Here is a 144,179-nt window from a genome sequence, read left to right on the forward strand (position 1 = left end):
ACAAACAACCATTTAGATGTCAGGCCACTTGTACCAGTTGATAAGATTTCAGATCAATGCTTCTCTCTCCAAGCACCCCACTCCCCCCCAAAAAAGAAGTTAAGAGTATGTTCTCAACAGATACAAGCTATGCCCTAGATTCTCAGGAACAATCCAGATAAATTATCCAGCCCCATTTTCTGTCAACCTGTTCGGGTTCTGAGTTTGGGGGTCATGAATATGGCTGCCCTACCCCTCCCCTTCACCAGGACTCTGCTGGGTGGTCACGCTCCAGAGGGAGCAGCCCACTCCTGGGAAACCAGGGCCCTCCCCCAACCCCCGGCATTACCCAGCACAGGTGACCTCACCTGCCCCTCCTGTGTTCTGCTCCATTATTACCACAACTTGGGAAAGGGCCCGAGTGCCTCTGCAAGCTCCGTCTTGCTCACCTGCCGCTGTTGGCTATCTCGGGCGCTTGGGTCTCTTTCCCACTCAGATGACCCCGCCCTAGGGCACTGGCACGAGCTTCCTGCATCACCTTTGCCCTTCCAGCCCGAGCCTTCTCTATAAGCTGTGATTCTCACTCCTGGTTGCCAACTAAAGCACCTGCAGAGCTTTTGAGAAAGGCCACGTGTGGGCCTCCCCCTCCATGATGTTATGACCCTCTCCTTGGTCCAGGGATCCCGGGCTAAGCCACCTGCTTCATGCTCCCAGGTGCTTGTATGGCCAAGGTTGAGAAGCCAAGAAGAGTATGAAACCCTTACCTGCCCCGAAGCCATGGTTCTGCCCAGTGCCCCAGGCCTGAGCCTCCTCTGGCCCACTAGGAAGGGGGCGCAGTGCTGGGGGGTGGAGCAGGGTGGCGAGCACAGGCTCTGCAGCCCACACTGGGAGGCTGCTGTCACCCAAGTCCAGTCTGAGTCACTTTGGGAACAGACAGTACTCTGCTGGGTGACCCACGGCCCCCCACCTGCTCTGCCCCCTGAGAGCCAACATGGAGCCCCCACCTTTCTGACCTTTGGCCCAGAAGGAAGTCAGTTCTCGGGGAGGGGATGCCAGTGCTCTCAAGGAGTACTAGTTTTCCTGCATCCAGACCCGTGTGGTCACGACAGCGAGGTGGTGATGGCGGTGACATTCACTCACTCATTCATTCCTCCCACAGTGTTTCCTTGAGCCCCACGCCTCCCCGTGGGCCTGTGAGGATGGGGGGAAGGTCACAGCAGGCTCAGGGGGAGATGGGAGCCGCCCGAGTGTGCAAACAGGAGCCGACACTCACCCTGAGAGCCGGGCTCCTGCTGGAGCTCAGGGACTCCTTTGTCCTTGCATCTTCCCCTCCTTCTCTCTTTTCTTCCTTCACCATTATTTCCTGACACAGTGTTAGGCGCTGGTGATGCAAGAAAGCCTCCACTTTGAAAGCTCCCTGTATCGGGGACTAACGTGAGCACAGATGATCGCTGCTGGGGAGGGGGTGCCCACTGGAGAGCTGGTACCCCCTGGGATGGGGACTCACCCTGCCGGGGGCAGAGGCAGCTGGACATGACGTTTCAGCCGGGTCTCTCAGTGTCCAGGGCTTCTAAGACCATGTGGGTAGTGGGCATTTCAGGCCCAGGGAGAGTTCGGGGTTCACTGGAGCCAGGACTGCAGAGCCTGCCTTTTAAGCACCCTCTGTGCCCATCTTTAGGCTCGTGGTTCGTCCTGGTCAGAAGCAGCCTCATACCTTTGGGGAAGGCGCCAAACACCCGGACCCCGTGCTTGTCCAGAGAAGTGTGGGCTGCCTAAACTGCTACATAATCCTCTCTCCTCGAAGCCACTGAAATTCTGGAATCTGTCTTTAAGGACGAGCCTCCTTCCCAGGGCGATGACCTTGGGTGGGCCTGCACTGGCTGAGCTGCCCCTGGGCTGGCCCTGCTTCAGAGGCACCTAAGGTCTGGAGAGAGAAAGGAGCTGGTGGGGCCTTTGGGAAGGGGGTGTGCAGGAGGGGGGCTCTGCTACCTTAGGGACTTTGCCTGAGCTGCTATCCTTGTCATTGGATCTCAGCCCAGAGCGCCTGCCTCACTATTGACGGTCGTGCTTCCACTCCAGGGAGCATGGCTCCGCCCTGTCCCTTGCTTGTTCCTCTGCGTCCACCATTCCTCCCCCCGCCCCCGCCAGAACATGAGTGTCAGGACCGCTGGACTCCATGCGTCCTGCGCAGTGCTGTTATCCCAGCGGCGGGGCTGATTTCATAGGATGGATGAACAGCATAGACACGGCCATTGCTTTCATTTCCAGGCGCCTCACCTTCTCGGTGAAGGGTAGAGATGGACTGGAACCTGCCCAGAGAAGGGTGACAAGGAAGACACTGCAGGGGGGGCGTTCAGCCCAGAGCAGGAAGACCCGAACAGTGGCTGCTGCACAGCTGAAGAGCCGCCCCTGGAAAGGGGTTCGGACCTGCTCCAAGCGGCCCCAGGGCCGGCATGTGTGCTGGGGGCAGGGGGTGAGGTGGGGTGGGGAGCCCGACGGCAGCTCAGCAGGATGACGCTCCCGGACCGCAGGGCCACCCGAGGGGTCTGGGGCTGCCTCGGGAGACGGGGGACAGAGGAGTTCCCTAAGATGCTCGGGAGACATTTGGGAAGGACCGTGGAGGAGTCTCACCCATCCCGCGGGTCCTGGGCTGGATGGACGTTGATGTTCCTCCCGTTTCTGAAGTTCGATGGTTCTGTAGTTTGGGAATCGTTTAGAAGGTGGGTCTAAATATCCTTGTTTTATTGGAAATACTGAGTGTTACGGGCTGCATTTTGTGTCCCCCCAAATTTATGTGTTGAACTCTAACGATGTGTGAAGTTTTCTCTGGGAAACAGACCCTGGACAGAGTGGGGAAGGCCAGGGTTGGAAGGGTTGCTTCTACAAGCCACATGTGCCGAGGATGCAGACAGCCACCAGCACCCCAAGAGGCGAGGAGGAGACTCTCCCCGGAGCCTCCCGTTGGGAACCAGCCCTGCCTGCCCACAGACACCTGGCCTCCAGATCTGCGAGGACAGAGCCACCAGGTTTGCGGTCACTCATTCCAGCAGCCACAAGAGACAAGTATAAGTGGGTAAAAAGTGTCCAGTACTTGCTCACAAATGCATGTCGAGGAAGGAGTTCCCTGGCTCTCCAGGGCATCGCCCAGCAGAGCCAGCGAGTTTCTCCTGATGCTCAGGGACGTCTGAGCAGCTCCGCCCATCTTTGATCACATCTGGAAAACAAATGATGCAGCAACTGTGGTTTGTTGGGTGAAAACACAGTTTGGGGAATAGCAGGGGTCCGGGGTGGGAGAAAAGTTGGGAGGCGTCAGATGCGAGATTCTTGAAGACCCTCCACTGCGAGGCCAGAGCAGGCGGGGGGACAGAGGTCTCCTAGGCTGTGGGGCAGCCACACGCCAGGCCCTGGAAGTGAGAGCCAGGGGTTTGAGAAGGGCTGGGGGGGCACCCACCCCCCAACTCCCGAGGCCGAGCCCCCCAGCCCCCAACTCCCGAGGCCGAGCCCCGTTAACCCCGGGCAGAGGGGTTGGGTGGCGGGTGGTCTTTGACGTGAGGATGCAACCCTGTAACTGAGGCCCAGCTGTTCCCTGGGGCTATGGCCCAGGCAAGGACAGGTGTCATGGTCCCTGAGGGGAGAGAAGGCAGGACAGGGCGCCCTATCACCAGGAGAGGAGGCCCAGGGAAGTCTGTGGGCATGGCGGGGTGGGCTGGGGGCACCAGGGCAGAGGCCGACCCAGACTCTCCCCCTACAGCTGCTCAGAACACACAAGTGGCCTCGGGGTTCGGGAAGGAAGGGCAATACATTTGGTGAGGACTTACTCATGCCCACTGTGGGTGCGGGAGCGAAGCTGACCTTGTTAGATCTCTGGCAGAGCTCTTGGCCCTGGTTTGCTCGTTTGCAAAATGGAAGTAGCAACAGCTCTTCCTCTGCGGGCTTTATCAAGTGGTAGTTGGACTCCAAACCAGCTCGGATCTGGTAAAACACAGTGCAGAGGCAACCGCATGGGGCCTCGGTGGTGTGTGCGTCTTGTCGCAGGCTCCCGGGTCCCTGCAAGCGTGTGCAGAGCCCATGAGCTTCCGGACCCGAGAAGATGGGCTGGTTTCACTCCAACATCTTGGGGTGGAGCCTGAACAGTCCTCGCGACTCCACTTCCTCCTCTGGGTTTTCCATGAGGCAGAGGGGATTTCCTGGCAGGAACCACCACGGTATCTGTCAGGGCCAGTGGGCAGAGATATTGGAAACACAGCCTGTTATCGCTCCCCAGACAATGCTGGTGTCTTGCTCCGTGGTTGGTGCTAGCAAAAAAAGAACAAAAACAAAAACGCTTTTTTGGCATACGCACTTTTAGACCAGAGGATTGTGTTTGCATGTATGTTATGATTATTACGGGGTGGGGGCGGAAGAGAGGGGAGAAAGAAACAGAAAAGTAACTTGTAGACTTTTTTTCTTTTAATTTTTTGGCCATGCTGCGTGGCACGTGGAATCTTAGTTCCCTGACCAGGGATCGAACCCATGCCCCCTGCAGTGGAAGCGTGGAGTCTTAACCACGGGACTACCAGGGAAGTCCTAAACTGGTAGATCTGAAAGGGAGTCCGCTGTTGACTAAAGTTTGGGGCCTGATGGTACCTGAGATGATTTTAGGACTTAACCTGGCAAAGGTAACAAAGGAGAGAGGTGACCTCCCTTTCAAGGCAAGAGTGTCTCGGGCAGGACTTACCGTGTTGCTTTCAGGATGGTGATTGTTATTGTTTCCTTCTGGTTATAGCGAGGGAAGCTGGTTTTCCACTTATAATCACCATCTTTTAAATACACTTACTAAACGCAGAATGTGTCGATTAAAGAATAGCGGGTAGAGAATGGTTAAAAAATGCAGAATTGTGACTGTGGCTCTAAATGACTGGGCCTGGATGTGCTCCAAACCTTCCATTATACTGAGGATGGGCTGAGGCCACGGAAGGGGTGGGCTTGAGCGAGTCCCAAGAGGAAAAGATGAGTGCCTTGGAGAATGAGAAAGACAGAGGATAAGTGACAGTGAGGGATGCAGGAGAGAACTTCACCTACATAGACTCTTCCAGGGGGAGCCGGGGGCAGGGCAGGCGCAGGTGGGGGCAGAGGAGCCCTGGGCCTCGAGCTCCTGCAGGTGCAGCCAGCCTGCCTACCTTGGCTCTCCCCCTGGGGAGGGGGCACAGCACAGGCACTTCCTGACCCTTTCTCAAGACCAGAGGGAGCTCAGAACTCAAGCCAGGGGCCAAAATCTGGCTGCAGCCACGGGGGGACCTTTTTAAAGATTCAGCTTTCAAAACTTCTGATTCATTTCCAAAGGTTTGCGAAAACTCCCCAAGGTCTCAGAACTTGTTTTTGCTCATCAAGAAGAGCACCAGGGACCACTTCCTGCGTCGTGACCTGTAGGTTTCCATCCAACCCAAAGGGAGGCGGAGAAGCAGGGGGTGGGAGGGGGATGGTCACTGTTTGGTCTGAAGTGAGGAGAGAAGAGAGAGGGCTTGTTCTTCGGGTCCAGGGGAGGTGGAGAACGAAGGGCCAGTTAAGTAACTCCAGGAGGGAGTTCGGAAGGCATCCAGAAAATATTCTCAATACAAATGAATAGGTGACAGTCAGCAGGTCATCTGGTAAACCTGCCCAAGCTCTGAAGCCAGGGGCTTAGCCAAGTCACTGCTGGAACCTTCTAGTGTACACAGAAGTCTGGATGGAAGGGTAGTGAGGAGGTGCAGAGAGAAGAGAGCCTTTCTGAGACTACCCTGCAGGCTCTCCTCTGCATCTCATTCTCCTGCTGGGCCTCCCAGCACATTGGGGACACGGCTGCAGAGGCTGGGAGACAGCCCTGCTTCTGAGGAAAGGATCTCTCCGGAGACTGAAGAAAGGACGTCTCCAGGGACTGGGTGACGAGAATCCTGCCCGGGCCTGGGGGTGGGTGGGAAGCTGTGTAGCTGAATTTAAGGGGTCCCCTGGGGAACACCAGGTAGAACCTGGGGGAGATTGCAGACACCGCCCAGGCTGGATGTTGAGTTACCGCCGCAATTAGTGCAAGAGCCACCAGAAGCGTGAAGGACAGGCCGTTGGGGGAGTGACTACCGTCCTGGCCAGTAGGCGGGGGCAGGTGATGCGTGGGTGAGGGAGGCGATCAGCCTTGAAGCCAGTCCGTGGGGCAGTGCAGCCCAGAGCAGCTCGGCTGGAGTCAGAGGAACGGGGCGCAGCTCTCAACCCAGCAGACAAGTCAGTCCTCCGCTGTAAAGTCAAGAGATTGAGTAAGACCAGGGCTTTCAAGGTCAGCTTGTTTGCCTTGTCCAGTGGGATACAGGATTCAGGGACAGAGGGCAGCAGGCCTTAGACCACAGCTGCGTCTGGTTGATGTTTATGACCTACTCCCCTGTTTGGGGCCCCGGGAGACGAGCTTTGGTTTCTCTTCCTGAGGTTTGCACTAACCTGCTCTCTCTGGTTTGGTCCAAACCCCAGGGCCTATGAGCCCCCTCGGACCGGGCTCTCCCCAGGTCTCCCCACGACAGCTCCAACCCAGCTCACCTATCAGGGTCTGTACTTACCTATCACTACGATAAGAAGTTCCGTAAAAACTGTTACTAAACCTGGCTCAGTTTGCGTAGCAGCCAGACACCGAGGCACTGAGGTTTGCAGCCGAGAAAGAGCAGAAGCAGCCGGACGAGTAGACTGGAGAACAAACCGCAAATCTACGTCCCCGAAGGCGAGGGCCTGGGGTATTTATGGGGTAAGGAAGCAGCGTAGTCTGAGGCGTGGGGCGTGGCAGAAAGGTGATTGGAAATAAGAAAAAGGTGAGTTTCATTGTTGTTCTGAGCAGGTGTTAAGCTGCAGGCTTTTCCACGGGAGCTTGTTCAGAAGACGGAGGAGTTAGCAGTTCTGAAGGTGGCGTTTTGGGATCCTGATGACAAAAGGTCACTAAGCAGATACTTGTGCATGCCCAGTTGGAGGATCAGTGGTCCTAAGAAGCCTTAAGTGGCTGGGGCTTGAACTAGACACAGCTGACTCCAAGTTCCTGGAAAACAGCTAGGGCAAACATCTTATTGTTTGGGCTCCGTGACATGTGGAGGACGTTCAAGTCTTTCGTGGCAGCAATGAAAGCGAGCTTCATAGGTGAGGGCAGGTACAGGTGCAATGGACTTAACTGGACGTCACCCTCGGCTTCAAAACCTTCATCAACACACACAATCTCACAATTTCTCCAGGAGCAAATCAAAGAGTGGTTCTGGCCCAGCATCTTTGATGAGGTTGCATCATCCAAAGGCTCGGCTTGGGGCGCGAGGTCTGCCCCCCACCCCGTGTCTCCTTCACGCGGTGGGCAAGCTGGTGTTGGCTGTGGGCACGTCAGTTCCTCCGCCCGGGGGCCTCTCCACTGGCCAGCATGAGTGTCCTCACAGCATAGTGTCTGGCTTCCTCCAGGACCGAGTAAGGCGGAAGTGGCTTCAAAGTCACATGCTGTCATGTCCATCTTATTCTGTTGGTCATGCAGACCAGCCCGGATGCATTGCGGGAAGGGGCTGGAGAAGGTCTGAATTCCAGGATGGGGGCTCATCGGAGGCCTGGCTGCCACAGGGCCCTCGCGGGGCTGGAAGTCTTCAACCAGATCGTTTCCTGTAACACTGACTCTTGCTGAGGCAGAGCTGAGATAATTTAGCCTTCCTGGTTCATTTAGCAAACACGTCCGAGCACTTTCTCTACATCAGGAGAACTGGTGGGTAGGACACAAAGACCAGTAATCTTACAGACGAGTAGAGAAGGTGATGCTCACACTGGAAAGTGTTAAATGTCACAGGGGTAGCCACAGACCCCCGGTGCGGTGGGGACGCAGCGGGGGGATGGGTCTACAGGGGTGTCAGAGGCCTGCAACAGGGGAGGCCTAGCTGGGTCTAAAGGATCAAAACCGAGGGTGATCATTAACTAACTCCATCGCACCTGCCTTTACTAATCAAGGTTGTTTTAATTGTTGCTACAAAAAACTTGCTTGTTCTCCAGGCCGCATGGAGCCTAAACAATAAGATGTTTGCTCCAGTTTTTTTCCAGAAAGTTGGAGTTGGCTGCGTCTAGTTCAGCTGAGCGAGAGTCAGCTGTGTCCAGTTCGAACTGAGCTGGTTAAGACTGGGTGGGACCACTGACCCTTCAACTGGGCAGGCGTGCATGTCCACGTGGTGGGTGACCTTTTGAACGTGCAGAGGCCTGTAGCTTAGTTACGCCTGCGCAGAACGACCATCACCACACCTTTTCCCAATCAGCTCTCCCCACGCTCCCCATGCCTCAGATCACCCTGCTTCTTTAGTCCTCATCCCTTAAGTGCCCTGGCCGCTTGCCTTCGGGGAGCCGGATTGGAGATTTGTTTTCCTATCTCCTCGCCTGGCTGCCTTGCAAATAATCCCTCTCTTTGCTGCAAACCTTGGCATCTCAGCATTTTGGGTTGCTGTACACGGGGCAAAACAAGCCTGATTCAGGATGAGTAGGAGGTCACTAGACAGAGGGAAGGAGAGAGAGGGGGAGGGAGGGGGGAACAGCTTCCCAGGTTGGGGAGCCAGCCTGGCTGCTGCAGGGGAGGGAGGCTCAAGGTGCCGGCATTGCCGGGTTAGGGTGTCACTTTTCACTGCTCTGATTTTGGCACCTTATTTCGCATCCCTTGGACCCATGCTGTTCAGCAGGCATATGCCAACAGCTGCACTTGTTTGTTACTGCAAAAAAGAAACTCACTGCAAAGTTCTCAGAGATCCAGCCCCAGAGGACCTAGCCTGTAAGTTAGAGCAGCAGAGAATGACTGCAGAAATAGTTTCCTCTTGTGGAAAAGATTCACGCCCCTGCCGTGCAGGCAAACATCATTTTGTGCTGCAGGGACTCTGCCCAGTTGCTCTCAGATGGGAGGTGCGGGAGTGTGTATTTACTTGCCTGTGTGTCATTTTCCTTTGTTTTGGGCAAGTGCGCTGCCCGCTGGGATCAGGCACGCGTAGGTCTGAGGGAACACACCTGACTCAGGCCTGCCGGTCCCCGGGCCGCGTGAAGGCGGTGCTGGGTTTCCAGCTACCTCTGCTGCCCTGTAAGAAGCATGTACCTTTGACGCTACGGAAACATCACCTGCTGGCTATTTGTCTATCCCTGTGGTTTGTGACGTTGGTCCCGTGTGGGTTTCACTGCTGGCTGTCTTGGGCCACATGTTCCTTTGGGGCAGAGACTCTGTGCGAAGGTGCCCCCCGCCCCCGTCCCTTGCCTGGAGGGCACTGAGTACAGGCCCTGGAAACGGGAGAAGAGCAGGAAGAAAGTGGGGGCGAGGGCTCCACCCTACACCTCATTCGCCTGTATCTGCAGCGTCGACCTCGGGGAACCGCCTGCCCTTCCCCCTCCCTCTCTTCCCCGTCATCACAGCTTCCACGTGTTTTCTCTGACAATCGGGTGAAGAGCCGAGCGCTGAGCATCACACCTGGAGATGGCCCGAGATGAACATCCAGCTGGGCCTGCGGGGGTGCCTGGTAGGGAGAAGGCGGACCAGCTTGAACTCAATGCTCGACGGTTGGCGGAGGTACGCGATGTCAGCTAACAGCCTTTTTCCAGTCCTGGGGCAGTTTCTAGGAGTGGAGGGGGGCCTGGTGCCAGCCTCTCAAGTCAAGTTCAACGGGCAGCTATAGCCCGAGCCGCTGGAGGGGAGAGAATTACTTCAACCAGAGGGCTGCAGCCTGCTCCTTCCTCATCCTGTCCCCCAGCGCTGCCGGGGAGGGGGCGATTGGCAGCCCTGGGCCTCTGCCCACGGGGCATGGAGGAGAGGCCCCGCTCTCCAGGCAGAGACACAGAAGAGGCAAGGGCTTCTGCCCGGGGCTGGTCCACCCCTGCTCAGCTGGGACAGAGGCAGCTCCAGCCCAGACTCAACAGGGGTGGACAAACGGCAGCTCGGAGCCCCTCTCACCCAGAATGCGGGCACCCCGGGCACATGCCTGCCTTAGGTCCTGACCCTTCAGGAGCTGGAGGTGCGGCTGCCCTGGGTGGGCGGGGCCTGCGATTAGAGCCTGAGACCTGGCCTCTGGGTGCACAATGTCCCCGAGCAGCCGTGGGCTGAGAGCAAGGGCTCCTGGCCCGGTCGTTCAGGCAGACGGGCCTGAATCACTGTGCTAGGTGCTCGCCGGCAATGTGTGTAGAACGTGTGCTCTGTCACCCCAGTTTTGATCTCTGTAGACAGTCTTTGAAGGATGTGTGCTCCTAGTGGCACATTGGGACTGGGTAATTTTTTTCTCTTAAAAAAAAAAAAGACAATTTTCTTAGAGCAGCTTTAGGTTCACGGCCAAATGAGGTAGAAAGTGTAGAGTTCCTGCATCCCTCGGCCCTCATACCCGGGGCCTCCCCCACCATCACCATCCCCACCAGACGGCACATTTGTTATAACTGATGAACCTGCATGGACACGTCATCCTCACCCAGAGTCTACTGTTGACATTAGGGTTCACTCTTGTGTTGTATATTCTGTGGGTTTGGACAAATGTATAATGACGTGTATCCATCATTACAGTAGCATTCAGGGTAGTTTCACTGCCCTAAAAACCCTCTGTGCCTCACCTATTTATCCCTCCCTCTCCACTAACCCCTCAAAATCAATGATCTTTTTACTGTTTGCATAGTTTTGCCTTTCCCATAACATCAGTATAGTTGGAATCATACAGCATGTAGCCTTTAAGTTTCCTCCCTGTCTTTTTCGTGGCTTGACAGCTCATTTATTTTTAGCGTTGAATAATATTCCACTGTCTGGATGCACTGCAGTTTACTTATCCATTCATCTACTGCAGCACATCTTGGTTGTTTCCAAGTTTTGGTAATCATGAATAAAGATGCTGTAAAAGCATCCATGTGCAAGTTTTTGTGTAGACATAAGTTTTCAACTTCTTTGGGTGAATGCCTAAAAGCATGATTGCTAGATCACGTGGTAGGTTGTAGTTTGGTTAGACTGCCCAAACTGTCTTTCAAAGTGGCTGCACAATTTTGCCTTCCTGCCAGCAATGAATGAAGGGTTCCTGTTGCTCCACAGCCTTGTCAGCATTTGGTGTTGTCAGTGTTTTGAATCTGGGCCATTATGATGTTGAATATCTTTTCATGTTTGCCACCCGTGTATGTTCTTTGGTGAGCTGTCTACTCAAGTCTTTTTAAACTGGTTTGCTCATTTTCTTATTGCTGAGTTTTAAGAGGTTCTTTTTAAGAGGTTTTTTGTTTGTTTTTTGGGTATATTTTTGGGTAACAGTCCTTTATCAGATGTGTCTTTTACAAATACTTTCCTCCAGTCTGTGGAGCCTGTGGGGTCTGAGATGAGGGTATTCTCATTCTCTAGAGGCAATTTCTTTTTTATACTTTCCTGAGTTATCGAAATTTTCCATGATGAAAATGTATGATTTTATTTATTTTAGTTTGGGCTGCGCTGCTGCGCTCGGGCTTTCTCTATTTGCGGCGAGCGGGGGCTGCTCTTCGTTGCGGTGTGCGGGCTTCTCATTGCGGTGGCTTCTTTTGTTGCAGAGCACGGGCTCTAGGCGCACGGGCTTCAGTAGTTGTGGCTCATGGGCTCCAGAGTGCAGGGTCAGTAGTTGTGGCGCACGGGCTTAGTTGCTCCATGGCATGTGGGATCTTCCCGGACCAGGGCTCGAATCCGTGTCCCCTGCACTGGCAGGTGGATTCTTAACCACTGCACCACCAGGGAAGTCTGAAACTGTACGATTTTTAACAACAGAAAAAATTATTTTTAGAGCTCTAACATTTTGCTTTGATATATATATATATATATAAAATATATGTACATTTTGAAGAGCAAATATCAATTCTCAGAGGAAATAGTTAAATCTTCTGGATTGAAATAAGGACTACGCCACTTGAAACTAAATGTGAAAACAAGAGCAAGGAGTTAAAAAAAACAGGATGTTTGTGCCTTACAAATAAAAACCACCCAGAGGAAGACCAGGAACGAACTGGAGAGCAAATGTAAGGACTAGGATATACAGCTGGCACAGACTATCACTGACCTACTTAAGGAAGACTATTACTGTTATCTAGGGTAGAAACATGACCTTTACATTTATTATAAGACTTAGAAGAGAGCCTTATGTAGGAAATTTACAGTTCAGCCCATCTCCAATTTTCCTTTCTTCAGGTACCATTTTAGCAAGTTGCTAAGATGTTTTGAAGGTGCGTTTTAAAGGTTTCCCTTAAAGACTTAGTGTTTAGGATAATGACCTTGTTGTTTCCATGAAGTGGAGTACACAAAACCAAGAGATTTGATAACTTATCATGATCTAATTCTTTAGAAAGATCATTCTGGTTGCTGTATGGAGGGTGGATTGAGAGTGGTGAGGAGTGGAATGTAGGGACCAGAGTTTACTGCAGCTCACCCTGGGTGGGATTCTGAATGTGATGTGAAGTCAAGGTGACGCGGCTCTGAGAGTGAGTGGTCATGGCATGTGAGTGAATTAGAGGAATCAAGGGTGGATGGACGGTGGTGTCATCTACTGAGATGGGGGAAGGTTCAGGGTGGCGGGGGAGAGGATTAGGGGTGGACAAGCAGTGGTCCTCTTGGGTCACGTCAAATGTGAGATCTTAGATTTCCAAGTGGGCACATGGGAGAGGCTGCCATGCCAGGTGGCGACGCTGGAGCTCACGGGAGGGGTGAGGGCTGGAGGTGTCCTTTGCGAATTGTCAGGCACTGGTGACAGTAAAGTCATGGGAATGGATCAGGTTTCCCAGGAGCATAGAAGAAGAGGTCTGGGGACCGAGCCCTGTGGCTCTCTGCCATTTCAGGTCTGGAAGAGAAGGGCCCAGAGGAGAGAAGATGTGAGGGAGGGAGGACTAGGGGAATGTGCTGGCACGGCAGCTGGAGGACGAGGGCCTTCAGGAAGGAAGGTGGTGCCCGCTCCCAGGGACCGAATCTGGAGAGTTAACCCAGAGGGCGAGGCCTACCGGGGACGGGAGGGATGGTGGGTTTAAGTTGGCTCTTCTTAGAGGAAGCTGAGGGGTAAGGCACATGCTGCTCGGGGCCACATGGGCCGCAGTGCGAGCTCCAGGTGCTCAGGGCCAGCGTGAAGGGCGGACGAGGCCTGCCAGGAGGGGACCCCAGACAGTGGGAGCCATGGGGACGGACGCATATGGTCCTCGAGCTGTGCCCGCTGGTCTGCCGGGGGCGTGGGGCTGATTTTGCAGAGTGCTGGGAGCACAGCAAGAACGAAGACTCTCAGGGCCCATGTTTGGGATTTGGCAGAGTGGGGTTGGGGAAGCGCTGGAGACACCCTCTACCGGGAGCGGCTTGTGTCCTGGAGGGAGCAGGCTGGGGGGAAGGCAGGCTGGGTGGGCACCAGGCAGCAAGTTGGGCCTGTATTCAGAGGGACGAGGGAGCCACCTGATCACATAGGTTGTGGGTAACACAGCGGATGACACCAGGCGCTGGTCAAACCTGAGGGTGCGGGTCTCTAAACGCACAGAGAAGCCGGTGTTTGAGGGGAAAGAAAGGGAGACAGAATGTCCAGTTAAACCTCTGCTTCCTAGTTTAGCGGGGGCAGCACCCTGGTTGGAAGGCTGGGACCAACAGGCCTTGAGGCCTCGGCACAAGCAGAGAGCTTAGAGGCCAGGGCCGTGGAGCCCAGGTCAACCCACCCCCCATTTTCTAAACCAGGGAAACGGGGTCACGTCTTTTCTTCCCCTTCACTCCCAACACTTCTGCCAGCCCTGCACCACCCTCTTCCCTTTCAAACTGAAAGAGCACCTGTGGCCACCTGGGTGGGGGGACACCGACAGGCCACCCTCTGCCACCCCTTCCCTGCACCCCAGCTTTAACATCCCCCCACCCCCAGACCTCCTGGGACGGCAAGTTGTGAACACAGTAAGTGGAGTAAACAGCACCAGCAGTCCGAGCCCAGTTTCCAGCTCCATCTTTGTCACCTGCCAGCTATGAGGCCCCGGGAGATGCTTTGACTCTGAGCCTGCACCTGCATAACAAAGAAGATGGCACTCAGTCTGAGAAGTATAAGACATCAAGGCTGGAGAGAGCTCTGGTTTCTGGTTTCCGATTTGAGAACAGTGTCAGCTCCTGGGAACAGAATGAAACCAGTTTCTGCAGAGCTGTGTGAAGAGGTGAACTGACCGGGGTTGTACCTGCTGCCTATTGGAACCAGACACGAACCTCTGCTGTGGTCACTACTCATAACACACTCATTTCCAAGGTCTGCGGGAGTCCTCCAAGGCGGGTCCTCTGAACCTCCGTGGGCTGGCAGCAGAGGCGGCATCTTCAGGGGACACACACAGGCCGGCACAGGACTTTAACCTCAGCTCTGCTACACACCCGCCGGCTTATCCTGGGCGAGTCATGTGATGTTTCCAGATCTCAGATGCCTCAGCCGGTGAAGAGGGGATCAGACTAAACTCTGTGTGAGGTTCCAGGCCTGACTTTATTGATTTGTCTCTCCTGGCCCTGCCCAGAGAGTGAGGGAAACAAGACCCCCACCCCTGCCCCCAGCAGCAGCTACAGAGGAATCTGAATTCCGTGGAAGGTCAGCTGAATTCTTCGAAGGTAGCTGATTTTGTCTCACTTTCTGGGCTACTCAGCAGCACAAACATTACCAGAGATTGTAATGCTGTCTCCTCTTAAGGGGCAGAGATGTAGTTAACCAACTGGCCCTTGCTGGAAATTCTCAGGGTCAGGCCGCATGGAGTCACTTCACTGGGGACCTGGGAACATCTTTCTCACTGCCTCAGCTCAGGGTGGAAAACACGTTCGTGTGCCTGGGAAAGCGGGCAGGTGAAGGAAGCAGATGATGGTAGAGGGAGACATACAGGGAAAGGAAAGTAGAGGGAGGAAAAGGCTGTGTGGATTAAACCAGAATCCAGATTAGTCTGATCCTGTCGCCAAATTGTAACAGAGGACACAAATGTTGAATTTAGGCAAAAGGTTTGTGTATCTGTGAGAGGGTAGAGAGCAAATCATCTATATTTGATAAACATTCTGCCTTTATTTTGAAAAGTGAAGACTGGGGGTTCAGAGTGGGTTAAGAGACTGAGAAGTTGGAAACATTAGGATCCTGGAATTTCATTAAGTTCTTTTTCTTTTTTAACTTCTGCTTTTTTAGTGAAGAATGTCACTTATCTTCAAAAAGATATGCAAAGAATATAATGAATTCTCATGATCTCTCATCCTGTTTAAGCAATCCTGAACTGCTGGCCAATCTGGTTTCATTTTTATCCCTAACCATGCTCCTGCCCTGTAATTTTGAAGGAAATCTCAGACCTCATACAATTTTATTGGCACAGTGGCTAAGAATCCTCCTGCCCATGCAGGAGACACGGGTTTGAGCCCTGGTCCAGAAGATCCCACATGCCGCAGAGCAACTAAGCCTGTGTGCCACAACTACTGAGCCTGCGCTCTAGAGCCCACGAGCCACAACTACTGAGCCCACGCGCCTAGAGCCTGTGCTCTGCGATAAGAGAAGCCCCCGCTTGCCGCAACTAGAGAAAGCCTGTGTGCAGCAGTGAAGACCCAACACAGCCAAATATAAATAAATTTATATATAAAAAAACCCCCATATCTAGGGGACTTTAAATATCCAGTCTATCCTGGATATTTCAGATTGTCTTATTTAAAAACAATTTGATTTAGGATCCAAGTAAGTCCATACATTGCAATGGTTTGACATGTCTCTTAAGTCATAGATACCTCCATCTTTCTCTTTCAATTTTATTTTGTTGAAGAAACTGTCATTTGTCTTAATTTCCTGCAGATGCAACTCAGGCTGATTTTCTTGGGAAGACTGCTTAGGTGGTGGGGGGCACCACTGTCAGGAGGTACGCCGTGGCTGGTGGTCTTTATTAATGGCTGAAATCTAGATCCATCAATCCACCAGGGCTTACAAAATGGTGATATTCTATCATGCCTTCTTCATTGATTAGCTGGGCTACTGCTATAAAGAAAATCTTCCCTTCCTCAGCTGTTCAGTTACCCTGAGATACAGTTTGTAGAGGAAAAGGCAGAATAAATGCTTGATTTTTTTAAAATCAGTTCTCAAAGGAGTAAGTTGGTTTCATGAGATACTCCAAAGGCGATTTAAAAGGTTGTGCTTTTTCTTACAGACTCATTTTGAAGCTATGGATTTAAACATTTATTTGTTACCCTAGTGGATGCTCCCATTGTCTCAAAGCGTGCATGCTAAATAAGATTATGTACCACCAGACCTGAGGAAACCACCATATCTGGTAAGTTCCTCAGACTTGCAGTTGGTTCTGGAGTTGCTCAAATATGCAAGCAAAACCCCAAACTCCTCTGATCTAGGAAGTTCTAGACTCTAGGACTGAGGGAGATTTACTTTGCTAGGATATTCCTCTCATGGGTATTAGCTTCAATGGACAAAGGAATGCGATTCTTTCAAGGGTGTTCGCTAATGCTGATTAAGAAAAGCCCAAGTTTGCAGGTTGAGGTATCACCTACTTTGAATCCCAGGACTTCTAACCCTAACAGACAATACTACCCACCAGTTTCCCCTTTAGGGACAGGCAGGAGTTCTAATAAGGAAGAGAACTGGAGAGATGCCCCCTTTGGTCTGTATCTCAGTCATCAAGACTGACAGATGGGAGCCTTAGCCAGGCATTGGCAGATGGCTGTAAAATGAATTCAGTAACATTAGCATTAGCCATACATATACTGTAGAAAATCAAGTACTGTGCTGGGTCTGCATGTTTACTCAAGCACTAAACATAAAGTAGAGCTAAGCCAGCACAAGAGTGGCGAGTCGCCTCCCGGATCAGCTGAGAAAATGCCAGTCTTAATAGATTCAAGGGTGATTTAGTGACACTGGTGTCCCACTGGCTGACAGTTAATCCAGATACCCGAGCTTCCCCTCCCACCTGTGTGCACACATCCTAGGTTGAGCCCTCAGTTCAGAGAGACTACCCTTTGCTCAAAATATACAAACATGCTCATGGAAAGAAGTTAAAAGAAAAACTGTACTTACCTCAACTCAGACTCTGAAGAGTTTAAAGGTAAACTGAGAAGCTAATAGATATATGTCAGTACTTACTATATAGCATTTACATAATGGCTGCTGGCTAGATCAGTGATTACTAAGTGCTGACCCAAGGAATGCACTGTATCAGAATCACTAGGGGGGAGTGTTTACAAATATAAATTATCAGCCCTCTACTCCCACCCCCCAGATACTGACTCAGTGAAACAGGTGTAGGAATTGGGGGAGGGGAGCTAGGGGGTGCGGCCCAGTTACCTTTATTTTTTTCAAAGTACCCCTCGTGACTCTGATGCCCAAACAGGCTTGAGAACTACTAGGCTAAATCGTCAGATGTTCTCAAATATAGATGCAATTTATGAAGAGTGTCCATTCTACACAATTATTCAGTTTCTGGGTCTTATTTTTTCCCTTGAGTGAACCCAAGGAAGCTAGAGTTTTCAGTAAAACATCATTTCATTAACAATATTAGAACTACTATTGTTTCTACAACTTGAGGCTGATCAAGGTAATTCTGGAAGAGACTGTATCTTATAACATCTCTACAAATGATTAGAAATCTGCTGATTTTTCAGATCACAACCACTGATATAATCTACACTACTGACTTTGAATTTCCAGAGTTAGAAACCTGAGATACCTAAGTTAAAATCTGAAATTAATCAAATTAATGAGGATGCTTTGCTAATAGCTTTACTATTGTATCCAGAAAGTGGCCAGATGTTCAGCTGTCTTCAATTCAACTGCTATTTCTGATTATAATGTGTTCTAAATGGTTTAATAAGATTCAAAAAACTTGACCTAATTGAATCTTTTTCTCTTACTTTTCAATGAATTTCAAAGGTGTAAGTATTTATGACTTTTTAAAGAACTTTGTGAGGCTTGCCATCACCCCCTTTGCTATACCAACGCATTCTGGCAAACGTCCCCCAAACATCCACCAGCCAAGAAACCTTTAAGGGTGATTATGTGTGTGACTTTCTTTTTTTAATTGTATAATTCATTTATACAGAGAAATCATTTGGATGTAACTATTTACAGTCTTTTTCAATTTTCATTTCCACTGGCCAAATATAGTTCACATAATAGTCAACATTTACTTGAGCTGATAACCATTACAAATCTGCCATGACATAGGGCTTTTAGCATCCCCGCCTTAAAGACTACGATCTCATTTGAACAGAAACATTTCATAGTAAAAGATTCACCAGTCTCTTATGAATACATCTGCCAAAACTGATCTCATATGGTCAAATTTTCAACACATTTTCTTTTCAAACCCATTATTTGCACGTATTGTAAACCAAGGCAAATACAGTTCACTTCCCTCAAGCCTTCTACAACTTACTACACACTCTCAAGTTTAGCTTTTACTATCTTTCATAAATGTCTGACACAACCAGACATTTTTTACTTTAAGACAAAACTACACTCTTTTTCCCTCTTTTTTTTTTTTTTAATACTTATTACCAGCCAACTTCCTTCCCTCTTGCTTTTCAGACAATATTAACTTTCCATGAAATCCTTAAGGTGGTTTTCTTTCAGTAGTCCGGAATATACTGAGTCATTTCATGTATGTTCTAACCCTGAAATACTACACTTTAAAAATTGCAATTTTCTTAACTGGCTCAAAAACAGTATGGCTTGATTTCACTTGGTAAAGTTAATATGATTTAAAAAAATACACACACACACACACACACACACACACACACACACATTTTTAATCAAGGAAGAAAAACACTTTAAAGACATGCCAATTTGAAAAGGCATCAAAGTAAAAAAATAAAAGCAAATACTAAAAACTACTTTACAATGAAAAAATTAAATAATTGGCAGGTTAAATCAATGAAAAATGAGGAATGTGCAGTGAAAAACAAACTAATAAAAAGCATTCCAGTTGGTAAAATGGAAAACCTATTAAGTTTTGTTTTTCCAAGGAACTTATGTTTCAACATAAATTCTGAAATATTGCAAACATATATTCCAAGTAGATCTTAGATGCCGATGTTAAAATTTCAAATTCTGCATGCAAAGTTTATCAAATAAACACTGGTAAAATCCTTGTATTTGCAAAATTTTAAGCTTTGGCCAATATTATAAACATCACAATTGGTATTAAAAAGTGATGGGGCTTCCCTGGTGGCGCAGTGGTTGAGAGTCTGCCTGCCGATGCAGGGGACACGGGTTTGTGCCCTGGTCCGGGAAGATCCCACATACCACGGAGCGGCTGGGCCCGTGAGCCATGGCCGCTGAGCCTGTGCGTCCGGAGCCTGTGCTCCACAACGGGAGAGGCCACAACAGTGAGAGGCCCGCATAACGCAAAAAAGAAAAAGAAAAAAAAAAAGTCACGATGAATGCAGAATGAAGAGAAAACCCATTTCATAAGTATTTCATTTGATTAAAAATACCAGACTTACATGTTCTAGATGATCTGAGGAAAAAAAAAACAACACTGCAGTTTAACAGTAATCTGCATATATATCTTTAGCTGCCATTAAAAAAAATTAAAAAATAAAAAACCACCACCAAAACCCAACCAAAAACACAGAAAATGTGAAGACTGGTATTAAGTAACCCTGCAACGCTCCCATACTCACATTACAAGAAAGAACAACTGTACACAGTTATAAATAAAGTCTCTCCCCCGGTTACCACAGAGCTTCCTTTACACCAGTGTCTCTTTCCGCTTGCCACCGACCTGGGCTTTGTCCCTGGCTTTTCGGAGGCCAGCCTGGGCTCGGGGCGCTTTTGTGCCCTTAGTATTGTCTGCTGTGTGCACCGGGGTGCCACTTTCGGAAGCGTCTCCATCAACTTCCACCTGAGTCACGCTGGATGCCGTGGACGCCCGTCTCTGGGCCCTGGCATTGCTGGCAGGGGGGCAGTTCTCTCCGTACTCCTCGTGGGGCTCCGGCAAGCCCTGCAGCTCGGAGGGGCTGGTAGCCTGTCGGGAAGGGGCCATGGCAGCTCGGATACAATTGAACCACTGCTGCTTGTGGAACACATCATTGGCTTGTAGAGTGTGGGACTGGCCTGGAGAGGGGTCTTGGAAGCGAACTCGAAAGATATTTTTAGCTAGAAAAAGAAAAATTAAAAAATGGAAATCAGACTTAAAAAGTTTATTCTAGATAAAGTGAATATGGGTGCTGGTATTTATACAGCATGCACATGTTAGGCAGATACATTACATAGTGCCTAGATGTTACTTATTAGGTACATGTGCTGGTGTCAGAGCAGCACAGCACCTGCCAACTCAAGGAGTGTAATAGGTATAGGATGATGGAACCCATTTCATTGTTAGTTTTTTGTGTGGGGACAGAATTCTTATAGATTAAAACTGAGTTTATGATTATTGAAACTATTTTAAAGCGTGTATTTTTACCTTTATCTGAATTGCTGAAAGCCCCTCGAAAGGACCCTCCCATCCTCACATCTCCATCCTGCAGGTCTTCCAAGACCAGCTCCTGGATTGGGATTGGCTGCCGGTAAACCTGGTAGGAGTGACGCTCGTTTCGTGTAACAGGCCGAGTCAAAACCAAGATGTCTTGAAACAGGAAAATGTAGAGTTTCTGGAGAAATGAGAAAAAAAAATGCTTCCTAAATATGGAACTTTGTGACTTTAAGTTGACTGAAATCCATTGTAAAAACAACTTAATTTGATCTTACTAATTTCATCAAATTGATTTACTAAGATCCCCCTTACAAATGACTTCATAACGATGGTGATTTTAAAGTTATGTATGTTCTCCTCGGAGAGCTTTTGTCATCACAGACTATATGCAACTTTTTTATCCGTGTGTAACATTAGATTCAGCAGCAGCTGAGCAAACGCTATGCACCACAAAGACCTGACTGTCGGTGGTAACGTGACTGGAAACACCAGGACTATACACCACAGTCTTCTAACAGGGTGAGAATTTAAAAATGTAAGCTGGTAAAAATGTTAATTGTTCTGTTTTGTCCCACATAAATTTAAGCTTTTATAGAACAATGAGGCCTCATGATAGAAATCAGAGATGAAAGATTAACTCTTTTCCAAAAAAGAACCTCAACTTACAAATTGGGCTTCTGAAAAGCACGTAATGAAATAAAAATACCATCCCATGCTTATACTTAGTTCTAGCAGGTACCTTTGTAATTAAGATTTAAAAAATAAGTTTGCTCTCATTCAATCTGCTACAAAAATTTGTTTAGTAGTGCTAAAAACTACTTCTATTACTATAAACTCTGCAAAAAGTTTTTTTGAAGGATATGCTTTTTTATTGAACATCATAAAACTAATAATTTATTTAGAAAGGAACCCCTAACCAAACAAGTTGATTTATGCTTCAAAACTAAAAAATAAATGATTACTGATTCTCCACCAAGACATTTAACTTATTCGGTAATGACAGAAACCAAATGTTTGCTTTACCAAAGCTGGTAACATAAAATCCAGTTACCTTCTTTCAGTATGTGATGAGTTTATTTTATAAACCTGCTTCATAATCAATGTGGAAAAAAATTAAACAGTGAGAAAAGGGCAGTAACTGCTCATTTCATATGTTAGTGTCCAAATGCACTTACATGTCCATTTTTATTTTTCAGTTCCCCATGGCAAAGCAATACTTTGCTAGCTTCAATTCTAGGGTCCTTCTGCTTTTCATCCAGATACTCCAGCTTGTCAATATAATACTGGCATTCTGATTCACCTTTCTTCAAGTTGATATCAGAGAGAACTCCTTGTATTATCAATATCTAAAAATAATAAAAAAAAAATCAATGTAGCATTTTCAGCATATTAGTTTATTTTAGTCCTGTTTCCCTACAGGACTAAAACGTCACATTAAAATGATAAAATGTTAAAGCTTGAAGGGACTCTAGAAATCGGGTAATTCAGCCGTCCCTTCATTTTACAGCCTCAGCCAAATGGGTGATTTGCCCAAAGTCACACAGCTAGCTGATGGAAGAGATCAGATTAGAATCCGGTCTTCTAACTAAAATATAAATATAAAATGTGTTATGTATTACACATCTCTTTATTAGTGCACAGTGCAGTAACATACGAGAACTTAAAACGACTACAGAAAACTTCACTGTGCTGATTCAACATGCAGACAGTGTGAGAGTATCATTGTATATCTTTCTCAGGCAAGCTAATATGTAAACTTGAAAAACGTAAGAATCACTTATTGGACTACTTACAGCTTCCTCCAGAAGCTGAACATCAGAGTGGTCTTTTGGAGTGTGTCTAAGAATTTCTTTCAACAGTAAAGGGTATTTAACGAGGCGGCTTCGAGGAATATCTAGGAAGCTCCAAAGATCTAGTTTTCGACTGAAGGGAGACTCAAGACATCGCTGGAGGAAGTCTTGGACTCTTGGATCCTGTTTCTTTTGATCAAGAAGAGCTTTGGCTGCCAGCTGGTTACTGCAGTAGCCTTTGTAGGCATTCAAGCCTGGCAACTGAAGAGTAATAAGAGAAAACAAAGTATAATGAGTTCCTGTTACAATTTAGTCCATTAGTAAGACTGTGGACACAAAATAGAAAACTTATAGCTATTCTTTTTTTTAATCAAAAGCTTATTATATGATCCTTTGAGGTTTATCACAGTAGTTCAGAATCAGTTTAACATTTGAAAAACCAACATAATTTACCATAGAATACTTATAGCTATTCTTGAAAGTTTTAACAAGCTGTGAAAATTCTCCTGCAGGTGATAATGGGGGTTGGATAGTATTTCGGGCCAATCTGAGAATGCCCTTTTTCAATTTCCCTAATATGGCTAAATCCAAACAAAGACTCATGCCTCCTACTTCCCCAGCCTCAGTTACATGCTGGTCTCCTGTATTCCCAGGACACCTGAGCCCTCCTCTCTCACATTCTTCAACAGCCTTGAGACTGGTTATTTACTGCTTGTTCTCTCACTTGACTATAAATGCAGAGACCATCTTTTATCACTGAATCTCTAGTCACCCCTCCTAGAACAGTGGCTGGCATCTGGCAGGCACTCAAATGTTAACTGAGAGAATAAAACAGATAACTGATGGTATATAATGTGGGAATTCTGTCTAAGGAGGAACATATTCTTCAAACAAATGAAACTGCATCATTCATGAAATATTTTTTAAACAGAGACTATAACTTCTACAGCTATGTAAATTTGTTCAGTTTTAACGCCTTATTTATCTGATTTTAGAATCCAGTAACTGGATCAAATCAATGTGATATTGATCATAAATGACAAGTCTGGCAAATCTGTATAAACCTATCTGAAGGCAACAACTTGCTACATACCCAGTTCACAAGAATGTGACCAATCTGCTCTACTGTTCCACCAGGCTTGGTTGCTTCTCCTATTCTTGCCAACAAATCTGAAGTGTAAAGAAGCAGAAATGCCAATAGGTTTATTTAAAAAATAATTCAGGGAGGAGCAAGATAGGGGCAGGGGATTAAGAGGTACAAACTACTGTGTATAATATAAATAAGCTACAAGGATATATTGTACAGCACAGGGTATATAGTCAATATTTTATAGTAACTTTAAATGGAGTATAATCTATAAAAAATCTTAATCACTATGCTGTACACCTGAAACTAATATAATATTTAAATTAACTATACTTCAATAAAAATTTAAAAAATATTCAGCACTAAGTTACAAGTTTAGATTTAAAATTACTTGTTACTGCTGTTCAGAATCCTATGAAAATTAGGTAGCATATCTTACCTTCATGCAGGGGTATATAAGCGTCCAAATCACCAAATATCTGTGTGAGTTCCTCTTCTGACATAATAGACAACTTTAACATGGGGTCATGGTAGGCCTGTCAGAGGGGAGAAATGTGTCACACAAAGAGATCAAGCAAATAAAACATGATGAGAGATCTGTACTTGAATGCAAGCATGACGAACTATGTAAAACTAGTGTGGATTCTATTTTATACATAAAAGAAATTAAAGTATATGTTAAGCCCAAAATAGATTTACTGATATTCATATTTGAAGAGATGCATCTAATAAACCTCATCTAAAAGAAGTATTCACCAGTAGATATTCTCTACTTTTCAACTTCTAAAGGTAAGAAAATCATCCTTTAGAATTTGTGAAATGTAATTTTTAAAAACTATGGCACATGATAGAAAGTTATTTACTGACCTTTCTTGCAAGCTTGAGATCCTCAATTAAATCCTGTTCACCTCGGGACATTTCATATATTGCCTAAAAAAAAATCCAGCAAACATCATAGATCACTCCTCACTTTGAGAAACAAAAATTATATACAACTGGTATTTACCATTTAACTGACGTTTTGAATGGCGCTTTTTAAAGTGATTCCGTCTGAAAACTAATTCAGAATGGAATCTCAAATTAGCGGATGCCGTAGGTTTCATAATTCTACCCCATCCGAGTTGTTAAACTGGATGACCATCCCCCATCTCAGGTGCTGCTCAGCATGTGTTATGAATGGCATTCAAGTACAAAAATGCAAGTTTATCTTGCCATAGGCATTAGTTTGCTATTCTTCTGGCAAAACATATGTTTAAGAATCAGGGTCGGGGCTTCCCTGGTGGCGCAGTGGTTGAGAGTCCGCCTGCCGATGCAGGGGACACGGGTTCGTGCCCCGGTCCGGGAGGATCCCACATGCCGCAGAGCGGCTGGGCCCGTGAGCCATGGCCGCGGAGCCTGTGCTCCGCAATGGGAGCAGCCACACAGTGAGAGGCCCGCGTACCGCAAAAAAAAAAAAAAAAAAAAAAAAACAGAATCAGGGTCTATTTTTTTTTAGTTTAAGCCAGTACACATGGTCTTGCTACTGAGCATGGCACACCTCCTGACGTTTGATCTCTCTGGAGGTTAAAGACTGCTTCATGTTGACGTCTAACATCTCCGACCACAGGGCACTGCTTCTCCTTTTGGCGGGCGCCGGGACTGTAGATCTGCTGGATAACTTCTGGGCAGAAGCGGGGGATCTGTTGTCACCACGAAGGGTAAATGACTGAAAAGAAAAGAAAGAGGTGAACGAGAAGAGTTTGGAGGATACAGGAATTATTACTTTTTTTCTTAAAAAAAAAATAGAAAGACAAATTAAAAGCAAGGTTCTGAGAATTTCTCTATGCATAAAACAATCATTTATCCAAGCTTCTATCTAGCAGTATTCTAAATATTTATCAGTCAAAATTCTCTCTGGGAATAAAAACTATCAAAGATCTTGCTTTGATATAAGATACAAACTAATATAATGAGGTTATATAAATATTGTTCTGGCAACAATATGCCTTACCAGCACATTCCAAAAAAGGAAAGTTATGTTTAAGTATAATAGTAAAAACCTGTTTGTATGACTCAAAGAAAATGCAAATTTTAGGCTTCTATAAAAAGTCCCCTCACTACATTACTTGTCCCTACCTGTATGGTTTGACCAAATCGTCTGACGGCTCCATTTCTTACAGGAGAAATTAAATTTGCCAAGGATGTGACCCGAGCTAGAGGCCGAACTCTTTTATTGCTTGGCTCCTGTGAAAACAAAAACAAGTTATACTAAATGTGTGTTTAGGTGTAATGATTTCAAACAAGTTTGGACAAAGTTAAGCCCTCTCAAAAACCAGATATTTGTACAGTATAAAACGCAGAAACATGGAACTCTGAAAATGAATGTTGTTTTTCATTGTTGAAATACAAAGAACACTAAAGAATAACAGTAATTTATTAAATAATAAATGGTATAAGAAAGGCCAGTCAAATATCTGAACATCACTCTGAGAACATAACATACTATCATTAAACAGAAAAAAACCCAAAATTAAAACAAACAATTAGATTCTAAAAACCTTTAGAAGCTTTTAGCTTAATATAGAGAGTAACTTTTAAAAAACACCTCCTTATTTAGAAAAATTTCAAACATACACAAAAGGGGAGAACAGCATAATGGACCTCATGTACTTAATCACTCAGCTTCAGCGGTTTTTAGTATAACAATTTGTTTCATCTCTGCCTCTACTGAAATATTTTAAAGCAAATGCCAGACATTCTATCATTTTACTCCTGAATACTTCAGTTAGAGAATAGCTTTTAAATGAACACATCTGACATTGGAATGGGTCAGCTCTAAAGGCAGTGAGGTAGGTCCCTGTTGTGGAGGTATTCTAGCACAGTTAGGACAGTGGTTAAGAGGACACTCCGCCTCTGGAATCAGACTGACTGGGCCCAAATCCTGGTTTGGACACTTGATAGGAAACATCCTCGGTCCCAGTTTTCTCATCTGTAAAATGGGGTTAATATTAGAACTTCTCTTATAAAGGTGTTATGAAGATTAAGGTATGTTTAAAGGGCTCAGAACAGTTCTTGGAGCATACTAAGTTTTACCCATTACTAACATTCTTTCTTAGGAATATTTCCACTTACTATGTAAATGCTGGTATTTATAAATAATTAGATCCTCTTTCATACATTTAATTAACTTCAAGGAAAAATATATACAAATTCAGAGGGCATATTATTTTACATGTATTGTTTTTAAAATAATAATAGTATAGCAAACATCATTTATCATTCAAAGACCTCAAAATTTTACAAATTTTTTTATTACTCTAATTCTACTGCTAGGAAAATGGAGGCATACCATTAGGTGACTCACACAGCTATTGAGATAAAGAAGGCCAGATCACAGAACAGGCCTATCCTTTATGATGTCTATGGAGCATAATTATTTGTTTATATTTGGTGCCTTTGACAATTGTGGCATACTTGACAAAATAATTTTAATGAGACTTCAGAAGGATATACGATAAAAAATTATATAAAAATTACCACTTAAAAATGACAGATAAAAAAGTTTTTTTCCTAAGAATTATTTGATGTGACCAATCAAAGAATTGATCGGTCATAAAAAAGAGATGAGGAAAGTGAGTAAAAATAATTCCCTAAGAATAATTTAAAAGTAAAGTGGCAGAAAGGGTTAAAATCCTCTGGAAAGAAACTTAAATGATTTGAATATTCAAAGAAGCAGTTAGACTTATTAAAGCTCCTAAAGGTATATACACATATGAGGAGGGAATGTGACCCACTAAGGTAAGAAGACTTTGTGGGCAACCAACAGAGTTCAGGCCCCTGAGTCCTTAAGAGGTGGTGCTGTAGACCAACCCTCCCCCGCCAAAATAATTAACTCCAAAGTAAAACTATGACTATAAAGCCACTAATGTGCCAATGTTAAATGAACCGAAAAAGAAGGCTCCAGGATATGTAGTAAAATGACACTGTGTGGCCAAGGCCATGTGTGGATGCCTTTACCAGACCCATCTGTGCGAGACTGAAGCGACACATGCATGGGCAGAAGGCGGCAGAAGGCATTCCTTTCTCTTGAGTAAAGACAGGACAAAGACGCTTCTGTTTGAATGGGGATATAATTACCTCACAAAGTAAGATATGCCAACGCCAACTAGAAACAAAGCAGTTGTCAGAAAGTTCTGTTCCATAGTTTGGAAAGAGGTTAATTCCTCTTCCTTGTTTAGATCATAACCCATTTGACTTCCTAGTAAATCATAAAATATTTAATTTCAATTTAAAAGTGTTTGGAAAGGTGCTCTTCCCAGTGAATTTGAAAGGAAACGTTAGTTTAGCTGGAAGGAAAAGAATATTTGATATCTAATTTAATACATAAAATCAAAAAATTCTTATCTTTGGATCAGTACAACTATTAATTTCCTGGTAATTTAAAACTGTGATATTTAAAATAAAAACTACAGAATTTAGATTTAGATAATTAAGTGTAAACATATCTAAAGCACCTTTCTGAAACTAAAACTCTGAAATGTGGATTTTGTCTCTTTAGTGTGTCAGGATATAATGCTAATAAGCAGTATTTTGTTATTAAGTATGTTCCACAGTCCTTTAGAAACCCACCTATAATCTCACTTCTTCACAAAGAGATGTTAGTCTCAGGGCTGTATCTAATCTAAAACGTCTGGTAAGAGCGCCTGGCTAGCTCAGTGAGTACAGCATGATACTCTTAAATCTCTCTGTACCAAAGTAGTGCTGAATCAGGAAGTACATGGGGGAGGGGGTGGGGTGGGAGGACACCTTGTACTTTTCACACAGGCTTTTAAGATCCAAAAGTAACTTTCCTGCCTTACTAAAAGTTCATATGTGATGAATGTTTGGCAGACACAACACAAACTTTTAGCATATATATTTACTTCAAAAGTATGAAGAATTTTAATGAATAAAATAACTCAAAAAGTGTGACTGAAATGTAAAGGCATAATACTGAATATGGCTCACGAATTTCAGGATAAATACATTATTTGAAAAAAAATCATACAGACAGCTTTTGTGGAAAAGTGTTATGAACTACGCATTCACAGGTCACCTATAGGGTAGGGACAAAAAATTGTCTCTTTATTGATTAGAATTTGGTTCATGTGAGCTACAACCAAAAGCAGTTTGTCTTTAGAGGTCTAGACGAGCCACTTTATTTTGGTTTGGTGTTTTGAGAGCTGGGATTCCGCCCACCTCTGCCCCTTTGCAGACACAATGCAGGTACAGGGTCTGGAGGTAAAGAAGGAAGAGAGGAGTAGGACTCTACCTATCTTACCATCACCCAAAATAAGGCTTTCATAATGGTTTTGCTGCCGTGGTTGTTTATTTTTGTTTTGGAGCATTGTTAACAGCATTATGGTAAATACAAGAAGCTTAAAGAACGAGTACAGATACTGAAACTACACACCCTCCTCAAAAGACAATCTGAAAACTTACGGGAATAGATAAAGAACACCAACAAGTTGTACATACTCAAGGAACTTTTTCTACTGTAGGCAACCTTTCACCAGGGCTAGAGTTCACTTTACGAACTGTAATATTCATTTATGTTGTTTACTTAGGTTACCTTTTAACCACACTATCTAGTTTAGCCAGGCAATCACATGCGTTGTTATAGGGAATCTGACTTGAGACGAGTTTTTAATCAATCTATTTTACTAATCCAGTTGTAGTCAGATTTTATGCCTTAAAATATTTTCTGGATATCTATAAACAGAAAATTGTTAACATCAATTTCAAATCTTTTACTGGAATGTACCTTGCACATAAAAGCAACAACATGGAAAAATTCTGTTGTGAACCCGGTTTTTTTGTAAAACGTTTTTTTTCTCCTAATGATGTCACATAAGAGAATATATTCCAGGAGGGTCTCTTCTAGAGTCAACCAAATCAAGACACACAAAAAAAATGTGTCTGGGTTTACTCATTTGGGTTACTAGATAAATAATTTTCTCCTCTACCTGGCAAGAACTTTAAGAAGAATGAAAAGAAAAAGTTATTTATAAAAAGATAAAGATGAGTTATCTCACAGGATGTCTTCCCTTTCCTCTTAGTAATAGAAATAGTCAAATTTAGTTATTTATTTAAGGCTGTGTTGCTAAAAACCTGACAACATTCCTGGTGTTTTTAATCTTTGGAATAAAGGTATGCCAGAACATGGCTGGTGTCTGATACCAAACAAAAAGACTAGTTCAAAAGACTAGTTCAGTTTTAGTATTTACACTGATGACCACTTTTGAGAAAACAGAAACATATAAACAAAAGCCAAAACCAAACAAATAGAAAAACAAAGCCAAATCACACCAAATAAAAGCATACCTTTGAAAGACGGCAGCTATTCTAACTACCAAAAGGTGTGCGTATGTATGATACACAGCTATACTGAGATATACAACACATTGCACATATTTAAAATGTATAATTAGATAATTTTGATATATGTATACAGCCACAAAACCATCACCCCAATGAAGATAAGAAATATAATAATATAGTATAACCATGGAGTGTATATATATTGTGGTGTGCTATATAAATAGAATGCCCACAATTAAGGCAACTATCAAAATTAAATAAAATGGCATAAAAATCACTTATTTTGATAAATGTTCATAAAGACTTTAAAAAAGTACGACTTACGTAATTAAAGCAAGGAGGGCAGAAGCACCTAAATAACGGTTTGTTGGCTGAAATATTTTAACACATTTTGCTTTCTTAAGAACAAAAGTCACACACAATGAACTTATTAGACGTGGAAAGAAAAATGAACACTAGGTCAGATGGCATTTTGTTCACTAGCACTAACTTGTAAGGAAGGGATTCTTATTTTCCTACTCCACAAAGCAGTTCTTAAGACTTACTAGGTAATATAAATAAATGCAGGTCAAAACCCCCCCAAAACCAAAAAACCCCAACCAAACAGAAAACTGTATTAAGCATCAGAAATGTGACCAATTTAACCAAACTGAACAGCATATACATTTAAAATGTTTTTCTTTTGTATAAAAGTTTGTGTACACTCAAGCTACACTATGCATAAATAGTTCCTAAACACATTTCAAACCTGCATGTAAATCAAAGTCATACGTTTTAATACTCAGTGAGATCAAAAGTTAAGTTTAACAATATACTGTTAATAAACTGTTAAACATCGTTCAAGTTCCGTGGAGTTAGAAACCTTCCTTTGGCTTTTCAAGTCTCACCTCCTGCTCTCTGAAGGACTGGTTGTTCACATCGAGGACTCGTATAGTCCTTTTAATAGGTAGGAGACCTCCGACCTCATCGTGCGCCACCATGCTTTCCGAGTACCTCACGCCCCCAGCCCAAGTCCTCCCGGAGGCTAAGTTCCCGGCTCGGCCCGGCTCGGCTCAGCTCGGCTGGGCGCTCAGCTGCCCCGCGCAGCCATCACCCAGCGTCTCCGGCGTAGCGGCTTCTGCGGGCGCTCGAGACGCCAGCAGCACTCCAGGCTCTGTGGGCGGGGCCGGCTGGGCCGGGTCTAGTGGGTGGGCACCCGAGGGACACGTGACAGCCCTTAACTGACAGCGGGGCACACCTAGGCCTCTCCGCTTTCTCTGCCAGAGAAAGCTCTTTATCAAGAGGTTTGGAATTTCTATAGTGAGACCAGAGGGGAAAAGGAAACTGGGTTACTGTAAGGCTTTTCCTGATTTAAAAAGCATTCCCAAAGACAAATGAATTGCGTATCTAGGTTACCTTTCTTAGTACTTAGCTGCACACAGGGATACTTTTTCTATAAAACCCTATTTCCTAGAAAATAATTTAGAATGGACAACTTGACAACTTTAAGAAAATTGTAATTCAGAGTTAAAAAATGTATATACTAAAGAAAAGCCTAATTATCCAGGAGCCTTGCTTTTATATTACGTAAGTGCAATTTCTAGTCCAAAGCCTTGCATCTATGAAGCAACCCTACTTCTGTTGGTTTGGTAGGCCTGCAACAAAGCAGAGTTTCTTCTTTAACAGTAAGTACTGTATTCTATTTCGAAAAGTAGGATTTCCTCTTAACCATATGCTACTATGAATGATATGATGCTGATAATTTACAAAAACATTTCTATTAGGATTTATTAGGGTCAGAGAAATCTGAGAAATCTATGTAAAAGGCACTATTCTAGATGCTATGGGTGATAGAAAAAAATAGGTTTCATATACGCTCCTAAAGCGCTAACAGACCATTGTGTAAAGCTAGGCCACACGAAGAGATAAGTAATGCAAGACAGCTTTTGACAAGTCCAAAATAAGCTGTACAGCTAGCAAGGAGTTCAGGAGAAGAAACCAATTCTGGCAGATGAGATGAGGGTGGCAAAGACACTAGGGAAGAGGCTGTAACATGTTGTTTCAGTACCTTGAAGGTCATGTTATTTTTTTCAAAGGTCTGAGCAAGGGAAAAGTGCAAGGCTTTCCCAAAGGAGCATGAAAAGCAAACTCACAGCCTGACGTCTCAGGCTGTGGGTAAAGACAGACGAGCAGAGGGCTTTACTGAGCACGTGAGAGAGATAATGAGAGGTATGTTGTAAGGTGGTGTTTAAGATGGCTTGAAAGATGGCTGGAACCATAATGCAAAAATCACAGTCAGGGATCAAGAACTTTGCCTATGGTAGGACCAGTGGGAAAGGAAAAGGATATATGCAAGAAGTCAAAGATGCCAACAACTGTAAAGTTAGGAAGGGTAACTGTTAATGCAAATAAAGAAATACAGAGGAATAAGCTTTGAAAGAAAATTCTGGGTTTCATTTTAGATATACTGAGTCTTGGGTGGTGGAAAAACATGCAAATAAAACTATTGAGCTAGAACCTGGAAATGTTGGACAAGGACTTGAAGAGGTCAGAGGGTGGATTTAGACTGGGGAGTCGGAGACACAGGGATCAGAGTTGAAGCTCTGAAGTGAATGAGATGCCTGGGGGAGAAAATCTGGACAAAAAGAAAAGAGGCCCAAGGATCTAACTTTGGAGAGATGCCAAGGGAAGAAAAGGTGTTAGTTACGACAAAAAGATTAAGATGGGTAAGAAAAGATTCATGGATTTAGTGATTACAAGTTTAATGAAGACCTCAAGTGTGCTAGTTCAGCAGAAGACAAAAGAGAAACCACAAAGGTTTGAAGAGTGAATAGAGCAGAGTAATAGTGGACATAGACTATAATGACAAATAATCTATAAAAAACAATTTACTAAGGTTCGCAGGACAGTGTTACTTCTTGCAGGAAGAAAGAATGCTGCCCTTACATAAACATCAATGTGTTTTGCATTTGGGATGATGTTCTTAATTTGTCTTTCTGCTTTTAGACTTTTGAAAAAAGTAATGGTGATTGGTTATATTTCGTCAACTATTCTTTATTACCAGGTCACACCTGGGCAACATGCGTGATGCAGTTGGCCTTGAGAGGCTGTTTGTGGTAGGTAGTTCCACAGCATTAAAGTGGAAGCACCTTAGAGATCATGGAATCCAGTTCCGTAATTTTACAGGTAAGAACGCTGATCCGCTTAAGCCCTCAGAGTTAATAAGAACCCAGTAGTCTGGTTCAGTTAGTTTCATCAGTTAAAAGATGGTTGCAAGTAAGGCCAATACTTTATGGCTACTTAGTTTCATAAGGGAATAAAGGACTTATGCAGAGTGGGAGTGAGGAAAGAAGTTGCTAGGGCATTCTCATGGTCTCTTACCTGATGTCTTTCTCCAAACTATGTTTTTCTATTTAGTTCTGATAGAGGTAAGACCAAGGTAACGAGGGGAAAGGATATCTCTCATTTCTCTCCTTCAGTAAGGATCCGAAGGGTAAAGGTAGAAGTCTTAAATGCAGAAATAGCCTGCAAAAACCAAGTAGGGTCTAATAGTGAATAGTCCCAGTAGAAAAATCCCAGCTCACCAAACCTAAAATCTTAGTTTCATTTTGGATGTTCAGGTTTGTGGTCTAAATATAATTCAGACAACTGTAGACAGCATCTATAAGAGCAACAATGGACAAGGAATGTTCAGTTAGCACTCTGAGCCATGAGCCTGAGAGAATCTTGACTCTAACAATGCTCTATAAAATACAAGGGCTGAAAAGGTCCTTTGTGATCATTAATTCATCCTCCTCAGTTTTCTTAGGAGGAAACTGGATAGTGAGGAAAAAGAAAAAGGAAATGTGAGTCCTTACTCTGTGCCAGGAGCTTTATGCATATTATCTTATTCAACCAACTTTATGAAGTATGTATTATTACCTTCATTTTACAGATGGAGGAAACTCCGAAAGTTTAAGAAACTTGTCCCAAGTTGCATGGGTCATCAGTGGCTGAACAGGTTTGAATCTGGTCTGCTCAACTGTGGCTGCAACGTCTCTTCCCCGTGAGACAATCCGTGTACCACCTTCAGCACCGGTCTGTACAGCTCAGTGCTCAGGCACTGCTAGTTGTCATTCTACGAGTTAGGAGCAGAGCTGGGTTTAAAACCCAATCTCCTAGTCCCAGGCTAGTTTTGCTAAATAACTGCCAACATTTTATAGAGAAGGAAAGCATAAAACCACAGTAGAGAGATTACTTGTATTATAGGCAGGTAAATAAAAAGATAGTAACAAAATAGTTCCAGCTGCTTAAGTTTTAGAAGAGATCCTATTTCAATCAATGGTTTACTTTACTGATCATGTTATTAATAGCAATTATTTATATGACTTTCTACAATTGAAACACAGATTGGTTGAGTGTCTTTTCTTTGTGTAGAAAATCTAGAGTTTATAAACTTAAAAACAAAACTGTGTTATCTAAAAATAATAATGCAGCTTTGTTTAAGAAATCAAGTTTTTGATAAAATTACTGTTTTCCAAAAACCAGGTTTAGTTATAGCCTCTGTTCTTCTGTTTGTATGGAGCCTTCAATGCTTCCTTTCCTAAAATTTGAATAAGGTAAAGAGAGAGATGTTTCCCTTCTCTACAGAAAAAGGACTATTACCCTACTTACCGTTTTTCTCCTTTTAATGTGAAATTAGAATTCTGGAATTTAGAAATAAATTAAAGCTGAAGAATAATCATTACTTTTTTTGGTACAGATATTTGTTTTTATTTACTTTTGTCTGGAACAATAACAAGCAATTGGAACTTAGGCTAGGAAAGCCTTATTATGGGTAAAGAAAAAACAAAAATCTAAGCTCTCTGCTGCCCTCTACAAGGGATATTGTGAAATGCAATTGCCAACCTACTTTTTTCCACTTTATGTTTGTAAGGGCTTATATTGATAGTAAAATTTTTATCTTTAGCCCTATGTAGCTCTCATGTTTTATTCTGATAAATTAAACATATATTTTAAAATTGTACAAGTGTATAAAAAGATTCCACAGTTCACAAGAAATATTTTAAGGACTTTTTCTAAATATAAAAAAACGATGTTCCATTTTAAAACTCTAGAGTTCAAGATTACAAATAACTACTATGTATCTCACTAAAAATAGGTTAGTTAAAAACAGAATTTCAAATCTTACTAAAAAAGGAAACACTGATTGAAATATTAACAAGATGGAACTTCTGAGGAATCAGAGTTCTAAAATATCTAGTAGTAAGTTTAAAAACAACACTAAAACAGGCAGTTACATTTGGATGAGATGAGTATGAAAGAAGTTAGTAATGAAGTTGTACGTGGATTTGAGTTCTTAAAAGTCATTTGGATTAAAATTTCAGTATGTCCAAGCTTTACTAAGAATTTACTTTGGGAAAAGATCAACTCAGATCAGTTAATACTATTAGAAAGACTAAGAAGCTTGGTGTTATCAAAACCATGGTTCTTTTTGCAATGATAATACAAGCAGCAAATAAAACTGAGTATTGGTGCTGTTAGTGGTGACTTTTTATTTCAAGTACACAGGGATCTTCCAGTATCATGTAAAGATCGCTTATACTTATGTAACAAAATGTTGAGTGGGATTTTCTGCCTTTTTTCCCTGAAACTCAGCTAAGGTCAAAACCTGACGACCAACAACACTGTCTCGCACCGGCCTCCTGTTTTCTCAGCTCATTTCTTACTCCAGTTGTTGCTGCAGCAACCAGCCCCGCCTCCAACAGGTCCTGGCCTCAGCTGCGCCCCTCTTGCTTTCCACCCTTGGCTTCTCGGATGCCGAGTGTGGCATTTACACGTGTAGCCTGGAAGTGTGAGGGATTAACACCCCATGGGACAGCCATTGACTAATGGAGCACAGGAGCTAGTGGATAAAAGCCCCTCTTCAGACCCTTGAGAAGACAACTGTGTGGTGTATTTTACATGGCTCTTTAGAAGGTCCCATAATTAGATGTGTGCATGAGCTGCCTCCTTGCTCCCTGGCACCACACCTGAAAAGAGACTACCTGTCAATTATCTCGCGTCTCAGGCTCTGATTTCTGGAGGGAACACCGGCTAAGACACTGACACTGAGCCTGGCACTAGAGATTAGACACACCGGATGGGATTCTGGAACTGGTCACTCATTGATAAAATGGTGATAAGGACCAAGATATGAATTGGGTACAGATGGAGCAGTGAAGCAATGACATATGTATAGCAGTGGTGACAAATGAACAACATGGGGGCAATAGTAATTGTAAGGATTGCAGAGTTGGCTGGCTTTTGTTAATTGCTTTAAAAGCCTGAAAAAGTAGGTGGTAACCTTCAAGTTCTCAGAGTCATTACAGAGGGAAAGGCCAAGTGGGAGCCCCTGAAATTTCACCCCCTACACCTGGGCCAAGGTAATAAACCGAAGCAATATTGCACACCGAGAGAAAACGCAGAGATGGCCATCAGAATTACAGCAGGTAGGAGTGGTAGTCTCTACTGTATCTCCATTCAGTTGATCTGTGTGCCTCCTGCAGCGAGATGGCCTGTGATGGCTAACAGTGGACCACTGAAAACTTAAGTGGGAGCTTTAATCTCAACTGTTGTGCAAGATGTAGAACCTTTACTAGGACAGATCAACACATCTCTAGTATTTGGTATACAGCTATTAATCTAGCCTGTGTGTTCTTTTCAATAACCATTAGTAAGGAGCAAACGTAGTTATCTTTTACGTGGTAAAGACAGCACTCTACATTTCATGTCCTGAGGCTGTTAACATTTTTGTTCTCTGTCACAGAGTCCACAAGGACCTTGACATCCCATAGAGCATCATGTTAGTCTAGAATACTGATGACACCATACTAACAGGATGTGGTGAATGGGAAATGACAAGTATTCTGGACAGTCTAGGAAGTCAAATGCATGCCAAGAAAATTCAAGGGCTGCCATATTAGAAAAATTTTAATAGGTCCAATGGCCTGAGGCTTTCTGGGATCTCCCCTCCTGGGTAAAGGTCAAATTGTTGCACCTTGCATCCCAGCACTAAGAAAGAGGCATGGCACTAGGTTGAAGAGAGCAGATACTGCACATGGAAATTCTGCTCTGACCCATTAATGAGGTAATCTGAAACGCTCACAGTTTTGAGTAGGATCCAGAGCAAGAGAGGCCACTGTAGCAGGTCCAGGCTGGGTGTCAGGTGCCCTGCAGGCCATGTGAGCCAGTGTATCTGATCAAGCTTGAGATGTCTATGGTAGACAAAGATGCTGTGTGACGTCTTTGGCAAGGCCAGGAAGAGAAATTCAATGCAGATTCCTAGGGTTCTGAAGCTAGGTATGCTTTCCATGGCAGGAAACCACTTGCTGTTTGAACAGCAGCTCCTGGTGTGCTAGCAGCCATAGTAAAGACTGAGGACCTGCCCACGTTACATCATGTGACTAATGCAATTAGAGCCGCCCCAAATGAACAAGGCCAAGTATACCAACTGAGTCACAGGATTGGCCAGGTACCATGGAAATGGTCATTTGGAATCAGGCCTGAGCCAGTCCAAAGGGCATAAGTAAATTACTGAACAGATTGCCATGTTACCCGGTACATTACACTGAAATTTCCCCTTCAACTCCTCATCTGTTGGTGGGGGTGGGGTGGGGTTCTCAATAATCAACTAACATAGGAGAAAAACTTGGCCCTAGTTCACGGGTGGATAGCTTCATCTGTTGTTTTGAGCACGATTACGGACCCACTTAGGGATGGTAAAGCTCTACCCAGTGGGTAGAGCTGTAGGCAGCACATGTGGCTGTTCACTTTATACAAAGGGAGAAAGGGCATGAAGTACTGATCCATACAGGCCCCTGAGAAGTGGTGAATGGTCTGGCTGATTGGTCAGGGACTTGGAAGGAGCAAAATCAGAAAGATTGAGACAAAATATTTTGGAGAAGAGGCATGCAGATGGACCTTCGGAGTGTGCACAAAGTGGGAGAATCCCTGTCTCATGTTAATGCTTATCAAGAGTACAGAGGTGCTAGTATTCTGGAGGCATTAGTTAAACAGGATGATTTATCTCGTGCATATCAGCAGGTCTCTCCCTGGGACTATCCCAGCAAAATAAGAAAAGGCCTGAGAAATAAAGCTGTTGGTCTTTGGGGCCCTGCACTTTTCATGGAAAGAGATTATTCTCTCTTCTCCTCAAGCCCTCCATCCTTTAGGGACTCTCAATAGCAGAGAGGGCCAATATGGCACTGACTCCACATGAGTTTCCGGTTCTACCAGTATGAGGAACAGAGAAGAGACTGGGGAGATGGTCTTACTGGCATGGTTGCATCAGGGTAGGCAGACCCTACCCTGGGATGGCAGCATGCACTGGAAGGGCTGTTGGTATGATGCTTGCTAAGGTCATCAAAAAGATGTGGCTAAATCTTGCAAGAGACTACCAATACCTAGGGGAGTTTCCCAGAATGGATTCCTCATTAGCCATCACTCATTCTCATTGATCCCATAGAGGGAAATTTAGAACAGAAGTTACAGCCAACAATGAAAAGGATTGTAATCTCATCCAGTAAGGTGACTATCTTATTTCCAGTCCTTTCTCCCTGCCTAACATCCTGGAGGAGACTGGGTCTTAAGGAGGTGAAGAGAGGTATTCAAAGACTAGAATACATGTCTCCCCCACAAATTTCTAGAGTCGCAGACAGCTATAATCTATGACCCCAATAGGATGTAAGCTTCATGAGGGCAAAGACTGTTTTGCTCTCTGTGTCTGGCACATAGTAGGAGCTCCAAAATATATTGATAGAAATGAGTGAGTGAATGAATGAATGAAGATCGAATATGCTGGGGAGTGGAGAAGAGCTACGAATGAAGTTTGAGATTAAAATTTTATCTTTAAGTACAGATAACAGAGGCTTAGAATGGCTATATAAGTTATACAGTCAAACAACTAGTAACACACAACTGTTAAGTCCAAAAGTTAGAGTTCATAACTTCTAAACAAGCTTCACTGGCCGTAGCATAATTTCATTTGATTTATGGCTTATTTTATATTAGTTAGTAGAGCAAATAGGAGATGTTAAAAGAAATATAATTAATATCCCCAGAAACCTAACAGAGAAAATATATTAATAAAAAAAAGACTATTATGAGAAAACAAAACAAAGAACTAGAGATTGTGGAAATTAAAAAGAAATTGTCAAAATAAAAATGTCAATAGTTAGGCTAAATAGCAGAACAGGCACTAATGAGAAATTAGCACATTAAGGAATTCTCCCAGAAAATAGCACAAAAGACTAAGAGATGGAAGAATTAAAAAAAAAAAAGAAAGAAAAAATGGAAGAATAAAAGAGAGTAATAAACATATAAAGTAATTCAAGATGTTCCAGATATTCCAAAATCTTCTGAATAGGAGTTTTAGAAGCAGAGACCAGAGAATAAAAGGATGAAAATAAACTAAAAAACAAGAAAATTTCACAATGCTGAATTAAATATTAATCTTTAGATTAGGTAGGTTGGTAGGTTGTGTGTTTCTAGAAATTTGTCCACTTCATCTAGGTTATCCATTCTATTAGTGTACAATTGTTCATAGTACTCTTGTAATCCTTTTTAATCCTGTAAATTGGTAGTAATATCTCCACTTTCATTTCTAGAATTTAGTAATTTGAGTCTTGTCTTTTTTTTTCCTTAGTCATTTTACCTAAAGGTTTGTCAACTCTGATCTTTTCAAAGAAACATATTTTAGTTTCATCGATTTTTCTCAATTTCTCTCTTGACTGTTCTATTCCCTATTTTATTTCAGTCTACTCTAATCTTTATTATTTCCTTCATTCTGCTAGCTTTGAGTCTAGCTTGTTTGTCTTTTTCTGGTTCCTTAAAGTGTGAAGTTAGGTTGTTGATTTGAGATCTTTCTTTCTTTTTTTTTTTTTTTTTTGCGATACACGGGCCTCTCACTGTTGTGGCCTCTCCCGTTGCGAAGCACCGGCTCCGGACGCGCAGGCTCAGTGGCCATGGCTCACGGGCCCAGCCGCTCCGCGCCATGTGGGATCTTCCCGGACCGGGGCACGAACCCGTGTCCCCTGCATTGGCAGGCGGGCTCCCAACCACTGCGCCACCAGAGAAGCCTCTCTTTCTTTCTTTTTTTTTTCTTTCTTTTTAATGTGAGCATTCAGAGCTATATATTTCTCTCTTAGCACTGCTTTTGCTCCATCCCATTAGTTTTGGTATATTTTGCTTTCATTTTCATTTGTCTCAAGGTCTTTTCTAATTTCCCCTGTGATTTCATCTCTGACCCATCAGCTGTTTACTAGTATGTTGTTTAATTTTTACTTACTTGTGATTTTTCCAGTTTTCCTTCTGTTACTGATTTCTAGTTTCATTCCACTGTGATTGGAATAGTACTTTGCATAATTTCTATCTTTTCAAATTTATTAAGACTTGTTTTGTGGCCTAAAATATAGTCTATCCTGGAGAATGCTCTATGTGCACCTGAGAAAAATATATATTCCTCTGTTTTGCAGTAAGATGTTCTGTATTTGTCTGTTAGGTCCAATTGGTTTATGGTGGTGTTCAAGTTCTCTATTTCCTTATTAATTTTCTGTCTGGTTGTCTATCACAACAATTGGAAAAAGGTTTTACATATTAATAAAATCCAGGGCTAACAAGAGTATAGGGATATGTTTATTATCACAGACTGATGGAGAAGTGAAAATCTATCAAATTTTTCTGGAAGGCAAATGAACAGTATTATCAAAACTGAAATTTGCAACCCAGCAATTCCACTTCTGGGTAACTGTATTAGAGACATAAGCATGGTCCCTCCTTTGTGCACAAGCAAGAGGTACATTAAGCATTATTTTTAATGTGGAAAGAAAAGAAAAATATACTAAAGGGCCATACTTAAAGGACTGGTTAAGTAGACTATGGTACTTTAATAATATGGAATACTATTAAAAAAAAAAAAGCACGAGGTAGCCCTATATGTAGTGATAAGATATAAATAGCAAAAGCAAGCTATAGCATAAGTACAGGATAATCATATATATGTCACCATTATACACCCTGTGTGAAAGTAGGTAAATAAACAGAAAAGGACCTGGAACACATAAAATAATAACTGGTTGCCTCAGAGGATGGAGGTGATAAGAGGGGACTTGAAAAAGTTGTTTTACTTTTGTACAAGGACAATGCATTTGTGTGTTACTTTTACAATTAAAAAGCACACAAAAGTATTTAGATGCACATAGCAGTCTAGGAATGATTCATAGCTATCTAGGAATGATTAAGTTTAAGGATAAATAGCTCTGGATTAATGGCTTTTTAGAGCATTATCAGGAATAATTGTTTTATATTTAATTTTTATATTTTAAGTTAAGAGGAACCATTTTGATATACCTTTGGTTTCTCTTAACTTTCATCACCTGTACCAGCAGTTGGCTTTATTTTCTGGACTTTTGTCACAGAGAAACAATGTTTTATTATTTTACAGGGCAACCAGTAGAGATCACAAGTTATATCAAAATGCAAAGTGAAGGGCGGTAAGGTAGCCTTGTTCAACAAGTTATATCAAAATGCCAAGTGAAGGGTGGTAAGGTAGCCTTATTCATAAGTTAAGTCACCAGCTTTTGTGTGTCAGCTCGCTTCAAACTTTTCAAATCTGTGCCCCAGGAAAATAACCAATTACCTGTCATAGTTATTAAGGAATAAAATACATAATTTAGTATTAGGCTTAATCTAAAATTGCACAGTACAGCAATACTCAAAATATAACACTTCAATAGGCTATTTAATTTTTAAGAAAATGAGATCCCCAAATCTGAACGTTGAGAAAAAGAACGAACCGTTCATATATTTTAAAAGATTTCTTCTGAAGTGTTTTGGTTTGTTTTTTGATCACTGACTATCAGAGTTAAAGAACTTCAGTCATAAAAATGACTCAGTATTACTCATCCCAGTATTATTTCACATTAACAAAGTAAACAGTCACTTCTGACTCTTCCTATCAGGAGAAAAAGGCAAGGTTATGGCTGCTAGGAAACAGAGCTGAGAAACACCTTTGGAATGTGTTTTTTTTTTAAATGAATAAACTTATACATACCACAGTAGTAAGACAACCTGATAAAAGATAGTGCTGAAATTTTACTTAGAGACAAATTTGATAAGCAATCACAGCTTCATAGCCAATGATGCATCACATGATAATTCAATTAATACTAAATTCTTCATATAAGATATCCTAAGTCAAAATACATAACACAATGCTCATGTTACATCCTTACCCAAATCCAAGGTCTTATTTCATTTATTTGACCAATATTACTTATCTGTTCATTCATCAAACAGATGGCTATGAAATATAGAGGTAAATAAAGTGAATGATTTTCAGCAACAGGCATTAAATGATCATACGAACTGATTACATTTAGCTTATTACATACTAACTATCGTACTTAGATGAAAGCCCACGCAAAAAACGGGTTGGGGAGTCGACACAGTATCTATTTTTGGGGGAAGGATAAGTTTAAGAATGCCATACTCTAACTCAGTAGTTTTCAACCCTGGCTATAAGCAAGAATCACCTGGACATCTTAAAAACAAACAAACAAAAAAACCAAACAAATTCCCTCCTCCCCAGATGTTCCTAGGTCCCAATGTCATCCACCCTCATTCCTTACACCATCACCCCACTTTCACATAGTCTGGGATAAGGCCCAGCAGCACATTTCTTCCCCTAAAAGCTCCCAGGTGACTCTGACCTGCCGGCAGGGTCGAGCACCTCTGTTTTGGCCGGTCATTATTTTCAAGGTATATATACAGCTTAATGCTACTGTGAACTTCATTGCTAACTTCTTTCCTCCTCATGGAATCCTAACTTGCTCCTTCCCCATTCAATTCTCCCTACCAAGGGGCATATAGGAGAAGTAGCCACCCTAGGCGGGTGGGGGCATGAAATACACAAAGAGAGGTAAGACTCTGGGAAGGGCTCCTGGAGATAATGCCTGAATAGCGGATAAAGAGGCATAAGCCAGGTAAAGAAAGGGAATGAGGATGTGCAAAGGAAAGGGAATAGGAAGTATGATACGAAAAATTCTGGAGCGATGGAGTAGGGAAACTCATCATAAAGGGGTTTATATGTTAAGTGAAAGATTTGATTTTTATCTTTAAAGCAATAAACAGCTTCTGAAAGAACTCAAGCAAGGTACTAAAAAGACCAAGTTGTGAAGAAAGATCAATATGGCACCATAAAGAGGCTATTGGCAGGGAGGCCAGTTACAAACCCCTAGAAGCAATTGGATAAAAAGTTCTGAACATTAGGACTGTGATCTGGCTTAAGGATTCAGACTAGGAGTCATCAGTTTTAGACAGCAGCATCTACTGACTGAATGAGTTCTCCGAGAAGGAAACTAAGAAGAAAAGATTGATAAAGATGGAACCTTAGGAATGCTGTTTTCATTTCCACAGCCATTACTCCAATTCAAGGCCTCTAGACTATACCAGACCATTACTAACCTATACCAGACCATTACTAACCCATACTTTCTATACAGATGGAAAGACTATACTTCAGAAAATCATTTCAAGAATCCAGAATGTTGTTTCTGTTGATTTTCATGTGAGATCAATAAATTCTTCAGCCTATCATTTATAGCCTTCAACTAAGTGGCCAATTAACCTTCTGTACTTCATTTCTTCGTTCTCCTATATTTCTTTGACTCTTTCCAAATCATTTGTTCATCATTATATTAATATAACTGATTTTAATTCCTGGTATTTGTAGATGCCCCTTCTCTATCTGGGTTGGTCTTCCTAAGTTCACATTTGCTTTCATAACAACCCAACTCCAAACCAAGACCTGCAAAATATCTTCTATTACTCTCATTCCTCCTTCTAATACCAACTGGTACTTCTGCACAGTCTATTGTAATCTATGCAGGCATGATTTTGTCAGAGGTTCTTGTTTCCTGTTTGTATATAATCTTATCTCTAAGGTCCAGTATGGTGCTTGGAACATTGTGGGTGCTCCATGAATGTTTGTGGAATTTAAAAAAAAAAAAAAAGAGGGCTTCCCTGGAGGTGTAGTGGTTAAGAATCCACCTGCCAATGCAGGGGACATGGGTTCGAGCCCTGGTCTGGGAAGATCCCACAGGCCGTGGAGCAACTAAGCCCTTGTGCCACAACTACTGAGCCTGCATTCTAGAGCCCGTGAGCCACAACTACTGAGCCTGCATGCTGCAACTACTGAAGCCCACGTGCCTAAAGCCTGTGCTCCGCAACAAGAGAAGACACTGCAATAAGAAGCCTGCGTACTGCAACGAAGAGTAGCCCCTGCTCACCGCAACTAGAGAAAGCCCATTTGCCTAGTTGGTGAGTATTAGTTCATAATATAATATCTACCCTAAAAATTATAGTAATTCAAATAATTCCAGTAAATTCAATGTCAATAAAATCTGCTAAAATTACATTAGGTTTAGAAGAATGCTGAATTTGCCTTTCACCACACTGGGAACAAAATAACATGAGGCAGAATTCTGGGAATAAGGTGGTGGCAGTGGTACAGTTTTACAATTTTTCCAAATCCTTCCATAAGGACATGTAGAGCAAGTACAGCAAAACCAAAACCCAAAGTCAATATGCACAGCACTCTGTAACAAGATATACATCTCCATGAATCCAAAAATACACGTTAACATGGATAAACTAACAACAACTCTAAGACCTATATGGTATCGGATGAGAAAGCAGAGAAGAATAACAAAACATCTGCCAGATCTGAGTAGAGAAGAATCCCCAAAACTATTAACAGCTCCTCACTGCAGAGTGAGGCAAGCCATTCTGAGAATAGCAACTGCAACTGGAAAGAGTTTTATATACTCAAGGGTGACAGTAAGGAGTTTGTGACTGGAACACCTGAGCGTAATGGACTTTCAAAGCTCACTCAAAGGACAAAGCCCTACACATGGAGCAGGTTCTGGGAAGATTTCAAATACAAACACAGTAGAGTAGAGCTGACAGATACAGGAAAGAAAAAGTTCAGATAAAAGTTGAGGAGAAAAACAGGTCCTGGAGAACTCAGAAAGTATATCTATATATTTATCATTTCTTTCTTTTTTTTAGCCACACAGTGCAGCTTGTGGGATCTCAGTTCCCCAACCAGGGATTGAACCTGGGCCCTTGGCAGTGAAAGCACAGAGTCCTAACAGAAGAGGAATTTTTAGAGTCATGAAGCTCTGCTGACTCATTCCTTCTTTCTAAAACTATTTTCACATAACAATGACCAAGAAAAAGAATCATAATCAAATCCAATACAAAGTTTTTATATTAAAAAAAGATATAGGGGAAAAAACATCCCTACAAAAAATAAAGGCATTGGGGCTTCCCTGGTGGCGCAGTGGTTAAGAATCCACCTACCAATGCAGGGGACACAGGTTCGAGCCCTGGGCCAGGAAGATCCCACATGCTGCAGAGCAACTAAGCCAGTGCGCCACAACTACTGAGCCTGTGCTCTAGAGCCCGTGAGCCACAACTACTGAAGCCCGCGTGCCACAACTACTGAAGCCTGCGCGCCTAGAGCCTGTGCTCTGCAACAAGAGAAGCCACCGCAGTGAGAAGCCTATGTGTTGCAACGAGGAGTGGCCCCTGCTCACTGCAACTAGAGAAAGCCCACGCACAGCAACGAAGACACAACGCAGCCAAAAAAAAAATAAAAAAAAAAAATTAAGGCATGGTAGAAAAACATACTCACAAAAACTATAATATTCCAAAATTAGCTATGAAGGGACATAAATCAGAATTAGAAAGGCAATAAAATTAAGGAAAGAATGAGGCAGAAAATACCAAAACTTGAAACCAGACAAAAAGGATGCCCGAATGCTTTTTCATTAGATTATCTCATTTTCTAGGGCTGTGTACCTTTTGCTTGATTCACTATTTGCTATTAAGGTTTTTTTGTTACAACTCTGTAAGGGTAGATGTTAACTCTGTAGGGACTGATAGCAATGTAAATATATTTGGTAGGCAGACATGTAGATGAGGCTATTAATCTATTTTGTATCAAATTTAGCAATTGTACTCCACCATTCCTTATTTCAGTTATTAGAATACTTCAGTGTTTCCTATAGCTCTTTGACCAGCTTTACCATTCTGTTGGCTTACTCATCAATACATTAATACACTAATCTTTGACAGGTCTTCACTCTAAAGAAAAAGAAAAGGCAGATAGAGCGACTACCATAGCAAAACAGAAAACCCAATAAACACCAAAAATGAGAGTGCTTCCCCCCACACCTTTTGTTGGTCAGATGGAGGCAAACTGAACAGCTATGAGACCCACATGGTTTCAGCATTTGTGCACAGAGAAGCAAAGGGAAGGCAACTGGGCTTGTCTGATGGCCCCAAGAATAGGGGAACCCCCACAGTGGTGCACTGCGAACAGTGGTCTAAACTGGGAAGGATTCCAAGGACCAAAGCCTCACGCCATGGGCAAGAGCACTCCCAAGTAACAAGGTTTATTGGTGCTGGAGCAGTCTGGGCCACAGAAACTCTTGAAACTAACACTGCACTGAGAAAAATTTCTAGGAGTAGGATCCAAATTGAGCAGAACAGGTTAACAGAAGCAAAGACAAGAAACAGTCCAGATAAAAGAGAAAGGGAGCAGAAACGAACGATTTCAGAAAACATGAGGCCATACTTTTTTTTTTTTTTTTTGGTATGCGGGCCTCTCACTGTTGTGGCCTCTCCCGTTGCAGAGCACAGGCTTCAGACGCGCTGGCTCAGCAGCCATGGCTCACGGGCCCAGCCGCTCCGTGGCATGTGGGATCTTCCCGGACGGGGGCACGAACCCGTGTCTCCTGCATCGGCAGGTGGACTCTCAACCACTGCGCCACCAGGGAAAAGCCCCATACTTTTTTTTTAATAGATCTTTATGGGAGTATAGTTGCTTCACAATACTGTGTTAGTTTCTGTTGCACAACAAAGCAAATCAGCCATATGCATATACATGTCCCCATATCCCCTCCCTCTTGAGCCTCCCTCCTATCCTCCCTATCCCACCCCTCTGCGTCATCGCAAAGCATGGAGCCGATCTCCCTGTGCTAATGCTGCTGCTTCCCACCAGCCAACTATTTTACATTCGGTAGTGTATATATGTCCATGCTACCCTCACTTCATTCCAGCTTTGCCCCCGCCCACCCCATGTCCTCAAGTCCATTCTCTATGTCTACCTCTTTATTCCTGCCCTGCAACTAGGTTCATCAGTACCATTTTGTTTTTTAGATTCCATATATATGCGTTAGCATACGGTATTTGTTTTTCTCTTTCTGACTTACTTCACTCTGTATGACAGACTCAAGTCCATCCACCTCACTACAAATAACTCAATTTCGTTTCTTTTTATGGCTGAGTAATATTCCACTGTATATATGTGCCACATCTTCTTTATCCATTTATCTGTCGATGGACATTTAAGTTGGTTCCATGTCCTGGCTATTGTAAATAGTGCTGCAATGAACATGTGGTACATGTCTCTTTTTGAATTATGGTTTTCTCAGGGTATATTCTCAGTAGTGGGATTGCTTGTCATATGGTAGTTCTATTCTTAGTTTTCTAAGGACAAAGGAGGCAAGAACATACAATGGAGAAAAGACAGCCTCTTCAATAAGTGGTGCTGGGAAAACTGGACAGCTACATGTACAAGAATGAAATTAGAACACTCCCTAACACCATATTCAAAAATAAACTCCAAATGGATTAAAGACTTAACTGTAAGACCAGAAACTGTAAAACTCTTAGAGGAAAAATGGTCTTTGACATAAACCACAGCAAGATCTTTTTTGACCCACCTCCTAGAGTAACAGAAATAAAAACAAACAAATGGGACTTAATTAAACTTAAAAGCTTTTGCACAGCAAAGGAAACCATAAACAAGACAAAGAGGCCATACTTTTAAAAATCACTTGTGAAAACAACACAAGAGGGGCTCTAGAGTCATGAAGCTGAAAACAGGCTACCATGGCCCACTCCTCTCACCTAAAAATACAGGAAAGGAAAACTTAATGTACTTCATAAAAGAATCATGAAACCCATTTAAAACTACTATAAGAAAACAAAATGTGGAGTAGAATAATGTCTTTATAGCCTAAAATAAATGAAAATTATAGAAGCTATGAAAGAACATAAAGTTCAGAAATTAGGTAAGTGGAGAAAGGAGGATTTGAAATGAAGTGATAGAAGGAAAGAATTAAAAATAAAATTATTTCAGAATGAAAAAAAACAATGACTAATGCATTGAGAGAAAAAGAAGGTAAAAAAGGAAGATGAATTTAAAAATAAAAAAGACAAAAAAATGTTTTGAAAGAAAGTGATAAAAAGATACAAAAAGAAGACCCAACCTAAGTATAAAGGGCAGGGAGGAGAGGCAAAAACAATAGAAAAAATACCAAAAACTATAATTCAAGAAAAAATGCTCCTAAAACAAAAGATGACTTGAAACTATATTATTATAACTTTTCAACAGTGGCACTTTATACCAGAAAACAATGGAGTAAAATATTTAATATATTCAAGGAAAGAAAATATGAGCCTTAGATTTCATATTCATCCAAACTAACCTTCAAGTATAAAGGCTGCAAACAAACTGATATGAACATTCAATAACTCAGGGAATACTGCTCCCATGAACACTTCCTCTGAATTTACTCAACTCTAGAGCAGGGGTCAGCAAACTTTTTCTGTAAAAAAAAAACAGTAAATATTTTAGCCTTTGCAGGTCACATGGTCTCTGTCACAACTATTCAACTTCTGCCACTGTAGTGTTTTTAAAAGCAGCCATAAACAATATGTAAATAAATGGGCAGGTCAGATACGGCTTGTGGGCCACAGTTTGCTGACCCTTGTGCTAAAGAATGAGCTTCAGAAAACCAAAAACCTAAAAAGGTATAGATATAAGGACTGGTGCTGATCATTAAATATATACTTACCTGTAGAACTAAGTCTAAATGGTGGTTATCAGGGTACACAGCATAGTTTATAATGGCTGAATGTGCTGACCCTGGAGATAACAGCAAAACTATTTTTTTAAAAATGGAGAATGATGAGTGTACATGAAAAGTAAAATAAGCACTTATTACTTTAAATATATTAACTTAGAATAAAGAGAGATTACTTCAGTCAGAGGAGAGGAGAGGAGAGGAGGGAGAAGAGGTGCTAGTTAATTAAAACAATGCTCACAGGAATGAACAAATCTACAATAGACAAAAAGAGAGAAGTGAAGGCATCATAGAAAGATAACCAATAGAACAAATACATGAATCTTCCTAAACACTGAAAGATATAACAAAGCTAAAACATACAAGTAAAACAAAAAGGAGAGAATAAAACAGAACACATAAGGAAAGATAACATGCTATTGTTTATCCAAGAAAGTGAGATATACAACATATGCAATTACTTATAATTTTAAAAAGTGGAAGGATAAACCATGAAATTAATAAAAGGAAAAAAAAAACATTTTGTATAGAAGAAAGAAGTAGGGTAGAAGAGCCAGGGATAGAAACAAGAATCTTGTAGAACTGACTTTGAAATTCTACACAATTTTGTTACATGGTTATAAGAAAAATTAAATTTAAAAAGCAGTATTCTTAAAAATTGCAAATAAAGTGAGTTGGCATAACTACACATAGAAGAGAACTAGTTCAATAATTTTAAAACATAAAATTTATATATCCTCACTATAACCTATATATAAAAAACAAAAAATGTGAAACATAAAATTTTTTCAGTAATTTTATCATTTGTAGTAATGTGGTAGTAATTTGTAATAATGTAGATTTGTCTTTGAACCAAGGGTAAATCAAGTGAGTAATTATGTCAGTGTCCCACAGAAACCAGATTTTCGGTGCAGGTGAAAGAGATCTAGACAGTAAGATTAATGAGATTAAGTAAAAGATCCATTAGCACTGAATTTAAAATATCAGTATAAACTCATAATTTATTTTATCTTAAAAAGTATATATATATTTTTAGCTCTGTCCATTAAAAAGGCCTAAAAACAATGATCAACTGGTAGCAACAAGTGTTCAAAATGCCCAGATTTTAGCCTCTAAAATCAGGGCTTTTAGAAATGACCGATTCCAGGTATGGAGCAGGAAAAAAAGAAATGTACAAGTTGGCTTGGAATAACCTGTCATCCAGGAAGAAAAGGAGGCCATTTAGCCTCTAGATATAAGGTGAGGGTCATGTCAAAAGGACATAGGTAATCAAAACGTTGTACACCTTAAATTTATACAATGTTATATGTCAATTATATCTTAATAAAGCTGGGGGAAAAGGACATAGGAGCCCTCCTGAGGCAGCACTCAGAGACCGAAGATGGGAAAATTTGAGCATAGTAAGAGTAATAACTAAAATGGATCAAAACACAAAAAATGTGTTCATATCCATAAGTTCATAATAATATTAAAAAGAAAAATCATTAGTTACTTTTAGAGCATTTTAATGAATAACTCATTATTTTTGAAAACTGATAAAGGAAAGGAATCAAACACTTGTCCTACCTTTATTATAAATCAGTACCTTTGAGTAACCAAGGCTGATGAGGGGAATTTTCTCTTTACAGAAGTATTCCAGTTAATAAACAAAGGACTGATAAAGGCACAATATAACCCCTTTGCAACCTCCAATGAATAAATGGATCTAGGCAATGATAATTAATGTTGGGAACATCACAAAAAGACATTACATACCTTCTGAGGGAAGTACATAATAGCCCCAAACACTCTCTAGATCTAACTACCAATTTATCAGAAATACAGAGAAAAGAGGAACACAGGAAATGATACCATGGGGATGCAGTCACAACTTTTCAGGCTGTGGAAAGCTCCCCAGGAAAAAAGACATGGTTCCCTCAACAACAACAAAAATTTGCAAGAAAACAAAGAGCTAGAGAGGAAACCTATACATCAAAAGATACTAAAGAGATATAATCAATCCCCCTGTATGGACCTTACATGAATTACAATTCAAACAGATAAAATGAACAAAAACAAAACAAAACATGTTTAAGACAATCAAGGAAAGTGAGAACACTGAATCTGATGATACAGATGAAATAATACAATGTCTAGGATTTGCTTCAAAATAATCCAGGGGAAGGTAGGTGAGTGGATAGATGATATGAGACTGATCTGATGGTATATTAATTATTGCTGAAGCTGGGGTGAAAAAAAGGAGGATTGTCTTTAAGTAGATCTGACCATGGATTTTATTGTGGCAAACTCTTATTTCTGCATATGATTTCATTTGAAGCATACCTAAAAATACTCAGGGTTGCCATTCACACCTTTTTCTTTCTTTGAAAACAAGATTTAAAAAATGTAACTAAAACTGTTTTGCAAACAGCCTAACACTTAAAACACATAATTCTTCTATAAAGACATGTACACATACCCACAAAATCTGGATTGCCAGATTTGCTAAAATATTGATGGGCAGACCTATAAAAATTTAATTTTTAGAAAATACCTTGTCTTTAAAAAGAAGCAGGGACTTCCCTGGTGGTGCAGTGGATAAGAATCTGCCTGCCAATGCAGGGGACCCAGGTTCGATCCGCGGTATGGGAAGATCCCACATGCCATGGAGCAACTAAGCCTGTGCGCCACAACTACTGAGCCTGCGTGCCATGACTACTGAAGCCTGTGCGCCTAGAACCTGTGCTCCGCAACAAGAGAAGCCACCGCAAGGAGAAGCCTGTGCACCACAATGAAGAGTAGCCCCCTGCTCACCGCAACTAGAGAAAGCCTGTGTGCAGCAACGAAAACCCAACACAGCCAAAAATAAATAAAAAATTAAATCTTAAAAAAAAATTTTTTTCCAACCCTTTAAAAAAGAAAATAAAAAGCAGCAGCTGCCATCATTAAACGTGATGTCAAACATTTTTTTAAAATCTTACTTTAAAAATGTATAACTTTTCCATAACAATCTTTTTAAAAAGGTTCCTTAAAACCAAGATGGTTCTGTAAAACTTGCCAACTGACAAAAATGAAATAAGTAATTTCAAAGATGCCAGAGTTTTGGACTTAACTACAATTTTACAGAAGAGGATTATTTGGGGGGGGCAGTTTTTAAAAATATTATTACATTTTTCTTATTCTTTTTAAAAATTTTTATTTGAGTATAACTGATTTACAATACATTATTAAATATAATTATTTACATAATTAAATAATTAAAAATAATTATTACAATTATTAAAAATAATTATTTTTAAGTTTGCACTGGGTTTTAGTTTATCATAGATCACACATTGGAAACCCCTGGGCTACATCTGGCTTGTAGACAAGTTGTTTGGCTTGCATAGCTTTTTAGGTTTGGGGGCTAGAGCAAAGGAGCAGCTACCTCTCTTGAGGAGAGGCATGGTGCCCTTCTAGTTCACCACAGTCCCCCACCTACTCCTTTCTCTGCATAGACTACAGGCCTGGTCTCCTTAGGCATGTGAGTTTGTGTTCACTATTATTCTGAGGGAGGTTTTCTACTTGTTCTTAACCAAGAAGTAGAACAGAAAAAGGAGGAGATCTGTGACAGCCAATATTATTCAGTTTTGCACTTAAAAAATGCAAAATGCAAAAACCCCAGCATTCATTATTTTTACAGCACAGAAATAAAATGCTATCTGCATACTCTTAAATGCTTTTCCTTGCCAGAGCAGTAAGGCTTACCTTCAGATCAAGGCTGCTAAGGCTTATGACATCATCATCTTTTGCTCTTCGTTTTCTTTTCTATAAAAAAGAAAAAATTTTATTCTTATATAGAAGGCATGCATGTTAGTCCATTAAACAAAGACCACATACAACTAGAAAAATCAGTTTTAAAAAGTGAAGTCTTAGGCTGTATTCATAAGAAAATTATTTTTGTGAGGGATGCCCATAAATTATCGCCAGCACATACTATATACTTTCTAAAAAGTCCCCTCTGACTAAATCATCCCTTGCTGTGAAGTGATTCCACCCTATTAAAAAACTTACTTATCTAAAGTTTTTCAGAACAGAACTCTTATGTAAGTCAAGTCTATACTTGTTAGAGAAAAAGTAAAATATGTTTTATATATAAAGATAACAAATTTCTTAAAAAAGGAACACATATTATTTATCCTATGGGGGGGTTGATTTCACTAGGAAAAAAATATCCTTTTCTCATGGCCCAAGTAACTAAGATTTGTTGCCTGAAGCAGGATTTATCAGGTGGAAAATGAACATGCATGTACCGGGAGTACCTTCCAGTTATCATTCATCACCTTCATTCAGCCCTACTGGTGCCAGTAGTGACAAAACTGTGTATATAGCTTTAAGTTCTGGTCCTTAATCAATACTGAAAAAGAATCCTTAAGTAACGTTTCTTCCCTTAAACCTCAAAATAACTTTTCAGGTTACTTGTGATACAGCCTAGCTCTTGTGAACTCTCAAAACTGACAAGCCAGGGCTCCCTTCCAGGACCTGGCCCCACCCTGAGGAGAAACTGTTGAGAGCAGAATCAACATAGAGCAGGATGGGGGCAACTGAGAAAAGGAAAGATAAAGTCCAGATAGAAGTGGGGGAAATATATGGAGCCTGGAAGTCTCAGAAGCAAGCCCCATGAAAACAACAAAAGAGGGAACTCTATGAAGTTAGAAAAGCTATCTGCACCAAGCCTCTTTGTAAAAGTTCAGGAAAACTAAATTCATAGTAAAATGAACAGAAAATTCCCCAAGTCAAATTCTACACAAAATAACTGTAAGAAAAAAGAGAGAGAATAAGGGGCAGAATAACATCCCTACAGGGAATGAAGTCACCTCAAAAGGAAATGCTCACAGATGCAGAGCAAACCTATAAAATACTATTTCGAACTTAGCTAAACAGACATTAAGAAAATGATACAAGACATGAAAGAACAATATAAATCAGAACTGGGAAAAACTAAAAAATGAGGTGACAGAACTCAAGAAATCTCTATCGATTCTAAGGTTATATCCAGAAGATGCAGCAAAGTATGAATAATATGATCCTAATTTTGAAAAGCAAACTAAACAAAAATCCTGCTTATGTGTATCTTATCTGTGAGGCTGTGTATTTGTGAATAATTGTATGAGCAAAATATAGAGGGATACATACAGTGTTGGTGACATGGGTTAGCGTGGAACTGGGGGAATGGAAGGACTTACATGGGGAGAAGAGAGGAAAGGGGGAGGAAACTGCCAAGCAAAAAGAAGATTGTACTGAGGGAAAAAAAGCATGTACAGGATCATACTTATGTATTTATATAAAATCTACACATGTGTGGGCATATGTATAAAGAAATTTAACAGATTGTAAAACATTCTACTGTATTTTCTTTTAACTATTCTAAAGTTTCATTTTTCATATTTGTATATTCAACCCATCTAGAATTTATTTTTGTATGTATGTGGTATAAGGTAATTTGGCCAACTGTCCCCACCCCTAACATCATTTGCTGAGAGCACCATTCTTTCATAACGCCTATGATACAATAAGTTCTCATAAGTCGGTTTCTGGGTTCTCTATTTCACTCCAACGGTCTATTTATCTACACTTGCACCCATATAATGCTGTGTAATTTCTGTACCTTTGGAGTGAGTCTTAATAGCTTACACGCTCAGTCATAATGCTCCCTGATGGGTACACTACTTTCCCGGTCCTGGGCCTTCTATTTCTCTGCATGAATTGGGATCTATTACATTCTAATGAGATTTCTATCAGAACAGCATTGCCTTTATGAATTAATTTGGGAAGAATGGACATTTTTATGCTATTGAGCCTTTCCTTGCATGAAATGGTATATCTGTCCATTTCATTAGGTGTCCTATGTTCTTTACTAATGCTTTCCAGTTTTTCCCATAAAAGTCTCACCCATCTTTTCATAGATTTATTCCTAGTTTAAAATTCTTTTATTTCAATAAAAGCATCTTTAAAAAATACATTTGTTGGGCTTCCCTGGTGGTGCAGTGGTTGAGAGTCTGCCTGCCAATGCAGGGGACATGGGTTTGAGCCCTGGTATGGGAAGATCCCACATGCCGCGGAGCAACTAGGCCCGTGAGCCACAACTATTGAGCCTGCGCATCTGGAGCCTGTGCTCCGCAACAAGAGAGGCTGCGATAGTAAGAGGCCCACGCACCGCTATGAAGAGTGGCCCCCGCTTGCCGCAACTAGAGAAAGCCCTCGCACAGAAACGAAGACCCAACACAGCCAAAAATAAATAAATAAATTTTAAAAAATTACATTTGTTTGTTACTAACATACATGCGTGCTATTGATTTCTTTTTATAACTTTTATGGCCTTGCTCAAACTCTTATTAGTCCTAATAGTTGCTATTAATATTCTCTTGGATATTCTATGTAGACAATCATATTGTCTCTAAGTAATGAAATCAGACTGTCTCTTCCTTTCTAATTTGTGTACCACTTGTTTTCCTGTCCTACTGTGTTGGCTAAGAGCGCTAGTACAATGTTGAATAAATATGATGACAGCATGCTTTTTTCTAAATTTAAAGGGACTGTCACTATCACTTTATCATTATGTATGTTGTTTGTGGTAGGTCTCAGGCTAAGGAAGTTCTATTCTATCCCTGGTTTGCCAAGAATTTTATCATGATTGGGTGTTGATTTTATTTTTTCCACTCTTACTTCTCCTCTTTTCTTTGATTTACTCTATTGTTCTTTTTCTCACCTCTTGAGTGCTTAATTTTTGTTCTTTTCCCTTCTTAAACTATGTATTTAAAAAGTTATAAATCTCCCTCTTAGTATTCCTTAATCAATCACATTCCAAAAGTTTTAATACATGAACCGTTAGATATTTCTTTTGTCACAGAGACCTCTACACAAGTGTTTTCCCAAGTGAGATGCATCTGTCCCAGACGATATGCAAGGTAACTTTCCTGGAATACAGGAGGAAAATGTTAGAACTTCATTTTTATGTATTTCTTAATCCTTAAAAAATAAGCTTTACTAAAATTTAATACACAGATGATGAGCTCATCATCAACCACATTTAAAAATGTGAGTTAAAGATAATGGCAATCTTATCAAATCCATTTTAGAAGCCAGCCCCAAACTGAAATTATCCCGACTATTTGAAATATACATTTATGTCCACTATCATTAATCTCACCCTAAGTGAGTACTGAGCTTTGAAATATTAGCTAATAAAGTTGCTACATACCTAAAAATTATAAATAAATATATCAGGGGTAATGCTCAAAATATTTTTGCTGATAGTCTTGCAAAATCAAATTTGGAGACACTTCTCTACTAGTTTTTCTGTTTAAGTTTAGGTTCTTCAACTAGTAAGGGAAAGGGACCAAGATGAAAAAAGTTTGAAAGGAAAATGTGGAACTGCATTAAAATCAGGAGACTCTTACCATGAATGCTTTACTGACCACTTAATGTATGTAAATGCTATTATTCACAGAAATCTCGAACAGGAGTCCCCAACAGAAAAACAAATTAAATACAGCAGAACAGAATACAAATGAAATGGCACATCCTCAATACATGCACATACGTAAAGTTTGGCAAACTAGAGGCAGAATCGTTTTTGCTATTTCCCCCAAATAAGAAGAGATAAGAATCATGTTCTATTTGTACATATTTTATTTATATGAGTATTGTGAAGTAATGAGTATTTAATTATAAAATCCCCCAATTTTCTGGTGTCACTTTGCACAAGATTAGATGCCTCTGTAAAGTCTCATTCTAAAAATAATGGAGTCCCTCTATACTAAGATGACTAATAAAAGATTCATTCATTATATATATTATCTACAAGCATTTTTATATTTTTCAACCAAGAAAAAAGCTGTTAGAGTGTGTGCATAAAAATAGCCTCACGTTTCATTAATATAGTCTCTTAAGTTTAACACGGGTAGGGATGAGAGAAAGAATTGCATAGAGTTAAAGATGAATAGATCTGATACTTTTCAAAATATATTTTATATTTAATTGAAATAAAAATTTCTTTCAGTTTGTTAGCAGAAAAGAATTAAATTAGGCTGCCAAAGATGGTGATAGAAACTCTGTACTTCAAGGTTTTCAGAGGTATAGACAACTGAGCTGTACACCAGACTGAAACACAACCCAGGAATTAACTAATGTCTTGAAATAAAAAACCTAGGTGTCTACTCACCAAAGTGAAGTCCCAATGGGGGCCAGGTGTTAAAAATGTGAAGGAGCTACCTCTCTGAAGGGAATATCTGTTAACAGAAAATTCAAACAATAAATACACTGAGAGTAACTTCAGTAAAATAAAGCACTAGACAGATAAAAAGCTATCTTTTTCATAGTTTCAAAACTGTTCAAAGTAGCCTTATTAGTCATTCAATTGTAGAAATAAGAGGAAGGGTATGTAAAAAAGAAACCACAAAAAGTAAAAAATCAGGGTATAGGTTCTGGTCATTTTCAGAAACTTTACAAAAATGAAAGGAGCTTTATAAAATTAGTGAACAGATTAAGAGTATTTAAAGAAAATAATTCAAAACAAGCAGAGTTTATTCTAGGAACATACACATGGCTCAATAATATGAAATATATTTATACAATATACTGCACTAATAGGTTAAATAAAAACCAGTAAATGATGCAAAAATTACTTGATAAAATTCAGCATTCATGCTTAATATTTTAAAAATAAGAATAAAAGAATACTCTTAACATAATAAAACCTAAATGCATTTATTTTGTATTTCATGTTTAAATCTCTTCCATGTACTGATTTTTTTAAAAAAATTATGATTTAATAAACCAAATAAAAAGCTTTGAATAACTATATAGGAGACAAAGGTCTCAAGTAAGATTAAAATTTGACTAGGATTTTTTCCTTTACTACTAAGTGATACATTTTTATTCTGTGTCATCTTGTCATTCAATGTAAAGAAACAAAATAATCCTTATGACAAAAATCTGTCTTCACCTTTATAAAATATAAACCTCTATGTTTATAAAACAAAATGACAAAAATCTGTCTTCACCTTTATAAAATATAAACCTCTGTCTTCACCTTTATAAAATATAAACCTCTATGTTTATAAAACATGTAGAAAATCACGAAACATAGCTAGCACATGAAATAAATTTTATAAACTATACTTATGAGAAAAGCAAAGGCTATTTATTCAGAGCTTGCTACGGCAAGGGAGATGGCCACCATCACTTGCGTTTAGGCAGACTCAAAGGCAGGCTGAGCAATGAGAAAGCTTTACAGTGGAAAAAAGGGAAGGCTTCTGGTGTACCCTGACTGGCAGGGGGAAGCTGTAGGCAGGCTAACTAGGACTAGGGTATCCTATGTGATTTACTGGGTGCAGATTTGATTTGCTCTAGTTGGTTTTAAGTTGGAAGCAAGGACAAAAATTAGGGAAGCTGGCAGCTACTGATCAAGTCCTGGCCATCTGGGGCTGATTATTACAGAAATTACTGCACTTAGCTTCCTGCATTGTCAGGCCATTGTCCACTTGTATATTCTGTCTCTCACCCTTGACCCTCATAAGGGGTCTATAAGTTACAGAAAACCACAGATGGCCATTATTTCTACAAATATTTAGAAGCTTAAATCAAACACAAAAACTTTTATAGTTTTCTAAGCTAAATATAAAGCAGAAGTTTATTTGACAAGGAACACAAGTGAAAATGGCTACAAGGAGAAAGAGGATAGCAAAATGGCTTCACAGAAGAATTAATACTTAAGTAATACTAAAGCTGAATCAAAGAGAAATAGCAATTAGCAAAGCATACAAGAGCCAGGAAGGCTCTGTGGGGAAAGGGAATAGTACATGTTAAGGGGGAGTGAACTGAATTATATTCAGGAAACTGCAAGTAGTTCCTTATGTTTGAGTATCAAAAGAAATAAAAAAGGGCTAGATCATGATAAAAGGCCTCACATACAATCCTTAAAGAGTATGGACTTGATCTTGAATATGTACGGCAACTGTCAGCAATTGAGTTCTAAGAAAGAAGAAGGCTGGATTGGAAGAAGGCCACACTGGTCAGGAAGACAAGTTAAGAGGCAGTTCCAATATTGCTTACAACAGATGGTAAGGGGCAGAGGGGCAGCAGCAAGGTTAGAGAGGAAAAGCAGACCAGAGAGAGGGCTCAATGGCATAACTGGATGGAGAATTCTTTTCCTCCCTAGGCCTGTTCAGTTACTATTAAGGTTCCTGACATAGCGAAACAGGATGACACTAATAATAATTAGAAACAGTTGCACAAAGATCTTAAGTTTTTTTTTTTTTTTTTGCGGTACGTGGGCCTCTCACTGTTGTGGCCTCTCCCGTTGCGGAGCACAGGCTCCGGACATGCAGGCTCAGCAGCCATGGCTCACGGGCCCAGCCGCTCCGCGGCATGTGGGATCTTCCCAGACCAGGGCACGAACCCGTGTCCCCTGCATCGGCAGACGGACTCTCAACCCCTGCACCACCAGGGAAGCCCCCAGATCTTAAGATATTTAAAGCAAACATTTCCTAAATAATTATTTGGAGCTCAAAAAAATTTTTGAGGGCCTCTTTAGTGGAGCAGAATAACCTAAGGAACTGATGATTTCTTGCCATTGCAGAAAAGTCAAGCAACAATGAAGAAAATAGCACGATTTTTGATAAAACACTAAGACATCAGCAATAAATTATAATTCACATGACTAAAGAATACATGGGGGGCTTCCCTGGTGGCGCAGTAGCTGAGAATCCGCCTGCCAATGCAGGGGACACGGATTCGAGCCCTGGTCCGGGAAGATACCACATGCCGCGGAGCAACTAAGCCTGTGTGCCACAACTACTGAGCCTGCGCTCTAGAGCCCGCGTGCCACAACTACTGAAGCCTGCGTGCCTAGAGCCCGTGCTCCGCAACGAGAAGCCACCGCAATGAGAAGCCCGCGCACTACAACGAAGAGTAGCCCCCGCCCGCTGCAACTAGAGAAGAGCCCGCACACAGCAACGAAGACCCAACGCAGCCAAAAATAAAAATAAACAAATAAAAAAAAAATAAAGAATACATGGATATGGTATTATAGTATACATAGATAATATCAATAATATTATAAGCAAATGCCAAAAGATTACAGGGAAAACAGGACCTTCATAACTTATGAGTCCACAGAGCACACTTTTTAAAAACACTCCTCTAGGTAAGTGCTATCATATACTACACAGTTAAAAAGAGCCCCAGTAGGGACTGGGTTGAGAAGCAACAATTATGATTTCCCAGATTATCTTTAATGTAATACAAATATTCATTACAAAGTAGTAATCATAGTGGCACTTAAAACAGTCAATAAACACTTCCTTTTGGATATAAGACAAGTATTAAGGAGAACACAAAACCAAAGCTATTCATTTCTTTATTCCCTAGAATTGTCCATACTGACCTCAGAATGAATCTGATGTTTGAAAGCTGGAAAGAATTAGCTGTTCGGAATTTTAAACAGGTCAACAAACTGGAAAAATATTTCCAATTGGATGGCAAGATTCTTTCCAGCACCAGTTGTAATCAGCTTTACAGTAATGCTATTTTTTCCTATTTCAGTAACAAGTACCTATTTATTTTGAAAACTCATGTAAAGCAGGAACCCAAAAAACAAATTGTGCCCTGAAAGCATGTGAGTCAGTGCCGGCTTTCAAAAATCTTGGAAAGATATATAATCATTTTTTCACAGGGGTCAGACTCAAAATGTAATACAGCTATTTTAAATCCTTGTGGGAAAAATTTTTGATTTCATAAAACATTAAAAATGGCCTTTCTAGAAGATACCCAGTACAGTCCATTTAAAAGGGAGCTCAAAGGCTGAAATAAGAAGTGACAGTTCTTCATCTTTTCAAGAATTTTTGTCCAATCCTTTTTTTCATATATCCAAATAATTATAACATTTAAAGCATAAAATAAACTAATACCTAAAGGAACTAGCTTGGTATATTAATTGTGTTTCCTACTAACCCCATTGTGATTATTCCTTGGCCTCTAACACATTTCCTTTTGTATCACTTGGTGTGTTTTCAAACTATTATTTTTACACTAAACTAAATTTAGTCTAAACAAAGCGTAATTAAAATGGCAAAGTTGATGTTCAAAAGAAAATCATCCTGTTATTTCATTCTTAAACCGAATTGTATTTTCAGAGATTATGACTTGTGTCACTGTCCTCCTCTATCATGGCAGGTAATTAAGAGCTGAATTGGATTTATAATGGCAGATTTATAAATGGCAACATTTTCATAAAGTGTACCAGACAATATAAGTGACTATTCTAATTAAAAAGGAAAATAAACCACAAAAATATAAAGATACTGGCTTATACTAAGATAGGTATTTAAGGTTTTACAATGAAAATAACCAAAATGAGTTAGCAAAGTAATGTTTTTTAAAAAGCAAGCTAAATAGAAGGGCTAATGATAGGAGTATAGCAGAGTAGGTCACTGAAATTAGCAAAAAAGAAGACTTGAGGCATAGGGGCATTTGAAATATGACAAAGTATAACTGAAAAGTTTTTGGATGCCTCCAGATCTGTTAAGAAAAATTACTTCCTATGTGAAAACAAGAACACAGTATTACTGATATGCAGCTGTTGGGTGCAACTCAAACACATTTCTCAGCCTGATTACAAACAACTATACGTAACTCACAGATAGCTAAATTAAAAATGTAATCTGTAAATGCCAAAGGTACCATGAATGCATCAATCTTATAGAATGAATGGTGTAAACTATTCTTTATAGATAACATTTGTTGGTATTTAGGGTGCTGAACTACTCAGTGTCTCAAGTGCTTTGCAAATTAGACAAACAATGACAAAATTCACTTATCTGGGTTTAATATCTGAGGAAGCAGACATCTCCTACTGCTTTGACTGCTTAGCATCTTAAGGGATTGTCTCCTCTCCACTTCGGAAAGAGCCTGGTGGAGCTGATAATCATGTAGACTATCTCCTCTACCACACTGGGGTTTTCTCACCTGTATCTGAGAGTCCCAAGTAACAGATACATCTTGGAACATCTCTAGTCCAGAACACAGCTGAGCATCTAGAAACCAGCATGCACACACATTCCAGACATCACAACATCCTACACTAATACTCAAGACTATCATTCAATGCCTTTGCGTTACGAATTTCTAATATACTTATCAGGTTGCCTTGCCCACAGCATCAGATTCAGGAGACAGGGTACAGGGGATAATGCCAGCAGCAAGTAATAGTGAGGGAAGAGAAAAATATCTAAAAGCTACTTCGTTAAAAATCTAGTAGCCTTTGGAAAACAGTTTGGCAATTCCTTAAAAGGTTAAACATAAGCTTACCATATGACTCTGCAATTCCAGTTCTAGGAATCTACCCAAGAGAAATGAAAACATATGTCCACACAAAGACTTGTATGTAAATGGTCACAGCAGCATTATCCATAATAGCGAAAACTGGAAACAATTCAAATCTCCAGCAACTGGTAAATGGAGTAACAAAATGTGGAATATTCATTTCATATAATGGAATACTATTTAGCAGTAAAATGGAATGAAATACTGATACATGTCATAATATGGACAAACTGCAAAACATGCAAATGCAAAAGATTATATATTGTATAATTCTATTTATAAGAGATGTCCAGAAATAGACATTTATAGACATGGAAAGCAGATTAGTGGCTGCCTAGGTCTGGGGGTAGGAGCAAGGACAAACTGCAAACAAACTTGAGGGAGTATTTGGGATGATGAATGTTCTAACAGTGAACTGTGTCTATAAATTTACTAATAATCACTGAACTGCACACTTACAATGGGTGAATGTTATGACATGTAAATTATATCTCAATAAAACTGTTAAAAAGTACAGTCATTTCAATGTGGGAGGAAACAGCCTTAGGAGCTAGGTGGGGGCATCCTTTTATTTTCAGCAACTAGTAATATAAATAGTAATAATAATGACAATCCGGGATTATCAAGGATTGGCTCAATTTGTGTTTATATGCCCTAATTTAGTTTTTTAAATGTTCTGAAAAATAGTCCATCCAAAAAGTTAAATTCCCTTAAAGGCAACAGGAATCCTCAGCTCTAAGTTAACAGAACAGCTAGCTTGGCTTAAGAATATACCTTTAACCCTGGATGTCCATTCTACAAATTCATCAGTTTCACTAGGAAAACAAAAGTCAAAGATCTAGCATTGTGCTGTTACCAACTATACTGTACCACCTCTACAAAAACTGACAACAGAGGTAATTGCTAAATATTCCTTGATAGAGGGTAAGTAAGTTATAGCTCTAGTGCTTCCTGCAGAAAACGAAAATAATGACACAAGATTTCTGGAGTATTTGCTGTGTCTAGGTACTATTCTAATGTTTTACTTGAATTACCTACCATAATTTTCACAACCTTATGAGACAGATACTATACGAAGTGAGATTTAAAGAGATTAATCACAGCCTTATGAGATAGATACTAATAATGAGCTAGACACTATGAAGTGAGACTTAAAAGAGATTAAGTCCTCAAGAGCAAGAGTTTGAACCCAAGGAGCCTGACTGTAAAGCCTAAACTCTTTAAACGCTAATATTTTATTTGGCTGTGGGTCACAGTCTCAAAGAGTGTACATTCCCAGAGAAAATAATTAGCTGAGTCAAAGCTGGGGCTAGAACAAACACAGTGTCAGGAAAACTGGGCCAGAAAAGCAAGCCGCCTTCTGAGCTATGGGCTGCGTGGTGGGGCCCAGGGCTGCCTGAGGACAAGACCCTGGCCTATTACTACCCAGAACAAAAAGAGAGGGACGGTGGCGCAGGGGTTAAGGCTCCACGCTCCCAATGCAGGGGGCCTGGGTTAGATCCCTGGTCAGGGAACTAGATCCCACATGAATGCCACAACTAAGGAGCCCACCTGCCGCAACAAAGACCCTGTGCTAATTAATTAATTAAATGAAAAAAAATAATAAATAAATAAAATTTTTAAAAAACAAATAAAATCAAAAAGAGAGGGACGGAAGAGGAAAAAGGAGCCAGAGGCCTGCCACATAAGAGGCAGCTGCACAGAAAGCTTACACCCCAGTGGATTCCAGACGTCTCCACTCTTTTCTCCCTAATTATCTTGCCCCTGCCATATCCTGTAGTAGTCATCACACACATTATGTTCAAAAAAATTTATTTACACGCAAATGTGTGTACACATGTACGTGTATACACACACACACACACACACACACGCTGCCTAGTTTCACTATGAATTCCTGACCACAAATTTCAAGTGATCCTCAGTTCTGCTCAGCAACGCTATTAGATTTCCCTTGTCATTTCCTCGCCTACCCTCTGAAATAACTATTTCAAACCTTTCTCTCTTTACTCTTCCAATACTCCTTCCCCACCCCCACCTCACTAACAGCTTTGACTCTGCACCTTATTATATTATATTCTACATATTTACACTGTCCAGTCTACCAACCATAGACCTTTTCTTCTCTCTTGTTATAGTGGATAAGCTCTATTATTTAAGGCCAAGCCTTCCACTTGTACACTGGGTCATATCCTTGTTTCTCTACTCTTAAAAGCAGTCAGAGACAAAGAATAAGAATTAGATATTAAATATAAATGAATCAAGTGTAACGATACAAATTCCAGGAGAATATCCCTTCTGAATAAGGGAAAATGGCCAGTGTAATAAGGTTGTCTTGAGGAAAAGCAATTGTGTGATCAATCAGGTTGTGAACCAAATTAGCTTTGCAGAGAACAATATTTTTACTTGAGAGAATGACTAACAGATAAACTGTCATTTGGACTTGAGTATTTTGCGGACATTTATCTATAATGAAGTATTGCTGCTGCCAATGATAAAAATTTGAGCTTTCAAATGAAAATCAGAATTTTTTGAAAACTGTACCCATCACTATGAGCATGGCATCCTCCCAATACTTAAAAGCTTTCACATGAGATTGGTGGTACTATTAATAATTGTGATTTTCTGATAGCATGTAACAGTATGTATCAACCTTTAGAAGATTTGCTTAACTCCCTGTGCCAATATTTTCCAAATGACAAATGCATAATGTCACAAAATCAAGGATGGGTAAAATAGATCTATTCAAAGTTTTAACAGACCAATGGATTTTAATGTAACAGAGAAAGAAAAATTCATTGCTATGGTTTCAGATTCTAAATTCCAGCCACCTGTTAAGAAACTACCACTTGTCAAGCTCTGGTATATTATCAACGAATATCCTCAATTACCTGAAAAGCCTATTAAAGTACCCATGCCTTACTGAACTGAAAATCTATGTCAGGGCAGATTTTCTTTATCTACTAATATACTTCATTCTCTATATACTTCAACTTTATACATTGCAACACATTATATACAAGGCGATATAAGAATCCAGCCCTCCTCTGTTAAGCTAGATTATCAGTGATGTCAAACTTATAGAACTGCTGCCCTAGAGAAAACCTGCACAGATACACAGAGGAAATGTACCAAAAACAACAACAAAAAAGAAACTAAAAACCAAATATACTGTATACAATATACCAAATAAACTCCATCTGAATTATGAAAAGAGATTTTAAAAACTATTATAGCTAATGATATTTCATTGTATAAAAGTATAATGTATTTAATTTTCTCGTTTTTTCTAAACTTATTATAAAAATGTGTTGTGATATACTACCTTGTACATACATCTACATATGCTATGCAACTGCTTTCTTAAGATAAATCCCTATAATTGCTTGGTTTAAATATACACCTTATTAAAATGTTGTTTTATCTACCAGATTTCGCTCCAATATACATGCAATGAGAGTACCAGAAGGAAAGGAGAGAAAGGAGCAGAAAAAAATATTTGAAGAAATAATGGAGCAGCAGAGCGGTGACAGGAGGAGGCAGAGGAGGGAGACCTCTAGGGAGGGTCTGCCCGGCACCGTCCCCCTCGGCACCGTCCCCCTCGCCACAATGCCCGAGCTGCCGCCATGGCTGCCGCTGGAGGAGGAGCAGAACATGGCTCTACATTCAATATTTTGCAATAAACAATAATGGAAAAGAATCTGAAAAAGAATATATATGTATAACTGAATCACTTTGCTGTACACCAGAAACTAACACAACTTGTAAATCAACTATACTTCAATTAAAAAAAAAAAGACAACCCACAGAATAGGAGAACATATCTACCTGCAAACGATGTATCTGGTAAGGGACGTGTATCCAGAATAAAGAGTTCTTATATCTTAATAATAAAAAATATAAATAACCCAATTTTAAAAATGGGCAAAGGATGGCTCACTAAAATTGGCCACATGATTCTATTCATGTGAAATGTCCAGAAGAGGGAAATTCATAAAGACAGACAGTAGATTAGAGGTTGGGGTAAAGCAAGAAAGGAGTGTTGGGGAGGGGGATGAATAACTAAAGGGTATGGGTTTTCATTCTGAGGTGAAGAAAATGTTCTAAAATTGCCTGGTGATGGTTGCACACGTCTGTGAATCTATAGGACAACAATGAATTATACACCTCAAATGGGTGAAACTATAGTATGTGAACAATGTTTTTAAAAAAGGTGATATTTTCCTGTATTTTTTTTTTTTTTTTTTGTGCTACGCGGGCCTCTCACTGTTGTGGCCTCTCCCGTTGCGGAGCACAGGCTCCAGACGCTCAGCGGCCATGGCTCATGGGACCGGCCGCTCCACGGCATGTGGGATCTTCCCGGACTGGGGCACGAACCCTGCATGGGCAGGCGGACCCTCAACCACTGCGTCACCAGGGAAGCCCATCCTGTATGTTTTTTGTCTTTCAAATCAGTGTATACTGAGTTTGTCTAGAAAAAGTTATAATATTTACATTGTCACATACATCAATCTTTTTCATTACGATTTCTGGATCTGATGTTATGCTTAAACAGTTGTCTTGCCCCACTATTAACTGACACTATCTTGTCAAACTTCACATCTTCTTGTAGATGATCTTACATCCTCTCCCTCCAAGGTTCTTCTAACTTCATTACTCTCCTCATGCTGCCTTTGCCACCACCCTTTTCTCAGCTGACACCATTTCCAACCTCACACAAAAAATAGAACCCTGGTGGGAAAGCCCTCAAATTCCTGCTTACAACATACCCCATCCCCCAAACTTACCTAGCTCTTAGCCAGGCTAGATTCTCTACCCTTAATTTGGATTCCACCCTTTTCTGCCTTGCTGGTCACTTGTTTCATCATCTTTTCTCTCTTGTCTCTTCAACCTCTCCCTGTACTTGCTTATTCCCCACCGCCCCCACCCCATATCAAGTTTACCCCTTCTTAAGATTCTACCCCACAAGCTTGCGTTGCCTCCATTATTCTTTCTTGCTCTCCAGTTGCAGCGAGAGTTCTTCAAAGTGGAACCCACACTTAGCGTGTCAAGTCCTCCTATCTCATTGCCAGCCATCAGATTCAAACACTCATCTAGGCTAATGCAGATAGAGTTCCCACCAATTCATCATCTTCACTTGGGGATTTTTAACTTGGTATCCATAGTTGGGCTGCAAGGGTCCACAAATCTGAAATTTTATGTATATGAGCACTTTTTAGGGAATAGTTTTCCTAAGATTTACTGTCATGGCATACAAGGTCCCTTGATGATGCGACTCTTACTTCTTCAGTATAATCTCTCATCACTACCTCCTCTGGGTCTGAGTCCTCTCTCCTACACAACTAGCGTCAAGCCACAGTGAACTAGTTACGATACCTAGAACTCATCATGCTCATTTGCTTAAGGGCCTTTTAACATTTAACATCCTTCCCCCATATGATGTCACCCATTTACACCTATGGTCTAAACTGGTCCTCCAAGACTCAGGGATTACTACAGGGAATCATCTCCTGTCCTCTCCAGTCAGGGTAAGTTCTCCTTTTATTTGCATCTATGGCATCATATATATACAGCTATGGTAACTGTTGTCATACACTATTATAATTATTAACTTTCTTCCCTATATCATTATAAGTTCTTCCAGAATAAGGACAGTTTTTTCCATCTCCATACTCCTAGTGTCTAACGCTCACATATTTCCAGAACAAATCACACTGCATTCTCTTCTCAACCCACTACAAACATTCTAAATTCAATATTTTAACTGTTTCATGGAAACTATCCGAGGTCAATATGCTCTTCTCATTAGCAGATTTAATGGTCTTTTCATTCCTTATCTAACTAAACTTTCCAGTCCTTCCTTATAAGTCACATTTGACATAGTTTCCCATGTCCTTTCTCAAAATCCTTTCTTACATTTGGCGTCCTGGATCCTGAGCTCACTTGGCTCTTTCTTACCTCACCAGCTGTTCCTCTGAGCACCCTCATTACCCCGACCTTTAAATGTGGGGAGTGCCTCAGGGTTAAGTCCCCAATCTCTTCATTTTTTAAAAATAAATTTATTTATTAATTTATTTTTGGCCACGTTGGGTCTTCATTGCTGTGCGCGGGCTTTCTCTAGTTGCGGTGACCAGGGGCTACTCTGCCTTGCAGTGCGTGGGCTTCTCACTGCGGTGGCTTCTCTTGTTGCGGAGCATGGGCACTAGGCGCGCGGGCTTCAGTAGTTGTGGCGCGCTGGCTCTAGAGCGCAGGCTTAGCAATTGTAGTGCACGGACTTAGTTGCTCCGCGGCATGTGGGATCTTCCTGGACCAGGGCTCGAACCCGTGTCCCCTGCACTGGCAGGTGGATTCTTAACCACTGTGCCACCAGGGAAGCCCCCCAATCTCTTCTTTATTCAGACTCACTATCTAGATGACTTCGAAATGCTGTGATTTCAAGTCTGCTTGCTGACAACCCCCCGATTTATACCTGGTTACACAGATGCATTCACTTTATGAAATTTCACTGAGCCAAAAACATTTATGATTCATGCCCTCTTTCATTCGACTGTTACACTTCAATAAAGCATTTTTTTTAAAAAAAGAGAAAAAAGCAGAAAAAGAGAAAAGAAAAAGGAAAAAAGAAACTGGTGTGATGAACTCCTTAATAAGAGTCTTATAACATATCCCAAGGCAAACTCCCCAGGTCTTTCCTTTGTAGGAACATGGAAACCCATTCTTCTGGTGCTCAGACCAAAAACCTTGGAATCATTCTTCATTCCTCTATTTCTCTTAACTCCACATTTAATCCATCTGCAAATCCCGTCAGCTCTACTTTCAAAACACATCCCAAATATGAATATTTTCCACCACATCTACCACTCGGATGTTTCAACTGCAATGGACTCTTAGTTGGTCTCTCGGATTCTATCCTTGCCACGTAACAAAGTGATCCTCTTAAAAGACAGATCACATAATTTCCTACTGCTTCCCAACCACGGATTCAAATTTAAAGTCCTTTTGGCAGTCAACCATATACTACCCGATCTGGCCCTAGTCATCTCTCCGACCTCATCATCTACCTTTCTGCCCTCTGTTTCACTCCACTCTAGTGACCCTGGCTTCTCTGCAGTCCTTGAACATACCATATAGATTCTACTTGCACTTACTGCCTTTCTCCCCAAATATTCACATGGCTTTGTTCCTTAATTTCTTCAGATCTCTGCTTAAACATCATCGCTATCATCAGAGAGGCTTTTCCTTGTGATGTTTTAAAAACAGCAACATGACCCTCTCCTTATCTCTATCCCCCTTAGTATGCCTCTTCACAGCAATGACCACCTGATATTTTATTATTTATTTCATTATTGTCTTTCCTCCCCAAGCAGACTTTAAGCTTCAGGAGAGCAGGGAGTTCATCTGTTCACCAGAATTCCCAGTATCTACAACAATGTCTGGCACTAGGTAGGTGCAATGAATTTAACACTGCCCCACTTGATGTTTTTGAAATTCTATGTTCATTTTCCCTTAACTAGGCTTTCCCGATTCTTTCCCGATTCTCCTATTTCTCAGTCTCAGAGATGATGACATCTCTCTCTCTGCTCTTTCACTTCTTCTTAAACTAGGCTGTAATCAGTATAAAAGTTTCAGGCAAGGGTTATCGTAAACTTCAAAATAAAAATCAGTATCTAATGAAAGATACTGTTCTCTCTGCATGATAACTTACAATGAGTTTATAAATGCCTTGTCCATGAAAGTAAGGTGTTTTCCTTTCTCTCAAAAAGGGTTTGGCGGACCTCCCTGGTGGTGCAGTGGCTAGGAATCTGCCTGCCAGTGCAGGGGACACAGGTTCGATCCCTGGTCCGGGAAGATCCCACATGCCGCAGAGCAACTAAGCCTGTGTGCCACAACTACTGAGCCTGTGCTCTAGAGCCTGTGTGCCACAACTACTGAGCCTGTGCTCTAGAGCCCCTGAGCCACAACTACTGAGCCCATGCACCGCAACTAGTGAAGGCTACGCGCTCTAGGGCCCATGCTCCGCACGAAGAGAAGCCACCGCAGTGAGAGGTCCGTGCACCTCAATGAAGAGTAACCCCTGCTCGCTGCAACTAGAGAAAGCCTGCACGCAGCAACCAAGACCCAATGCAGCCAAAAATAAATTAATTAAATAAATTTTAAAAAAAAGGGATTGGCACATGCAGGCATGACTGGAATGTAAATTATGTAAGGAACTGTAGTTTATCTCAAGTAATAATGTGAAGTGGACCACAGTGCTTCTGAAAAGATGGAGCAGAGGTGGAATTATAGATAAAAATCAACAAATAACAGTTAACATTTGTTGAGAGCTCTCTGTGTATGGGGTTACACACATGACCTCACTGAATTTCACAACTTACAGGAAGTGGGTACTATTATAATCCCAGTTGACAGATGAGGACACAACTTCAGGGATGTAAGGTCCAACCGCCAGTCACTGGAAACCCACCCCCTGCAAAACCGTGAGGGGAAAGCCACGCCTTTAGCACTTTTTCACCCTCTCCTCTTGCAGACACAGCCTCTGAAACCCTCGGCTAGTGTCCTTCCTTTGTAGACACACGGGACAGAATGTGAAATGTGTCAACAGCTAAAAAGTCGGCGACCATCCTCTTTGCTCTCTTTACCCAGGAGGCTGGGGCCGTGAGCTGCGCTGAGCACCGACGTGGCCAAGGCTCCAAAGGAGAGACTCTGACCTCGGCAAAACTTTTCATATTAATGCTCGTTTTTAGGCTAAAAGTTTGCTGTCTGGTAGAAGTCCTCTGGCTCCAGGGACGATTCCCGTCCCCCGACCCCGCAGTTCCCCGGGGGCATTTAGGAACCTTCCCAATTCCGGCCCGAAACCTGATGGATGTTTAGAGGATCTCCAAGGCCACCTGAGGGAGGTGGGGAAGGAGACTGGAGGAAGGGGGAAGGGGAGAGGTAGGAAGGAGAGGAGTGGGAAAAGGAAATAAAGGACCAGGGAGAAGATGATAGGAAGAGGGGTAGGAGGGTGAGAGGAGGGGGACGAGGAGGAGGAAGGAAAAGAAGGGGGAGAAGAAGGAAAGGGGGGGAGAAGAGGGAGGGGGGAGAAGGGGGAGGAGAGTAGGCAGCCCGGCCCTCCCCTGCCCCTCCCCTCCTCCCACCCCCTCCCCAACCTCGGACCCAACGCTAGGGGTCCCCAGGCGCCGCCGCCCCCAGCGCTCACCTGCCATCTGGCCCCGGCCCGGGGGTGTCGGCCGAAGGCTCTGCGGCGCCGCCCGCGCTGAGTCCCGAGGCCCGGCGGCTTCGCCTCCGCGGCCGGCTCTGCTCCTGGGCCGCCAGCTCGGGCTCCATGGCGTGAAGGGGGCGGCGCGGTGGCCGGGTGCCCGGGAGGCCCGCTGGGAGCCGCACGGCGCCCGGCCGCTTCGGCCCGGAGAAGGGTTCCTGTCAGGAGGGCGCCGCCACCGCCGCCGCCGCCATCGCCATCTTCCGGGGTTTGAAAATGGCGGCCGCGCGGCGACCAGCCAATCAGGGGACGGCGTGCGGTTGCTAGGAAACGTGGAGTCCCGCCCCTCTCCTCCTACCTCCAGGCGCTTAACTTCATAGAAGCTAGAAGGGGAGGGTAGCCGAGGGGGTCACCCTGCTGAAAACGCGTGACCTGGGATTTAGTTCTGACTCCATTCCTAAATCCCCAAGACCCGATTAGTAGTTCACAGTTCATTAGGACTTTCACCACAAGCCAAGGCAAATTGGAAGCATTTTAGAACTTTCTTAGCATGTGGGGAGAGGTTGAAAGTAAAATGAGGTTTGCACACGCTGAATTATTCATGTGAGATAAATCCCCGGTCACCAAAGGTATTGGAAAAATGTGTTCTCAGGGCTCTCTCTAGGAAACCAGTAAATCTGATTATGAGACCTCCTGTCTCCAGAGCAGAAGAGTCCAAGTGCCTTCATCCTCTAATTATAAGAAGGCACTACAGCACGTAAAGGACCTTCTCAAATAAAAAAGAAAATTGTTAAATAGCACATTCTTTGGTTTAAAATACTGCTTTCTTTATGTCAAAGGCTTTAAAAATCACCTCCCCTTTCACACTCTGATTCCCTTTCTGGGAATCTATCCTAAGAAATAAAATTGTATATACATTGAAGGGTAGCAATATATGCCACCTTAAACATGCTGCTTTGGAAGGAGGATTATTTTTAGCTGCAGGCACTTGAAGAACACCAGGTGCAAGAAGGGCCTTCTGACCTCCCCCCTTCTTCATGAAAGCAGGAGATAAATCTCCCCTGTGATAGCGGCCCTCCCCATATCAGGAGGATGGGGGGAGTCAGAGACAGAATTCTCTACAAACAGAAATTGTTTAAATAACTCTTATCTTCCTTTGGTCTCCCCGTGTATTTTACTTACTCTTCCACAATTCCCTCTCATTGTCCAACCTCGTACATAAGCACTAAGGTTTTGCTCCTTCTTTGGGTTTTTATTTTCCTATGGAGGATCCTCTGTACATGTAAAAATCTGTTTGCTTTTCTCCTGTTAATTCAAATTCTGTCTTTTTTTTTTTTTTTGCGATACACGGGCCTCTCACTGTTGTGGCCTCTCCCGTTGCGGAGCACAGGCTCCGGACGCGCAGGCTCAGCGGCCATGGCTCACGGACCCAGCCGCTCCGCGGCATGTGGGATCTTCCCGGACCGGGGCACGAACCCGTGTCCCCTGAATCGGCAGGCGGACTCTCAACCACTGCGCCACCAGGGAAGCCCCTCATACATTCTTAATACAAGAGGAGGATTCTTTCTTAAAGACATTTGTTATTTTCAACCTAGGTATACGTCGCAAGCAGATTTGGATAAGCTTTAGAGAATTCATCGGTAGTTGTGCACAGACTTTATCACAGGGTGTTCAGGTAGGCCCATCACAGCTCCTCTGACACCAGAGAAGTGAAAAACTGAAAAGAGGCTGTGCTGCTTTAAGTGTCTCAGCCCTCAGGTAGAGTCACTTTCTGCCCTTTGATAAAGCTTACCTGGGCGGCTCCTCCTGTCAGTACCACTGGGCAGTGGGGCACCTGCAGATCAACATGGTAAGTGGCTTCTATGTTGCTGACAGTGTTGCTGTCAACAGTTGTAGCAATTTTTTTTCATCCTGTGTGTCTCTCTTTTCCCCCACCAAACAATTCTTCATGGATTCCTGACACAAGAGAAGAAATGTTTAAAGAGGCATTTGTTTCTTTAAATATCTGTGTTTGGATCAGATTTGAATCTGCTCTGAATCTCATCTATTCATCTATAATTCTGCTGCTTTTAGGACAAGCTTTGTTGATTTGTAGTGGTTCACTGCCTTTAACGGAAGCACTGAGGCAAGATCCTCTCCTTCCTTTAGTTTTTACATTTGCTTTAGACTGAGTGTGCTGGTTTTTCTGTAGAAACCAGTGGCTTCGTTTTTAGTAATGCTTTCAGAGTTTCTGGGAACTTCAGACCCAGGTCACCGTTGCTGAGCTCATAAATGTGAGGCTGGGTGAAGGGCAGGGACCTCTATGTTGTCCTCTCTTGAGTCTAGTTCTTTGAGGACAATAATTAATACAGTTACTTACAATAATTCTGTTTGGGGACCACCTCTTATGATCCACTTTCCTTTCACTCTCGGTTTTTTCTTTTTTTAATTGACGTAGAGTCGCTATACAATATTATGTGTTACAGGTGTGCTATATAGTGATTCACAATTTTCAAAGGTCATACTCCATTTGTAATTACTATAAAATACTGGCTCTATTCCCCATGTTGTACAATGTATCCTTGTCACTTATTCTATACCTAATAGTTTGTACCATTTAGTCCCCTACCCCTAAATTGCCCTCCCCCCTTCACTCTCCCCTCCGCTAACCACTAGTTTTTCTCTATATCTGTGAGTCTGCTTCTTTTTATTATATTCACTAGTTTCTTGTATGTTTTAGATTCCACATATAAGTGATATCATACATGTTTGTCTCTGTCTGACTTATTTCAATTTTTCAAGTCCATCCATGTTGCTGCAAATGGCAAAAATTTGTTCTGTTTTAATGGCTGAGCAATATTCCATTGTGTGTGTGTGTGTGTGTGTGTGTGTGTGTGTGTGTGTATACCACTTCTTATCCATTTATCTGTTGATGGACACTCAGGTGGCTTCCATGTCTTGACAATTGTAAATAATGCTGTTATGAACACTGGGGTTCATGTATCTTTTCGAATTAGTGTTTTTGTTTTTCTCAAATATATACCCAGGAGTGGAATTGCTGTTTCATATGACAGTTCTCTTTTTAGTTTTTTGAGAAACCTTCAAACTGTTTTCCACAGTGGCTGCACCAATTTATGTTTCCACCAACAGTGTTATTATCTCTTATGTTCCAGTCACAGTAATTTTTAGTCTCAGAATTTTTAATTCTTAAATGAAAGCAAGCATTCGAATTGCTTTTTCATCTTTGATCTTCTCACCCCATTGGACTTTCTCTCCAACATTTTAAGGATGTTTATTTTATATTGTTTTGCTCTTAAAAATTATGCCTTCCTACATCAGGGATCCTTGCAGTAATGGAAATGCTCTGTCTTGAGTGTATCAGTTTTGATATTCTGGGTGTGATCTTGCAAGATATTTCCACTGGAGGAAAACAGGTAAGGGATCCATGAGCTCTTTCTGCATTATTTCTTATAACCACACATGAATCTACAATTCATATTTATCTCAAAATAAAAAGGTAATTAAAAAACTGTGCTGTCCTAGTAATTCCCAATAAGCTTTAAAGCAGCATTTATGAATGTGCTGTGATATCACTACTGATATTCAGTGGGCATTTGACAGTCTTTATTTTATATAGTGTGACTAATATTTTAACAGATAGTTTGGAAAGGAGGAAAAGGCTAAGAATAAGGTGGAGATAGCCTTCTGTCCCCGGGACACAGTTATGAGATAAACTCAGCTGCTTCTCAAACCAGGATGGGCAAGATTGGTCCTTCTTGGGCCAAGTATTCCTGCCAAGTTCAAAAAGCTGTTTCCCTCCTATGTCTGTATCACTTGGGAGAACAGTCCCCATGAAGATCAGCAATTGTTTTTCATGTTGTCGATTATTTTTACTGTGAATATTAAGAGCAAGTACCCTGTGTGCATGACCTGTTGGACTGGGTGGAAAACAGCCGTGGAAGGATGTTGTGAGAGAAATCTACATGCAAGTGGTTTTAATGACGCAGAAACAAGGAATTCGCCGCCCCCCTCCACCCCCTCCACCCCCACCCCTCCGCCACTTTTAAGTTTGTACCTAAATCTAGGAATTGGGGTCAGTTTTGATCTGATCACAGTAGCTAATGTACTGAGATCATCTTAAGTCCTTTGGGAGGAGAGAGGATTGAAGCTGTGCTTTACAGACTCAGGTGTTAGAAGGCTGTTGATGATGGAATATGTTGTTTTGATTTTTCTGTGCCAGATAGAGGTTGGAAAAATTGGTTGGTACTAAGTGAAGTGCTTTGTAAATTGAGTTCGCTTCCTTTGTCGTGAGAGACATGGTTGCATACAAAAGAAATCAAAGGGAAGTTCTACTCAGGTAATGAACTTGAATTCCTCGTAAAGCACAGAGTTCTGTGTTATGCCCGTGACTCAAGGAGACAAAGTACAGGGTTTTTATGGCTGAGCACAAGCAGAGTGAGCAGAGTCTGGGTCAGATGGCAGGGCTGTGATTGGCCACAGAGACCTCCCTCCCCTCCTCCAATCGGTGGTCTTTTTGTGGTTGAATCTCAGACCTTGGGAAAGTGCAGCCACGGACAGACAGAGGAGGGCAGTGTTGCCTATCAGCATATCAGGCAGACAGCCTGAAGGGTTCTGATGATGCAGTAAACAGACTTCTCACCCTGTAAGACCCTCTGCACAGACTTGTTCCATGACCATTGGCAATCAAAACACAACGATATTAAAGCCAGCAATTGCTGTCCCTTTAGATTTTTAGGATTTAACTTTTTCTCCCCTCTCTTAGATGAGTAGATATTTAAATTACAAAAAAAAAAAAGTTATTTGCCTTAAAAAAAATAAAAGTGAATGGTAGTTTAAAAGTGGGAGAGGAGAGGGGAGGCTAATGAGGGTGAAGAAAATAGGTAAGTTTAAACAGGAAAAAAAATTCTACCCAGACGTAACTAGAGTTAATATTTTGATGCATTTTAAAGACTTTTTTTCTGTGCTTATTTTTACTTTTATTTTATTTTATTTGTTTATTGATGTATAGTTGATTTACAAAGTTGAGTTAGTTTCTTGTGTACAGCAAAGTGATTCAGTTATACATATATATATTCTTTTTCATATTCTTTTCTATTATGGTTTATTACAGAATGTTGAATACAATTCCCTGTGTCATTCAGTAGGACCTTGTTGTTTATCTATGTTATATGTATTTATATTTATTTCTCCCCTCTTCCCCTTTGGTAACTGTAAGTTTGTTTTTTATGTCTGTGGGTCTGTTTCTGTTTTGTAAAGAAGTTCGTTTGTATCATTTTTTAGATTCCACATATAAGTGATATCATATGATATTTGTCCTTCTCTGACTTAACTTCACTTAGTATGATAATCTCTAGGCCCATCCATGTTGCTGCAAATGGCATTACTTCATTCTTTTTTATGGCTGAGTAAGCTTATTTTTAAATGTATTTGACATCATACTTTATATACAATTATATAACATACGCTTTCACGTAACATTTTAACATAAGTATTTCCCATGTCATACAATTTTTTGGTAACTGTTGAAGGTTTGCATAGCATGCCATTGTATCGATGTACTTTCCTTTAAATGCCCAACAATAGGTAAATGGTTAAGTAGATTGGTTCTTGGTTTTTACTCTTATAAATAATGATACTGTGAATGCCATTGTGCCTAAATCTTTGCATTTTAGATCATTTCTTTCTTTTGTAATTCATTTGTTTATGTCATTTTCCTATTTATCTAATAGATGTCTCAAGTATTTTTTAATTGATGTATATAAAATTGCCTTATGTATAGCTCATATATGAAGGGCTATACATAAATCCTTTTTTTTTTTTTGCGGTACGCGGGCCTCCCACTGCTGTGGCCTCTCCCGTTGTGGAGCACAGGCTCCGGACGCGCAGGCTCAGCGGCCATGGCTCACGGGCCCAGCCGCTCCGCGGCATGTGGGATCTTCCCGGACCGGGGCACGAACCCGCGTCCCCTGCATCGGCAGGCGGACTCTCAACCACTGCGCCACCAGGGAAGCCCATAAATCCTTTTTTATATACATCAGTATTTTTGTTTGTTTATTATAGTATGGAGTTTTTACATTTTGGGGTTATTAAATCTATAGCATGTTTCCTTGGTAAATTTTGCACTACTTTTAAGCTTAGAACATCCTTCCTTATTTAGAGCACATATGAACAGTAAATATAAAATCTCAAGATATGAGATTGACTGCAGTGGGTTTTAACATATATCAGGCTGTACATTGATTTTGGTTTTATTCCTTTCCAATAACTAATTTTTTTTTCTGGGTGAGAAAGCTTGATTTTATTCCTATATGATATGTCTTAACTCATCCTTAGCCCATTACACAATAGATGCTTAATTTATGTTGTGTGAACTGGAGTCCTTGGTTTACTTGTTCCTGAACCTTACCTGTACCTTGGTTTTTGGTTTCCATGAGACAGTTTTCATTAGCTTTATCACAAAGTTCTCTTGCTGGCATACGCTAGCCTGCTTTCTCTCAGCCCTGAGTGGACCTGCTGAGTGATGTAGCTCGTATTATCATGTTAGGAAGATGCACAGCTGTAACTTAAATACTACGGCTCATTTCAGAGGGAGTGCCTGTCTGTCCACATTGGCCAAGCTGGCGTCCAGATTGGGGATGCCTGTTGGGAGCTCTACTGCCTGGAACACGGAATCCAGCCAGATGGCGTTGTTCTCGACGGCAGGCAGTATCCGCAGGCACATGCCAAAACGGAGCCTATGGGTGCATCTTTCGATTCCTTCTTTTGTGAGACCAGAGCTGGGAAGCACGTGCCCAGAGCACTCTTCATGGACCTGGAGCCAACTGTTGTAGGTAATGTACATTTTACGTTCTAGTGTGTTTAACCGGGTCCACAACCCAAACAAGCAAGTATCAGTGGGTGGGATCATCAGATTACATGAATCTATCTGAACAGGATCATATGGCCCTTTTCCAAATTTAGAGCATCTCTCAGTGGACACTTAGGGTGATCAGCATGACAAACAAACCCAAAGGGAGGACTAGCTTAGCCTTCTTTCTCTGAGTGATGAAAAGAACAAAAACCTTGTTAGTTTCTCCACACAATCGACTGTAACAGAACACTAAATCTTTTCCTGGGTTTGAAAGCCAGTTGCTAGAAGCTTCTGACAAAGAATCTGAAATTTGGCATTACCTGCTTTTAGAGAATAGAATAGTTGAACATGATTCCAAAGAAGGAAGGAGCTAAATAACTCTTCTAATTGTGGGGAAATGATGATTAATGATTATAAAATGATTACTTACGATTATTAACAGCAAATGTTGTAGTATCTCGTGCAAAAACACTTGAAATGGAGCTGGCGAAATGCTGGGGAGAGAAAGGGTCTTGCTGACTTCAGAGAAGACTACAGAGGAGGGTGGGTTTGGGTTTGGTACTCTATCAATTATTTTCTGCTGTGTAAGAAATCGCCTCCAAACTTAGCAGTTTAAAAGACCAACAACCATTACTTTCTCCATGAATCTGCAGTTTGGACAGGGCTCAGAGGACAGCTCCTCTGGTCCATATGGTGTCAGGAAGGTAGACTCAAGTGGGAGCCGGAAGATTCACTTTGAAAGTGGCTCACTCGCTTGGCTGGCGAGTTGGTGCTGGCTGTTGGCTGAGAGTGAAGCCAGGGCTGTGGGGTCTCTGTGGGCTGCTCGTGCGTCCTTGTGGCATGGTAGCTGGGTTCCAAGAACAAGCATCCCACGAGAACAAGGCAGAAGTCCATGCCATTTTTATAACCTGGCCTCAGAAGTCACATTTTGTCACTTCAGCTGTCCTCCATGGGTTGAAACGGTTACAAAGATCCATCCTGGGAAGGGATATAGACCTCACCTCTTGATACAGAAATAGTGAGGTTCTAGAAGCACAAGTGAGATAGGAAATATCATTACAGTCTTCTCTGGAAAATACAATCTGGATTGGAGTTCATTTCCTCATCAGAACGAAGTCTGAATCAAGTAACAAACTGATGGAGAAAGTACGTTGATGTCAACGTGAGGGAAAGGATAGAAAGGTTTTTTAAATTAATAGGTGGAAGTTAAGAAATGTCAAGGCCAAGATTTATATTGATTCAGTATTACTCTGCTAAATGTTGTGAAAGAATTAAAAATAAGGAGCTACTGATGGCTTCAAGAACAGGCAAGACTAGTGTGGAACCTGAGAGAGGCAGTCACGTCATATTCTGACTTGAGTTATAAGTGCCCTAAGAGAATATCTGAATTTTCATTTCAAACAAATGGGAGTTTGCAACTGTGAGCTTTAGCTGGAGTCTGGTGTGCCATGATCCTGGGCAGGGTAGAATACGTCCCCAGAGGACCTTGGTAAATGTGGCTGAAGGAGCAACGTGAGAGCCCACACCCCAGCATTGTGAATATTGTAGCAGATATTTTAACTTGTGCTAATCCAAAGACCTAGGCAAATAGGAGGACCCAGGATCAGAAGCTAAGCAAGCTGGAGGAGAGACAGTCGGCAGGCAAAGACCAGAAGAAATTCCCCAATCCTCTAGAACTCAGCCTGGAGGGAGGGCAATTTTGAGGATCTTGAGCTGGTCCAAACAAAACACCATAAGCTCCAGGGTTTAGAGAGGAGGCACTGATTTTCCCTGTTTTATTCAACAAATAAAAATGCCTCATATGGCCAGACACTATCTTGACATTGGAGAGATATATAGTATCAGTCTTCCTGGAGCTTACATTCTAGTGGGGAGCAGACCTATAAAAGCCAAATAGTGTGTCTGGTGGCGATCGGAGCATGGGGAAAAACAAAGCAGGGCCACAGGGGAAGGGAATATTGCGTGTGAGCTGAGGGGGCTGTTTTTCAAAAGGAACGTCAAGGAAAGCTTTACTGAGGAGGTGGTGTGTAGGAATCTGAAGGAAGTGAGGCCTGAGCTTTACCTCTACGGAAAAGATCAGAAAAGACCTTATGGACCAAGTGATAGTTCCTCTGAGTCTGGAAGACTGGGCAGGGGGATTTTAATAGTTCACAGGTGAGAGAGATGGAAACCATGAGCAAAGACACATCCAGACACCCGTGAGTGTTGTTTCAGCTTGAAAATGAGGAGGACGTTGTTATAGGGGAGTCCTAGAAGGCTTAACCTGGAATGGAGGGTAAGGAAGCCAAGGAACCATCAAATAATAATCATGTTTAAAACCACCAAAGTCCCTGTGGATGCTGGTTAAGGATGCTGGGCCAGGTACATGGTCTCTGAGCAGGGTGGAAACATGGCAGAAATTTGTATACTTGTGAATGGTGGTGCTATATCACTGATCTCCCAGAAAGTGGATTTTACTGAAGGAATTTATGGAACTAACCACCCTCAAGAACTCAATTGGACATTGTCTTGAAGAAGCAGGCTTCCATAGATTCCCTACTTAAACTGAACTCAGCCTTATTGCTTCAGGTGAGAAGCAGGTAGTCTACCTGGAATTATATGCCCACTTGTTTGTAAATATATCTTTAAAACATCCCAACTTTGGTGGTTGTTTTTTGGTGTGCATATGTTAGTTAAAAGTAATTTCAACTCAGTTTTATTAAATTTAAACATTTAGGGGTGTACCAAATTGTGGTCATATACATGGTCATACACAGGAGAGCAAGGTGTACTGAGGGGACCACCTTGCTCTTAGAAAATGAATGCTTTTCCTCTTAGGCAGGAGCTTCTAGGTATCTGATGCCAAGGCCATTGAGGTACATCTGCATAAATACATGACATGAAGCCATTATCATTATTATTTGTAATTGTTATATGGGCCATGCATCATGCTCTGTGGTCTTTAATCCTCATGAAAACTCACTGGGGTAGGTCTTGCTATCATCCTTATTTGTGAGAGGATATAACTGGGGCTTAGAGACACTAAGTAACTGCTCTATAGCTAAGTGAGGAAGGCCAGCCATGCACCCAGGGAACTGATTCTTGAGCACATGCTCTGAACTGCTATGCAATGCGTATCCCACCCGCTATAACCAGGGCAACATTCCCAGAGCCTCCCTAGCCCTCAAATGCTGCTGCGTCGATCTTCAGGAATCACGCTGTTTGGATAATTCTAAGGTAGGTGAGTGTGACCCGGCCCTTGGACATGCTGTGTCTTGATGTTTTCTTGGTTTAAAAGGGAATGAAACCAGCAAGGGTTATGCTTAGTTGTATGGAATACTGACATCTTCATGCTATTTCCCTGCTTCAGGCATTTGTGTTAACTGCACCAAGTGGTGCGGGCATTTGAGTTTGCATGCTTCTCTCTCTTTTTTTTTTTTAACATCTTTATTGGAGTATAATTGCTTTACAACGGTGTGTTAGTTTCTGCTTTATAAAAAAGTGAATCAGCTATACATATATCCCCATATCTCCTCCCTCTTGCATCTCCCTCCCACCCTCCCTATCCCACCCCTCTAGGTGGTCACAAAGCACCGAGCTAATCTCCCTGTACTATGAGTCTGCTTCTCACTAGCTATCTATTTTACATTTAGTAGCGTATATATATCCATGCCACTCTCTCACTTTGTCCCAGCTTACCCTTCCCCCTCCCCATGTCAAGTCCATTCTCTACATCTGGATCTTTATTCCTATCCTGCTCCTAGGTTCTTCAGAACCATGGTTTTTTTCTGTTTTTTGTTTTGTTTTTTTTAGATTCCATGTATATGTGTTAGCGTATGGTATTTGTTTTTCTCTTACTGACTTACTTCACTCTGTATGACAGACTCTAGGTCCATCCACTACAAATAACTCAGTTTTGTTCCTTTTTATGGCTGAGTAATATTCCATTGTATATATGTGCCACATCTTCTTTATCTATTCATCTGTCAATGCACACTTAGGTTGTTTCCATGTCCTGGCTATTGTAAATAGAGCTGCAATGAACATTGTGGTACATGACTCTTTTTGAATTATGATTTCCTCAGGGTATATGACCAGGAGTGGGATTGCTGTGTCATATGGTAGTTCTATTTTAGTGTTTTAAGGAACCTCCATACCGTTCTCCATAGTGGCTGTATCAATTTACATTCCCACCAAGAGTGCAAGAGGCTTCCCTTTTCTCCACACCCTCTCTACCATTTATTGTTTGTAGATTTTTTGATGATGGCCATTCTGAATGGTGTGAGGTGATACTTCATTGTAGTTTTGATTTGCATTTCTCTAATGATTAGTGATGTTGAGCATCCTTTCATTTGTTTGTTGGCAATCTGTATATCTTCTTTGGAGAAATGTCTGTTTAGGTCTTCTGCCCATTTTTGGATTGGGTTGTTTGTTTTTTGATATTGAGCTGCATGAGCTGCTTGTAAATTTTGGAGATTAATCCTTTGTCAGTTGCTTCATTTGCAAATATTTTCTCCCCTTCTGAGGGTTGTCTTTTCATCTTGTTTATGTTTTCCTTTGCTGTGCAAAAGCTTTTAAGTTCCATTAGGTCCCATTTGTTTATTGTTGTTTTTATTTCCATTTCTCTAGGAGGTGGGTCAGAAAGGATCTTGCTGTGATTTATGTTGTAGAGTGTTCTTCCTGTTTTCCTCTAAGAGTTTTATAGGGTCTGGCCTTACATTTAGGTCTTCAATCCATTTTGAGTTTATTTTTGTGTATGGTGTTAGGGAGTGTTCTAATTTCATTCTTTTACATGTAGCAGTCCAGTTTTCCCAGCACCACTTATTGAAGAGGCTGTCTTTTCTCCATTGTATATTCTTGCCTCCTTTATCAAAAATAAGGTGACCATATGTGCGTGGGTTTACCTCCGGGCTTTCTATCCTGTTCAATTGATCTATATTTCTGTTTTTGTGCCAGTACCATACCATCTTGATTACTGTAGCTTTGTAGTATAGTCTGAAGTCCGGGAACCTGATTCCTCCAGCTCCGTTTTTCTTGTGAAAGCCTCTTTTTAAGCATATAACTAATCGTATAGATTGGTATACTTTTCCAGCACACAGCTGGCTCTTTATCTTAAAATGCAAAAGTACCATGCATGTGTGGTGGGTTGAATGTTGTCCCCCCAAAACTCTGCACCCACCTAGAACCCTAGAATATGAGTTTATTTGGAACTGGGGTCTTTGCAGATGTACATAGTTAAGATGAGGTCATACCAGATTAGGGAGGCCCTATGTCCAATGATCTGGTTGGATATATGGGTGATATATGGCCCATATAACAATTATAAATAATAATAATAAAATTGGCTTGATGACATGTATTTATGCAGATGTACCCCAATGGACTTGGCATCAGATACCTAGAAGCTCCTGCCTAAGAGGAAAAGCACTCATTTTCTAAGAGCAGGGTGGTCCCCTCAGTACACCTTATGAGAAGAGAGAACACACGGACAGGAAAAGGGGGCATTGTGATGGGGGCAGAGATGATGTGATGTAGCTGCCGGCCAAGAACTCCAAGAACTTGTATGCAGTCACCAGAAACTGGGAGAGAGGCATGCGGCCATTTCTCCACCAGAGCCTCCAGAAGGAACCAACCCTGTCGACATCTGGACATTGAACTTACAGCCTCCTGAACTATGAGGCAATAAATCTCCCTTGTTTTAAGCCACCAAGTTTGTTGTATTTTGTTACAGTAGCCCTGAGAAACTAATAAAGGGTGTATGACGGAAAAACGTGCTTTCAATTTATATGGGGATAATTATACCTTTTCCTCGATTAAGAAGGGCCAGTTGGGCAGTTTAAATCCATTTCTTTATAGGACATTAGAAGAGAGAAAGCGAGTCAGGGTGCAGGGCTGTGCAAGAGTTAGGGGTGCGATGGAGTGGACTGCACTGACCTCCTTTCCTCTTGGCAGATGAGATCCGTGCAGGCAGGTACCGCTCACTCTTCCACCCGGAGCAGCTCGTCAGCGGAAAGGAGGATGCTGCAAATAACTACGCCCGTGGTCGCTACTCTGTGGGGCCAGAGATCCTCGATCTGGTGCTGGAGAGGCTCCGAAAGCTGGCAAGTGGCTCCTCTCTCCTTCCACGGGCAGTGCCTGTGTGCCTGTGATCCTGCGGGACCCGCCCAAGCAGCACTTTCTACCTACGCCTCCATCACCACCCAACCTCTCCGCTGGGAGCCTCCTGTGCATGCTCAAAGCTGGGCTGGTCCTGATGTGGGCACTGACTACCTTCCTTACTAGGCAGGGGAAAGAAGCCTTTGCACTTACTGTACAGCCCCCATCGACTATTTTGTTTTTCTTTTTATATTTATGAGGAAATATTTTATTTTATCTCCCCCCATTTTATTGAGGTATAATTGACCTATAACATTGTGTAAAGTTAAGGTGTACATCATGGTGATGTGACACAGGAATATATTGCCAAATGATCACCACAGTCAGGTTAGTTAATACATCCATCCCTCACATAATTACCTTTTTGTGTGTGGAGACGACAACATTTAAGATCTGTTCTCTTAGCAGCTTTCAAGTTTACAACACAGTGCTGTTAACTACAGTCACCATGCTGTACATTAGATCCCAATAACTTAATCATCTTATAACTGGAAGTTTATATGCTTTGAGCAGCATCTCCCACCCGACCCCAGTTCCTCACAACTACTATTCTACTCTCTGTTTCTATGAGTTTGGCTTTTTTCGATTCCACATATAAGTGAGATGATGCAGTACTTTTCTTTCTCTGTCTGACTTATTTCACTTTGCTTAACTGCCCACAAGCTCCATCCACGTTGTCACAAACAGCAGGGTTTCCTTCTTTTTAGTGACTAGCCCCCATCTACTCTTGCTTCTGCTGACTCATGGCATATCTTTTTATCAGAGACTTCCAAAGATCTCTAAAACTTGTATTTTCCAATAGTTACTAAGATCTGTAAAGTTAACAGGAGGCACATCCTACCTGGAGATCAGTTACTCTTTACTGACAGTTAATTCTTCCCTAAGGACCTGTGTCTGGAGAATCCTTTGTCTAGTAAAAATTTTGGTATTTGGCATAATCATTAGGGAATACAGTACCTTTTACACGAGCACCGTAGATTGGGTATGAAAATGAAAGGTACTTCATCTACTGGGGGGGGATTATATTACTTCAATATTTTGCTTGTCATTTTCTTTGTTTTTGATAAAGACCTTACTTTAGATCACATACAGATAAATTCATCAGGGGTAGCAAAAGACAGTTGAATATTTATGCTTTGCTTACAGTAAAACTCTAAGCACTTCCCCCACTCCAGAAGTAACTTCTCAAGTATGTTTCAAAGTAAATATGTTTGTGATGAGTTAGTGATGGTAAACCAGTTCTTTCTGAAAGTTTCTGTTTGTTTTGGGGTACTAGTTGTGTCCCACGGTTACCACTGCTTCTGGGTTTATTTGGCTGAATTCTTATGTCCCTTTTACTTTCCCTAGGCGGAACAGTGCAGTGGTCTTCAGGGATTTTTGATTTTCCGAAGCTTTGGAGGCGGCACTGGATCCGGATTTACGTCTCTCTTAATGGAGCAGCTCTCCAGAGACTACAGCACGAAGGCTAAACTGGAGTTTTCTGTCTACCCAACCCCCCGGATCTCCACGGCTATAGTGGAGCCTTACAACACCATCCTCACCACCCATCCCACCATAGAGCATGTGGACTGTACCTTCCTGGTGGATAACGAGGCCATCTATGACATATGCCATCGCAAACTTGACGTTGAACACCCCTCTTATGCCAGCATCAACAGGCTGCTGAGTCAGGCAGTATCTTCCATCACTACTTCCCTCCGGTTTGAGGGGCCCCTGAACGTGGACCTGATTGAATTCCAGACCAACCTCGTACCTTACCCTAGAATACACTTCCCCATGACCAGCTTCGCCCCCATCATCTCTGCGGACAACGCCCACCACGAGGAGCCCTCTGTGTCAGACATCACAGCTGCTTGCTTCGAGTCCTCCAACCAGCTGGTCAAGTGTGACTCTTGCCTGGGGAAGTACGTGGCCTGCTGCCTGCTCTACAGAGGGGATGTGGTCCCCAAGGACGTGAACACGGCAATTGCAGCCATGAAGACAAGGAACTCTGTCCAGTTTGTAGATTGGTGTCCAACTGGATTCAAGGTGGGCATCAATGGTCATCCCCCCCGGGCAGTGCCGGGAGGGGACCTGGCCGAGGTCCAGCGGGCTGTCTGTATGCTGAGCAACAGCACGGCGGTCGTGGAGGCCTGGGCCCGCCTGGGACACAAGTTCGACCTCATGTACGCCAAGAAGGCGTTTCTGCACTGGTACATTAGGGAAGGCATGGAGGAAGGCGAGTTTGTAGAAGCCAGGGAAGACTTGGCAGTCTTGGAGAAGGATTACGAGGAAGTGGAGCGAAGTTTCTGATGCAGATCTGACTGGTGACAATGAATGCTAAGCTTAAGTGTCACGCTTTACACTTAAAGGCTAGAGTTCCCTTGATGAGCAGAAAAAGGAAATTAAGTCAAGCGAGTCCCCGAGTTCCAATCAAATGGGTCCATATTAACAATGAGCCCACATTTCCTTGTCTGTTGGTGTCACTCAGCACTGCACCCTGTGAACCTTCTAAGATTTGGAGTCCTTTGAATTTCTGGGGCTCACCTTTTTTTTTTTTTTGGTCAGAATGGAAACCTGGCTTTCTTCTTTGCTTTTTCAACCAAGTGACTGTGAAACCCTAAAGTGAATGCTCTTCCTTTCCTGTTCCTGAGATGGAAAATAGCATGTAATGATTATTAATGTTATTTTCCCATATATATATTTTGTACATTGATTAAATAATGAATATTTTCAATATGAGTCTTTTCCTTCTTCCAAGGCCTTAAGGTCTCAGTTTGCTTTTTATACAGACGAACAAATAAACAAACAACAAGAATATTCTTGGGTTTTTCAGAAGTTTGAATCCATGTGTGCTGCAGGTCAGAAGGTGAAAGTGATTTCTTTCCGCTCCTCTGTCCTTGAGGACGTGTTCTGGAAGCATGGCCAGCAGAACCCTGCGTGGGAGCCATTTAAGATGTTGAGAAAAATTGCAGATTCTTGAGCTTCGTTATGGACTTGCTAAATGAGAAGCCCTGGGAATTGGAGGGAGGGTCATCTGAGGATTTAAGTTCAAAAACCACTTCATGGAATTAACTTTGGGTATTAAACTGACTCATGTTCAAACAGGTGATAATTTAAAATGGACAAAACAGCTATAAATGCATTAAAACGACTAGCTAGATTTTAAAGATCCATGATGTTTAGTCTACTAGTTGGAAGTAAGATAAGACACTGCAAAGGTGCTCGCTTGGGCTTAGGTGTTGCTCTCGAGCTGATTGTAGGTAGGTTTCAGGTGCCTCGTTCATCTACAGCGCTGACCTTTCAGCCTGGGCCCTCCAGTTATGCTCTCTTGGTCTCCACGTGGTCTGTGCTTTTGGTCCGGCTGGACAACTGAAGGTAACAGGCTCTAAAGCCTTGGCTGGAGGCCTAACGTTGTGGTTCTTGTTGTGAGATTTATCAAAGTGCAATGCTACCACCTTCTTTTTGCGTGTGCCACCTGGACCCGAGAACTGCCGCTCCATCTTTAACACTTTCCTGGTAGATGCTTTTACAAACCAAAATCACTGCGCTGAGATGTGGCCTTTAAGAGCTTCATTCCAACAATGTACCACTTTGCTTATTTTCAACTCACACTGCTGTCACCACGGAGGCTAATGACTGCAGTTTAGTGGAAGTATTTTTTAGACACTCTTCACCATGTTCACACGCATTCCTTTCAAGCTACACCGCTCACCCCTTCCCAGCACGTTTTTTTCTTTTCTTCCTCTCTCCTCTGCCTCTGCTCCTTCTCACTACTTTCTCTCTTCTTTCCTTCTGTGACCGTGGGGTGTAATTCCGACTTCAAACCCAGATCAGACGTCACCTGTTGCCTGTGGCCTCTTGGGAATATAGGGAGAGTGGAGATACACTATGAGGTTTCTCACTATATTGAAAATACTGTAGTAAATTCTCATTGATGATATATATTTTTTCATGTGAATATCCTACATAGTAGTCTGAACGTTTAGTAGGCTTTTACTAAGAAAAAATATTTTTATGTACATGTGTTATTCCTCTCTTTGGACACTGGAGGGCGCTAGTGAAATGCTTAAATAATTGCCGTTCGTATGTTTTTTTTTAGTGTTCTAGAGGGCACTTGCATATGTGTGTGTGTGGGGGGGCGTGCGCACATGTGTGAAAAGACATTTAGAAAACTCAAAAAAGAACATTTAGAAGTTTCCTTTTGTTTTTAAAAATTAATAAACTACTAAAATTAAGCTTAAAATCCTAAACATTTCTTAAATTTTTAAGTTCAGCTTGTAAATCTTATTATTTCTAAGTTTAGCAAAGTTAAATAATCACTTTTAAAGGGAATATGTTTGAATTTTTGGTGCCCTTTGCAATCTTAGATAAATGTTCAAATATTTTAGGTTGTATTTATAAATTTATTTTATTTTAAGAATTTTAATTGTCTGACAAATTTTCCCAAGTACTCTAATTCTTTTAGAATTTGAAAAAGAATATATACATGTATATGTATAACTGAATCACTATGCTGTACACCTGAAACTGTCACAACATTGTTAATCAACTATACTCCAGTATAAAATAAAAAGATAAAAAAATCTAATTCTTTTAAAATCGAACAAAGTAAACTATAAATGTGGTGATTAGTATTCCTATATGTTCCAGACTGTCTATAAACTAGTAAGATTTTTATTTAAGATCACAGGTGTAAATTATTTACTCAATTTACATATTTAAAATTGGAATTATCAGGCTGACTATGATTCTTTTAGGCCAAATACTCTTAAATATTATACATACTGCACTTTAAATGCTAATTATGCACAGATTCCTTGTCACAAGAACTTTAATAATCCTTATTTAATTAACTCATTCACCAATTATTTACTGAGTGCCTGTCATGTGTTCCTCATTATTCTGACCACCGGGGATAAACATTAAGCCCTCCCACCCCACCCCTCAAAAAATCCCTGCCCTCATGGTTTATATGGTAGTGAAGGTGGGGTGAAAGATAATAAACATGTTAAATAAGTAAGTTATATTGCATGTAAAAGGTGATGGGTACAATAGTGCACAAAGGAAATAATAGAGCCTGGTAAGGGGAAAGGAGGTTGCAATTTGAAATAGGGTGGTTACTAAAGGCCTCAGTGAGAAAGAGGCATTTGACAAGGAGTTGGAGGAAGTGACACAGGGAGAATGCAGATGCCTGGAGGAAGAACATACCTGGAAAACGGAACCTGCAAAGGAGACTCAGAAGGAGGGGCTATTGAGGAACGAGGGAAACAGAGTATGATGTCCTGAAAGCCAGGCTGGAAACAAAGTGTGTGCGGGGGGCAGGTGGTGGTTCAATGGGTCGAGTGATGCTTACAGATCAAGAGGCGTGAGGGCGGAGGCTTGACCACTGAATTCAGCAACGTAGGGGTTCTGGCTGACCTCCGTGAGCAGTTTCAGTGGAAGGATAGGGATGGACATCTGACTTCGAGAATGAGAGGTAAGTAGAGGGAACTTCCAAGGGAGCGCTGTCAAAGGGAGCAGAGGGATGGCCACCGCCCGGAAGGGGTCAAGGGCTTGTAGGCTGTCGTGTAGGTTTCTGTGCCGAACCAGGCAGCCGGTGGGGCGACACTGACGATGTGGGAGGAAGAAGGGCCAGTTGTTGGCTCAATATCATAAGCAGGCGAGAGGGGATGGGAAGCTGGTGCAGAGCACAGCGTGGCCCTCCACCAGGAGTGGCTGGGCGTGGGGGTTTCTAGCGTAGAAACAAGGGCAGAGTGCGTGAGTCCAGGTAGGTAGATGTGGGGTGGGATTGTGAAATTTTGCTTCTGAAGCATCCAATTTCCTTGGTGGAGTAGGAAGCAAGGTCACCAGCCGAGCCTGGATAGGGAGGATCTATGAGAGGTTTGAGGAAAGAAGAGGAGGGAGAGTCTAGGACAGTAGGCAAGTGAATGGTGTAGAGAGATGTGGCCTAATTGCTGAACAGCTTTAAGAGCCCATTTGAGGCATCTTGTCAGGATTTTAAAGTGAGATCAATCAGTGGTGTGTGTGTGTGTGTGTGTGTGTGTGTGTTAAGCTGTGTTCAGTTTCAAGGTGCAGGGGCAGTATGGTGGAGTGTTTGAATTTCTCAGGGTTTAATGAATTAGGCAAAGCAAAAGTGGAACAAGAGAATGACAGGTGTCTACAAAAAACAATGATAATGATTGACCACGGCGTTTAAACTGGTAAAGCGTGAAGAGATGTTATGAGCAGAAGGTGAGGGACAGTGAAAAGGTAGCAGGATCAACGGATTACTGGTCTCAGTGGGGCTGAAAGACCATTGGAGTTGGTGTCCTAGAGAAAGCGAGCTGGAGAGACAGGAGGGGCCGGTCCTACAGTGTATGATCTGTGAGGATGAAGTCTGGGGTGTGGCCATGGGATCGCGTGGCCGAGAGATGGTGTTGGACGGGGTCAGGGAGTAGACCTGAGACCCGGGATGTGGGGCAGGTCATCTTATGCATGTTAAAATCACCAATCGTCAGGGCAGGAGGGGTGTCAGAGAGGTTGGTGAGCTAAAATGATCAGGAACTGAGGCAGGCTGACCCAGGTTCTGGTAAAGAACAGTGTCAACAGGGTGGTTAGGCTGATTCGATCCTAAGACATGAGGTTCAAGCTGGGGGATGATGATTTAGGGAGGAAGGAGACAGGACTATCTCCTGGGGTTAAAGATGCTCGCCCCTTAAGAAAACACCATGTCATCCCATAGGCTTGGGGTTACCTTCCCAAGATAACTTTTTTGTCTTTTGCCTTCCCAGCTTGCCGAGGCTTCTAAGTGACGCTGACTAGGCTGTGACAGGATCTTGGCAGCTCTCATGGATGTGCTGAACCCTAGGCAACAGTCCATAACAGAAACTTCATTAATTAAAGGAAGAGGTGGGATCATTGTGTCCTATGCCTGAAACTAATATGACGGTGTATGTTGATTACACCTCAATAAAAATACATTTAAAAAAGAACGAAGTGTCCCATAGCGCACCCTTAGATTTGAGTCTAACTAACTAACCTAACCTAGTTTTCAAGTCTGATTCCATCTGTGGTTCTTACTAAGGTGGCTAGCTACACCATTTGATTAGGTTTTGTCTTTCTCTGGCTCTTAATATATAATCAATGTCTTTTAGTTTAATACTACATACGTTTGAACTCATGTACCTCCCATTTCTTGGAATTACATAAAATGTCTGATTGAATTCTGGATATCACTCGGCTTTCCCTGATTATTTGGTTACAGCTTCCAAAATTATTTCACTGCCATGAAGCCGGCACCGTTGTCAGCTGTTGGTATTTGTTTGCGGGGTTTCTTGTTGGGTAGAACATTTGGAGATCCTGTTATGCATGCACTTGTCTCCTTGGAGAAGGTTCACTTGGCGTTTGAGCCTCACTTTATTTTAAAAAGAGAGCTTAAACCCGTTTTTTCAAGAGAGCTCAACACAGTTCTCCCCCTTCCGGCCCCCCCCCCCCCCGCAAATGATTTTACAAAGTGAAATCGAGAGTGAATCTTGGTTTTACAAGGTGAACTCAAGGGTGGCAGATGGCAGCGGTAGTGATCTCTGGATGTGGCCTTCTCCCTTCTCACATGTTGATGTGACTGTGACGGGGTCCATTCTGGGGACTGGAGCTCGGACAGCAGAATGCTGGCCTCAGCAGGAGCCCCCGGCAGGAAACCTGTGCTTTCCCACTGTTCTTGGTGGGTCCAGCTTTGGCAAATACTCCTTAGTTTATTAAGCAGATGCTTCTGTTCACATTTAAATCACCTGTAAGGCTCTGAGGGCATTCTAAACACCAGATCCACCTGCTGAAGACATAATAAGCCCTAGTATCTGTGTGGGGCTTTCCCAGCTGCTCCCACGTTTGTGGTTCACTGGGGCTCGTGCTAGCCCTGTAAGGCAACAACGTGGTTCATGTTTTTATCCCCTTTGTACACGTGAAGGGCCAGCTCTGCATGGAGGGATGAGCAGAGGCTTTGTGGCCAGAGAGATCTGACTGTCACTTACCAGTCAGGAGACCTTGGACAGTTCCCTCACTTCTCTGGGCACCAATCTCTTGCTTCAGGTGCAAAGCTGAATCCTCTAGGATTCTGTTACATATGCCATTCCCCTTCCCCTGCCAGTAAACCTCACCACCTCAGATACATTTTAGCTTATACGTGATGGTGTATTTGCAAAAAGAGCAAGAGAAAATCTGGCATTTGCAATGATCTGTGCTTTCTTTTTTTTTAATCACCCTTTTGATTGGAGCTTTTGTGATATAGGTACCGTCATTCAAAACAAAGCAAAACAAAACCTTTTAAAGCTGCTTATCTAAGTCCGCTAGAGGCTGCTGTTATCAAGGCTTTGCTCACCTAGCCAAAGGTCCTGAGGAGACAGCTGTGAACTTGGGCGTGCTTGGGGGTACCAGCTGCAACTTTTAAGTTCTCCTAGCTTTCGGTTGTTCATGGAAATGTCACACCTGCTTGATTTTTTCCTTAGCCAAGCTAATCTCCTGCTTCGTGTCCTTTGCACCTTTGGCGTGAACAGAATATGCACTATTAAAGCAAAAATAAATATTAAATGCAAATTTTAAGAAATCTACAAAATGGAAAAAAAAATAGTTACTTTAAAATATACTCATGAGAACTCCATGAGGTCACATTCATAAAGAGATTTCATGGGACATCAGCACTGAGGCAAGTTAAAGGGTTTGCTCAGAGGCACATAAGAAGAGGAACCCAGACTCAAGGTAGGTATTCTGAGTCTCGGGCAGGATTCTTTCTGCTCTATCATGAGGGTTTTTTTCCCAGGATGGAAACAACGCTTGCATTTCGGTTTTTTGAACATTGGTTCTGTTAAGAGATGGGGTATTTTTCATTTCAAGTTTAGCTTAACATTTCAAAAAATGCAGTTTCGCTTTTGCCCATAATGTCCACCAGAAGCAGGATTGTTGAGTTAAAGGTAAAGTGAACTTGTGATTTTAATAAGTATTTCCAAACTGTCTCTCAGAGTTTATATTCCCGCCAGCCAGCAGTGGAGGAGGGTGGCTTTTCACCTCATCAATCACCGTGTGGGCCAATTGTCAAACAGGGACATTTGCCTATTTGATGGGTGACAAATTCTATGAGTACAGGTTTAATTTGTTTTCTTAGCAATGAAGTTTAGCATCTTTTCATACATTTAAGGATCATTTGTATTTGTGTGTGTGTGTGTGTGTGTGTGTGTATGATTTATTCATGTCCTTGCTTATTTTTGGGGGGGGATTGTTCTTTTCAGTTTTTAGTAGCTCTTTATATATTTGATCAGTAAGCCATCTGTGTTTTACATGAGTGGCAAACATTTTTCAAATCTGTCATTCATTTGTCTCTTTCTGTCTGGTGGTGATGGGGTTAGTTGCTGGTGTGTGTGTACGTGGTTTATTTTATCATGCGGAAGTTCCTTTTATGTATTCATGACTTGTCACCATGCAGAGGCTTTGCTGCCAGAGGCCATCAGAGTTCTTGCCGATGTCCATGTCTAGTGAACTTATACTCATATTAAACCTTCTCATCTTGCTCTGAATTCCTCATTTTTTTTTTACACTAATTGCTATCACGTTACCGTTCATCACTTATATACTCCCCAGTGGTATCTGCTTCTTTTCAAATTTTGCTTTTGTCTGTTCACTTAGACTGTTGAGGCATGGAGAGCAGAGGCCTTGCCTCCCACATCAATATCCCCCGCTGGGTCCAGCACTGGGCTGGACAGTGACCATGGGTTCAAGAAGCACCTGTTAAAGATTGGTAGCCCAATCCCTAGCAAGCATGGAGGAGCTGAGGATGTCTCCCATTAAACCCAGGGGCCCACTCGGTAGCAGATCCCAGGCTGTGTCCCTGGGTGGGACCAGGCCATGTAGATGGCTCTTGATCGAACGACAACCGGCACAGTCCTGCATCTTGGCCTTTCCCAAGCTCTTCTTCAGCACCCCTAAAACCTCCAGGAACCATTCCTGTCCTGGGAGAGTTGGAAATGGGCTCACATGTAACCTCCCTCACTAGCTGTCCCCTTTCCAAGCCCGGAGGCCTGAAAGCAGCCGGCTGAAGGAAGAGGAATTGAAACCAGCCAGGGGTTCAAGTAGCCATCGGTTTTAATGGGGGTGAGAGGGGAGGGGAGGGAATGCTGAGTGCCCTCATCTTCTGGCCTTGTCTGGGGAAGGTGGGTGTGTGGAGGGGAGAGAGGCTCTGCATGCCCTCTTCTCGGGCATTGGGTCATGAGGGAGCAGCATGGAGGGCAGGAGCGCATGACCTTTGCCTCTCATCGTGGGGAAGAGAGAGGAGATGCAGAATGTAGGTGGAGATATCAATGGCCTGGGATCTGTGAAGCGGATACTGCATTGGTGCGTGCATGTACAGAGGAGCAGGGAGCTGGGCCAGAGGCAGGAAGAAGCAGAGGGGTTGAGCAGTGAAGCAGCCTGCAAAACAGGGCAGATTCTTCCAATACGAACCAACCCTCCCCTCCACCCTGACCTCTGTCCCAGATGGGCCGCCCTGCTGCTGGCCTCTGCTTCTACTTCTTCCGCCCAATCTGGGCCATCAGGTGGGCGTTGGCAGCTGCCTTGGCTCGTAGGTTCTTGGCCTTGGCAATGTTGAAGAGGATGTTCATGATGTTAGTGGGGACATCGAGGGAGAGCGTGAACTTGGTGCGTTGGTCACTCTTGGCCTTGTCCTGGTACAGCCTCCGCCGGAGCTGCGCCTGGGACGGGTATTTGTGCCAGGTGCTTCTAGCCCCACCGCCACCCCCAGAGCCAGGGAAGGTCCTTTTCTCCTTGTCTTTCTCCTCCTCCTTCTCCTGGTCTTCTCCTGAGAGTGAGTCTTGGCTGGGCAGGGAAGGGAAGCTTCTCTTGCTCAGCAGGGGCGCATCCTCCAGCTGGCTCTTCTTGTTGAGGCAGCTGAAGATGGGCTCGGCTTTGTACAACTTTTGGGAGAGGCCTGTCCTGGGGGCCCCTAGGAGCAGCAGCAGTAGCAGCAGGAAGTGCGCTGGTATCAGCATCTCTCCCTGTAGCAGAAAAGAGCAATGTGGGAAGAGGGTGTGAAAGGGGGCTTAGGGCGCAGGAGGAAATGGATCAAATCCAGTAGGGCTTTGTTCATGTTCAACTTCACTGGTTGTCAAAGTGTGGTCTCTGGACCAGCAGCACCATGTGGAAATTTGTTAGAAATGCGAAGAATTCTCAGGTCTTGCTCAGAGCTAGTCAATCAAAAACTCTGGGGCCAGCAATCTGCACTTTCACAAGCCTGATGATGACTGATCCTTACTTTAAATAATCCAAATATATGAACTAGCTGCGTAGCATGCAGGGAAAGCAACACAGACTCTGCAATTAGTCAGGCGTAGGCTCAAATTCCAACTTGGTCCTTATTTGCCTGAGGGCGGTGGGCAGATTGGTTAACCTCTGAGAATGTCAATTTCCTCATCTGATAATTGGGGATAATAATAACTACCTCATAAAGGTTAAGTGAAAGATTAAATTAAAATGGAAAAGCTCCTGGTCTAACGAAATACTTAATGAAGACGGTTGGTTCATAACTATTTATATATAAATCATCTCCAGGTCCTATTACGATAAGATTCAGTACACACACAGCCATCTCAGAAGTGATCTGTCTATATCTATATATCTATAAATATACTATAAATTATATAAATAATATAATATAAATTATACCAATTATATCAATATAATATAAATATAGATATACAAATATGCCAGGTAATTGGATCCTGCAGACCAGTATCTTTGTTGGGTTGTGTTTTTGGCTTTTCCGTTTTTTCTATACACCATTTGCTCCATCCTAACCCAGACAGGCTCTCCTTGCCTTGAACTCATTCTAAGTCAGCAGTTCTCAAGCTTCAGAGTGTTTAGAATCATGTGAATGGATTGTTCAAACACCAGTTGCTGGGTCCCATTCCAAGCATTTCTGAATCAGTAGGTTTGGGGTGAGGCCTGAGAGTCTGCATTTCTAACACATCCCTAGACGATGCTGATGCTGTGGGTTCATGGACCACGCTTTGAGAACCACTTTCTCAGTGTTCCAATCCATCTCTGAGCTCCTTAGAATTGTGTGTCCAATTCCCTGAGAACATTTTACAGGGGTGTGTGTTGACTGTGGAAAAGTGGACTTTTTTTCCCTGTCAATATTGTGTCAATAACCAGACTTCCTGCTTTATCATTTACCGAGGAGCTCCTTAGTTGTTTTGCATAATAGTAGCATGAAATGTGGCTTAGCTTAGAATTAGCTGCCTCACACCTTGGAGGCATCTTAAAGCCTGGAAGAACTTTCAAAGGGCTTGTTAAGGCTGAAAAGATTTAAAAAACCAAAAACTAATTGACAAAGAAAGGGTTAACACAGGGTGGGGAAGTTGTTTTCTCTGTCATTCTATCCCTTTGTACCCCGCTCCTTTCACGGACCAGACTCAGCCCTGGCCTCCCACTAACTTGCTCAGCAATTAAATGCTCTGAGTGCCAGTATTTCCATCTTTGAGATCAGGGGATTGAGTTCCAGGCTCTTCCCTCTCTCTCTATCTCCTTGTTTAGTTTTGTTTAGCATTTGCAGCATAAAAGAACAGAAATGTCATATTCTCCTCACTAAAGTCTGATTCCTAAGCAAGTTTCTCCTCTTATGTTCTTTGGATTCTTTTGCCGTTACCCTAGTGCAACAACACAAAGGTTTAAGATCTCCCTCCTACCTGCTCTGAAAACAAGTGGTCCCCGCCTAGTTAGATTTAAGAGGTAAAGTTCTACATCTTTATTTTTATCATTTGGATACCTGAAACTGAGCCATGCTTTGGGGTTATTATAAGCAGTGCTTCTCTGAAGATACACACTTACTTCTGAGAGCTGTGACAGCCACGTCACCCCCTAGGATGAGAGGCACTGAGGAACCTGGGCTGGCCTGAAATTCAGAGCACCTGCAAGGGAGAGAGTGCTTGAAGGAAAAAAGTGAAGCGAGAAGGCAAATGTACAACTCTGTGGCTTCGCCCAGTGCCAGCCCCGTTTTCTAGCAGCGAGGAAGGCGGAGATAGTCCCCATGTTACCCAGCTCGTCTGCAAACACTGATAAGATGTTGAATTAGAAAACACTTTATAAAACGTAACTGCTGAACCTAGGGGGCATTAAAGCATTTCAAAAGGTATTATAGTAATGAGATGTGGACTCGTGGAAGCACTTATGTGTCACATATACACACACAGACTTCCAAGCAATTCACCCTCAAGTGAGCAGAGAGGGTTCACTCATGAAAGACCCTTCCCCCCAAGAGGGAAGAGCGGCCAGGAGAAAGTTGACATGTTACAGATAACACTTGTCATTGGCAGCATTCGCATTCATGGTCTTACTTCATTCATTCTCAGAAGAGGGGTGTGCATGTGTGTGTGTGTGTGTGCGTGTATGGGTGTGTGTTTGCTGGATTGCTATGTTAGAGGAGAACATTGCAGACAGGATTTCTCAGAAGACTTGGACATCAGATGGAGACAGCAAACATCCATCTTTATGGTCCCCCCCTTCACAGGTGGCACCTAATCATTACAGACATCTGTCCCCTCCCTCCACTGTCCCCAGTATAGCCAGGGGAAAAGGGTTCTAGGCTTTGAGGGCAGAGGACCTGGGCTGGGAAGCTCCCCTACCCTCAAATGCCTTCCATCAACCACTTAACCTCTCAGTTGTCGCATCCTAAAAAGGAGACATTACCTGCCTCACAGGTTCATCGAGAGAAAGAAAGGAGATGCCCTTGGTAACCAATAAATGCAAGCATTGTCCGGCTCGGGCGGGCAGCGGGGCATTGTACCCTGAAGTTTCTACCCCACGCCTTCCCCCATCCACTCCATTTGTAAACACGATTTTCATATTCACAACTAGACTCTGTTCAGAAAAATACATTTGTAAGAACACATTCTGCCTCCAGTCTATTACCTTTTGCAAAGCAGGTCTCTCTACCAACGAAGGGAGGATCATTTTGCCCCCCCTGAGAAACTTCCCCATGGTCCCTTTAGAGCCAACTTCTTATTTAAAACACAGACCTTGGCGTTCAGCACGGTGCCCCCAGGGGCGTTTGCAACTCTCATCTCTTACCCCATCCAGTCCCCAGCACCTCCTGGCTAATTTAGGGCAAATCAATTTATCCTTCATAAAGAAGTCCCCAACCAAAACCTTACCCGTGAGTGGACTTCCCTCCGGAGTGGAAAAGCGCAGTGAGATGTGCAGCAGCTTCAGGACCGGGGGATCTGCCCCAGGACCATCCCCCCGAACTTCTGTCTATGCTGGGGTCGCTGACTCCTTTTCTTGTATTGTTCGTAAGTGGGCCGTGATATTTCCTCTCTATGGAAACCACTCCACTCCCTCGTGTGTGTGTGTATATAAAAGTGACAGATCACGGGGTGGATCGTAAATCCAGACGCAGTGTCTACACTGGGATGCGATTCCGTTTAAAATACAACCAAAGCAGCTGTCCGCGTCATGGAGATGACAGGCTGCCGGCATCCTCGACCCCTCCTATCCACCTTCCCTCCCAGCCCTCCCATCACTTCCCCCTGCCCTCCCTGCCCTAGCAACTCGATTCACTGATAAAAAGGAAAAACACTCTGTTGAACTGAGAAGCAGCTTCTTTGAAGAGTTTTATTACTCACCTTAGTTCTCATTAACTTCAGCTTTCCCGCATCCCTGTCTCTACACCCCTCCTTTTGGAAACCTGGCACCAAGACCTGCTTGAAAGTAGAGAAGAAAGGTCCTCTGCTGTCCTGTGATTCTTGTGGGTTCTGACTTGCAGTGTTCTCTCTGGTTGCTTACAAGGCTCTAGATGTTTGCGTTCATCAAAGGGCACGCAGAGCGGGTAGACACCTACCTAGAGCTTTTGGTGGGAAATCACTGGAACTTTACCCATTTTTATTTATCTATTCATCCAATATCTTTAGAGCACCTGCTGTGTGCCAGGTCTTGCAGGACCCTCAGGAATTCAAAGTGAATTAAGACCCCCGTTCTTATAAGGCATCGGCAGTTTAGAGAGATATGTAAAAGCAGGATAATTTCTGTGTGGCAAATGCCATAGCACGGAAGGGAGCATCCCTGTCCTGGAGACTCGAGACAGGTAATGTACCAGAGCAGAGCAGAGGGACTGCAGACAGAAAAGAGGCCTGGGATGGAGAACGCAATGCAGAGAGGGACCTGCAGGAGGCAGGTGGGCAGGAGGTAGGGGCACTGCATGTGGCAGAGGCCGGGCTCACACTGGGAGGTACTATGAGTTGAATTTTACTCTAAATGTAATGGTGTAGGTGTAAGGGGATTTAGGCAGGTGACCCCCTTATTTCACAGCTGAGACTGTGAGAGAAGTGACTTGTGGGGATTACACAGGCGCTTGGTGACTGAGAATCCAGGTCTCAGGTGGGCCCAGATCTCTTTTCACATCCACCTTGAACCTCGGGCTTAACCATCATGAAGGGCCGTGCAAGACCACGTTCTCTCCAGGTCTCCAGGCCAGACCACAGCTCCCATCCTGGATGGGCACTTTTAGATCTTGAAATTCCTCTATGATGATGAAGAGGTGAGTGGACTTCTGGAATTATCAAAACTCTTCAGTGCTCACAGGTATCTGTGTGAAACACATGGAAAGCCCTTACCCAGAAGGACCCCAAGCTCTGGCAGCTTCAGCCTTCATTGTGGCTACATGGGGATTGGACCTCATTCGCGCTCCTTCTTTTGGAGCTGCCTGTCTCTCTGGCTGGCCTCCTCCTGAGGTTAGTGGCAGCATGGAACTAGGAGATCTAAATTCATTCTTTCGTATATTCTGGTCTTTGGGAGAAGGTTGTTGTTTTTGTTTGTTTGTTTTTTCCATTTCAGATCCTGAGGCAGTCATGGAGTTTGTGTAGGTTGAGGGGTAGAGAGATGGAAATCTGAGTTTCACTCCCTCTTCTGCCTTTCTGAGCTCTGACATGCCAGGAGGGCAGTCTTGTGAGGATACCAGACGCTGCTCCCCTCGAGCGGGGATCCTCAGCCTTGGCCCTCCTGATGTTTGGGGCCAGGTGATGTGGAGGGGCTGTCCTGATGTTCGGCAGCTTCCCTCTAGCTACTTGATGAAGTATCAGCCCTCCCCTGCCCAGCTGTGATGACCAGAAATGTCTCCAGATATGTCCCCTGGGGGCAAAATTGTTCCCTGCCCCTCTCCCACGCCATGAGAACCACTGCCCTAAGGTATGGGGTTTAGGAGGAGAGACAATGGACGTTGCCTTCTCTTTTTGTGATCTGCTCTGACTCCTCTCAACTTCCTAGGAAACCTCCCCACTTGACGTTGGAGCTCCATGGCACCAAACCGTCTTTGTGTCAGGGGCTGGTGGCTGTCTGCTGAGCCTGCCGGCCCGTGTCCAGACACAGATGGGCTCTTGTGTTCCCACTGGCCCATCCCAGGTCATCTTTGGGATTGGCTGATGGCTCCCAGGAGCTCTGAGGGTGTGAGCAGGCAGGCTCCGGAGGGGATGCTCACAGACCTGGGCAGTGGGGGAGGGTCCTAAAGGTACTTTTCTTAGAGAAGAAAACTTCAAGAAGCAGTCTGTTTGCTTTATAGCTTGAAAAGTACTTCAAGCTGCCTCTGAGGGAGGACTGGGGACAGCCTAGGAAAGAAAGAGGACGATTAGTGAGCAAAAATCGCCAGCGTTTTGGTTCATATAAATGACGATTTCCCTTCCCACCCTTCTCTGAAGTGCACACGAAGCATTCTGCTATGCCGGCCCATTTCTCTGGCCTTGGTGAGCCATTGGTATTGAAGCCGAATCCAGCCTCTGTACCCTGACACCGAATTAATTCTCAGAGCAGAGTTTTGTGTGAAGTAGAAAAGAATAGCTTTATTGTTTTGCCAGGCAAAGGGGGCCACAGCGGGCTGATGCCCTCAAAACTGTGTGTCCCAACCTGGAGGGGGTAGTGAGGAGTTTTATAGTAATGGTTCAAAGAGGGCGTGACCAGCTTGTGGACATTCTTCTGATTGGTTCGTGGTGAGGTAAGTGGGAGTCAGCATCATCGACCTTCTGGTTCCAACCGGTCTGGGGTCTACGTGCTTGTGGGCAGCACACAGTTAACTTCTCCCACCTGGTGGGGGCTTCAGTGTCTGCAAAACAGCTCAAAGGTATTGTTATGTGTATCCCTTGAGGGGGAACCCAGGACCCTGCCCCAAAGCTGCACTATTGTTTCTTGACTGCTCCTCCCCTGTCTCCCGGTCCCCTCCCTTCCCAGATTAGCATCTGTTTGAACCTGCCCGTTGGAACTCAGGGAAGGTCGTGGAGGCTGAATGAAGCCTATTTCCTGTTATCAAGAAATGGGGGACACAGAAAGGCTTTTGTGCCTAGGAGCCCCACAGGGCCCTGCTCGGTATCGGTATCTTCCATGAATTCATCTCTATGAATGAGGGACGTAAATACTCTGTAGAGAGTATGTGGAGGGCCCAGGTGGGGAGAAAATCTGCTCGGCTTCATATATAGATAGAAATGGCTCTTACTTATAAAGCTCATTTCACCAAAGTGCCCAAAGCACTTACACATAATAACAGAATTATTTTCTTAACATCTGAGCTAGGCAGTAAAAGAAAAAGGTAAGAAAAAGGAACTAGGGAATTGGAAGGACGCTTGATTTATAGGAGAGAGGCTTTACCTTGGTGTCAGGAGAAAGGGTTTTCACTTCTGCCTCAGTTTCTAGCTTGGTGACTGGATTGGGACGGTCACTTACATTCTCTGCTCCTGTTTCATAAAATGTAGATTAGTGTATCTTCCTATTTTTCTAAGGTCAGTGTCAAGATAGTATTTGTAAGAACTTGATAAAGTTTTACGTGGACACAGTATTATTCATCTTTATTTTTCAATTCTCCCCTTATTTCCCTTTTACTGATTTTTAGTTTACTTGACTCCTCAGTTTTCGGAGGGTGTGTGTTAATCTCCCATTGTGTTTGTGGGTTTGTCGATTTCTTTTGGTAAGTCTGTCCATTTTTGCTTTATATATTTGGAGTGTTGGGTACGTACAGATAGGCCCTTTTATCATTTTACTATAAACACTTTCATGCCAAATAAGGATTGCCTTGGAGTCTGCTTTGTCTGATATCACAATTGCTATTCCAGTTTTCTGTTGGTTAACATTTGCTTGGTGCATTTTTTCCAGTTTTTTTCTGTGTCAAAATTCTTTTGTAGATGATATATACTGAAATTTAAAAAATCCAATCTAGCAATCTCTGTATTAACAAGGCATTTGACACATTTGTACTAGTAGTGATCACTGATGTGACACATTTGTACTAATAATGATCACTGATGTGACACATTTGTACTAATAATGATTACTGATGTGACACATTTGTACTAATAATGATTACTGATGTATTTGGATTATTTTCTGCTGTTTTAGTGTGCTTTCTATTTGCTCTGTTTTTTTTTTCCTTTGCTTTATTCCTGTTTTTCCTTTTCTGTATTCTTCTAGATTGATTAATTCTTCATTTCATCTTTCCCTCTATTATTTTATAATACAAGCATTTAAAGCTACAATTTTTCCTCTAAGCACTGTTTCACAATATCCCACAACAAATGAACAGGGCTCCCTTTAACCTGCTGAAATTATTCTGGTCTGTTGGGTAGGGGAGACCCTTGCCTTGACTCACATTTTTCCCAACAGGCAGGACTGATTTAATGACTAATATTAGTACTTCTGCAATAATAGCGCACCCATTACACTGCACTCACGTTCAGTCCTTTCTGATATGGGTTCGCCAATGCTCTCTCCCATGGGCCTATCAGAAATCGGTTTCATTGGACTTTGCATCCACCTTGCAACCAGCAGCAGTGGAAACAGGTGGGGAAAGTTCCAGCCTGTCTCCATGTCCAGGTGTCCTGGCAAATCACAGACATTTTATGATCCTCTCTGATGGACTTTTGGTGGCTGATTGATTCCTAGAGCGAAGCTCCTGGGGGCCGCTGGTAAGAGGCAGCTGCCTCCTCAGGGCCACGTGAAACAGAGCATCAAAGCTCTCTGTCTCCCTCCAGGGAAGGGGGGACGTTGCCTTCTTGGGTAGCCTTGCAGGGCTGTCCCGTTGTCGCCTTCCCAAACATGGGCCCAATCAAAGCGTTCTGATTACCTGACGTGTGGACAAGGTGATCAATACCAACAGATCCACTTAGGGGATATGTTTTCTCTAGTGACAAGGTGACTTCTCCACAAAGCAGCAGACTGGGCAGCGTGCTCCCAGGCAGGGGGCCCAGGATGGCGAGCTCACCCGTGGTTCTGCACAGGGGCCGAGTCAGTAGTCATGTTGGCCAAGCAGCCCATATTCTTCCAAGGGCAATAAACTCTCCTCTGCCACCCCCAACCCTAAACGTGTTTTGGAACCTCTGTCTACATGCCTGCAGGTTAATCAGGTACTGCGCTCAATCAAGTCACCAATCAATCAATCAGAAATAAAGCCAGTATGTTCCTATCTGCTGTGAATTTTAATCCATTTCCCTTGTCAAGCCTAGGCTTTGAAGTTGGCTGTGGTCCATTCCTGCCTGTCTCTGTTTGTCTGTAAGCAGCTTGAGACTAAGATTTATGCCAGGAAAGGTACAACTAACACAACATCTGAAGTTTAGTAGAGACTCAACAAGGAAAGCTGTAGCTGCATACACACATACACACACACACACACACACACACACACACACACACACACAATTGCAATCAATTACATATACCTGAACAGATATTCTTTAGGTATTTTAAATGCCTTTGTTTCCATGAACTTTTCTAGAATCATAGAGTGTTTGGCCTAAAAGAGAGGTCATGCTCTAGTTCAATCACTTAGCTCAGGTCACACACAGGTTACCCTCATAGCTCAGGCCCCCGACACGAACATTCTCGAGGGTCATCTTCTTTTGCAAAGCTGGATGAGGCTGCATTTCTGACCATGAGGAGGGAACAGGACTTGGCCTTGAGAGTGAGGGATTGTTTCGGACATGGAGTCCCTAATTGAAGATCATATTATTGTAATGAAATTAAAATTAGAGATTATTAGAGATTTATTCAAAAAGACAAGTTGTAGGGAGTCAGACTGCATTGAGATTCCGTTTTATCTCTAATAATCAAGGAAGGGTGAAGAAGGTATGCGTGGGTCTCCACAGCTCGAGGCTGCGTTAGCAGGGAGTGGTACCTCTATAGTCGGCTTTTGAGAGTGTGAAGTCATACAATTAATTTCCATTATAGAAGCTGAAGGAGTAATTCAAATTTCAAGGAGTACGCTTATGTGTATATATATGTGTACAAGACAGGGAAAGTAGGGGGAGAATAAACAATGGATAAATCTGCAATTTTGGCCAGTAATTGTTAGGAAGTTAGGGAGAGAAGCTGCTATAAGCAGGTTCATCCCATGATGCCAGATCACTGGCCAAATGGGCAGGGTCCTCCACTATTGATGCTCTCTCTTGTTTTGTTCTACAAGTCAAAAAATAAACACCACTTTGCCACTTCTGCCTCCACCCAACAATGCCCCAGATTCCTTACTCCAAGTAAAAGGAGGATCATGAGTAGGATGAAAGGCAGCTGTCTTGATAAAGCTTTCCCCCTCTATTCTACTACTGTAGAAACATTCAATAAATTCAATCATCCCTCCAAATCAGGTTTATTGGAAACCTACTAAGGACAAGGAATATAAGTGCTAAGTACTTAGTACTAAGTATTATAGTAAGTACTAAGTATTACAGGAGTCTGCTGCTCAAGGTGTGGTCTTTGGACCCCCAGGCTCAGCATCCCTGGGAGCTTGTTAGAGATGCAAAATTTCCGATCTCATCCCAGACCTAATGAATCAAACTCTTCCTTTTAATAAGAGCCTCAGGGGAGAAGAGCAGCTATGGGAAGCACTAACAAATGGCTTTATTTTTATTAATTAATTAATTAGACCTTGCCGGGCTGCTTGCAGGACCACCAGGGAATTCCCACAAATAGCTTTATTACAGGAATATTTTTGTAGACATGTTTGAGGAATCAGGTGATTGAATGAGAAGAGAGCCTTGCAAGAAGACTAGAAATGATCAGCTTTTTAATCCTTTGTGGGACACAGCTTGACTTTACCCCAGGGAAAGCCGAGGGGAATAGTGTCACTTTGCTCCCATTAGGGTCTGTAGCTTTGGGAAGGACACCATGTTACCGTGGTGGGGGGCTGGAAGTAGATGAAATTAAAAGTACTGTTCAGTAAGACACCCCAGAAATAGCTCATTGGGCCTTGGGGGCAGTGTGGACAGTAGGTTCCATATTATCAGACCAGGGCATGAGAAATTGGACTTGTAACCTGAGAAAATGTGGGTACATGTATTTGTAGCCATAGCATAGATGTTATTTTATATTCTGCCCTTTCTTCCCCTCCCACTGCATTTTTGAACATTTAAAAATCTGCTTCTCTTTCTGCTCATCTGAGACTTACTTTCCCACCCACTCTGTGTCACAGGGACAATAACATCCCTACCCTCAATCTCACACTCTGTGTACCAGGTGGATGGCTCTCGGGGTTGCTCCAGTTCCCCTGTGGGAAAGGGAGGTCTGAACAGTCATCTTGGTGAGCAGCAGGCACCTTCTCAGGTCCCAGGGTTTGCAGAAACTATCGCTAATGTTGTACCGTACAGAAGGCAGAGAAGCCTGGGTTGAACTTGAGCTGCTAACGAGAACATCACTGCTCTGTGGAGTCTCCCTGCGGCAGCTCAGAGGTGAAAATGAGATCGTCCCAAACAATAATCTGTTGTTCATTCCAGCCAGCTAGTCCTTCTCTCCTAGGCTTATTTTCAAACATCCAAACTTTGTTATTGAAGAGATGGCTGGCTTCTCAGTGCTCTGCCGTGATGGTAACTCCACTATCCCCGTTGTAAAACAAGGGAGTTGCCCAAATAACCCTCTGTGCACTCTTTTTTGACCCCAACTTTTTTTCAAAAATTTTCTAGAAACGTAGAGATAACAGTGTGATGAACACAGGTATACCCTTTATCTAAATCAGCCAATTGTCAACATTGCGATTGCGCGTGTGCGCGCACGTGTGTGTGTGTCTTGTGTATGAAGAATCCAGGCCAGGTATCTTGTGGAATGCCCCACATTCTGGATTTGTCTGTTTCCTCATATTTAGATTCAGGTTAAACACTTTGGGCAAGAACATCACATTGACGGTGTTATGTACTTTTTATTGAATCATATCAAGAGTGTGTGTTACTGGTAGTGTTAATTTTGTCATGTAGTTAAGATGGTTTTCCTAGATCTCTCCTTTGTAGTCAATAAATAATCTGTGTTGATGTTTTGAGAGCATGTGAATATCCTTTTTCCCCCATACCCTTTCACCCAATGGTTTTTAGCATTTATTGACATTTGATTGAATAAATTATAACATTGGGGGTTGCAAACATTAACTTTCTAATTCCATAATCCTTCACATTTCTTGGCTAACATTCTTCTGCAGAGAAGAATTTCTCACCCCCAACTTTCCCCTTTCTTTCTCTCCCTCTCTTTTTCTGTTTTGTTTCTGAATAACACCACAGACACAGATTCTTTGTTAAAAAACTTCCATGTGTTAAAATCCATCACTATAATTTTTTAAAATTCTCAAATTAGTCAAAATTTGTCACATGGTGGGCCTTCAAGCTCCTATGTCCTTTGACATGTCCCTATTAGTTTTTTAAAAAATATATCCTTACTTTCTGGTAAAGCAAGATGTTCTAGGCTTACCTTGTAATTTCACTATCCAGCTGTCTGGGATCAAACATTGTTCCAAAGAACCCTGGTTCTTTTTAGTGGGAAGGTCATATAGAAACGGTATTTAGTGGGGATGCTTCTTGCTACTAGGGTATCATTGTTTCTAGGCCCTTTCTATAGGCAGAGCTAGGAAATGTATTTTAAGAAATAATGAGGCCTTCCCAAGTTGATCTATGGATTCAGTGCCATCCCAATCAAAATCCCAACAAAGCATTTTGTAGACATTAGAAAGCTGATAATAGAAATTTTGATAAATGATGTGTACCAAGAATACATAAACAGCACCTATGACTCAATAATAAAGACAACACCCAATAAAAATTGGCAAAAGCTTGAACAGACATTTCACAAAAGAAGATATCAAAATGGTAATGTGCAAATGGCAACATTGTTAGCAATATCAATCATCAGAAAAATGCAAATTAACACTGAATTGAGAAACTTCCAGTTTCTGCTTAGGATATAGGAATTTAATCTAAGAAAAAACAAGTACCCCTATCTTACTTTGGGCTGCTATAACAGGATACCACAGGTTGGATGGCTTATAAACAGCTAACATTTATTTTTCACAGTTCTGGAGTCTGGGAAATTCAAGATCAAGGTGCCAGCATGGTCATGCTCTCAATGAGCGTCCTCCTTCTGGTTCATAGCTGGCACCTTTGTCTTCCCACAGTGGAAGGGGCCAAGGAGCTCTCTGGGGTCTCTTTGATAAGGGCACTAATCCCATCATGGGGCTCCACCCTCATGACTGACGCACTTACCAAAGGCCCCACCTGCTAGTGCCATGAACTTTGGGGGTTAGGATTTCAACATATGAATTTTCGGGGGACACAAACATTCAGACCATAGCAACCTCCAAGGAGAGATGGTTGTAAGTTCTCCTCAAACCTCATTGGGTGGTCATGAGAAAGATTGGACAGAGTGAGACATGGAGAAAGCCTGTCTTATGGTGTAGACTTAGAAGAAGCCACCTTGGGAAAGATACAAAGTGCTGTCCAGATGCTTTGGTCCATCTCACCCACAGAACAAAAGCTCTCTACTCACAGGAGAGGGGAATATATGCTGGGCCCAGATCATTGGAAGCCCCCTACCAGTATGGGGGAGGCAGGATTGTTGAGCAATCCCATCCCTGACATCCAGGCAAAATTCTATTTGAAGGTAGAATATAATTAACTAAACCGTATATTGTAAAATCTAGGGTAACCACCAAAAACATTTTTTAAAAGGATAAATAATAAGGTAAGAGTGGAGATAAAATAAAATCATAAAAAATAGTCAATTCAAAAGAAGGCAGAAAAATAGTTTAAAAGAAATGGGGAAAAAATGGAAAAAATAGAAAATGGCTAGCAAAAATTAGATTTTAGTCTGACAATATCAATAATTATGTTACATATGATCAGTATAAACACATCATTTGACGAGTTTGTCAGGTATGATAAAAAAGCAAGACTCAACTACATTCTGTCTGAAAAGTACCTAGCTTAAATGTAAAGTCATGGATAAAAGAAAAGGATGAAAGAGATCAACTATGCAAACACTAATGAAAAGAAAGTGGGAGTAGATAGATTAGTATCAGAGAAAGCAGACTTAGAAGAAGAAATATTACCACAGATAAAGACGGAGGTTACATAATGGTAAAGGAGTCAAATCACCAGGAAGCTAGAATAATCCTAAATGTGTGTGTGTCTAATGACAGAGCTTCAAAATACATGTAGCAAAACCGATAGGACTGAAAAGCAAAATACATAAATCTACAATTACCGTTGGAGATTTTAACCCTTAGGTCAGTAATTGATAGAATAAGTAAAGAGGAAACTCATTACGAATTGGTGACTTGAACAATGGTCTCAACCCATTTGACCTAATTCACACTTAAAAAACATTCCACTTAACAGCAGAATACACATTCATTAAAACTGTACATGACTGAATCACCAAATACACCATATTCTGGGTCATAAAATAAGCCCTAATAAATTTAAAAAAGGAAATATTACGAAGTATGTTATTAGACTATAAAATAATTAAACTGGAAATTAATGACACAGAGATATCTGGAAAAATCCCCCAACTTTTGGAAATTGAACAAAAACAATTCTAGATAGTCCATTGATCAAAGAGGAAGCCCCAAGGAAAATAAAAAATATTTATAATTAAATGAAAACAAAAAAACCAATGTATTAAGAATTGTGGCATGTATTTAAAGCAGTGCATAGAGGAATTAAATGCTTATATTGGGAAAAGAGAAAGGTCTCAAATCAAAGATCTAAACTTTGTCCTAGAAAACGAAAAGCAAATTAGGTCCAAGGCAAGGAACTTAAGCAGTAAAAATAAGAGTATCTATCAATGAAATTGAGACTAGAAAAAGAGAGAAACAATGAAAATAAAAGCTGGTATTTTAGGCATAGCCAGATAAATAAGTAAATACTTTTTTTAAAAAGCTGGCATTTTAAAATATTTATTTATTTATTTATTTTTGGCTGCGTTGGGTCCTGGTTGCTCTGCGTAGGCTTTCTCTAGTTGCGGTGAGCGGGCTTCTCATCATGGTGGTTTCTCTTGTTTTGGAGCATGGGCTCTAGGCATGCAGGCTTCAGTAGTTGTGGCACGTGGGCTCAGTAGTTGTGGCTCACGGGCTCTAGAGCACAGGCTCAGTCGTTGTGGCGCATGGGCTTAGTTGTTCCGCAGCATGTGGTATCTTCCTGGACCAGGGCTCGAACCCGTGTCCCCTGCATTGGCAGGCGGATTCTTAACCACTGCAGCACCAGGGAAGTCCCCAAAGCTGGTATTTTTAAAGATCAACACAACTGATAAACCTCTAGCTAGGCTGACCATGAAAAAAGAGAGACGACCCAAATTACTGATATCAGGCATCCAAGAGGGACATCATTACTGACCTTCAGGATAGTAATGAATATTACAAACAGCTCTATGCCCATAAATTCAATGACTTAGAGAAAATGGAAAAAGGTGTTCTGTGTTCTTTGCATCTCTCAGTCACAATGCATAGTTCTTTGCTGAGTGCTAGGACAGGCATCTGGTTCCTTCGTCTCTTTCTTCATTCTGACTAATTGTCCATTAAAGCTTTGCATTCACTTGATTCTTTGGCTGTCACATGTCTCTGATGCCCTAACCTTTGCTAACACCCCTCCACTGAGTGTAATCTGAAGAGAATTAGATGTAAATGAGGAGAAATCTGTCCAGAAATGAATTTTCTTCAGAAATATTTGCAAAGGGGGAGTAGGTGGGAGCAACACTTAAATATCAGTAATAAATATGTTTCAGTTTTCAACAAAGGAAGTGCTTCAGAGATGCCCTGCTTCGCCATTTCAAAATTATAGGACTAGTTAATTGTTCCATTTGGAAGAGGAACATGTTGGGTTTGTAAAAATAGATTTTACATGATGAAGGAAATCTGAATTTTTGGTAAAGTCATTTGTGCACTTAAATATTTATTGAATGCCTATGGCCGTGAGGGACAGTCTGGACTTCGGGAGATTAAAGGTGCAGCAGGACAGTCATGATTCTTGCCTTCAAAGCAGCATCTCTCAGAGCAAATGATGAACTCATTTCCTGTTGAGAAGGGATAATTCCTATTCACCCTTCACTTCAAAGATTAAGTGTCAGGTTAGATGTCTAAGAACTGCCAGATCAAAGATTCTGTACTTTTATAATTTTAAAAGATACGATAATATTTGAAAAATATTGCCAGTTGTCCTCTATAATGACTGTAGCAATTTGCAGTCTTAATAGCAACATATGAGAATGCGAGTTAAGGTCTGTTGAATCTGAACCACCTGCCAGGTGGGCTGAAGTGGGCTGAGGGTGGGTAAAGAGGCAGTGGCCAGACGGTGGGATAACCCACTACTACAAGAGAGGAAGACCAGGGTTCTGTGAGGACATGCCGAGGGGCCTCGTCCAGTCTTGGGGTCCACCAAAAGATTCTTAGATGTCAAAGCTCACATTTGGTATGAGAGTTGAAGGATGAATAGGAATCACCCATTTCCAACAGGAAATAAGTTTCCGTTTACTCTGAGAGAAGTTGCTGTCTTGTTCAATCTCTAATGTAACTTTCTCCAAATCCCAGATGAAGATAAGATTTCCTGTCTGTCTGCGTACTTGGGGGGATTGTTTTCTCCCCCCCCTTCCTTGATCATGCACCTAAAAAGAAAGCACTTTTTTTTTTTTTTTTTTTTTTGCGGTACACAAGCCTCTCACTGTTGTGGCCTCTCCCGTTGCGGAGCACAGGCTCCGGACGCGCAGGCTCAGCGGCCATGGCTCACGGGCCCAGCCGCTCCGCGGCATGTGGGATCCTCCCAGACCGGGGCACGAACCCGTGTCCCCTGCATCGGCAGGAGGACTCTCAACCACTGTGCCACCAGGGAAGCCCAGAAAGCACTTTTAACAAATACATTCTTTATGATTGAGTTTCCTTCAAGCAAGACCTTTGATGGATTGTTTAATATCCTCCCCTAGCATCAGCTTCCAACAGACTGATGGAGAGCAGAAGAATTTTGTGAATACCAACGTAAAAAGACTGCTTCTAAATATGCTCCTTCAAGCCTTAACTCCAAAGCATATTACAGCCCTGACATCCTTAGAACGTTCAAGAACCTTTGCCCCTGTTTGGACTGTGCAGGAAGAAACATGAGCAAGCTGCCCTGAGGGTAATGAAGTAAGGACAAGACTGAGGGGAGAGAGAATTGCTGAGGCTCAGCTGGGCACAGACTGATCTATTGCTTCCTTAGTAGCTTCACTAAGAAATGTGAATGAGAATCTGGTTCAACAATATTCAGAATGCATTTTCTGGAACACAGTTTTGTACCAGGTTCTGTTTATGGGTCCACAGATACCAAAACAGAGGTGACAGAGCCACTCCACTGTCCTCCGTGACCCACACACCAATGAAGAAAATACAAATACCACAATGCAGTCTATGAGACATACCATTATTTTTTTTAAATGTTATAAAAATTGAGCAATTATGATGTGAGTTGGGTGTATGTCAGTGTCCTTATTAGGAAAGACAATACCTATTCCGTCTCCAACTAACCACTCAAGAAGGAGAAAGAAATATACTTACAAAGCCTAGGTGTATTGACAAAGTGGGTGAGTTATTCCTTTTCTCAAAGTTTCTCCCTCTCTGGACATTAAGAATTGCTGTTTCAGCAAGTGGTGCTGGGAAAGTTGGACAGTTGCATGTAAATCAATTAAGTTAGAACACACCCTCACATCATGCACAAATACACTCAGAATGGCTTAAAGACTTATACATAAGACATGACACCATAAAACTCCTAGAAGAGAGCATAGGCAAAACATTCTCTGACACAAATTGTACCAGTGTTTTAAGTCAGTCTCCCAAGGCAATAGAAATAAAAACAAAAATAAACAAATGGGACCTAATCAAACTTACAAGCTTTTGCACAGCAAAGGAAACCATAAAAAAAACCCAAAAAGACAATCTATGGAATGGGAGAAAATATTTGCAAATGATGTGACAGACAAGGGCTCAATCTCCAAAATATACAAAGAGCTTATACAACTCAACAACAAAAATCCCCATGAACAACCCAGTTGAAAAGTGGGCAGAAGACCTTAACAGACGTTTCTCCAAAGAAGACATACAGATGGGCAATAAGCATAGGAAAAGATGCTCAACATCACTAGTTATTAGAGAAATGCAAATCAAGACTACAGTGAGGTACCAATTCACACCAGTCAGAATGGCCATTATTAAAAAGTCTATAAATAGCAAATGCTGGAGAGGGTGTGGAGAAAAGCAAACCCTCTTGCACTGTTGGTGGGAATGTAAACTGATACAGCCACTATGGAGAACAGTATAGAGATTCCTCAGAAAACTAAAAATAGAATTATCATCTGGTCCAGCAATCCCACTCCTGGGAATATACCCAGAGAAAACTATAATTCAAAAACTACATGCAACCCTATGTTCATAGCAGCACTGTTCACAATAGCTAAAACATGGAAACAACCTAAAGATCCATCAACAGATGAATGGATAGAGAAGATGTGGTACATATATACAATGGACTATTACTCAGCCATAAAAAAGAACAAAATAATGCCATTTGCAGCAACATGGATGCAACTAGAGATTATCATACTGAGTGAAGTAAGTCAGAAAGAGAAAGACAAATACCATATAATATCACTTATATGTGCAATCTAAAACATGGCACAAATGAACCTATCTTCAAAACAGAAACAGAATCATAGACATAAAGAACAGACTTGTGGTTGCCAAGTGCGAGGCAGGGAGGGAGAAGGATGGATTGGGATTTGAGATTAGCAGATGCAAACTATTTCATTTAGAATAGATAAACAACAAGGTCCTAATGTATAGCACAGGGAACTATTTTCAATATCCTGTGATAAAATATAATGGAAAAGAATATAAAAAAAGAATGTATATAGGTGTATAACTGAGTCACTTTGCTGTACAGCAGAGATTGGCACTACTTTGTAAATCAACGATACTTCAATAAAAAAATAGAATTGCTGTTTCAATTGGGATGCTGGCATTTCCAATTCAATCAATGTTTTTGAGGACATACCATGTGAGAGGTTCTGCAAGGGACACAAAGATGAAAAGGGTTGGCACCTGTCCTCCAGGGCTTAAAGTGTGTGTGTGTGTGTGTGTGTGTGTGTGTGATTACAGACAAAAAATAGCTACCAGAAAAGCTATTGTAAACTGAGTACTTCCTATATGCCACGCACTACTCCAAGTTATTTTTAATCTCATTTAATCCTCTCAACAACGTGTAAGGTAGGTATTATTCTCAACTTACAGTTAAGTGACTTTCCCGGGGTCATGAAGCTAATAAGATAAGGATCACAAGAGAATTCCAAACAAAGTGATGTGGGGGCTCAGAGGACGAAATATCACATTCGAGTAAGAGGATATCCAAAGTTTTATCGTAGAGGGCGTTTATGCAAGGCCTGGACATTGGGGAAGAATTTTGAAAGACAAAGACTGTGGGTGTGAGGTGTGGGATGTATTCTTGGTGGAGGGAATATATGAGCAAAAGCCGAGGGTGTTCATGGAACAGCGTGACTGGTGGGTTAGGAGGTGTTGGGGTGCAGTGAGAGATGAGGCTGGAAAGTTGGGACCTTTTTTGGGAATGGCAGCTGCAATGTAGGGAACATTAATGGCTGAGTAGCAGACTTTGTGATGCAGTCTTAGCTGTGCTTTGAGGAGGACCCTGCTAGGATTAATACTGGAGACCAGGAATGTAGGAAGCAGTGAGACCCGTGAGGACCGCGCCCCAAGAATTTCATTAAAGGTAATAAGAGTCTTAACTAGGGCAGGGACTTTGGGAGTGGACGCCATTATGATTTTTAAGGTGAGCATCATGTGGGCTATTTGGTTTTAGGACTCCCAAGGAAGAAACTGTGACTATTTCCAGCAAGTAAACCCTGAGTATAAATACTTTAATGGATAATATGGTTCTACTAATTCATCTAGAAATTATATATGCTAATCCTTTCCAAGGAACGTTGCTTCCAAATAGCTCCAGTAGCCATCTGCTGATGCTTAAGGCAAAGCACAGGTGGTAACATCAGCCCTCAGCCCTTAGTCCCATGTGACAGGCCAGTAGCTCAGCCCCTTGCTCACAGGCTACAGCAGGCAGACCAGGGCCGATGCTGTACCTCCAGGTGCCGACGTCACTCAAGGAATTAATCACAGGGGACCATGCCAGGTCATACAGGGGTCCTTCTTTTGAGAGGTCAACTAAATGTGGTGGAAAAGTAACTTCCTCTACAAAAGTTTTCTGGAGGCTGGTCTTTTCTATCTTGATGCTCCCGTATCACCTTGTACGTACTCTCATGAGACCATTTATCACGTTTCACTGTTATTGTCTCTTTACCCAGCTCACTCCTCTATTATCTTGTGAGCTTCCCAAGGGCAGGGACTGTGCCCTATTTACCCCAGCACATTTATCCCAAAGCCCAGCAGTAAGGAGGTGAAGCCCTCAATGAGTGTTAACTGGATGAGGATGAGCGAATGTTAGAAGGAACACAACATCTTTGGGAACCAACTTTGATCAGAGACCAGGATCAGAGTGAGAGAAGCCTTGTGGAGGAGGGCAGACAGTGGGGGGAAAGTGTCAAGACCCCACGCGCATTGAGCCCATCCTCTCCTTCCTGTCGCCTAGAGCTTCTCCTATCCACCAGTCTTCTGTTCAAAGCTTGGAGGGTTTTCAGTTTGGTTTTTATCACAGAGATCATTTCCCTTTCAAAACCGGAGGGGTTTGGCAGGTTGAACGTGAAAACTATGCTTTTCACTGTGTTACAGCCAAACTCCTCCAGCCATAGTGGAAGGAAGCTTTTGACCTTCTTGGTGTGAAAATGAGGAAGGAGGTGAGTATTGGAGTGAGGACAGCAACAAGTAAAATCTGTGGGGTGCCCACCTTTCAATCTGGGAGGAGATATTGGGCAGAATTCATCTGACCAAATTTTGTTCTTGGGAGCAGGTAAAGTTTTGTTATCCTTATTTTACTGAAGATGTAATTGGACCCAAGGTTAAGAGGGTCCAACAGCTAGTAAGAATGCATGACTTCTAAGGCAAGACTCTTTTCTCAAACTCTCTGAAGCTACTTGAGCAATAAAGTAAAGAGATCACTTGAGCTTCCTCCAAGGAGTGAGTCAACTTCCCAGCTCTTTCACATTGACATAAGTGCCTTTCTTTTCTGGGCTCTGGAATAATCAGAAGTCATCTTAGATGTAGACACATCAGGTAGTTTGGGTTAAGGGAAGGGGGTATGGACCCCCCCACCCCCAGGGTAAAGCAACTTCCTGCTATCCCATCACCCTTCCATAGGAAGGCATTATACAGAACAGTGCTCTAGAGAAATGACATCCTTTTCTGAAAGTTCAATATCTTTTAACTTTGCTAAATACTCACTCATTCTATTTATTTTTGTTACAAACTCCATGGCAAACTCATTAGTAGCTTATTAGCCAGGACTGTTGGAGCTGAACTGATGCTAGTTAAGGAAAATTTGTTTGTGGAAGTTCAATCAGTGCTGGAAGTGACCCTTGTCTGGGCTAACGAGAGCTTGATAAATGTCACAGCAACAGTGACAAATGTCGGCAATCAGAGGCAATAAAACCTTTAATGAATTTCAATAATTCTGTCAAAAAAGGTTACATATTGGTCAGGGCTGGGATGAGCAGAAGGAGAATGTAGGAGTCAGAGAGTAATCTCATCAGGAATTCAATAAATTTGCCAGGTTTTGGAAAGGAAACAAACAGATCTTTTTTTTTTTAAGTTTTTAATTTAATTTATTTTTTTATACAGCAGGTTCTTATTGGTTATCCATTTTATACATATTAGTGTATATATGTCAACCCCAATCTCCCAATTCATCACACCACCACCCCCGCGGCCACTTTCCCCCCTTGGTGTCCATACATTTGTTCTCTACATCTGTCTCCATTTCTGCCCTGCAAACCGGTTCATCTGTACCATTTTTCTAGGTTCCACATATATGCGTTAATATACGATATTTGTTTTTCTCTTTCTCACTTCACTCTGTATGACAGTCTCTAGATCCATCCACGTCTCTACAAATGACCCAATTTTGTTCCTTTTTATGGTGGAAACAAACTGATCTTGAAGCCCAAACTTCAGGGCAATGGTAAATATATTAAAGGAATCTTGCTGTTAAATGTTAAAGAAGTATTGATATGTTAATTCTTGATAACGTTATCGTCTTGGGTTCCTTATAGAAATGATTGGTAAGTTTGGATTCACAGTGAAAGGGAAGAAAAAGAATGCTTTCCACTTGTAAAGCTCTTAATTCTGTTCTTAACCACTGCCCCTCTATGTGATTCCTAGGCATTTCAGTCCAGCGTGGTTTAGTCTGTTACTTAGAGGCACAATGGATGGATGACTAGGTGACTGGACCGTGCCATCTTTGAGGGCCCCATCTAGCCTCCAGTTTGGATGCTATAAAATGAGATCCAAGAACCTATAGAATGAGTGGACTTTGTCTTTGGCTCAGTGAGACTCCAAATAATTTCATACGAGTAATAAGGAGAAGCCCACAGTCACAGCCACCCTGCTTTATAAATACCTGCCCTTCCATCTTACCTGAAGAGGTCATACCTTCTCTTTAGGCTGACTGGTACCTTTGGAAAACTTCAAAGGCAGAATTTGTGAGACTCAGGCATTAAAATATATATGTTTTATATAAATTTACATACAGTAGAATTGACACGTGTGTGTGTGTGTGCGCGTGTGTGTGTGTGTGAGAGAGAGATGTTTCAGCTCTGCTCTCCAAATAGAAAAATTTCCATCATGTTTTACAGAACAGACACTTGAAGGCAACCTATCGGACAAAATAACTACTGCCAGAAAAAACTTGCATGCCTGGTGAGGAGTATCACCCAAACCCAGAGCAAAGCCCCTGCTGGATAATAAACATGATAGATAATCTGTCTCTATGTGCTCTTTGTCCTATATGGGAGAAGGGACAAGCATTCTGCATGTAATTTTCAGATCTATTTACTCTTGTATACGTACGTTCTTAAGAATGTTTTGTCAGCTCAATTTCCTCCGGTGCTGATGACTCCCACACTTATATATTCATATCTTCGGGTGCTACCTGTCTTCTAATTCAATTGTATACAGTCCTTCTCAGTCTTTTCTGCATCTCACATTTCACATGTACAAAACTGAGCTCTGATTTGTAAACCGCCCCCCTCCCCCCGCCCAAAATCAAACCTTCTCCCTGCAGCCTTCCCTGTCTGGATTAACGGCAATTTTATTTACTCGCTTGCTTAGGACAAAACTTTTGGCATCATACCTGACTATTCTATTTCCTCAGAGTTTGTTACAGCAAAAATAGAAATGAAGTTTTCCCTCTCCTGAGAACAAGGAAAATAAAGGGAACAGTGAACAGGCTAGAGAAGAAACATAAATTGGCCTGAGTTAATCAATCCTAGTTTTATTTGAACTGTTACTAATCTGTAGTGTCTGTAACTAGATTTGCCCTTCACGAAGCTAACCTGTCATCCCTAATTCTGTGTAATTTAGGTAATTTACTTCCTGCACCTGGTATTTGCTCTTTACTCTCCCTATAATTTCTTGTAGCAAATCTCTCTTTGTAGCTGTATTTCAGAAAGGAGGTCGCAGACCGATAACCCAGAGACACTAACGGACCCAATTACCGGGCTGCCAGACCCAATTACCGGGTTGCCGGACTCCAGTGGTGACTGTTTTGAAATAATGTAAGAAGAAGAATGCAAGACCTTCACCATTTTGATCCTTACCATTCACATTGGACTGCGATTTTCCCTATAAGAATCCCTGTAATTCCCCAGGAAGGGGGCGCACAGTTCTTGAGGCGCTAGCCTACCGTGTCTTCCCTTTGCCTGGCAAAGAAAATAAAAAGCCTCTATTTCTTATCTTCCAAATCTCTGTCTCCGCCTTATGCACAGGGAGCCAAGATTTGGCAACAGTATCACATCTGAGCTGTCAGCAAATCCTGTAGACTTGGTCTTTAAAATACATTTGGAATTAAAAAAAAAAAACTATCAACATAATTCATCACATGCACAGATTAAAGAATAAAATGATATGATTATCTCAATAGCTACAGGAAAAGCACTTAATAATACTTAACATATTTTTTGATTTAAAAAAACCTCTTCATTAAATTAAAAATAGAAAGGAATTTCTTTAACTGGATAAAGGGTATTAAAATCTATGAGTATCATCAACCTAAATGGAGAAATATTAGAAACGTTCTCTTTAAAATCAGGGGCACGGCCGTGGGATTTGTATGACCTCCCCAGAGCCTAGCCCCAGGGTGGACACAAACACAGCAGGTCTTCAATGAATAGCTGGCAAATAAATGAACAAATGAATTAATGAAGGAGATTAGTATAGAGATGTATCAAAGTCACCTTAGGTGAAGGGATAGAAGCTTCGTGAGTTCATTGAAAAGATGGGGGGCCGTTTCACGTAAGTGTGGGAAAGAAATTCCAGTCTGTTCCAAGAAGGTAAGTCAAGTGTGCTGAGCCTGCCCCCGCCAAGACTGACCCCTCCCCCAGTTCAGGTGCCAATCCCAAGTCCAGGTTGTCACCTGTGCTTCTGACCAACTGACTACAAATCTGGGTTCCCACAACCCCCTCCGAAGGTTTGATGATTTGCTATAACACTTCACAGATCTGAGAGAAAAACAGTGTACTCACTAGATTAGCAGATCATTATAAAAGGATACAACTCAGGAACAGCCAGACGGAAGAGATGCACAGGGTACGGCACAGGGGGAAGAGGCAGGTCCTCTCTGATGCTCCACCCCACCAGCACCTCCACATGTTCACCAACCTGGAAGCTCTCTGAACCCCTTCAGTTTAGGTTTTTTATGGAGGCAGCATTACATAGGCACGATTGATTGAATCATTGGCCATTGGTGGTCAACTCAACCTCCAGCTCCTCTCTCCTCCCCAGAGGTTGGGGGGTTGGGCTGAAAGTTCCAGCCCTCTAATCAGTGGCTGGTTCCCCTGGCAACCAGCCCCCAGCTTCGGGGGTTTTCCAAAAGTCACCTTATTAGCATAAACTCAGGTGTGGTCTTTGGCTCAATGAGGGCTTATTACGAATAACCAAAGGCACGCCTTTCACCTTTATGGCTCTTATCACTTAAGACATTCCAGGGGTTTTAAGAGCTCTGTGCCAAGAACTGGAGGAGAACCAAATATATATTTCTTCTTATAAATCACATATCATAATGACCAAAAAGAAAAAAAGAAAAGAAAAAAAACCCCTTCAGCTTTAATGGGATTGTCTCAGGAGGACTCCTGTTCTGAGTACTTCGTGACATTTGGTTCCCTCTACTGCTCTCATCGACTGACATGAGGCCTCAGGGTTCCCTGAAATAACATGCAAAGGCTGATCAGAGGGACAAATGATAGCAGTTATTATCATCTTAAACATCAAAGATGAATTAGATATAACACAGAGATATCAGTTTGCATGTAATTGGCAAACACCTCTACGCAAGTATATGGTGAGGCAGGAAGCCTTGAGTGTGAACAACCAGAACATGGTCCCTGCAGCAGGATTCTAAGCCAGTGGAAAGGATGGGTTAAGTAGATGGGCTGTAAGTTACATGGATCAAAGCCTTGTTAAGAGAGAAAGAGAGGGTTAGGGTCTAGTTCATGGTGCCTGCTATTTAAGATATATTTGTTGAGTGAAGTTGTTATTGTTAGCCATTTCATTTATAGGTTTACATTGTAGGCACAAAATTGTAGATTTACACAAGTCCATTTAATGGCAAGGAGAATCCTAATGGTCTAAATTGAGGACAGGCCCTAAATCAAATCCTATAAACTTACAAGAAGATAAAAGAAGCAGTAGAAGTTTGGGATCAGTGCCTCCGAACTCATCAGCAGGAATGGCAGCCCCGGGGTAGAGTTCTGGGGTGCCCTGTGTAATCAGCATATTTTAGGGATGTGTATGGGAGCAATTAGAGGTGACAGAGGTAATTAAAAGGTAAGGCACAGAGGTGGGAAGGTTGAGTCACAATCTAGTATGATTATATAGTGTTCAAAAATATGAACACAGAGCTGTCCAGACCAGTTTGGCTAAAATTTTCCATAAAAAAGTGCTATTATTATATCACCTTTAAACCATGATAATATTTGAAAAGATTAAATATTTGTCTCAAACTCACATAGAGCTACTTTCAGTTAGGTATCCTTTTAATATATTCCCACGTGAGTGAATACTTTTGCTATAATTTTAGAACACATATAACTTAGTTTGCTTCTGATTAATATTACATGGAAAGCACCTTGCTGTGTATCTATTGTCTTCATGGATTTTTTTCTTTTAAATGGCTGTAGAATATTCCCTGAAGTTGCTATACTTTATCTCTCCTCAGTTTGTGGGCCTTTTGTATTTAAAGATTTTTTCTCTCCTGTGACTGCCTTGGCACAAAGTAACTTTATGTTGATAGCTTTATTATTTTTTTTTCTTTCTGCTTTTGAAGTATTGGCTTGGGAGTAAATCCCCGACATTGGTTTTAGTGGTTCAAAGCATAACATTTTTTAAAAAAATTTATTTATTTCATTTATTTATTTTTGACTGTGTTGGATCTTCGTTGCTGCATGTGGGCTTTGCATGTGGACTTTCTCTAGTTGCGGTGAGCGGGGCTACTCTTTGTTGTGGTGCACGGGCATCTCATTGCCGTGGCTTCTCTTGTTGCCGAGCACAAGCTCTAGGCATGCAGGCTTCAGTAGTTGTGGTGCACAGGCTTAGTTGCTCTGCGGCATGTGGTATCTTCCAGGACCAGGGCTTGAACCCATGTCCCCTGCATTGGCAGGCGGATTATTAACCACTGTGCCACCAGGGAAGCCCCTTATTTTTTTATTTTTATTTTTGGCTGCGTTGGGTCTTTGTTTCTGCATTCAGGCTTTCTCTAGTTTTGTCGAGCGGGGCCTACTCTTTGTTGCAGTGCGCAGGCTTCTCATTGCAGTGGCTTCTCTTGTTGCAGAACACGGGCTCTAGTCTCGCGGGCTTCAGTACTCGTGGCACGCGGGCTCAGTAGTGGCACACGAGCTCTAGAGCGCAGGCTCAGTAGTTGTGGCGTATGGGCTTAGTTGCTCCACGGCATGTGGAATCTTCCTGACCCAGGGCTGGAACCTGTGTTCCCTGCATTGGCAGGCAGATTCTTAACCACTGTGCCGCCAGGGAAGCCCCTCAAAGTATAACATTTTGATGCTTGCAGTGGCATGTACATTCTGCGTGTACCACTAACTCCCCAAGGAAATCTGACCTTTACGACTGAGTTTTTTCCCTCATATTCACCAACATGCGCTTTGTACTTTAGTGGGACAGTCTCCCCATTGATCCCAACTCCTGCCGCATTCACTGTCCTGAAACGTATTCCTGCTTCTAAGGCTTTGATCACCCCGTTCTGCCCACACTTCCCAAACAATGGACTTGCTGCTCATCTCTGCTCAAAGAATCTGAAAAAGAACAGATATAGGTATATGTATAACTGAATCACTTTGCTGTACGTCTGAAACTAACACAACATTGTAAATCAATTACACTCCAATATAAAATAAACATAAAAAAATGAACAGCCTTCCTCCTTATTCTAACACACTAGTGTTCTCTATTGTGTATCTAGCCTTTGTCATGCAAATCATCCCATCATTCTTTTCTAATGATCTTATATGTACTAATTTTTTTTCTTTTTTTTTAAATAAATAAATTTATTTATTTATTTTTGGCTGCCTTGGGTTGTCGTTGCTGTGCGTGGGCTTTCTCTAGTTGCATCGAGCGGGGGCTACTCTTCATTGTGGTGCATGGGCTTCTCATTGCGGTGGCTTCTCTTGTTGTGGAGCACGGGCTCTAGGCGCACAGGCTTCAGTAGTTGTGGCTCACGGGATCTAGAGCGCAGGCTCAGTAGTTGTGGTGCACAGGCTTAGTTGCTCCAAGGCATGTGGGATCTTCCCAGACCAGGGATCAAACCTGTGTCCCCTGCATTGGCAGGTAGATTCTTAACTACTGCGCCACCAGGGAAGCCCTGTACTAGTCTTATTCTCCTCAATTTTAAGACTTTTAGCTCCTCCAACTTCAGTCACTTTGAGAGCAAATGTTGTGAGTTATATATTTCTATATGCTGATTGTTTCTGTCGTCAGTAGTACGGGGCCCACTTTTGAAAGCAAATACTTTCTGATCCTCAGTAAGTAGTTTTTACTTATAAGCTATTTCTTCCAATAGTCCTTTGAGTTATTCTTTCGAAATCTTGTAATAGGCTCCTTTACTATTATTATTAGCAGATAGTAGGGAAGGGAGTGTGACTTTGGGGGGTGTGGCTTAACTGCTCCCAAGGGGATGAAATGCACAGAAGTTGGCAATAAAAAGAGAAAAATGTCAAGGAACATATAAATAAGAGGAAATTTATTCAAACATTGGACATATGTTGTTGAATATTAGCAGTTACTGACTGCACAAATAGTGTTATGTAACACCCAAAAAACTCAGTTGGCTTAAAATCATAACCATATTCAGCTCACAATGCTGTGGATCAGCCCTTTAGGCTGGTGGTTCTTCTGGTCCCGACTGGGCTCAGGTACAGGTCTGGAGGTCAGCTGACTGTTGGCCGGGCCACTTAGCTCACAGCTACATATCTCTCCTAACTTTCCAGTATATCCTCACGTGAGATCCTATCTGAGCCGTGGAGTTTGGCCAAAATGTGGATGGAAGTGGCCAGAGGGAGGTGGAGAGAGCACCTGAGGTGTAAAGGAAAGACCTCGGAGTGTCCCATGGCCATCGGAGTGTTCAGAATCTCACCGGTTAGCTACAGTTGGAGTTGGAGGAATTGGGAGGTGGGAAAAACTGGGATTCAACAGTCAAACTGTAACAGGGAAGAGCCAACTCTGACTACATGTTGGATCTGTTCCTTTTACTTTAACCTTTGCTTGCTGTTGCTTTTGTTCACTAAAAGGATACTGTCTATACACAATGGCCTGCCTCAGGGAAGCCTGCCCCTCTGCCTGAATGTTAAACCAAAGTGCCTTTGTTCAGGGAAGCATCCCGCCCCTGTCCACCTGTGGATGGCTGCAAGAAAGAAGAAATTAACACATCCCCTCCCTGGGGCTGGCCATTCCAGGGGACTTTTGCAAAACTCATGGCCTTTTACTTTACTTCCTCATCTCCTCCCCCTCTCTGTTCTATAAAAGAAACTGGCATCCAAACCCCCATAAGATGGTTTTCTGGAGACATTGGTCTGCCATCTTCTCGGTCTGCCGGCTTTCTGAATAAAGTCGTATTCTTTGCCTCAACACCTCGTCTCCGATTCATTGGCCTGTAGCGAGGCGAACAGAGCAAACTTGGACTCGGTAACAAAACTGGGAAGATATCAGTGTCAGGGAGAGGAGAGAGATGGGGAGGGGGTTGGGGGCTGAAACCTCAGCCAAAGGAGCTGGGAGATGTGCTGGAGCTGATGGGGCTGGGGGAGAAGGGGGACCACCGCACACAGGGAGCTGAGAGGCTGTGCTCACTGAAAATCCATCCATCTCAGCGTCGTCATGGGTCTGGGGAAGGCAGGCATCAAGCTCCCGGTGGGACTGTGGTGCCGAAGCAAGGCAGGAAGGAAGGCAGGTCCTGACACAGGTCTCGCTCTCCATCTGGGATGACTGGACAGACTTACATTTCAGGTTTTCTCTACTCCCTACCTTCTCTCCTGTCAGACAAAGATCTCAACTGTATTAAGCCCAGCACCATGACTGATCTGTGTTCTCCACATTTGGAAATCAAATTAGAGTTAAATCTAATCACCGAGGAATCAGTCATGGTCTGTGCTGGGCAGTTCCATCACCTCCAGTGGGGGAAGGAGGTGGTACTGATTTCATGCACCTGGAAAAGGGACAACACCTCCGTTGGAAGGATTTATAAGAGATTAAAAGAGAGTGAGGATGCAGTCCTGGGACGACGTCTTCCCACCCACACGAGGTTCACAAGCAATGCTGTGTTCAGTCCCTGTGAGGACCCGTGTCTCTGTTCTGTGTCCTCATCATAGGAGACCCAAGAGCAGTCAGGGCACGCTGCTGGCATAACTTTAGGAGCAGAGCTCAAAATTATCCCTCCCATGGGACGATCGTGGTGTCCGGAATCAAACCATTACAGATTTCCTGCTCTGAGGCTTGAAGATACCGTGAAAAGAGTATTTCCTCCGAATGTCACCGGTGCGGTGGGGTGGGGGTGGGGGGGGCGGGGAGCGGGGAGCGGGATGGGGGACGCTTTGCGATGGGACAAAGCCTTTTTGGGAGAAGGAAGAGGAGCTAAAAGTCAACTCAAGACGAACCAGATCAGCTTCACAACCTTGTCCAGGAGTAGCTCTAATTCCAAACACTGCCTGGATTATTTTCTTCTAAAGTTGGTGTTTTGGGCAATAAGAAGAGTAAGCTGCTAGGCTGTTGGAGTCTCCGGTCTATGGAAGCTCACACGCTAAGACTTAGAAGAAATTCCCTTCTTTGCTAATTTTGAACGTCTTTCTTCATGGTTTTCTTTCAACTCTATTAAAAATATGTAAGCTTCATGCAGTAGGAGTCATGGCCGTCTTATTGGCACTGTAACCCTGGCACAGACACCCAATAAATATGTGAGCAAGATGTGTGAACCGTCGTGTTTTTCAGCCTGTAACACCTCCAAGGGAAGCGAGTTCCAAAGATTGGCTGCCCACCATGGAAAGTAACACTTTCTTTGCTTTGTTCTTAAAAACAAAATTGGTATTTCAGGTTCAGAAGAATAGGTGATCAGATTGTAAGTGGTTTTCAATTTCTCCCTTTCCTGTTTTTTAAAAAATTGTTTTTTGTTTAAAGCAGTGAGACTATTTTAACAAGTGCTAATTTACTTAGAACTTTAATACGTAAAACATATATAGGACCAGTTCATTAACTGGTTCATTAACTCCACAAGGCAGCTTAGATAGTGTCAGAATCCCGACGCCTCTGGGAATATGAAAACCGCGGGACCTTCCAACTCCAGCATTCTCTGTATGAGTATATGTCACAAACACCCTGTACGTGTCTAAAGGAGTTGAATTCATATTCTCCTTCTTTCATCCATTTTAGAATTTTATACTCATCATTGTTAGGAAATGCTCTTTAAGAAAAAAAAAAAAAACTAAGCACATTTTTTTTTTAAATGCTTCATCTCTATTTAGAAGAGAGAGTTATATGACTCCAAAGTGACTTGAAATTCAGTTACCTCCTTTCAAAATCTGGCCATAGTCTTTTTTGTTTACAGTCAAATAAAAAAGTGAAGACGGCTTCCCTGATGGTGCAGTGGTTGAGAGTCCGCCTGCTGATGCGGGGGACACGGGTTCGCGCCCTGGTCCGGGAGGATCCCACATGCGGCAGAGCGGCTGGGCCCATGAGCGATGGCCGCTGGGCCTGCGCGTCCGGAGCCTGCGCGTCCAGAGCCTGTGCTCCGCAACGGGAGAGGCCACAGAGTGAGAGGCCCGCATACCGCAAAGAAAAAAAAAAAGTGAAGAGACATAAAGTTCTTGGTTGTTTTATCTGATCATTTACCTGATATGACCAGGTTTTTGGAATGGTTAGAAATAAAACACTTTTTAAGAATCAGTGTTTTTTCCTCCTGAAAACAAAACAAAAAAATACCCTTTTTAAGAGCAGCTTTAGGGTCACAGAAAAATTAGGGGAAAGTACAGAGATTTCCCATTCACCCCCTGCCCACCATGTGAACAGACTCCCCCAGTATCAACATCCTCCACCAGAGGGTACATTGCTACAATCAATGAACCTAGGTTGACACATCATCATCACCTAAAATCCATAGTTTACATTAGGGGTCACTCGTATCCTGTGGGTTGTGTATTCTGTGGGTTTGGACAAATATATAATGACATCTATCCATCCTTATGATAGCAAACGTTCTTGTCTCAATGCTCTAACATTCTTCTCCTCCACCTGTTCATCCCTCCCTTTCTCTAACCCCTGTCACTCACCAATCGTTTTACTGTCTCCATAGTTTTACCTTTTCCAGGATGTTATATAATTGGAATCACACAGTCTGTAGCCTTTTCAGATTGACCTCTTTTACTTAGGAACATGCATTTAAGCTTCCTCTATGTCTTTCATGGCTTGATAGCTTATTTCTTTTTAGTCATGAATAACGTTCCGTTGTCTGGATGGACCACAGTTTATTTGTCCATTCACCCTCTGAAGGACATCATGGTTGCTTCCAGTTTTGGCAGTTGTGAATAAAGCCGCTATAAATATCAGTGTAGGTTTTTGCGTGGACATAAGTTTTCAGTTCATTTGGGCCAATACCAAGGAGTGTGACTGCATAAGAGTATGTTTAGTTTTGTAAGAAACTGCTAGGCAGTCTTCCAAAGTGAAGCTTTCAGGAGGTTACTTTTTGTTGTTGCCTCTGAATCTCACTGCTTCACCCAATAAGCAAACATTTTAGAAGCAAACAGACCTGAGCTCAAATCCCATTTCTCTCATTTATTAGCTTGCCTTGGGCATGTTACCTTCTCTAAGCTTCTGTTTCTCCATTTTTATGATGGAGAAAACGGTATCAGTCGTATTTGGCAGGATTTCGGTGATGATTAAATGCGGGTGTGTATACATAGAGTGACTTACGCATGGTAGGTAAGTGGGAGCTATCCTTCCTTCCCCTCAGAATAACCAAGAGACACGGTGCTTTCCTCCAGGGCTCAATCTCTAAGCTTGCTGGGGAAAAGGGGGTGTTACCATTTCAGAGCCGTCCATCCGCAGGGTATGGGGCAACCTCACAAAGCATCCACGCATGGAGGTGCAGAATATGACCCATTCAGAGCCTCGCTTTAGACCTTTAGGTAAAAGCACTTTTATTCTCCTCTCCCCTACACCCACCCCTTGCAAGGAGCTACTGGTTCCCTGCAATAATTTAATTTCTCTCCCCAAATCTCATCCCAACATCTAGGTTTTATGAAATAATTTTATGTTATTAGAATTTTCCTTATAATCTGTCTCTTCTGGTACAAAGGTTCTTATTTATACATTCTCAGAGACTCTATTCTCACCATTAATATTTAATTGTATATTGTAAGGCCTGCTGGCCCTGTTTTCTCTCCTCTCCATCTTCCCCCATTTCGAAATCTTTCTCTTTGGTTCATGGATTGTTTAGCTAGCTTTTTTTTTTTTTTTTACATAGGACTCAGGGATAATATTCTCTCTGTTTGAGTCTATCATTAAATATCTTTCTTTTATCTCAATAGGAAATGGTATGTTGGCTGCTTAGTGGGTTCTTGGGTGGCAATCTCTTTCTAGAAGGTCTGTAGATGTTCTTTACTGTCTTCTCCCCCAACGTGCCTTATTAAGGGGTCTTATTAAGATGTGGATCTGAATCTAGGGGTCTTATTAAGGGGGGTCTTATTAAGATGTGGATCTGAATCCAGAAGGACTGGGCTGGGGCCTGAGACTCTGCATTTCTATGACCCTCCCAGTCGACACAACAGCTGCCAGTCAGTGGATCACACTTTCTGCAGCAAAGTTCCAGGTAATTATGTAGCAGACAAGAAGTCCCAGATAAGTTGGATTCCCCCCCCTGCCCTGGCCCCCTTTATGGGTAACTGATTCTTTTCCCAGGACGTTTGCAAATTTCTCCCTTGATCATGATAATCCAGAACTTCATTAGGACATGCTCACTTATGTGCCCTTTCTCATCAATCTAAACTAGGATTCAGCGAGCCCATTAAAACGTAGACCCAAGTGTTTCTTCAACTCATGGACATTTTCCTTCTATGACTGTAGTCGACCCTCATTATTTACTGAGTGTGTATTTGTGAATTTTCCTAAATGCTCACATTATTTCTAACCCCAGAATCAATACTTGTGGAGTTTTTGTGTGCTGGGTGGTAGATCCTGAGTCGCCCCGAGCGCACCTTCCCAGCTGAGGTTGGACCAGATGACAGTCTGCCTTCTCACACTACCTGCACGTGTGCTTTTCACAGTCTACTTTGTGCCACATTTTTAGGTTTTCTGCTTTTTCTGGGTGATTTTGCTGTTCAAAATGGCCTCAGGCATAGTGCTGAAGTGTTACCTAGTATTCCTAAGTGCGAGAGGATGACATGTGTCTTATGGAGATAATACATGAGTTAAAATTTCATTCAGTAATGACACAGCACTGTGGGTCATGAGTCCAATGTTAACGACTTAACAACTTATATTAAATTAAATGAGGTTTCCTTAAATAGAAGCACACGTAAAGCAAGGTTATGTACTGGTTAATTGATGAGAATGTTATGACCAGAGGCTGGCAGGAACATAATCCAGTATTTCCCCAAGAAGTGATGGTTCAGTATTCACTAATTCAGTGTTCACAGCAACTTTATCAAACGTTGCCATAAATAATGAGAATCAGTGGTATTTAAAAATGTTTGTCTTTTCTCTATCCGTTTCTGAGATCTAATACCATTTGATCAAAATGTATTATCCTCCTTACATATTGTTGGGTTCAATTAGCTATTTTGTTGATGATTTTTATATCTATGTTTATGAGGGATATTACCCTGTACTTTCCTTTTTTGGTGATATCTTTGTGTGGCTTTGGTATCAGGGTAATAAGATTTTTAATTACAAATTCAATTTCATTAATAAATACAGGGCTAGGGCTTCCCTGGTGCTGCAGTGGTTAAGAATCTGCCTGCCAATGCAGGGAACATGGGTTCGAGCCCTGGTCCGGGAAGATCCCACATGCCACGGAGCAACTAAGCCCGTGTACCACAACTACTGAGCCTGCACTCTAGAGCCTGTGAGCCACAACTACTGAGCCTGTGTGCCTAGAGCCTGTGCTCCGCAACAAGAGAAGCCACCGCAGTGAGAAGCCCGCACACCGCGATGAAGAGTAGCCCCTGCTCGCCGCAACTAGAGAAAGCCCGTGCACAGCAACAAAGATCCAACACAGCCAAAATAAAATAAAATAAAATAAAATAAATAAATTAAAAAAAATAAATACAGGGCTAGTCCTATTAACTATTTTTTTCTTGAGGGAGTTCATAGTGGCTTTCTCAACTATTGTTTTCTCAAGCTATATTTTTTTCTTGAAAGCTCAATTTTTATTCTTGGCAACAAAATCTGTTAGTTGTCTTCCTTGCAAGGAGAAAATGTCTGCTATTTACCTGTGTTTGAGTAACCAGCTGGAGTTTGTCTGTCTGGCAGTTGTTCTTTTTTTTTTTGCGGTACGCGGGCCTCTCAGTGTTGTGGGCTCTCCCGTGGCTGTGGCTCCGGACGCACAGGCTCAGCGGCCATGGTTCACGGGCCCAGCCGCTCTGTGGCATGTGGGATCCTCCCACATGAACCTGTGTCCCCTGCATCGGCAGGCGGACTCTCAACCACTGCGCCACCAGGGAAGCCCTGGCAGTTGTTCTTTCAAAGTAAAAATAACACTCTATGGAAAAAGTGACTTGTTCAGCCTGAAATTCAAACAATTGCCCAAGTGTTTCTCCTTGAAACAACCATTGTGCTGTGGATGTGACTGTGTTCTTCCCATTTTGTCACACAGGATAGTAAAAAGATGCCCAGTCTAGTGTTGAGAGGGCTGAGACTTATCTGTAATCTTGTGAAGGACAATCTCATGTGAAGCTGGCAGTCCTGCACTGTCTGTCATCCAATGTTAGAAACACCTTTCCTACATTTTGGCTTTCTAGTCGCCTGTGGCCGGAGGGCAGAGGTGGTCCCTGTTATTTCCTCATAATCTGTTTCTTTTTCTTTTTCTGGAAATGCTATTCATCAAAAATCAGCTCTCCTGGAGCTATCCCTTCTGTATCTTCTCTTTCCCTCTGATTTCATCTCCTATTATTATTACTTTTTGTACTTTGACACATTTCTTAACACTTGGTCTCAATAGTGACCGACCATCCTCTTCTTTAATTCATCTACTAAACTTTCAAACTCAAAGCATGTTTTGGGGGAAGCCCCTGGAAGTCTTTTTGTGCTTTTCTTCAGTTTCCTTGACTGCTCTCAGTACCTTTTACTGCAGGTGTTCATTTTTCTCCCCCCTGCAGGTTTCATTGGGTTTGTGTTCTGAATGTTTCACCAGCTCTTCCTCTCTGGCTGGTGGGTCCTTCAGACGTGCTGTGACTTTCGTTCTGTCCACTCCCTGGGAGTCACATCTTGTTGCTAGAAGTAACATAAAGGCAGGAATGCTGATACCTTTTCATTCTAGGTCAATATCTTTCTTTAAAAATTGAGGTATAACTGGCAAATAAAATTGGATCTATTTAAGGTGTACAATTGATGATGTGATATATATGTACATTGTGAAATAATCACCACAATCAAGCTAATGAACATATCTATTACCTCACAGTTACCATTTCCTTTGTGTGTGTTTGCCTGCGTTTGTGTGTGTGTGTCTGTGTGTGTGTGTGTCTGTGTGTGTATGGAGGGAACACAGGATCAAGATCTACCCTCTTAGGAAAATTTAAGTACGCAATACAGTTTTTACTTATAGTCACCATGCTGCACATTAGATCTCCAGTATTCATCTTGTACCATGAACTTTGTAGCCTTTGACCACCATCCCTCCACAGCCCCTGCCCCCCTGGCAACCACCCTTCTGCTCTCTGCTTCTACGAGTTCACCTATATTAGATTCCACGTACATGTGAGATGATGCAGTATTTGTCTTTGGCTTATCTCACTTAGCATAATGTCCTCCAGATTCATCCATGTTGTCTCAAGGGGCAGAAGCTCCTCCTTTTTAAGGCTGAAGGTCAATAATATCTTTGTCCTGGGTCCTGCCCTACATGTCTTAATTCTTTGGGAAACCTAAAGACTCAAGGAGGATTGGGGTCAGAGGTAATTACTCCCTTTGTGTGTGTGTATGTGTGTGTGTGTGTGTGCGCGCGCGTGTGTGTGTGTGCGTGTGGGGAAAACAAGGCTCTGAGTCATGAAGTCCTTGCCTAGACTTCATCAGGGATCAGAAGTGGAAATCCAGGGGGGACATCTATGTCGTCATAGCAATTATCAGCCATCTGTTGAACTCTTACTCAGTGCTGGGCACTGAGATAAATGTTTTACACTATATATTTATTTATTTTTATTGACATAAGGTTGATTTACAATATTGTGTTAGTTTCAGATGTACAGCAAGGCAATTCACTTATACATATATATATATTTTTCAGATTATTTTCTATTACAGGTTATTACAAGATATTGAATATAGTTCCCTGTTACACATAATATTTTAATCAAAGTTTCTTCTGAAGCTAAGTTGTCTGGTTATTAACGTACAACATTTGTCCTGGGACGTAGGTACAGGGATCCTTCCCACCTAGGGATGGAATGAAGAAACTGTGTCTTTCCCAGGTAGGAAGTGGAGAGATTGGGACCTGAGTTCAGGCCTGTCTGTCTCTGAATCCTCACTTGCTCTTGACCTCTCTGCTCTACCATCCCAGCTTTGGCCTCCATCTGCCTTGGACAAGAGTGGGACCTGCATCCATCCTCTGCCGCCCCTCTACACTTTGCTCAGGGGGCAAACATCCTTCATATTCTCCCAGTGCATGGGGTCAAGGGCACCGCCTCCTCATTTTCCCTGCATTCTTCCCAACACAATAGCCCAGATGTGATTATTATTTTTAATTACTTTCCTATTTAATGCATAAAGAGGCTGGTGGGTTGGGAGGTGTTATCAGGTGATAGATCTTGATCTCCCTTTTGCTTCAAACATCCCCGCCCTCTGCCCTTTAGAGTAGCTGATTCACAGGCTTCTCCTTATTACCATGAAAGCTGGGGGCAGAACTATTCTATTTCTGGTTGCCATCAGCATTTTTATTTTGAAGACCTTGTGAGTGACGGGTGTCGCATACTCAAAAGTTCTCTTAGGGATCCGTGGGTCTCTGCCAAAGGAGTTTCCAGGCACAGTCTAAGAAAGAGATGTAGATGATCTGAACGAATGCTTAACCCCCAGTGATGTTTATAAAATCTTTGGAATGCAGCCTGTGGGAGAAGGTTGCAGGAGGAAGCCAGATACACCGGGTGCCCTGATGGGGGCTCCTGCAGGGGTCTAACGGCAGAAGAAGGAATTTGGCTTCTTCCTGGTGTAGTGGGATCAGTCAAACCAGGATGTGTCCAGGCCAGCAGCTCTGACCCAGCAGTCACCCTTCCGGCCATCCGGGGAACTCCTAGGCTCCACCCCTACAGGTTCCATTTCAGAAGATTTTGTGGGGTCCTGGCATGTATGTTCGGACAAAGGTCCTTGGGGTGATGGAGCACCAGCCACCACTGCCCAGAGGACGCAGGTTCTGGGGTCTGGGGTCATTTACCACCTACGTGAGAGAGCCAGTGCTGATAGATAACTCCCGTAAAGTGCTTGCATTGTGCCTCGTCCTGACTGAACGAAAATTATTACTGTTACTGGACCAGGAGCAGGGCGGGTACTCTTAGGACAGAAATGGGAAGTGGGCTTGGAAACACCGAGGATCATCAAGCCAAGGACAGCGAGAGGCAGAGCCAGGCATGACCAGGAGACCCGGGATTCGGGTTTTAAAGTTGGAACAATCTAGAAAGGTAGAGACAGGTTCTCAAGGGACACAGGTGATCCAGGGCCTTGAACACCTGACTTTATGGAGTGCCCCACCTGCCCTCCACCACGCCTTGCTTTGCTCTCAACTCCTGCTTGTTCAGCTTTTCTGGTTCCCCACCTGGTTCTGACGTGATTCCCCAGAGACTTTGGGGTCCATACGCTACAGGAAATCAATTCACCCTCTGTGCCCTAGTACCATCATGGTAGATTTTCAATTTCCTGGGTGACCAACGCTTAAATGACTTACCTTCCCATCTGGGCCCCCAGTGGACCATCTCTGGACGCTCTGCACAGAGAAAGGAGATGGAGAATGAGTCAGTCCAAGGAAGGGAGGGGATGCGGAGCTCAGCCGTGGACGTGGGCGGACAGGCCATGATTAATGACGTGCATCTCTCTTGCCTGGCAGAGTCAAGTTTTTCACTTAGCCCTAAGTGACCCCTGCCACTCAGAAATGTAATTGCTTCACTTGCCAAACTGAAACAGATTCACTACTGAGTTTGGAAAATGAGACAACCTGATGGCGAAGCTGCCTCCTTCACCTGGGACAGCCGGGGAGTCAGCAGCATTGAAGGCCACGGAGGAGGGAGGAGATGTTGATCCCCAGGTTGCCCTTCCTACTTTCCTGCTCAGGTAGTGGCTCTGATGGGCCCCGATCCCACCCGGGGGCTGAGATGCAAAATGCTGCAGACATCCTTCCTTGACTGGGCTCCCTGCTTGACATTTGGTCTCTAATTTATGGTCAAAGTGATTCTCTTTACTGCAAGAGTGACAAGTAATGTATTCATTTGCTTAAACACGAAAGTGAAAATTGGGGGATTTAGCTTCAATAGGTTTGACTAATTTACCCTTCAATGTGGTTACACCCAGTTTTCATTCCGCCGGCTGGGTATGAGTGTACAAGTTCTATATGCCCTGTGTCATCAAACACACACATTTTCTTTAGGCTGATGAGCAGGAAGGAATATCTCACTTTGCTTTCATCGGCATTTCCCTGATCACGAGCTGATCAGCTTCTCATATGTTGATTGGACATTTTTGTTTCCTCTTCTTTGAGTTGCTTGCTTATATCCTTTGCCCATGGTTTCTATTTTTATAGTCCTTTTGTATTGATTTTAGGAATTCTTTATACTTTATGGCTTTAAGTCCTTTGCTGGATATTTATGATATTTCTCCTGGTTTGTCGCTTGATTTTAATTTTCCTTGTGGTCTCTATTAGGAAACTGGAGTTTTAAATTCTGATGTAGTCAAATTGATCAGTCTTTTCCGCTTTGATTTTGCTTTCTTGTGCCTTAATTATGAAGGTCTCCCACCCTCCTAGAGAGATTCCCCTATATTTTCTTGTAGTATTTTTCAGATATTGCCTAATATTGCCATTTTAACTGAGGTTATCCATCTCTCTTTTTTTAGGAAATGTTGTGAAGTGGGGATTTAACTTAATTCCCCCTCAACTATACAGCCACTAGTGCTAATACCCATCAGTGACTGCTTCTCCACCCTCCCCCTTCCTATGGCCACTGCCTGAAATGACGTCTATACACATGTACTAAATTCCACATCTACTTTGTTTTGTGTCTGGGCTGCATATTCCGTTCCATTGACGTATTTGCTGATTACTGTTCTGTTAACACGCTGAATCACAATAGCTCCAGAATATTTGCAATCTGAGGGCTGTCTCCACATCTTGTTCTTTTTCAACACTTTCTTGGCTCTTCCTGTGCACAGGAATTTTAGCATCAGCATCGTTTTGATGATTGTTCTTTGCTTGTTTCCTTTCCTTTCCCAGTTGAATCTTTCACCCTTTTCTCTCCCCCACCCCACTAGTTTTGTCGCTTTGCTTACTTTGTCACCCACATTTCTCGTTTTCCTCCGTTTTCTTTGGGGAGGTGAATAGAGCCCTGGAGGGGAAATCAGGGAATCTGAGTTTTAACGCGAGTTCTGTCACCAGCGAGCTGTGTAACCTTGGGCAAGTGGTGTCTCCTCTCTGGGTTTTAGTGTCTTTTTCTATAAAACGAGGGAGTGGCCAAGTTCTGCTCTTCTTTCACAGGGCAGCCCATTCTTCCAAGTGACTCAACTCTACTCATCAACGTAGGACATAGCAAAGCCCTCCTTTCTCTCTCGGCAGCCTCCCACCCCAAACTTCCCTTCCGAACCGCCTGCACCTGTAGCCCCCTGACCCCTCATTCAGGTGTGTGATGACCAGGTGCTGCTGACCAAGATGCTTGGACTCAAGATTTCCAGGCTGCTCCTCAGCAGAACAAAGAAGGGGAGCATCTGGGGCTGCCACAGGGAGGCTGAACTGGCTTCCCCTTTCCTGGAGTCCCACTTGAAGACACAGAGGGCCTTGCTGCCCTGCTCACCCGGGGAGGATTAGCTGACAACTCGCTGCCCACGTAACCACCACCTGTCGACCACGAGGCCTCCATCTTCAACCTTGCAAATGGCTGGGTGGTATTTGCCTTGTCCGGCTGCTGTGTTTGCGTTTCTAACTGTAATGGTCACAGTTAGAGAGTTAATGAGGCAATAGATGCTCTTCTGGGTAATTAAACGCTCAGTGAAGGTGAAGCATTAGCTCAGGCTGTCTGCATCCTCATTTGTCTGGAGGGAATGCTAGTGGGCCACCCTACTCCCGTGAATTTTCTAAGGTCGTGGGGGAAGGTCTGTTCCATTCACCTGGGACACGATGTACCCTCTTCAGACATTTAAAAGAGGGTGTGTGTGGCCACTGTGGCTTGATGATTTGGTCTAAAGTTCTAGAAATTCTTGGAGGGCAGGATGGTTCACATCTGTACCCTCCACTGGAACATTTTTAATTTTTATATTTTTTATACAATTTTAAAGGTTACACTCCATTTACAGTTATTACAGAATATTGACTATATTCCCCGTGCTATACAATACATCCTTGTATCCTGTCTTACACCCAGTAGTTTGTGCCTCCCCTCCCCAACCCCTGTTGCCCCTCCCCCACTCTCCCCACTGGTAACCACTAGTTTGTTCTCTATATCTGTGAGTCTGCTTCTTTTTTGTTATATTCACTACTTTGTTGTATTTTTTAGATTCCACATATAAGTGATATCATACAGTATTTGTCTTTCTCTGTCTGACGTAATTCACTGAACATAATACCCTCCAAGTCCATCCATGCTGCTGCAAATGGCAAAATTTCGTTCTTCTTTTTCGTTCTTCTAAAAAAAACTTTTAAGTTTTTTTTTTTTTAACATCTTTATTGGAGTATAATTGCTTTACGATGGTGTGTTAGTTTCTGCTTTATAACAAAGTGAATCAGCTATACATATACATATATCCCCAGATCTCTTACCTCTTGCGTCTCCCTCCCACCCTCCCTATCCCACCCCTCTAGGTGGTCACAAAGCACCGAGCTGATCTCCCTGTGCTATGCGGCTGCTTCCCACTAGCTATCTATTTTACATTTGGTAGTGTATATATGTCCATGACACTCTCTCACTTCGTCCCAGCTTACCCTTCCCCCTCCTCGTGTCCTCAAGTCCATCCTCTAGTAGGTCTGCGTCTTTATACGCGTCCTGCCCCTAGGTTCTTCATGACCTTTTTTCTTTTTTTTTAGATTCCATATGTATGTGTTAGCATACGGTATTTGTCTTTCTCTTTCTGACTTACTTCACTCTGTATGACAGACTCTAGATCCACCCACCTCACTACAAAAACTCAATTTCGTTTCTTTTTATGGCTGAGTAACATTGCATTGTATATATGTGCCACACCTTCTTTATCCATTCATCTGTCGATGGACATTGTTCTTCTTTATGGCTGAGTAATATTCCATCGTGTATGTATATATTTATATATATATATATCTTGTCTTCTTTATCCATTCTGTCGGTGGACTTGGAAATTGACCCCGGAAGCAAGAAACTGCCTCACCCAAGGTTGTATGTCCTACTGGGGTGATTCACTGCCGCTGATTGCTGGTGCCCGTACACAAAGCCCCGCCCCCCCCCAAACTCAAGACAACTCACAAAGCTCCCCAGCCCAGCGGAGCCTCAGCTGCCACTGCTTTGCCGGCCGGCTCCTCCCTTGGCCCAGTCTTGCCGTCCTCATCTCCTCACAGGTGTGTCTCCAAGAACATTCACCCAAACCTGCACGTAGCTCTCTGTCTCAGAGTCTGTCTGGGGACCCTGACTTCAGACACACAGAGGACACACACACCGCATCGTCAGCCTGGGTACCAGCACCTTCTTTGGGGTCAGGGGCTCCCATGTCTCCACCTCCTTCACGTGGAGTCTGACCCAGAGCACTCACGCAGTGTTCATTGAACGAATGAATGAATGAAAACAAAGTGTGGTGGATGAGATGGGAGAAGTTTGGAATTATGTTCAGGCATATCAAAGTGAAAAACAGGAAAAATTCACAAAAAGTCCCTTTTAAGGCAATTTCTGAGAGAGCATGGAAAGTGACCCTGGGGAGCGTGTGTTGAGATGGTACAACTTTTACTATATTGCCCAGTGGGCGTTTTTGTTATCTTTTCAGCAAAACGCCTTCAGATTTGGCAGGTGGGTGGTGGGACTTGAAGTGGCCGGCAGCCTATGACCTGAAGGGGTGCGGATGCTCTCAGCTCCTTGCTGACTCTCTCTCAGGGACCCACAGGCAGGTCACGGCTGTTCTCAGCTGAGCCGTGTCTTTATCCATCCCCCCTCCCGCCCCAGCCCTGAGCTCTGCTGACACCGGCCTTGAACTTCTGGCTCAGGTCTGTGGGCTCCTCTGTACCCCTCCCACCAGGCGGGTCTGCTGGCTGCCAGGCTTCCATCCAGGGACTTTGCACTTGGCTTTTCTTCTCTCAACCTTGAGGCCACCCTAAGAGGTTGTTCGTGTCCTTCAAGAATCCAGTCTGCGGTGAGCTCAGGACAGTCCCAAGGGCAGGAATCTGGCCTAGCTGTTCTTCTTTGCCCTGCAGCAAAGAGTCATTATTACTGGGATTTTTCCACTTTTGTTGACCTTTTCCATGGTCACAAGGAGTTCAATTTTTCTTTTTTTCGGTACGCGGGCCTCTCACTGCCGTGGCCTCTCCCATTGCAGAGCACAGGCTCCGGATGCGCAGGCTCAGTGGCCATGGCTCACGGGCCCAGCCACTCCGCGGCATGTAGGATCTTCCCAGACCGGGGCACGAACCCGCGTCCCCTGCATCGGCAGGTGGACTCTCAACCACTGTGCCACCAGGGAAGCCCAGGAGTTCGATTTTTTACTAGACTTTTTGTTCTTCCTTCACTCAGGCTCTTTCCAGATACAATCGTTGTCCAACACTTGGACTGGAATGTCCGGAGAGGCAATAGTAACAAATTGACACTTACTGAGTGCTGCTGATATGATGAGCTAAGGCTTAGGTTATACACACATCCCAACACTCCTAGGAGATGCAGCCCAGGGAGGGTAAGTAGCTTGTCCAGTTTACTGCAGATGAAGTAAAGTTTCAGGAAGCTGCCCAAGGTAACACAATGAGTCAGGGCTGGGATTTGAGCCTGGCTCTACAGGCCACCCACTGGGGTACCTCTAGACGGGACTGCTCTGCTGAATAGTGTGACAGTTTTCAAAGAGCCCTAGGTCACTTGGGTTATGATCTCAGCTCTGTTTTGGACTTCCTGGTTGAGCTCCGGAGAATCACCCAGCTCTTCTGGGCCTTAGTGAAACAAAACTGCTTCTTTGAGTCACCTTGAAGATTCACACTGGCTGGGTGATTCTAGAAACCCTCTTTCTTCTTCCCTCCATCAGTTAAAATCTTCCTCTCCTAGCCCATCTTCCCTTTTTTTTTTTTTTTTTTTTTGCTGTACACGGGCCTCTCACTGTTGTGGCCTCTCCCGTTGCAGAGCACAGGCTCCAGGCCTGGAGAGAGTCCACCTGCCGATACAGGGGACACGGGTTCGTGCCCCGGTCCGGGAAGATCCCACATGCCACGGAGCGGCTGGGCCCATAAGCCATGGCCGCTGAGCCAGCGCGTCCGGAGCCTGTGCTCCGCAACGAGAGAGACCACGAGAGTGAGAGGCCCACATAACGCAAAAAAAAAAAAAAAAATTAACTAGTTAACACCTGACATCCTAAGTCTTTGTACTGTGCTTAAAATTTCCTTTAAGGGACAATCAAACAAAGAGAGTCACAGAGTTTCAGCTTGTTGGCCGTGGAATGTTCTGACTGGCCGTGGAATGTGATTTAGCCACCAGAGTGGCCAGATGACGGCAGCGTGACATCTGTCTCAGCTGGCCTGTGGCCCAAACAGAAAGGAGCGATAGTTTTGGCCTAAGAACCTGTTTTCCCTTGTAAAAGGTAAATATCTTATGGGTAACATACCAAGGTACTATTCATGAGTTGTTCCCACCCGTATGGAGTTATACAATTCTTAATAGAGAAACTGTAATTTAAGAGCAGCTTTTCTTAGAGGGAGCAAGTGAATTTCTCATTTTCTCATTTCTCTTTCTGGCAAAAGTGCTTGAAAATATCCAGTATCCAATACCTCCCCTCCCTTTCTATCCTCTTTTAAGTCCACTCCCATGGAACTTTCTCCTCCTCAACCCCGTGAAATCCTTCTTCTCAAGGACACTAGCAACCTCTGTGCTGTCAAATCTCACTGTCCATTCTCTCTCCTGCTTTGCCTGACCTGTCAGCACCACTGACCTTCTGGGGGCCTGGATGGATTCCCCACATGCTGGGTGGGGGGTGTGCTGTACAGAGAGGAGCACTGAGCCTGGAGGATTCACCACTTTGGCAGCAAGCGGAAGGAGCCTGCTGTTTGGGGAGAGACGTTACTCCACACTGAAAACTGCTTGCTGTGAATACGACCCTGAGAAACAGCCTTGGTAAAGAGCAGTGAGGCCACATGGTCTCAGTACACCTGGCAAGAGTATGCAGGGACACCCAGGGCCCAGGGCCGTTCGCCTCTCCCAGCAGCGTGTCCCAAAGGCCATCATTCTCCAGTTCTCAAACGTCAGGTCTCCAGCCTAGCCCTGACTATTGATCATTGGCAAATATCCCATCATTAACCTACACCTCATCATGTGATGTATGTAACCGTAACCAACGTGCTGATCATCTACCATGGCGTGAGCCTGGAAGTGGCCTCCTTTAATCTCCACAGCCTCCCAGGAAGGGCAATATTTCCTGGCTCATACAGGCTACTAATTCAATCAGTGAACAGTCAGTGGTGGAACTGAGATTCCCAGCCGGGTCTGCCTGGTTCCAAAGCCTATTGTCTTGATGCCTTTCACACTTCCCGACTCAGTCTGCTGCGTTGCATGAAGTGCACACATGGGAGGGGATGAGGGAAGAGGCATGGACCAAGGATCACACGTTGAGGGACCTTGAAGAAGCCAAGAGGTGAACTTTTTACAAGAGGGACGTGAGCATCAGGACACGAGAGCTTAGGTAGATAAAGTCTGAGATGGGGCCAGCGCCTGACTCCTGGCGTAGAAAAGGCATTAGTGGTGGAAGCTCCTCATCTTCTCTGACTACTAGACTGTCAGTCAGAGCCGGGTTTTCAGATTAGCTGAGTGATAGCTTGTCCACGTCATAAGACATGGAGAACTTGAGGCGATGTCCTTCCAGAGGTGGAGGGGAGGTAAGGGAATGTAGGGCTGCAGGACCGGCCGGCTGGGAGTGGAAGTGACCCAGGGAAGGAGGCTGATGATGCACTGCTGGTCTCCGGAGTCAGGCAGACCCAGTTCAAACCCCCAGGCCATCACCTCTTAGCTCTTTGGAGAACACTTTCACATCCCAGACTCTACATCTTTCTCATTTATGAAATAGGCATTGTGATACCCGTGTCTCAGGTTTTTGTGGGAATTGAATGAGCTAAAGCACTGTCTCAGGTGTACAGATTTGAATGTGGCTGAAAAAGAGATCATTACACTTTCAACTCCAAAGTAGTGTCATGTGGAGCAACTAAGCCCGTGCGCCACAACTACTGAGCCTGCGCTCTAGAGCCCGCGAGCCACAATTACTGAGCCCACGCGCCTAGAGCCTGTGCTCCCAACAAGAGAAGCCACCGCAATGAGAAGCCCACGCACACCGCACACAGGGGAGGCTTGCTTTACCCTGTCCTCATCAGCATGATGCTCAATTGCTCATTTGTGTCACGTGTTCATCATTTAACACGGGACACGGAGATCTTCTTTCCCAAACACGTCACCCCACCCCCAAATCTGAGAGCCAGGTTGTGATTCAGACCCTGTTGTTAATCTGAATTTCCACTTAGGACACTGGAACCTCTAATATTTCATATGATGAAAAATTACTTTTTCCCTCCGTGAAGAACGTGACAGTGACCACAAGGACATAGGATGATCCTATCATATCGGGATACCATCCTATCTTCCTTCTTCCTCTCTTCATGTCTTGGCCTCCCTCTCTTCTTTGAGCAACTTGTGTTGTTCTAAGACCGTTGATGGCTTTCACCAGTAGCCCCTTGATGTATTGTGGACAGTCTGGAGTTACTTTTGGGGGGTTAGTATTTGACAGTATTTACAACATGTCTTGGACCTGCTCTCCTCTCTTCTGTGATGTGAGGCCCTGCTGTTATCCTGACAGCTCAGACTTTACTCCGTGACCCATGTGGATTTTTCCAAGCCTGTAAGGTGGTGCTCTCCCATCACGATCCCCCGGGCAGCCCCACTTGTCCCCAAGGCTCAGCTATGATCTTGGTGCAAAATCTGTAACTAAATCTACATTTTTGCCACTGAGCTCCAGGCCTGCTTCTTTATTAACCTGGTAGATACTTCCACCTGGATATGCTAAAGGACCTTTAAACTCAGTATGTCCAAAATGGAAATGGTTTTTCCTTGACCTCACAAACCTTCTTGCTCCTCTCCTCTGTCTTGCATATCGCTTGATAGTACTGTTGACCCTTTAGTTCTTTAAGCTAGAAAATGAGGGTCTTTAAATCCTCACCATGCATACCCCGTATCGCACAAACAAAGGCTTTCTGGTCTTTTTGTCTCCAAGCATCCTTCAGTTTAGCCAGAATGGCCTTCCTAAATTGGACAAGAGTTCATAATCCTCCTCTGCTGAAGATCCTTCAATAGCCACCCATCTTGCCAGGATGAAGTTAGAAACCCTTAGTTTACTTGGTGGTAACTTGGTCTCTGCTAACTCTCCAGTTTTGCTGGTTTAATAGGCAAATCCTCTCGCACGAGGACTTGCATGGATTCGGATTGTTTTTTATTTGAGATTTGTCATCACCTTCTCCTCTGTTTCTGATGACAAATTCCTAGGGGGCGAGCACTGTGCTTTACGGTTTGTGGAAATTCCAAAAGCTTCACGGGGAGCCGGGCCGCCTGCATGGAGCCCTTTGTTTGCACGGTTTGCCCGGACGAGGCAGCAAAGTTGGCAGACGGGCACCTTGCAGGTCCGTCACCTCTGCCAGCCATGGCTGAGGGACCTGCCATGAAACCTAGGTCTTCTGGGTTTCCTTGTCTGTGAAATAAGCTTGTTGATGGGAGTTTCATCTCTAGGTTTTCCTCAAACTCTTGTCTGTCTGTGGTCACAATCCTGGGCTCATGCAATGTCACAGCCACACACGAGAGGGAAGCATTGGCTAAACTGTGTTGAGAAGCCCACGTCAGTTTGACTCTACCTTGGAAGTTGATTTTGCTTTGTTTCAGCAAATAATGGTGATTAGGATCACAGTAGAGTGAATGCAGTTTATCTCTCAGAGCATGAGTGTTGCATAATGTCATTATTTGTCTGGACAGGAGGATCCCTTAACCTACCCAGAGGGGCACATGAGTCAGAGGGGGTGGTGTCCACCAACCCTTCAACCCTATGAGGGATGACGCCAAAGTTCTCTTTGCAAAGTGGGCCAGGATCACTTTCCTGGAGTCCAGCTGAAATCCTTCTGACTGAAATAAGCTCTTCTGATCCTGTCCCAAGTGGGGATGAATAACAGATTGGGGGACCGTATAAGAAAACTTCAAATATTTAAAATGATTCATTGCCAATATTACATCTCGGTTTATTTCAGGATGAAAAATTTCAATTTGTTCAAACTCTTTTTTCCTCAAAGGATGCTCTGAGTTCTGCCTTTGGCTGTGGCATAAGAATTTGCTAATAAGGATTCTGACCATGAATCCAAGGTAGAGCACAGATAGATCAGTGTCTCACTGAGGAATACTTAGAGCCACTCACATCCTTGGAGGAGCTCAACGTTTTGGAAATACCTGTTGTCTTTACCTGTGGAGAACGAAGGGTACTTTCCCTCTGCAGGCTCCAGGGGAGACTCCTTCCTGCCTCTTCCAGCTTCTGCTGGTTCCAGGGGTCCCTGGGCTTGGGGCTGCATCCCTCCCGTCTCTGCCCCCCATCTTCACCCTGTATCCTCTTCTCTCTATGTCTTCCCCTTTTCTGTCTCTTATAAGGACACTTATCCTTGGATTTGGAGCCCACCTGGATAATGAAGGATGATCTCATCTCAAGATCCTTAACGTAATTACACCTGCAGGGACCCTTTACCCAAATATCTCGTTTATAGGGTGAACATACCTTTTGGGAGCCACCATTCAATCCATCCTAAGACCTCTTCGCTTTTCAGCAGGGAGCTCTTGTCTTATGTCTTCTCTGAAGACTTTTATATGTGTTTTTATGTATGAGGATGGATTTATAGTCACGACCGATAATACTTCCATATGTGTCCTGCAAACCTGGATGTTGCAGACTTTAGTGGTTCTCAGCCTCAGGTACCATCATTATTCAAATCTAACAAGTTGACAGTTGTAAGATGCACTATTACTTTATGTGCTACCTAAGAAAGAAAAAACTCTGCCAGTTAAGTGATGACCTACTGTCAAGTTTAAGATGCACCTTGATTTCACTTTATGTGAGAGAATGCGCAACTGATGAAATGCAGCATAACCTATAAAAAGTCAATGTGAATCATGAAAGTTTTAAACATTAGGATAAAGAATGTCTAAAGTAACAGTGGCTGTTTTGCCAGGAGAAGAAACTTCTCAGAGTAGGTATATTCAAATATCTTAGTAAATTTCCTGTAAAAGCCTGGTTAGATGGTGGTTTTGTCAAGCTTTGGGGTCTGTACCAGTTACCTGGAGGTGCTTATTAAGTATATAGATTCCTGGTCTCACCTCCACTGATACATTGAATATAATACAGTTACCCCAGTAATACACTATACATCACTGCATAATGCTGATGTAGGAAGTTTGGGATAAACCCCCAAATCTGCATTTTTAACAGGCAACCCTGAGATTCTGAAAGGGGTTATCTAGGAACCACTCTTGGAGGAATATGGGATCACACTGATGCTTTTTAGTTCCAAATATTCCAACTTTGGACTAAGACTTTTCAACAATGAAAAGGAACATATTGGTACATGCAGCG

At 42.7% G+C, this 144,179-nt stretch overlaps 3 protein-coding genes across 4 annotated transcripts; 1 reads left to right on the plus strand and 2 right to left on the minus strand.

Moving 5' to 3' along the window:
- Positions 1–18,398: 18,398 nt before the first annotated feature.
- Positions 18,399–71,300, minus strand: NET1 (neuroepithelial cell transforming 1). 2 transcript variants are annotated; one of them, XM_030836863.3, is made up of 12 exons: positions 71,050–71,300; positions 56,689–56,755; positions 52,233–52,292; positions 25,348–25,455; positions 24,770–24,937; positions 24,100–24,162; positions 23,672–23,768; positions 23,239–23,315; positions 22,149–22,406; positions 21,531–21,701; positions 20,347–20,533; positions 18,399–20,039 (listed from the first exon to the last, which is right to left on the minus strand). In XM_030836863.3, exons 1-12 carry the CDS (start codon positions 71,175–71,177, stop codon positions 19,633–19,635), a joined length of 1,791 nt encoding a protein of 596 aa, XP_030692723.1. In that variant the 5' UTR covers positions 71,178–71,300; the 3' UTR covers positions 18,399–19,632. The 2 variants fall into 2 exon arrangements, with proteins under 2 accessions (XP_030692723.1, XP_030692724.1); XM_030836864.2 differs by lacking the exons at positions 52,233–52,292; positions 56,689–56,755; positions 71,050–71,300 and adding an exon at positions 30,459–30,687.
- A 3,081-nt stretch (positions 71,301–74,381) lies between these two features.
- TUBAL3 (tubulin alpha like 3) lies at positions 74,382–86,326 on the plus strand. The gene is made up of 4 exons (XM_030837154.2): positions 74,382–74,462; positions 77,636–77,879; positions 83,831–83,979; positions 85,382–86,326. The coding sequence occupies exons 1-4, from the start codon at positions 74,382–74,384 to the stop codon at positions 86,324–86,326; spliced, it is 1,419 nt and encodes a 472-aa protein (XP_030693014.1).
- Positions 86,327–94,542: 8,216 nt separating this feature from the next.
- On the minus strand, positions 94,543–95,025 carry UCN3 (urocortin 3). The gene has a single exon (XM_030836846.1). The coding sequence runs from the start codon at positions 95,023–95,025 to the stop codon at positions 94,543–94,545; it is 483 nt and encodes a 160-aa protein (XP_030692706.1).
- Positions 95,026–144,179: the final 49,154 nt, after the last annotated feature.

This window comes from Globicephala melas, chromosome 2, assembly GCF_963455315.2.
Source record: "Globicephala melas chromosome 2, mGloMel1.2, whole genome shotgun sequence".
Classification (NCBI taxonomy): Eukaryota; Metazoa; Chordata; class Mammalia; order Artiodactyla; family Delphinidae; genus Globicephala; species Globicephala melas.

Coding starts and splice junctions, on each gene's coding strand:
- NET1 (XM_030836863.3), bottom strand. CDS start 71,177: ATGGAGCCCGAGCTGGCGGCCCAGGAGCAGAGCCGGCCGCGGAGGCGA. Junction 52,293..56,688: donor CCCATTGGGACTTCACTTTG/GTGAGTAGACAC, acceptor TCTTTTTTATAG/AAAAGAAAACGAAGAGCAAA. Junction 24,163..24,769: donor GAGAGATCAAACGTCAGGAG/GTGTGCCATGCT, acceptor ATTTTTTTTTAG/GCAATATATGAAATGTCCCG.
- TUBAL3 (XM_030837154.2), top strand. CDS start 74,382: ATGGAAATGCTCTGTCTTGAGTGTATCAGTTTTGATATTCTGGGTGTG. Junction 77,880..83,830: donor CCTGGAGCCAACTGTTGTAG/GTAATGTACATT, acceptor TCCTCTTGGCAG/ATGAGATCCGTGCAGGCAGG. Junction 83,980..85,381: donor TGGAGAGGCTCCGAAAGCTG/GCAAGTGGCTCC, acceptor TACTTTCCCTAG/GCGGAACAGTGCAGTGGTCT.
- UCN3 (XM_030836846.1), bottom strand. CDS start 95,025: ATGCTGATACCAGCGCACTTCCTGCTGCTACTGCTGCTGCTCCTAGGG.